The 144,179-nt window shown below is 47.8% G+C and overlaps 1 protein-coding gene across 2 annotated transcripts; it reads left to right on the top strand.

Moving 5' to 3' along the window:
- The first annotated feature begins 47,324 nt into the window (after window positions 1-47,324).
- Window positions 47,325-143,335, top strand: C9orf72 (C9orf72-SMCR8 complex subunit). 2 transcript variants are annotated; one of them, XM_075316909.1, is made up of 10 exons: window positions 47,325-47,394; window positions 73,645-74,113; window positions 89,136-89,231; window positions 93,082-93,146; window positions 98,915-98,987; window positions 110,330-110,446; window positions 111,899-112,134; window positions 112,702-112,759; window positions 123,586-123,695; window positions 139,140-143,335. In XM_075316909.1, exons 2-10 carry the CDS (start codon window positions 73,670-73,672, stop codon window positions 139,324-139,326), a joined length of 1,386 nt encoding a protein of 461 aa, XP_075173024.1. In that variant the 5' UTR covers window positions 47,325-47,394; window positions 73,645-73,669; the 3' UTR covers window positions 139,327-143,335. The 2 variants fall into 2 exon arrangements, with proteins under 2 accessions (XP_075173024.1, XP_075173033.1); XM_075316918.1 differs by lacking the exon at window positions 47,325-47,394 and adding an exon at window positions 47,452-47,472.
- Window positions 143,336-144,179: the final 844 nt, after the last annotated feature.

Genomic DNA, 144,179 nt, shown 5'->3' with positions numbered 1-144,179 from the left:
GGCACTATAATCCGCTGAGGCTGGCATCATTACCCCCTGTGGCTGGCATTATTACTAACACGCCCAACTCCAAGGTCGGGGGTACTCGGAACTGGGCCAGACTAGTCCGAGGACGTCACCGGTGGCAGGGTACGGTTCCGTGACCCTGGCGATGTCTTTAAAATAATAAAGGGGATGATGGGAGTTGTATTTTTAGAGATTTTTAAAGTTTGTGACGCCACCTGTGGTTTTGCGGCTATGTGGGCCGCCACTGTGCTGCGTGTTCCCCGGGGCAGGTGATAATGGCGCCGCTGAGGTGTTCTTGCTCCTTACAGGTGGAGCGAAACCCCGGGGCGACCGTTGAAATTATGAAGTCTATGAGGGCAGGCTGTGACGCAGGAATAATGGAGATGACACCAGGGCTTTGCAACAACAGTCTTTTACTCACTGTACTGGTTCAATCTTGACAGCCATTTTAGTCTGATCCCCAGTGATGGGCATCCGCCGATCCCGAGTAAGTCAGAGGCCAGTACCGATTCTCCTTTGTTTGCCTTTCCTGGTCGTCTCGTCGGAGCTGGCTCTCCCTTGCCTGTCCTGCGCCTCCACATACAATGCCCTAAGCCAGGGATTACGGACTCTCAAAGGGACTTCTGCCTGTTTGACTCCCTGATCCTCTGTGACCCCTTTCAAGCGGATTCGTGTGCTGCTTGTGGCCCAAAGGTGCGTACAGCCACCCTGTCCTCCGGTGTTATTAGAAAGTCCTTTAGTCTTTTTATAGCCTAGGGACCAGGACCCCAATTGTGACCAAATCCTTCCACTTTGGGACGATGCCTGTGGAACCAGACTATAGGGGGGGGTCTAACACCTCTTCCCCAAGTCTCTGGGATTCTCTCCTCAGCGTCACCAGGGTTGAGGAAGAACCCCAGGATCTGGACCTATAGTCGGTCTCCTCCACGCTCCTGACTGATTGACTCTGTCCACGGTCAACTTTTTAAACTTAGCTCCACCCATTTTACCTCAGACACCTCGCCCACCAAGCTCCACCCCCAGACTGGTTCCAGAGACAGTACATGGGGCTTAAGTGTCATAATCAGATTACTGGTTGCTATGCATTATTGGGACCTGTCCCGGCCCTGATCTAATGTGTGAGCTAACAATTGGGTGTCTGCAGATTTTTGGTGCGTGAACCGGTATATTGCCCCCTTCTCACCCAGGATGGGGCACCACATCTCTGGCTGAGGTGCAGTACCTCAGTTGTGAAGACAGCCTCAGGGGCGCCACACTCCCCCACAGCGAATCCCAGCACATCCACAGGCTGGAACACAAATAACATTAAGACTTTCAAACACTTCCCTTTTGGGAGGCAACATCACTTTAACATTACTTAACTTGAAAATAGTAAATAAAAAAATAATGAATACTGAATAAATAAACATTCTTGTAACATTCTTGAGAGTCTAGTGTGATCCCTGAATCGGGTGCCCAACACATTGCTCCATGTGTAGATAAGTCCTTGGGGGTGCCGCCTCCAACAAACCCCCCATGTAGGCTCTGGGCTGCTGACAGAGCATTCGTTGACCACGACTTCTGCCAGCCAGACAGGTTTTTGTTCTGTGGTGTTTTAATTCTGGTAGAGAGCACAACGGGTGCTAATTATATACAAGGAAAGTTCTGGTCAGCCATAATCCAGTGACCCAGTTGTTCATGGACTTAATCATCTAAAACAAAAATATTATTACAAAGAAAATTATTTTAAATATGTAAAGGTGGATGGAAGGAGGATGGAAGCGTGTCACCGGTTGCAGCAGGGGCTGGGGTCTTGGCCTTCTCCGCCACAGACCCTTTTTGCGACTTTTTCTCTTCCAGGGGCAGTGTTGGATGGGAATAGGGGATGCTTTGCAGCGCCACCCATGGTATGCAGCCAGGGATTAGCAGCTGCTGCTAGTTGTCACTCTCTTCTTGAACGGCTCCGGGCATCAGATAAGCCATTGTCAGGGTGGTCTGCATGGGAATAGGTTGAAATAGGGTGGCCAGCTTTCTCCCGCTGACCGGTAAATCGTCCCAATTTGCTTGATGCCATGTCTGCTCAGGTGTGCAGACCGGGGGACTTGGAAGGGGCCCCACTAGGGTGTCTTGTTCTAGTGGGTTGACTGGGGGTATTCGCTCACCAGTATCTGCTGCCACTTCTCCTGTGACGCTGGACGCCACCTGGTCTCCTGGCGCGTATCCCAGTTCTGCCGCCTCCTGCACCGCACCGGTATGCAGTCCCAGTAACCACTGCCCCAGCAGCCTCACCTCCTCTCCCAGGAAGTCGAGGTCCCGGATCGGCAGTGGTGCCAGCATGTTCTTCAGTCATTCGGGGGAACCCAGTGCCACTTCTCCATGGTCCGATTCACTGCTCCCCATGGCCTTCTCCATTTCCTTCTCTCCAGAGTTCTCCTGACCAGTCATCTTGCTTGACGGAACTCCTGACTGCACACCTAAGTTTCGTTTTACTTTCTTTAAAGCGGGCACAGCACTTTGACGCCTAGCTGTGTTCCCGCCCATGAAAGGTGTGTACCAGTGTGTGTGTGTGTGTGTGTGTGTGTGTTAGAGCAGAGTGTATAGAAGAGCTGTGTGTGTTAGAGCTGAGTGTATAGCAGAGCTGTGTGTGTGTTAGAGATGAGTGTATAGCATAGCTGTGTGTTATGATCCGATGTTCAAAGACTACCATGAACACAATTCACCAGAGTCGTAGGTAATAAAGTGCCGACCGCAAGCCCTGAACTTAACACCGCACTAGAAGTAGCCGGGCAGCATGCCTAATAACCTAGATGCCTCAAACCCAGCCAGAGGACTACATAACCTACAAGGCAGAAAGTAGAAAAAAAAACTATATGCCTCAGAATAGATTTCCCCAAAGAGAATAGGCAGCCTCCCACATGTACAGACTGTGAGCAAAAATGAAAGACATACACAACAAGAGCAAGATGGAGCAAAGAGAGGCCACACTATATTTAATACAAAAGACAGGATAGGGAACTCTTGCGGTCGGCATGAAAAACCCTATCAAACTTACTACACGGAATGTGCAAAAAGGAAGAGTGATCTAATACTCGCACATTCACAATCCGTACAAGACTCTGTAGGAAAACTGTAGGAAAAAACTAGCAATTACCCTGCCGACTAACCCTTGCTAAGATAAATAGTAAAAACTGACTAGGAAGAAAAATCTTCCTTATCTAAAGGCACAAACAAAACTGGATACAATACAAAAAACTTTCAGAGATAATTCACAAAAGCAATAAGCAAATAACACACAAAAAGTATAAAGCAAAACCAAAAACTTACCTTAGCTTGATAGAGGGGAAGCCAGGAGGACAAGAGACAGATTCCTATGGTCTCAAAAATTTCAGACAACTGGCAAAGGCAGCCAGCACATGCCTATATCCAAAATCCAGGTTTGAGCTGCCAACCAGGAGTGTAGAACTGAGGAACAGAATCCAACCCACTAACATCAACGACCACAGGAGGGAGTCCAAGAGTGGAGCTCTACCAGACAGTAGTCACCACAGCTGTGTGTGTTAGAGCTGAGTGTATAGTAGAACTGTGGGTGTTAGAGCTGAGTGTATAGTAGAACTGTGTGTGTTAGAGCTGAGTGTATAGCAGAGCTGTGTGTGTTAGAGCTGAGTGGATAGCAGAGCTGTGTGTGTTAGAACACAGTGTATAGCAAAGTTGTGTGTTAGAACTGAGTATATAGCAGAGCTGTGTGTGTGTGTGTGTGTGTTAGAGCTGAGTGTATAGCAAAGCTGTGTGTGTTAGAGATGAGTGTATAGCAGAGCTGTGTGTTAGAGCTGAATGTATAGCAGAGCTGTGTGTGTGTGTTAGACCTGAGTGTATAGCAGAGCTGTGTGTGTGTATTAGAGCTGAATATATAGCAGAGCTGTGTGTGTGTATGTTAGAGCTGAGTATATAGCAAGCTGTGTGTGTGTTAGAGCTGAGTATATAGCAGAGCTGTGTGTGTGTGTGTGTGTGTGTGTATGTGTGTGTGTGTGTTAGAGCTGAGTGTATACAGAGCTGTGTGTGTCAGAGAGAGAGAAAAAAATATATATATATATATTTACAGTACAGACCAAAGGTTTGGACACACCTTCGCATTCAAAGAGTTTTCTTTATTTTCAGGACTCTGAAACGTGTAGATTCACATTGAAGGCATCAAAACTATGAATTAAAACATGTGGAATTAAATACTTAAAAAAGTGTGAAACAACTGAAAATATGTATTTTATTCTAGGTTCTTCAAAGTAGCCACCTTTTGCTTTCATTACTACTTTGCACACTCTTGGCATTCTCTTGATGAGCTTCAAGAGGTAGTCACTGGAAATAGTTTTCCAACAGTCTTGAAGGAGTTCCCCGAGATGCTTAGCACTTGTTGGCCCTTTTGCCTTCACTCTGCGGTCCAGCTCACCCCAAACCATCTCAATTGGGTTCAGGTCTGGTGTCTGTGGAGACCAGGTCATCTGGCGTAGCATCCCATCACTCTCCTTCTTAGTCAAATAGCCCTAACACAGCCTGTAGGTGTGTTTGGGGTCATTGTCCTGTTGAAAAATAAATGATGGTCCAACTAAACGCAAACCGGATGGAAAAGCATGCCGCTGAAAGATGCTGTGGTAGGCATGCTGGTTCTGTATGCCTTCAATTTTGAATAAATCCCCAACAATGTCACCAGCAAAGCACCCACACACCATCACACCTCCTCCTCCATGCTTCACGGTGGGAACCAGGCATGTAGAGTACATCCGTTCACCTTTTCTACAAAGACACAGTGGTTGGATCCAAAGATCTCAGATTTGGACTCATCAGACCAAAGCACAGATTTCCACTGGTCTAATGTCCATTCCTTGTGTTCTTTAGCCCAAACAAGTCTCTTCTGCTTATTGCCTGTCCTTAGCAGTGGTTTCCTAGCAGCTATTTTACCATGAAGGCCTGCTGCACAAAGTCTCCTCTTAACAGTTGCCCTAGAGATGAGAAGGTGCGTCCAAACCTTTGGTCTGTACTGTGCATATATATATATATATATATATATATATATATATCTATATATATATATAGATATATATATATATACAGTGCCTTGCAAAAGTATTCGGCCCCCTTAAAGTTTTCAACCTTTTCCCACATTTTAGGCTTCAAATATAAAGATAAACGTTTTAATTTTATGGTGACGAATCAACAAGTGGGACATAATTGTGAAGGTGAACAAAATGTATTCCTTATTTTAAACTTTTATAAAAAATAATAAACTGAAAATTGGGGCGTGCAATATTATTCGGCCCCTTTACTTTCAGTGGAGCAAACTCACTCCAGACGTTCATTAAGGATCTCTGAATGATCCAATGTTGTCCTAAATGACTGATGATGATAAATATAAGCCACCTGTGTGTAATCAAGTCTCCGTATAAATGCACCTGCTCTATGATAGTCTCAGTGCTCTGTTTAAAGCAGAGATAGCATCATGAAGACCAAGGAACACAACAGGCAGGTCCGTGATACTGTTGTGGAGAAGTTTAAAGCTGGATTTAGTTACAAAAAGAGTTCCGCAACTTTAAACATCCCAAGGAGCACTGTGCAAGCGATCATATTGAAATGGAAGGAGTATCATATTACTGCAAATCTACCAAGACCCGGCCGTCCATCCAAACTTTCATTTCAAACAAGGAGTAGACTGATCAGAGTTGCAGCCAAGAGGCCCATGATCACTCTGGATGAACTGCAGAGATCTAGAGCTGAGGTGGGAGAGTCTGTCCATAGGACAACAATCAGTCGTACACTGCAAAAATCTGGTCTTTATGGAAGAGCGGCAAGGAGAAAGCCATTTCTCAAAGATATCCATAAAAAATGTAATTTGAAGTTTGCCACAAGCCACTTGGGAGACACACCAAACATGTGGAAGAAGGTGCTCTGGTCGGATGAAACCAAAATCGAACTTTTTGGGCACAATGCCAAACGATATGTTTGGCGTAAAGGCAACACAGCTCATCACCCTGAACACACCATCCCCACTGTCAAATGTGGTGGCAGCATCATGGTTTGGGCCTGCTTTTATTCAGCAGGGTCAGGGAAGATGGTTAAAATTGATGGGAAGATGGATGGAGCCAAATACAGGACCATTCTTGAAGAAAACCTGTTGGAGTCTGCAAAAGACCTGAGACTGGGATGGAGATTTGTCTTTCAACAAGACAATGATCCAAAACATAAAGCAAAATCTACAATGGAAAGGTTCACAAATAAACGTATCCAGGTGTTAGAATGGCCAAGTCAAAGTCCAGACCTGAATCCAATCGAGAATCTGTGGAAAGAGCTGAAAACTGCTGTTCACAAATGCTCTCCATCCAACCTCACTCAGCTCCAGCTGTTTGCAAAGGAAGAATGGGCAAGAATTTCAGTCTCTCAATGTGCAAAACTGATAGAGACATACCCAAAAGGACTTGCAGCTGTAATCGCAACAAAAGGTGGCGCTACAAAGTATTAACTTAAAGGGACCGAATAATATTGCACGCCCCAATTTTCAGTTATTTATTTTTTTATAAAAGTTTAAAATCAGCAATAAATTTCGTTCAACTTCACAATTGTGTCTCACTTGTTGATTCTTCATCATAAAATTTAAATTTTTATCTTTATGTTTGAAGCCTGAAATGTGGGAAAAGGTTGAAAAATTCAAAGGGGCCAAATACTTTCGCAAGGCAATGTATATACACACACATTACATTTATTTATAATAAAAATACACACAGCCTTTAACACATTTAATTAGCCCAAAAAAAAAAATTCCGTGGACAATAAGCTTACAAGGGACCACATAGTGTAAACATACACACCACTCAGGGGAGACACCACATAGTGACCACAGTTGAAGAAACACAACACCAGATACCAATATATAGCACACAACAAGGAAGCGCACAGTGCACAGGGGTGAAAGAGGTCAAATGGCGCAACACATACAATGCACAAATGCCGAGGGATGACATACAACACATATGTTGGAAAGCACAAACACTGTAACACATGTCCACTGCTCCTGTTAGCACCACTAAGCATAGACAAATGTTCATTTTACCGCACTCCCGATGCGATAGCATCAGGCCTATTTCTAGTACATACAATCAACACTAGATGTAATAAATGATTTTCAGCAAGGGTGGAGAAAACACACCACCCTCACACATAGTCATCTTCCCATGACACTCGACCGGCGTCAGAGATAAAATAAGCCCCAAAACGGCCCCTGAGTTCGCATACAGCTGTCGTGGACTGAAGGCGATTATTGGCATAATAGTCCAATTTTATTTAAAAATCCGCAGGGTCCAGAACGTCTTTCTTGACTCAATACATAATTGTGCAGAACTACACATGATTTCACAACATCATCAACCGTCTCGGTTTTCAGGTGAATGGCTGTGGTCAGAATACGCCACTTCGCAGTCATTATACCAAACGCACAATCCACCATTATTCGTGCCCTTGTTAGACGGTAATTGATAAAATACGTTTTGTGCGATCGAGGCCACAGCTGGAGTACAGTTTAAGAAGATTTCCACACATCTGGAATGCTTCATCGCCAACAAGAACAAATGGCATTGGTGGATCAGATGTGTGAGCAAGTAGTCTGGGTGGTGGGAAACTAAAATCATTACCATATAAACGGCGGCCCATTGCAGACAGCTTGAAGACCTGTAAGTCATTGGATCAGCTGTATGCCCCAATGTCCACAGCAACAAAACGGTATATGGCATCCGCTATTGCCATTAATACTATAGAAAAATATTTTTTATAATTGTAAAATTGGAACGCACTGCCAGATGTTTTTTGGATCCTGATATGTTTCACATCCACCGCACCAATACAATTAAGAAACTGACATATTTCCAAAAAATTCTCAGAGATTCCCAGCCATTGCTCTGTGGTAGGATGGGGGATGAATTATGGCTGTAGTACTTCCCACAAAGCCTGGCAGGTCTCTTTAACAATTCCAGAAGCCATTGAAATTCCAACTCTGAACTGGAATTGAAGTGAAGACAAAGTTTCTCCCGTAGCTAACAATCTGTGTCAAAGAGTGAAAAAAAAAACAAAAAAAAACAAACAATAAATAAATTATTAGGTGCAACACAAGAAGACATAAAAAAGACAGGTGACAATGAAAAAAAACAGCTATCAATTTGTGAGAAAAAATATGGAAAAAAACGTGATGTAAAACAATACATAACAGTAAAGAAATAATATAAAAATCACATACCATAACGTCAACATAAGACGCTCCTCTGCAGAAATTGCCTGTCGAAATCTGGTGTCCTGTTTTGTAATTAACCCCTTAACGACCGCGGGCAGTAATATTACGTCCTAGCTGAGATGTGTGCCTGCCAGACACAAGCAGAATCATTATCTGCCCGTGCCGTTTAACCCCTTAAATGGCGCTGTCAATATATGACAGCGCCATTATAACGGCATCGGCGGTAAACATTTACTCACCAGCAGATACCGGAAGTCACGTGATGTGATCACGTGACTTCCGTTGGTTGTCATGGTAGCACAGGGTCATGTGATGACTCCTGTAGCTCATATTATTTACTTTTGGCTTCACCCGGCCCAGAAAATGAGCATATCTGCTGTTTACAGCTGTGTAGCTGTGATCAGCAGATATGGCAGAGTGATCAGATTGCTGATCCATAAAGCCCCCTAGGGGGACTAGTAAAATATAAAAAAACAAATTAAAAAAAAAAATTAAAAAAATAAAAGTTCAAATCACCTGCCTTTCGCCCCATTGAAAACTAAAGGGTTAAAAAATAAAAAAAATCTACACATATTTGGTATCGCAGCATTCAGAACTGCCTGATCTATCAAAATATAAAATCAATTAATCTGATTGGTAAAAATCGTAGCGGCAGAAAAAACGCCAAAATTATGTTTTTTTGGTCGCCACAAATTTTGCGCTAAATGCAATAACAGGCGATCAAAATGTAGCATCTGCGCAAAAATGGTATCGTTAAAAACAGCAGCTTGAGACACAAAAAATAAGCCATCACTGAGCCATAGATCCCGAAATTATGCTACGGGTCACGGAAAATGGCACAAAACGTGCGCCAATTTTTTCGGACAAACTTCTGATTTTGTTTTAACCCCTTAGATAAAAGTAAACCTATACATGTTTGGTGTCTACGAACTCACACCGACCTCAGGCATCACATTGACACATCAGTTTTACCATATAGTGAACACAGTGAATAAAATATCTCAAAAACAATAGTGCCTATTATTTGGAATTTGTTTGCCATTTTCCAGTACACTATATGGTAAAACCTATGGTTTCATTTAAAAGTACCGCTCGTTCCGCAAAAATTATTTAATCCTCCCCGCTCCTGACTGACTGACTGACTCTGTCAACGGTCAACTTTTTAAACTTAGCTCCGCCCATTTTACTTCAGACAGCTCACCCACTAAGCTCCACCCCCAGGCTGGTTCTAGAGACAGTGCACGGGGCTTAACCCCTTCACGACTGCAGGCAGTAAAGTTACGTCCTATTTTAACGTGACTTAACGACCAGGGACGTAACTTTACTGCCTAAAGTTTATTTGAGTGCCGTGGCCATAGCAACGGCTTTCAAATGATGTCCCCTGCTGTTTCTTACAGCAGGGGACCGTGGCTTGACCTCAGGGGGGTGGCATCGCCACCCCCCATCGACGATCGATGTGATTGGCTGTTCAAATCTGAACCGCCAACCACATCGTTCGCACTGATTTCGGCAAAAATATGCCTGAATTAGTGCGATACTGTGAGATCCGGCTATGAGGTGCCGCAGCAGCTGCAGCAGATCATAGCTGGACCTCAAACATGTCGCCCCCAGCCACTGTAGCACTGATTGGAGTGATCGTGCTATGACGCGCAATTGCTCCAATCAGTGTGCAGTGGTCTGATCTGCAGGTGGAGGCCTGTGCTGGTCTGGGAAGCCCTCCCCCAACATGTCTGCAGCGTGCACTGGCTGGCACTTGTAGTACCATGCCACCGCTGCTGCCGCCGTTGATGTCACCGCTCCTGCTCCTGCTCCACGTATTGTGCTCACCTTGCACACCTGCGCGCTCCCACGATGGCCCCTGAGCGCTCTCGTGATAGCCCCTGCCCGTGCCCCCCGCGATCTGCCCTCCCACACCCCGATCTGCCCCCCGACATCCCGATCTGCTGCCCCTGCGATCTGCCTGCCTCCTCTGTGATCTCTATTCTGCTTCCTTCCTTCTGCCTTTGCTTCTCCGGTATCCCCATCTGCTCTCCCCCTCCCCATCTGCTCTCCCTCTCCCCCTCTGCTCTCCCCCCGACGTCCTCTTACCTGCCTTCACCGGGTCGTCCGAGGTCTTCACTGGCCCGATCACATCTGTCTTCATCGCTATGTCCTTCCTGGGTCTTCTGCTGATCTGTCCAACCTCCTGCCTGCTGCTCCTGTAAAGCTGTCCATCTCGCTTGCCTTCTGTTTCTCCTGCAGTTCTTCTGGTAAGTGATCCTCCTGCTAATCCTCTGGGTACTGTGAGTATAACTTTTTTTTTTTTTTCCTGTATCTCCTGTCCATTTTTACACCTCATCTGTCCGTGCGTCCCGCCGAGCGCTGATCAGGGATGCACATAACGTATCTGCATCCGTGGTCAGTTTTCGGCGGGACTTTTTTTTCCCGTATCCCCAACGCTTTTTGTATCGCATCCGTCCGTGCGTCCCGCCGAGCGCGGATCAGGGATGCAGATAACGGATCTGCATCTGTGGTTAATTTTTGGCGTGACTTTTTTTTTTCGGATCCCTGATGCTGTTTGTATTGCATCCGTCCGTGCGTCCCACCGAGCGCTGATCAGGGATGCAGATAACGGATCGGCGTCCGAGGTCAATTTTTGGCATGACTTTTTTTTTCCGTATCCCCGACACTTTTTGTATCACATCTGTCCGTGCGTCCTGTAGCGGCCGATCAGTGCACCGCGTCTGTGCGTTTGAAAAGTCAAATGGCGTTCCTTCTCTTCTGAGCCCCGCCATGCGCCCAAACAATTTATTTCCACCATATATGAGGTATCTTCGTACTCAGGAGAAATTGCACAATACGTTTTATGGTTCATTTTTTCCTGATACCATTGTAAAAAAAAAGAAGCTACCTGGTTCAAGTAACAGTTTTGTGGTGAAAAAAAAAAAATGTATTCATGGCTCAACATTATCAACTTCTGTGGAGCCCCTTGGGGCTCGCTTAACATCTAGATAAACTCCTTGAGGGGTCTAGTTCCAAATTGGAGTAATTTGTGGGGGAGCTCCACTGTTTAGGCACCATAGGGGGTCTCCATACGTGACATGGCGTCCGCTAATGATTCCAACCAATTTTGCTGTCAAACGGTGCGCCTTCTCTTCTGAGCCCCGCCATGCGCCCAAACAATTACTTTCCACCACATATGAGGTATCTCCATACTCAGGAGAAATTGCACAATACGTTTTATGGTACATTTTTTCCTGATACCCTTGTGCAAAAAAAGCTACCTGGTTCAAATAATAGTTTTGTGGTGAAAAAAAAAAAATTGTATTCATGGCTCAACATTATCAACTTCTGTGGAGCCCCTTGGGGCTCGCTAAACATCTAGATAAATTCCTTGAGGAATCTAGTTTCCAATATGGAGTCACTTGTGGGGGAGCTCCACTGTTTAGGCACCTCAGGGGGTCTCCAAATGCAACACTACGTCAGCTAATGATTCCAACCAATTTTGCTGTCAAATGGTGCTCCTTCTCTTCTGAGCCCCGCCATGCGCCCAAACAATTACTTTCCACCACATATGAGGTATCGTCGTACTCAGGAAAAAATGCACTATAAATTTCATGGTACATTTTTTCCTGATACCCTTGTGAAAAAAAAACTACCTAGTTGAAGCAACAGTTTTGTGGTAAAAAACATTTTTTTTTCTTTTCACGGCTCAACGTTATAAGCTTCTGTGAAGCCCGTTCAAAGTGCTCACCAAACATCTAGAAAAATTATTTGAGGGCTCTAGTTTCCAAAATGGGGTCACTTGTGGGGGAGCTCCATTTGTTTAGGCACCTCAGGGGGTCTTCAAACCCGACATGACGTCCGCTAATGAGTGCACCTAATTTTGCGTTCAAAAATTCAAATGGTGCTCCTTCCCTTTTGACCTCTGCCGTGCGCCCCAACAATTGATTTTTACCACATATGGTGTATCAGCGTACTCAGGAGAAAATGTACAATAAATTGCAGAGTGCACTTTCTCTTTTCTCCCTTGTGAAAATGAAAATTTTATGGCTAAAGTAACATTTTTGTGTTAAAAAGAAAAAATTTTCATTTTTTCCTTCCACATTGCTTTGGTTGCTGTGAAGCACCTAATGGGTTAATAAACTTCTTGGATGTGGTTTTGAGCAGTGTGAGGGGTGCAGTTTTTAGAATGGGGTCACTTTTGGGTATTTTCTGTCATCTAGGCCTCTCAAAGTCACTTCAAATGTGATGTGGTCCCTAAAAAAAAATATTTTGTAAATTTTGTTGGAAAAATGATAAATTGCTGATGAACTTTGACCCCTTCTAACTTCCTAACCTCAAAAAATTTTGTTTCACAAATTGCTCTGATGTAAAGTAGACAAGTGGGAAATGTTATTTAGTAATTATTTTGTGTGACATATCTCTCAGATTTAAGCCTGCTTTACACGTTGCAATTTTGCATACAATATCGTATGCGATTTGCAGCGCCCCCATCGTATGTGTGGCACCTTCAATTTATTGAACGTGCCGCACAAACGATTAACCCCCGTCACACGTACTTACCTTCCATACGACCTCGATGTGCGCGGTGAACGTCCACTTCCTGGAGTGGGAGGGACGTTCGGCGTCACATCGACGTCACGCGGCAGCCGTCCAATAGAAGCGGAGGGGCGGAGCTGAGCGGGACGTAAACATCCTGCCCACCTCCTTCCTTCCGCATTGTGGGCTGGGAGCCGCAGGACGTAGGTAAGATCTGTTCATCATTCCCGGGGTGTCACACACTGCAATGTGTGCTACCCCGGGTACGATGAACAATCTGACGTGCAATTCTAGAGAAAGGTACGATGTGTATGTGATGAACGTTTTAACATTCAATCGCAATCGCACATACCTGTCACACACTGCAATGTAACTTACGATGCCGGATGTGCGTCACTTATGACGTGATCCCGCCGACACATTGTAAGGCCCCCTTCACACGTCCGTGATACACATGCGTGTTTGGTCCATTTCCATATATACCGGAGACACGGCCAAACGTGCACCAATGTTAATCTATGATTGTGGTCACACGTGCGTTATTTCATTATGTCCGTGTGTGCGTGTCCGTGATCCGTATGTGTTTGCGTTTTGCACGGATGCATGTCCGTTATCTGCACGGAGCACGCACACGTGGACACAATGAAAGTCTATGGGTATGTGCACACACGTTAGTAAACACGTATGCATCTACCTATAGTCCGTGTCCGTTTAGTGTTTTTATTTCTAGTGATGTCGGCTATTCTTTCTATTTCTGTGTATGTCGGTCAATCTCCCTGAGTCCGTCGGTCGGTCTCTCTGTCTCTCTGTCGGTCTCTCTGTCCCTCTCTCACAGTCTGTCGGTCAGTTTCCCCCTCTCTCTCATACTTACCGTTCCCCGATTACCGGCGCGGCGCTGCACGGCATTCACACAGCAGCCGCCCAGAATTGCCGCATACATTATATGCGACAGTTCTGGGGCTGTACCCGGCTCTTCCCGATTTGCCCTGGTGCTTTGGCAAATCGGGGTAATAAGGAGTTAATGGCAGCCCATAGCTGCCACTAAATCCTAGATTAATCATGTCAGGCGTCTCCCCGAGATTCCTTTCATGATTAATCTGTAAATTACAGTAAATAAACACACACACACCAGAAAAAATCCTTTATTAGAAATAAAAAACACACACATATACCCTGGTTCAACAATTTAATCAGCCCGAAAAAGCCCTCCATGTCCGGCGTCATCCAGGATGGTCCAGCGTCGCATCCAGCTCTGCTGCATGGAGGTGACAGGAGCTGCAGAAGACACCGCCGCTCCCGACAGCTCCACGCGGCAAATGAAGACAGCCGCGCGATCAGCTGAGCTGTCACTGAGGTTACCCGCTGTTACTGGATCCAGTGACAGCGGGTAACCTCAGTGACAGGTCAGCTGATCGCGCTTCTCACCTCAGTTGCTGCGTGGAGGTGACCGGAGCGGCGGTGTCTTCTGCAGCTCCTGTCACCTCCATGCAGCAGAGCTGGAAGCGACGCTGGACCATCCTGGATGACGCCGGACATGGAGGGCTTTTTCGGGCTGATTAAATTGTTGAACCAGGGTATATGTGTGTGTTTTTTATTTCTAATAAAGGATTTTTCGGGTGTGTGTGTTTATTTACTGTAATTTACAGATTAATCATGGAAGGTATCTCGGGGAGACGCCTGACATGATTAATTTAGGATTTAGTGGCAGCTATGGGCTGCCATTAACTCCTTATTACCCCGATTTGCCAAAGCACCAGGGCAAATCGGGAAGAGCCGGGTACAGCCCCAGAACTGTCGCATATAATGTATGCGGCAATTCTGGGCGGCTGCTGACTGATATTGTTAGGCTGGGGGGCTCTCATAACGTGGAGCTCCCCATCCTGAGAATACCAGCCTTCAGCCGTATGGCTTTATCTGGCTGGCATTAAAATTGGGGGGGACCGCATGCCGTTTTTTTTTTAATTATTTATTTATTTTACTGCACAGTATAGACACGCCCACCGGCTGCTGTGATTGGGTGCAGTGAGGCACCTGTTACTCAGTGTGGGGGCGTGTCTCACTGCAACCAATCATAGGCGCCGGTGGGCGGGGAAAGCAGGGAATAAGAGATTGTTTAATGAGCGGCCGGCTTTTTCAAAATAGTAAAAGCCGCCGCAGCAGTGTGAATGCCGTGCAGCGCCGCGCCGGGGATCGAGGAACAGTGAGTATGAGAGAGGGGGGGAAACTTCAGTCACTCGGGGGATTAGCGGTCACCGGTGAATCCTTCACAGGTGACCGATAATCAGTACTCGACACAGACAGAGCCGCGGTATGAGGATGAAGTCGGGTGAAGTTCACCCAAGTTCATTCTCATCGCGCAACTCTGTCTGCTGTCAGCCGACATTTATAAACGACATTGTGCATCACACACACGGACATTCCACACGGACATTCCACGTACACATACACGTTAATTCCACACGCACACACGGACGTTCTACACACAAACACGGCTAGCATACGCAATTCACACAGGTGCCACACGGACCATAAAAACGGGACACGGACCCGAAAAACGGCCCGTAACACACGTGCGTGTTTTTCACGGACGTGTGAAGGGGGCCTAAGATACATTGCAGCGTGTAAAGCAGGCTTTATGGGCATACATTTTCAAAGTTTGAAAATTGCAAAATTTTCAAAATTTTTGCAAAATTTCCTAAATTTTTACAAATATACGCAAAAAATATCAGCCTAAATTTACCACTGACATGAAGTACAATATGTCATGAAAAAACAATCTCTGAATCGCAAGGATCCGTTGAAGCGTTCCAGAGTTATAACCTGTCAAAGTGACACTGGTTAAAATTGCAAAAAATGGCCCGGTCATTAGGGTGTTTTAGTGGCCGGGGTGAAGGGGTTAAAGGGAACCTGTCACCACATGCTGTATATAAGAGCCCAGGCTTACCTAACTTTCGCACGGTTGGCCATATGGGTGTCTCCGTTGTCCGGTGCCGCCTCTTTCGGCCATCTTCGTCCTCCTTCTTCTCTAGCCGCGGTGCATGATGCGTCCGACGTCATCCACACTCGCCGGCATTCAGGTCCTGAGCAGTTGTAGTGCGCTTGCGCAGGATCGGCGAGTGTGTATGGCATAGACGTGTCATGCACACAGGCTTCAGAAGAAGGACGAAGATGGCCGAAAGAGGCGGCACCGGAGAACGGAGAGCCCATATGGACCACCGCACGACCGTTAGGTAAGTATTATAAAGTGTTTTGTATGTTCTCACAGCGGCCTGGGCTCTTATATACAGCATGTTAGAATGCTGTATAGACGAGCCCGGTGGTGGTGGCCGCAGCTACTAGGCCAAAAATGTGGTGACAGGTTCCCTTTAAGTGCCATAATCAGATTACTGGTCACTAAGCATTAATGGGACCTGCCCCATTCCTGATCTAATGTGTCAGCTAACAATTGGGAGTCTGCAGGTTTATGGTGCGTGAACTGGTAGATGGCCTCTTTCTCACCCAGGATGGGGCATCACACCTCTGGCTGAGGTGCAATACCTCTGCGGCGGCGGTAGCCTTAGGGGCGTTACACTACCCTCTGTGGCTGGCATTATCACCAATGGCTGGCAATATTACACTCTGTGGTTGGCATTATTATCACCAATGGCTGGCATTGTTACCCTCTGTGGCTGGCATTATTATCCCCCATGATGGGTATTATTAACCTCTGTGGCTGGCATCATTACCCCCTGTGGCTGGCATTATTACCCCTGTGGCTGGCATTATTTCCCCCTGTGGCTTGCATTATTTCCCCCTGTGGCTGGCATTATTACCCACTGTGCCTGGCATTATTATCCCCCATGGATGGCATTATTATCCTCCATGGCTGGCATTGCTATCCCCCATGGCTGGCATTATTACCCTCTGTGGCTGCCATTATTACCCTCTGTGGTGGCATTACTTCCCCCTGTGGCTGGCATTACTACCCCCTGTGGTGGCATTACTACCCCCTGTGGCTGGCATTATTATCCCCTGTGGTTGGCATTAATTACTACCCCTTGTGGCTGGCATTAATTACTACTCCCCTGTGGCTGGCATTACTATCCCATGTGGCTGGCATTACTACCCCTGTGGCTGGCATTACTACCTACTGTGTTTGGCATTACTACTCTCTGAGGTTGGCATTCATTACTACCCCCTGTGGCTGGCATATTACCTACTGTGGCTGGCATTACTACCCCCTGTGGCTGGCATTACTACCTACTGTGTCTGGAATTACTACTCTCTGAGGCTGGCATTCATTACTGCCCACTGTGGCTGGCATTACTATCCACTGTGGCTGGCATTACTACCCCCTGTGGTTGGCATTATTACTAATTACTACCCCCTGTGGCTGGCATTACTACCCCCTGTGGCTGGCATTAATTACTAACCCCTGTGGCTGGCATTACTACCGTCTGTGGCTGGCATTACTAATCTCTGAGGCTGGCATTCATTACTACCCCCTGTGGCTGGCATTATTACCCACTGTGGCTGGCATTACTACCCCCTGTGGATGGCATTACTACCCCCTGTGGCAGGCATTACTATCCACTGTGGCTGGCATTACTACCCCCTGTGGTTGGCATTATTACTAATTACTACCCCCTGTGGCTGGCATTACTACCCCCTGTGGCTGGCATTATTACTAACCCCTGTGGCTGGCATTATTACCCACTGTGGCTGGCATTACTACCCCCTGTGGCTGGCATTACTACCGTCTGCGGCTGGCATTAATTATTACCCCTTGTGGCTGGCATTATTACCCTCTGTGGCTGGCATTACTACTCTCTGAGGCTGGCATTCATTACTACCCCCTGTGACTGGCATTATTACCCACTGTGGCTGGCATTACTACCCCTGTGGCTGGCATTAATTACTACCCCCTGTGGCTGGCATTACTACCCCCTGTGGCTGGCATTACTACCGTCTGTGGCTGGCATTATTACCCCTTGTGGCTGGCATTACTACCTCCTGTGGCTGGCATTACTATCCACTGTGGCTGGCAGTTGTAGTGCGCCTGCGCAGGATCGGCGAGTGTGTATGGCATAGACGCGTCATGCACACAGGCTTCAGAAGAAGGACGAAGATGGCCGAAAGAGGCGGCACTGGAGAACGGAGACGCCCATATGGCCCACTGCACGACCGTTAGGTAAGTATTATAAAGTGGTTTTGTATGTTCTCACAGCGGCCTGGGCTCTTATATACAGCATGTTAGAATGCTGTATATAAGAGCCCGGTGGTGGTGGCCGCAGCTACTAGACCAAAAAAGTGGTGACAGGTTCCCTTTAAGTGCCATAATCAGATTACTGGTCACTAAGCATTAATGGGACCTGCCCCATTCCTGATCTAATGTGTGAGCTAATAATTGGGTGTCTGCAGGTTTTTGGTGCGTGAACTGGTAGATGGCCTCTTTCTCACCCAGGATGGGGCATCACACCTCTGGCTGAGGTGCAGTACCTCTGCGGTGACGGTAGCCTTAAGGGCGTTACACTACCCTCTGTGGCTGGCATTATCACCAATGGCTGGCATTATTACCCTCTGTGATGGCATTATTATCACCAATGGCTGGCATTGTTACCCTCTGTGGCTGGCATTATTATCCCCCATGATGGGCATTATTAACCTCTGTGGCTGGCATCATTACCCCTATGACTGGCATTATTACCGCCTGTGGCTGGCATTATTTCCCCCTGTGGCTGGCATTATTACCCCCTGTGGCTGGCATTAATTACTACCCCCTGTGGCTGGCATTATTACCCACTGTGGCTGGCATTATTACCCACTGTGGCTGGCATTATTATCCCCCATGGATGGCATTATTATCCCCCATGGCTGGCATTATTACCATCTGTGGCTGGCATTATTACCCTCTATGGCTGGCATTATTACCCCCTGTAGCTGACATTAATTACTACCCCCTGTGGCTGGCATTATTATCCCCTGTGGTTGGCATTAATTACTACCCCTTGTGGTTGGCAATAATTACTACTCCCCTGTGGCTGGCATTACTATCCCATGTAACTGGCATTACTACCCCCTGTGGATGGCATTACTACCCACTGTGTCTGGCATTACTACTCTCTGAGGTTGGCATTCATTACTATCCCCTGTGGCTGGCATATTACCTACTGTGGCTGGCATTACTACCCCCTGTGGCTGGCATTATTATCCCCTGTGGTTGGCATTAATTACTACCCTTTGTGGTTGGCAATAATTACTACTCCCCTGTGGCTGGCATTACTACCCCATGTGGCTGGCATTACTACCCCCTGTGGCTGGCATTATTACCCACTGTGGCTGGCATTACTACTCCCTGTGGCTGGCATTATTATCCCCTGTGGTTGGCATTAATTACTACCCCTTGTGGTTGGCAATAATTACTACTCCCCTGTGGCTGGCATTACTACCCCCTGTGGCTGGCATTATTACCCACTGTGGCTGGCATTACTACCCCCTGTGGCTGGCATTACTACCCACTGTGTCTGGCATTACTACTCTCTGAGGTTGGCATTCATTACTACCCCCTGTGGCTGGCATATTACCTACTGTGGCTGGCATTACTACCCCCTGTGGCTGGCATTACTACCCCCTGTGGCTGGCATTATTACCCACTGTGGCTGGCATTACTACCCCCTGTGGCTGGTATTATTATCCCCTGTGGTTGGCATTAATTACTACCCCTTGTGGTTGGCAATAATTACTACTCCCCAGTGGCTTGCATTACTACCCCATGTGGCTGGCATTACTACCCCCTGTGGCTGGCATTATTATCCACTGTGGCTGGCATTACTACCCCCTGTGGCTGGCATTACTATCCACTGTGGCTGGCATTACTACTCCTGTGGTTGGCATTAATTACTAATTACTACCCACTGTGTCTGGCATTACTACTCTCTGAGGTTGGCATTCATTACTACCCCCTGTGGCTGGCAAATTATCTACTGTGGCTGGCATTACTATCCCCTGTGGATGGCATTACTACCATCTGTGGCTGGCATTATTACCCCTTGTGGCTGGCATTACTACCCCCTGTGGCTGGCATTCATTACTACCCCCTGTGGCTGGCATTACTTATTACCCCCTGTGGCTGGCATTCATTACTACCCCCTGTGGCTGGCATTAATTATTACCCCCTGTGGCTGGCATTACTACCCCCTGTGGCTGGCATTACTACTCTCTGAGACTGGCATTCATTACTACCCCCTGTGGATGGCATTACTATCCACTGTGGCAGGCATTACTATCCACTGTGGCTGGCATTACTACCCCCTGTGGTTGGCATTACTAATTACTACCCCTTGTGACTGGCATTAATAACTACTCCCTGTGGCTGGCATTACTACCGTCTGTGGCTGGCATTACTTCTCTCTGAGGCTGGCATTCATTACTACCCCCTGTGGCTGTCATTATTACTCACTGTGGCTGGCATTACTACCCCCTGTGGCTGGCATTAATTACTACTCCCTGTGGCTGGCATTACTACCGTCTGTGGCTGGCATTACTTCTCTCTGAGGCTGGCATTCATTACTACCCCCTGTGGCTGGAATTACTACCCCCTGTGGCTGGCATTAATTACTACCCCATGTGGCTGGCATTATTACCCCCTGTGGCTGGCATTACTACCATCTGTGGCTGGCATTACTACCCCCTGTGGCTGGCATTATTACCCACTGTGGCTGGCATTACTACCCCCTGTGGCTGGCATTACTACCCACTGTGTCTGGCATTACTACTCTCTGAGGTTGGCATTCATTACTATCCCCTGTGGCTGGCATATTACCTACTGTGGCTGGCATTACTACCCCCTGTGGCTGGCATTATTATCCCCTGTGGTTGGCATTAATTACTACCCTTTGTGGTTGGCAATAATTACTACTCCCCTGTGGCTGGCATTACTACCCATGTGGCTGGCATTACTACCCCCTGTGGCTGGCATTATTACCCACTGTGGCTGGCATTACTACTCCCTGTGGCTGGCATTATTATCCCCTGTGGTTGGCATTAATTACTACCCCTTGTGGTTGGCAATAATTACTACTCCCCTGTGGCTGGCATTACTACCCCCTGTGGCTGGCATTATTACCCACTGTGGCTGGCATTACTACCCCCTGTGGCTGGCATTACTACCCACTGTGTCTGGCATTACTACTCTCTGAGGTTGGCATTCATTACTACCCCCTGTGGCTGGCATATTACCTACTGTGGCTGGCATTACTACCCCCTGTGGCTGGCATTACTACCCCCTGTGGCTGGCATTATTACCCACTGTGGCTGGCATTACTACCCCCTGTGGCTGGTATTATTATCCCCTGTGGTTGGCATTAATTACTACCCCTTGTGGTTGGCAATAATTACTACTCCCCAGTGGCTTGCATTACTACCCCATGTGGCTGGCATTACTACCCCCTGTGGCTGGCATTATTATCCACTGTGGCTGGCATTACTACCCCCTGTGGCTGGCATTACTATCCACTGTGGCTGGCATTACTACTCCTGTGGTTGGCATTAATTACTAATTACTACCCACTGTGTCTGGCATTACTACTCTCTGAGGTTGGCATTCATTACTACCCCCTGTGGCTGGCAAATTATCTACTGTGGCTGGCATTACTATCCCCTGTGGATGGCATTACTACCATCTGTGGCTGGCATTATTACCCCTTGTGGCTGGCATTACTACCCCCTGTGGCTGGCATTCATTACTACCCCCTGTGGCTGGCATTACTTATTACCCCCTGTGGCTGGCATTCATTACTACCCCCTGTGGCTGGCATTAATTATTACCCCCTGTGGCTGGCATTACTACCCCCTGTGGCTGGCATTACTACTCTCTGAGACTGGCATTCATTACTACCCCCTGTGGATGGCATTACTATCCACTGTGGCAGGCATTACTATCCACTGTGGCTGGCATTACTACCCCCTGTGGTTGGCATTACTAATTACTACCCCTTGTGACTGGCATTAATAACTACTCCCTGTGGCTGGCATTACTACCGTCTGTGGCTGGCATTACTTCTCTCTGAGGCTGGCATTCATTACTACCCCCTGTGGCTGTCATTATTACTCACTGTGGCTGGCATTACTACCCCCTGTGGCTGGCATTAATTACTACTCCCTGTGGCTGGCATTACTACCGTCTGTGGCTGGCATTACTTCTCTCTGAGGCTGGCATTCATTACTACCCCCTGTGGCTGGAATTATTACCCACTGTGGCTGGCATTACTACCCCCTGTGGCTGGCATTAATTACTACCCCCTGTGGCTGGCATTAATTACTACCCCATGTGGCTGGCATTATTACCCCCTGTGGCTGGCATTACTACCATCTGTGGCTGGCATTACTACCCCCTGTGGCTGGCATTATTACCCACTGTGGCTGGCATTACTACCCCCTGTGGCTGGCATTACTACCCACTGTGTCTGGCATTACTACTCTCTGAGGTTGGCATTCATTACTACCCCCTGTGGCTGGCATATTACCTACTGTGGCTGGCATTACTACCCCCTGTGGCTGGCATTACTACCCCCTGTGGCTGGCATTATTACCCACTGTGGCTGGCATTACTACCCCCTGTGGCTGGTATTATTATCCCCTGTGGTTGGCATTAATTACTACCCCTTGTGGTTGGCAATAATTACTACTCCCCAGTGGCTTGCATTACTACCCCATGTGGCTGGCATTACTTCCCCCTGTGGCTGGCATTATTACCCACTGTGGCTGGCATTACTACACCCTGTGGCTGGCATTACTATCCACTGTGGCTGGCATTACTACTCCTGTGGTTGGCATTAATTACTAATTACTACCCACTGTGTCTGGCATTACTACTCTCTGAGGTTGGCATTCATTACTACCCCCTGTGGCTGGCATATTATCTACTGTGGCTGGCATTACTATCCCCTGTGGATGGCATTACTACCATCTGTGGCTGGCATTATTACCCCTTGTGGCTGGCATTACTACCCCCTGTGGCTGGCATTCATTACTACCCCCTGTGGCTGGCATTACTTATTACCCCCTGTGGCTGGCATTCATTACTACCCCCTGTGGCTGGCATTAATTATTACCACCTGTGGCTGGCATTACTACCCCCTGTGGCTGGCATTACTACTCTCTGAGACGGGCATTCATTACTACCCCATGTGGATGGCATTACTACCCACTGTGGCAGGCATTACTATCCACTGTGGCTGGCATTACTACCCCCTGTGGTTGGCATTACTAATTACTACCCCCTGTGACTGGCATTAATTACTACTCCCTGTGGCTGGCATTACTACCGTCTGTGGCTGGCATTACTTCTCTCTGAGGCTGGCATTCATTACTACCCCCTGTGGCTGGCATTACAACCCACTGTGTCTGGCATTACTACCCCCTGTGGCTGGCATTAATTACTACTCCCTGTGGCTGGCATTACTACCGTCTGTGGCTGGCATTACTTCTCTCTGAGGCTGGCATTCATTACTACCCCCTGTGGCTGGCATATTATCTACTGTGGCTGGCATTACTATCCCCTGTGGATGGCATTACTACCATCTGTGGCTGGCATTATTACCCCTTGTGGCTGGCATTACTACCCCCTGTGGCTGGCATTCATTACTACTCCCTGTGGCTGGCATTACTACCGTCTGTGGCTGGCATTACTTCTCTCTGAGGCTGGCATTCATTACTACCCCCTGTGGCTGGCATTACTACCCACTGTGTCTGGCATTACTACCCCCTGTGGCTGGCATTAATTACTACTCCCTGTGGCTGGCATTACTACCGTCTGTGGCTGGCATTACTTCTCTCTGAGGCTGGCATTCATTACTACCCCCTGTGGCTGGCATTACTACCCACTGTGTCTGGCATTACTACTCTCTGAGGTTGGCATTCATTACTACCCCCTGTGGCTGGCATTACTACCCACTGTGTCTGGCATTACTACTCTCTGAGGTTGGCATTCATTACTACCCCCTGTGGCTGGCATATTACCTACTGTGGCTGGCATTACTACCCCCTGTGGCTGGCATTACTACCCCCTGTGGCTGGCATTATTACCCACTGTGGCTGGCATTACTACCCCCTGTGGCTGGTATTATTATCCCCTGTGGTTGGCATTAATTACTACCCCTTGTGGTTGGCAATAATTACTACTCCCCAGTGGCTTGCATTACTACCCCATGTGGCTGGCATTACTACCCCCTGTGGCTGGCATTATTACCCACTGTGGCTGGCATTACTACACCCTGTGGCTGGCATTACTATCCACTGTGGCTGGCATTACTACTCCTGTGGTTGGCATTAATTACTAATTACTACCCACTGTGTCTGGCATTACTACTCTCTGAGGTTGGCATTCATTACTACCCCCTGTGGCTGGCATATTATCTACTGTGGCTGGCATTACTATCCCCTGTGGATGGCATTACTACCATCTGTGGCTGGCATTATTACCCCTTGTGGCTGGCATTACTACCCCCTGTGGCTGGCATTCATTACTACCCCCTGTGGCTGGCATTACTTATTACCCCCTGTGGCTGGCATTCATTACTACCCCCTGTGGCTGGCATTAATTATTACCACCTGTGGCTGGCATTACTACTCTCTGAGACTGGCATTCATTACTACCCCCTGTGGATGGCATTACTACCCACTGTGGCAGGCATTACTATCCACTGTGGCTGGCATTACTACCCCCTGTGGTTGGCATTACTAATTACTACCCCCTGTGACGCATTAATTACTACTCCCTGTGGCTGGCATTACTACCGTCTGTGGCTGGCATTACTTCTCTCTGAGGCTGGCATTCATTACTACCCCCTGTGGCTGGCATTATTACCCACTGTGGCTGGCATTACTACCCCCTGTGGCTGGCATTAATTACTACCCCCTGTGGCTGGCATTAATTACTACCCCATGTGGCTGGCATTATTACCCCCTGTGGCTGGCATTACTACCATCTGTGGCTTGCATTACTACCATCTGTGGCTGGAATTATTACCGTCTGTGGCTGGCATTAATTATTACCCCTTGTGGCTGGCATTATTACCCTCTGTGGCTGGCATTACTACCCCCTGAGGCTGGCATTACTATCCACTGTGGCTGGCATTACTACCCCCTTTGGTTGGCATTAATTATTACCCCCTGCGGCTGGCATTCCTACCGCCTCTGGCTGGCATTCTTACCCCTTGAGGCTGGCATTATTACCCCTTGGCATTACTACCCCCTGTGGCTGGCATTGCTACCCCCTGTGGCTGGCATTCATTACTACCCCCTGTGGCTGGCATTACTTATTACCCCCTGTGGCAGGCATTCATTACTACCCCCTGTGGCTGGCATTAATTACTACCCCCTGTGGCTGGCATTACTACCCCCTGTGGCTGGCATTACTACCATTTGTGGCTGGCATTACTACCCCCTGTGGCTGGCATTATTACCGTCTGTGGCTGCCATTATTACCCCTTGTGGCTGGCATTATTACCCTCTGTGGCTGGCATTACTACCCCCTGTGGCTGGCATTACTATCCACTGTGGCTGGCATTACTACCCCCTGTGATTGGCATTAATTACTACCCCCTGTGGCTGGCATTACTACCGTCTGTGGCTGGCATTATTACCCTCTGTGGCTGGCATTAATTACTACCCCCTGTGGCTGGCATTACTACCGTCTGTGGTTGGCATTATTACCCCTTGTGGCTGGCATTACTACCCCCTGTGTGTGGCTGGCATTCATTACTACCCCCTGTGGCTGGAATTATTACCCTCTGTGGTTGGCATTACTACCCCATGTGGTTGGTATTAATTACTAATTACTACCCCCTGTGGCTGGCATTACTACTCTCTGAGGCTGGCATTCATTACTACCCCCTGTGGCTGGCATTATTACCCACTGTGGCAGGCATTACTATCCACTGTGGCTGGCATTATTACTCTCTGAGACTGGCATTCATTACTACCCCCTATGGCTGGCATTATTACCCACTGTGGCAGGCATTACTATCCACTGTGGCTGGCATTACTACCCCCTGTGGTTGGCATTACTACCCCCTGTGGCTGGCATTACTACCCCCAGTGGCTGGCATTACTACCGTCTGTGGCTGGCATTCTTACCCCTTGTGGCTGGCATTACTACCCCCTGTGGCTGGCATTCATTACTACCCCCTGTGGCTGGCACTCATTACTACCCCCTGTGGCTAGCATTACTTATTATCCCTGTGGCTGGCATTCATTACTACCCCCTGTGGCTGGCATTACTATCCACTGTGGCTGGCATTATTACTCCTGTGGTTGGCATTAATTACTAATTACTACCCCCTGTGGCTGGCATTACTACTCTCTGAGGCTGGCATTTATAACTACCCCCTGTGGCTTGCATTATTACCCACTGTGGCAGGCATTACTATCCACTGTGGCTGGCATTACTACCCCCTGTGGTTGGCATTAATTACTAATTACTACCCCCTGTGGCTGGCATTACTACCATCTGTGGCTTGCATTACTACTCTCTGAGGCTGGCATTCATTACTACCCCCTGTGGCTGGCATTAATTACTAATTACTACCCCCTGTGGCTGGCATTACTACCGTCTGTGGCTTGCATTACTACTCTCTGAGGCTGGCATTCATTACTACCCCCTGTGGCTGGCATTAATTACTACCCCCTGTGGCTGGCATTACTACCATCTGTGGCTGGCATTACTACTCCGTGGCTGGCATTACTACTGTCTGTGGCTGGCATTATTACCCCTTGTGGCTGGCATTATTACCCTCTGTGGCTGGCATTCATTACTACCCCCTGTGGCTGGCATTACTATCCACTGTGGCTGGCATTATTACCTCCTGTGGTTGGCATTACTACCCCCTGTGGCTGGCATTACTACCGTCTGTGGCTGGCATTATTACCCCTTGTGGCTGGCATTACTACCCCCCTGTGGCTGGCATTCATTACTACCCCCTGTGGCTGGCATTCATTACTACCCCCTGTGGCTGGCATTACTTATTACCCCCTGTGGCTGGCATTACTTATTACCCCCTGTGGCTGGCATTAATTATTACCCCCTGTGGCTGGCATTACTATCCACTGTGGCTGGCATTACTACTCCTGTGGTTGGCATTAATTACTAATTACTACCCCCTGTGGCTGGCATTACTACTCTCTGAGGCTGGCATTCATTACTACCCCCTGTGGCTGGCATTATTACCCACTGTGGATGGCATTACTACCGTCTGTGGCTGGCATTATTACCCCTTGTGGCTGGCATTATTACCCTCTGTGGCTGGCATTAATTACTACCCCCTGTGGGTGGCATTACTATCCACTGTGGCTGGCATTACTACCCCCTGTGGTTGGCATTAATTACTACCCCCTGTGGCTGGCATTCATTACTACCCCCTGTGGCTGGCATTATTACCATCTGTGGCTGGCATTACTACCCCCTGTGGTTGGCATTAATTACTAATTACTACCCCCTGTGGCTGGCATTACTACTCTCTGAGGCTGGCATTCATTACTATTCCCTGTGGCTGGCATTATTACCCACTGTGGCAGGCATTACTATCCACTGTGGCTGGTATTACTAACCCCTGTGGTTGGCATTAATTACTAATTACTACCCCCTGTGGCTGGCATTACTACTCTCTGAAACTGGCATTCATTACTACCCCCTGTGGCTGGCATTCATTACTACCCCCTGTGGCTGGCACTCATTACTACCCCCTGTGGCTAGCATTACTTATTACCCCCTGTGGATGGCATTCATTACTACCCCCTGTGGCTGGCATTAATTATTACCCCCTGTGGCTGGCATTACTATCCACTGTGGCTGGCATTATTACTCCTGTGGTTGGCATTAATTACTAATTACTACCCCCTGTGGCTGGCATTACTACCGTCTGTGGCTTGCATTACTACTCTCTGAGGCTGGCATTCATTACTACCCCCTGTGGCTGGCATTAATTACTAATTACTACCCCCTGTGGCTGGCATTACTACCGTCTGTGGCTTGCATTACTACTCTGAGGCTGGCATTCATTACTACCCCCTGTGGCTGGCATTAATTACTACCCCCTGTGGCTGGCATTACTACCATCTGTGGCTGGCATTACTACTCCGTGGCTTGCATTACTACTATCTGTGGCTGGCATTATTACCCTCTGTGGCTGGCAGTCATTACTACCCCCTGTGGCTGGCATTACTATCCACTGTGGCTGGCATTATTACCCCCTGTGTTTGGCATTACTACCCCCTGTGGCTGGCATTACTACCGTCTGTGGCTGGCATTATTACCCCTTGTGGCTGGCATTACTACCCCCTGTGGCTGGCATTCATTACTACTCCCTGTGGCTGGCATTCATTACTACCCCCTGTGGCTGGCATTACTTATTACCCCCTGTGGCTGGAATTAATTATTACCCCCTGTGGCTGGCATTACGATCCACTGTGGCTGGCATTACTACTCCTGTGGTTGGCATTAATTACTAATTACTAACCCCTGTGGCTGGCATTACTACTCTCTGAGGCTGGCATTCATTACTACCCCCTGTGGCTGGCATTACTACCCACTGTGTCTGGCATTACTACTCTCTGAGGTTGGCATTCATTACTACCCCCTTTGGCTGGCATATTACCTACTGTGGCTGGCATTACTACCCCCTCTGGCTGGCATTACTACCCCCTGTGGCTGGCATCACTACCCCCTGTGGCTGGCATTATTACCCACTGTGGCTGGCATTACTACCCCCTGTGGCTGGCATTACTACCGTCTGTGGCTGGCATTATTACCCCTTGTGGCTGGCATTACTACCCCCTGTGGCTGGCATTCATTACTACCCCCTGTTGCTGGCATTCATTACTACCCCCTGTGGCTGGCATTACTTATTACCCCCTGTGGCTGGAATTAATTATTACCCCCTGTGGCTGGCATTACTATCCACTGTGGCTGGCATTACTACTCCTGTGGTTGGCATTAATTACTAATTACTACCCCCTGTGGCTGGCATTACTACTCTCTGAGGCTGGCATTCATTACTACCCCCTGTGGCAGGCATTACTACCCACTGTGTCTGGCATTACTACTCTCTGAGGTTGGCATTCATTACTACCCCCTGTGGCTGGCATATTACCTACTGTGGCTGGCATTACTACCCCCTCTGGCTGGCATTACTACCCCCTGTGGCTGGCATCACTACCCCCTGTGGCTGGCATTATTACCCACTGTGGCTGGCATTACTACCCCCTGTGGCTGGTATTATTATCCTCTGTGGTTGGCATTAATTACTACCCCTTGTGGTTGGCAATAATTACTACTCCCCAGTGGCTTGCATTACTACCCCATGTGGCTGGCATTACTACCCCCTGTGGCTGGCATTATTACCCACTGTGGCTGGCATGACTACCCCCTGTGGCTGGCATTACTACCCCCTGTGGCTGGCATTATTACCCACTGTGGCAGGCATTACTATCCACTGTGGCTGGCATTACTACCCCCTGTGGTTGGCATTAATTACTAATTACTACCCCCTGTGGCTGGCATTACTACTCTCTGAGGCTGGCATTTATAACTACCCCCTGTGGCTTGCATTATTACCCACTGTGGCAGGCATTACTATCCACTGTGGCTGGCATTACTACCCCCTGTGGTTGGCAATAATTACTAATTACTACCCCCTGTGGCTGGCATTACTACCGTCTGTGGCTTGCATTACTACTCTCTGAGGCTGGCATTCATTACTACCCCCTGTGCCTGGCATTAATTACTAATTACTACCCCCTGTGGCTGGCATTACTACCGTCTGTGGCTTGCATTACTACTCTCTGAGGCTGGAATTCATTACTACCCCCTGTGGCTGGCATTAATTACTACCCCCTGTGGCTGGCATTACTACTCTCTGAGGCTGGCATTCATTACTACCCCCTGTGGCTGGCATTATTACCCACTGTGGCAGGCATTACTATCCACTGTGGCTGGCATTACTACCCCCTGTGGCTGGCATTACTACCCCCTGTGGCTGGCATTACTACCGTCTGTGGCTGGCATTATTACCCCTTGTGGCTGGCATTACTACCCCCTGTGGCTGGCATTCATTACTACCCCCTGTGGCTGGCACTCATTACTACCCCCTGTGGCTAGCATTACTTATTACCCCCTGTGGATGGCATTCATTACTACCCCCTGTGGCTGGCATTAATTATTACCCCCTGTGGCTGGCATTACTATCCACTGTGGCTGGCATTATTACTCCTGTGGTTGGCATTAATTACTAATTACTACCCCCTGTGGCTGGCATTACTACCGTCTGTGGCTTGCATTACTACTCTCTGAGGCTGGCATTCATTACTACCCCCTGTGGCTGGCATTAATTACTAATTACTACCCCCTGTGGCTGGCATTACTACCGTCTGTGGCTTGCATTACTACTCTGAGGCTGGCATTCATTACTACCCCCTGTGGCTGGCATTAATTACTACCCCCTGTGGCTGGCATTACTACCATCTGTGGCTGGCATTACTACTCCGTGGCTTGCATTACTACTATCTGTGGCTGGCATTATTACCCTCTGTGGCTGGCAGTCATTACTACCCCCTGTGGCTGGCATTACTATCCACTGTGGCTGGCATTATTACCCCCTGTGTTTGGCATTACTACCCCCTGTGGCTGGCATTACTACCGTCTGTGGCTGGCATTATTACCCCTTGTGGCTGGCATTACTACCCCCTGTGGCTGGCATTCATTACTACCCCCTGTGGCTGGCATTCATTACTACCCCCTGTGGCTGGCATTACTTATTACCCCCTGTGGCTGGAATTAATTATTACCCCCTGTGGCTGGCATTACTATCCACTGTGGCTGGCATTACTACTCCTGTGGTTGGCATTAATTACTAATTACTACCCCCTGTGGCTGGCATTACTACTCTGTGAGGCTGGCATTCATTACTACCCCCTGTGGCTGGCATTACTACCCACTGTGTCTGGCATTACTACTCTCTGAGGTTGGCATTCATTACTACCCCCTGTGGCTGGCATATTACCTACTGTGGCTGGCATTACTACCCCCTCTGGCTGGCATTACTACCCCCTGTGGCTGGCATCACTACCCCCTGTGGCTGGCATTATTACCCACTGTGGCTGGCATTACTACCCCCTGTGGCTGGCATTACTACCGTCTGTGGCTGGCATTATTACCCCTTGTGGCTGGCATTACTACCCCCTGTGGCTGGCATTCATTACTACCCCCTGTGGCTGGCATTCATTACTACCCCCTGTGGCTGGCATTACTTATTACGCCCTGTGGCTGGAATTAATTATTACCCCCTGTGGCTGGCATTACTATCCACTGTGGCTGGCATTACTACTCCTGTGGTTGGCATTAATTACTAATTACTACCCCCTGTGGCTGGCATTACTACTCTCTGAGGCTGGCATTCATTACTACCCCCTGTGGCTGGCATTACTACCCACTGTGTCTGGCATTACTACTCTCTGAGGTTGGCATTCATTACTACCCCCTGTGGCTGGCATATTACCTACTGTGGCTGGCATTACTACCCCCTCTGGCTGGCATTACTACCCCCTGTGGCTGGCATCACTACCCCCTGTGGCTGGCATTATTACCCACTGTGGCTGGCATTACTACCCCCTGTGGCTGGTATTATTATCCTCTGTGGTTGGCATTAATTACTACCCCTTGTGGTTGGCAATAATTACTACTCCCCAGTGGCTTGCATTACTACCCCATGTGGCTGGCATTACTACCCCCTGTGGCTGGCATTATTACCCACTGTGGCTGGCATTACTACCCCCTGTGGCTGGCATTACTACCCCCTGTGGCTGGCATTATTACCCACTGTGGCAGGCATTACTATCCACTGTGGCTGGCATTACTACCCCCTGTGGTTGGCATTAATTACTAATTACTACCCCCTGTGGCTGGCATTACTACTCTCTGAGGCTGGCATTTATAACTACCCCCTGTGGCTTGCATTATTACCCACTGTGGCAGGCATTACTATCCACTGTGGCTGGCATTACTACCCCCTGTGCTTGGCAATAATTACTAATTACTACCCCCTGTGGCTGGCATTACTACCGTCTGTGGCTTGCATTACTACTCTCTGAGGCTGGCATTCATTACTACCCCCTGTGCCTGGCATTAATTACTAATTACTACCCCCTGTGGCTGGCATTACTACCGTCTGTGGCTTGCATTACTACTCTCTGAGGCTGGAATTCATTACTACCCCCTGTGGCTGGCATTAATTACTACCCCCTGTGGCTGGCATTACTACCATCTGTGGCTGGCATTACTACTCCGTGGCTGGCATTACTACTGTCTGTGGCTGGCATTATTACCCCTTGTGGCTGGCATTATTACCCTCTGTGGCTGGCATTCATTACTACCCCCTGTGGCTGGCATTACTATCCACTGTGGCTAGCTTTATTACCCCCTGTGGTTGGCATTACTACCCCCTGTGGCTGGCATTACTACTGTCTGTGGCTGGCATTATTACCCCTTGTGGCTGGCATTACTACCCCCCTGTGGCTGGCAATCATTACTACCCCCTGTGGCTGGCATTCATTACTACCCCCTGTGGCTGGCATTACTTATTACCCCCTGTGGCTGGCATTAATTATTACCCCCTGTGGCTGGCATTACTATCCACTGTGGCTGGCATTACTACTCCTGTGGTTGGCATTAATTACTAATTACTACCCCCTGTGGCTGGCATTACTACTCTTTGAGGCTGGCATTCATTACTACCCCCTGTGGATGGCATTACTACCGTCTGTGGCTGGCATTATTACCCCTTGTGGCTGGCATTATTACCCTCTGTGGCTGGCATTAATTACTACCCCCTGTGGGTGGCATTACTATCCACTGTGGCTGGCATTACTACCCTCTGTGGTTGGCATTAATTACTACCCCCTGTGGCTGCCATTACTACCATCTGTAGTTGGCATTATTACCCCTTGTGGCTGGTATTACTTATTACCCCATGTGGCTGGCATTCATTACTACCCCCTGTGGCTGGCATCATTACCCTCTGTGGCTGGCATTACTACCCCCTGTGGTTGGCATTAATTACTAATTACTACCCCCTGTGGCTGGCATTACTACTCTCTGAGGCTGGCATTCATTACTACCCCCTGTGGCTGGCATTATTACCCACTGTGGCAGGCATTACTATCCACTGTGGCTGGCATTACTAACCCCTATGGTTGGCATTAATTACTAATTACTACCCCCTGTGGCTGGCATTACTACTCTCTGAGGCTGGCATTCATTACTACCCCCTGTGGCTGGCATTATTACCCACTGTGGCAGGCATTACTATCCACTGTGGCTGGCATTACTACCCCCTGTGGCTGGCATTACTACCCCCTGTGGCTGGCATTACTACCGTCTGTGGCTGGCATTATTACCCCTTGTGGCTGGCATTACTACCCCCTGTGGCTGGCATTCATTACTACCCCCTGTGGCTGGCACTCATTACTACCCCCTGTGGCTAGCATTACTTATTACCCCCTGTGGCTGGCATTCATTACTACCCCCTGTGGCTGGCATTAATTATTACCCCCTGTGGCTGGCATTACTATCCACTGTGGCTGGCATTATTACTCCTGTGGTTGGCATTAATTACTAATTACTATCCCCTGTGGCTGGCATTACTACCGTCTGTGGCTTGCATTACTACTCTCTGAGGCTGGCATTCATTACTACCCCCTGTGGCTGGCATTAATTACTAATTACTACCCCCTGTGGCTTGCATTACTACTCTCTGAGGCTGGCATTCATTACTTCCCCCTGTGGCTGCCATTAATTACTACCCCTTGTGGCTGGCATTACTACCATCTGTGGCTGGCATTACTACTCCGTAGCTGGCATTACTACTGTCTGTGGCTGGCATTATTACCCTCTGTGGCTGGCAGTCATTACTACCCCCTGTGGCTGGCATTACTATCCACTGTGGCTGGCATTATTACCCCCTGTGGTTGGCATTACTACCCCCTGTGGCTGGCATTACTACCGTCTGTGGCTGGCATTATTACCCCTTGTGGCTGGCACTACTACCCCCTGTGGCTGGCATTCATTACTACCCCCTGTGGCTGGCATTCATTACTACCCCCTGTGGCTGGCATTACTTATTACCCCCTGTGGCTGGAATTAATTATTACCCCCTGTGGCTGGCATTACTATCCACTGTGGCTGGCATTACTACTCCTGTGGTTGGCATTAATTACTAATTACTACCCCCTGTGGCTGGCATTACTACTCTCTGAGGCTGGCATTCATTACTACCCCCTGTGGCTGGCATTACTACCCACTGTGTCTGGCATTACTACTCTCTGAGGTTGGCATTCATTACTACCCCCTGTGGCTGGCATATTACCTACTGTGGCTGGCATTACTACCCCCTGTGGCTGGCATTACTACCCACTGTGGCTGGCATTACTACCCCCTGTGGCTGGTATTATTATCCTCTGTGGTTGGCATTAATTACTACCCCTTGTGGTTGGCAATAATTACTACTCCCCAGTGGCTTGCATTACTACCCCATGTGGCTGGCATTACTACCCCCTGTGGCTGGCATTATTACCGACTGTGGCTGGCATTACTACCCCCTGTGGCTGGCATTACTATCCACTGTGGCTGGCATTACTACTCCTGTGGTTGGCATTAATTACTAATTACTACCCACTGTGTTTGGCATTACTACTCTCTGAGGTTGGCATTCATTACTACCCCCTGTGGCTGGCATATTATCTACTGTGGCTGGCATTACTATCCCCTGTGGATGGCATTACTACCATGTGTGGCTGGCATTATTACCCCTTGTGGCTGGCATTACTATCCCCTGTGGCTGGCATTCATTACTACCCCCTGTGGCTGGCATTACTACCCCCTGTGGCTGGCATTACTACTCTCTGAGGCTGGCATTCATTACTACCCCCTGTGGCTGGCATTATTACCCACTGTGGCAGGCATTACTATCCACTGTGGCTGGCATTACTACCCCCTGTGGCTGGCATTACTACCCCCTGTGGCTGGCATTACTACCGTCTGTGGCTGGCATTATTACCCCTTGTGGCTGGCATTACTACCCCCTGTGGCTGGCATTCATTACTACCCCCTGTGGCTGGCACTCATTACTACCCCCTGTGGCTAGCATTACTTATTACCCCCTGTGGCTGGCATTCATTACTACCCCCTGTGGCTGGCATTAATTATTACCCCCTGTGGCTGGCATTACTATCCACTGTGGCTGGCATTATTACTCCTGTGGTTGGCATTAATTACTAATTACTATCCCCTGTGGCTGGCATTACTACCGTCTGTGGCTTGCATTACTACTCTCTGAGGCTGGCATTCATTACTACCCCCTGTGGCTGGCATTAATTACTAATTACTACCCCCTGTGGCTTGCATTACTACTCTCTGAGGCTGGCATTCATTACTTCCCCCTGTGGCTGCCATTAATTACTACCCCTTGTGGCTGGCATTACTACCATCTGTGGCTGGCATTACTACTCCGTAGCTGGCATTACTACTGTCTGTGGCTGGCATTATTACCCTCTGTGGCTGGCAGTCATTACTACCCCCTGTGGCTGGCATTACTATCCACTGTGGCTGGCATTATTACCCCCTGTGGTTGGCATTACTACCCCCTGTGGCTGGCATTACTACCGTCTGTGGCTGGCATTATTACCCCTTGTGGCTGGCACTACTACCCCCTGTGGCTGGCATTCATTACTACCCCCTGTGGCTGGCATTCATTACTACCCCCTGTGGCTGGCATTACTTATTACCCCCTGTGGCTGGAATTAATTATTACCCCCTGTGGCTGGCATTACTATCCACTGTGGCTGGCATTACTACTCCTGTGGTTGGCATTAATTACTAATTACTACCCCCTGTGGCTGGCATTACTACTCTCTGAGGCTGGCATTCATTACTACCCCCTGTGGCTGGCATTACTACCCACTGTGTCTGGCATTACTACTCTCTGAGGTTGGCATTCATTACTACCCCCTGTGGCTGGCATATTACCTACTGTGGCTGGCATTACTACCCCCTGTGGCTGGCATTACTACCCACTGTGGCTGGCATTACTACCCCCTGTGGCTGGTATTATTATCCTCTGTGGTTGGCATTAATTACTACCCCTTGTGGTTGGCAATAATTACTACTCCCCAGTGGCTTGCATTACTACCCCATGTGGCTGGCATTACTACCCCCTGTGGCTGGCATTATTACCGACTGTGGCTGGCATTACTACCCCCTGTGGCTGGCATTACTATCCACTGTGGCTGGCATTACTACTCCTGTGGTTGGCATTAATTACTAATTACTACCCACTGTGTTTGGCATTACTACTCTCTGAGGTTGGCATTCATTACTACCCCCTGTGGCTGGCATATTATCTACTGTGGCTGGCATTACTATCCCCTGTGGATGGCATTACTACCATGTGTGGCTGGCATTATTACCCCTTGTGGCTGGCATTACTATCCCCTGTGGCTGGCATTCATTACTACCCCCTGTGGCTGGCATTACTACCCCCTGTGGCTGGCATTACTACTCTCTGAGGCTGGCATTAATTACTACCCCCTGTGGCTGGCATTAATTACTACCCCATGTGGCTGGCATTATTACCCCCTGTGGCTGGCATTACTACCATCTGTGGCTGGTATTACTACGATCTGTGGCTGACATTATTACCGTCTGTGGCTGGCATTATTACCCCTTGTGGCTGGCATTATTACCCTCTGTGCATTACTACCCCCTTTGGCTGGCATTACTATCCACTGTGGCTGGCATTACTACCTCCTGTGGTTGGCATTAATTACTACCCCCTGCAGCTGGCATTACTACCGCCTGTGGCTGGCATTATTACCCCTTGAGGCTGGCATTATTACCCCTTGAGGCTGGCATTACTACCCCCTGTGGCTGGCATTACTACCCACTGTGTCTGGCATTACTACTCTCTGAGGTTGGCATTCATTACTACCCCCTGTGGCTGGCATATTACCTACTGTGGCTGGCATTACTACCCCCTGTGGCTGGCATTACTACCCCCTGTGGCTGGCATTATTACCCACTGTGGCTGGCATTACTACCCCCTGTGGCTGGTATTATTATCCCCTGTGGTTGGCATTAATTACTACCCCTTGTGGTTGGCAATAATTACTACTCCCCAGTGGGTTGCATTACTATCCCATGTGGCTGGCATTACAACCACCTGTGGCTGGCATTATTACCCACTGTGGTTGGCATTACTACCCCCTGTGGCTGGCATTACTATCCACTGTGGCTGGTATTACTACTCCTGTGGTTGGCATTAATTACTAATTACTACCCCCTGTGGCTGGCATTCATTACTACCCCCTGTGGCTGGCATTACTTATTACCCTCTGTGGCTGGAATTAATTATTACCCCCTGTGGCTGGCATTACTATCCACTGTGGCTGGCATTACTACTCCTGTGGTTGGCATTAATTACTAATTACTACCCCTGTGGCTGGCATTACTACTCTCTGAGGCTGGCATTCATTACTACCCCCTGTGGCTGGCATTACTACCCACTGTGTCTGGCATTACTACTCTCTGAGGTTGGCATTCATTACTACCCCCTGTGGCTGGCATATTACCTACTGTGGCTGGCATTACTACCCCCTGTGGCTGGCATTACTATCCCCTGTGGCTGGCATTATTACCCACTGTGGCTGGCATTACTACCCACTGTGGCTGGTATTATTATCCTCTGTGGTTGGCATTAATTACTACCCCTTGTGGTTGGCAATAATTACTACTCCCCAGTGGCTTGCATTACTACCCCATGTGGCTGGCATTACTACCCCCTGTGGCTGGCATTATTACCCACTGTGGCTGGCATTACTACCCCCTGTGGCTGGCATTACTACCCCCTGTGGCTGGCATTATTACCCACTGTGGCAGGCATTACTATCCACTGTGGCTGGCATTACTACCCCCTGTGGCTGGCATTACTACCGTCTGTGGCTGGCATTATTACCCCTTGTGGCTGGCATTACTACCCCCTGTGGCTGGCATTCATTACTACCCCCTGTGGCTGGCACTCATTGCTACCCCCTGTGGCTAGCATTACTTAGTACCCCCTGTGGCTGGCATTCATTACTACCCCCTGTGGCTGGCATTAATTATTACCCCCTGTGGCTGGCATTACTATCCACTGTGGCTGGCATTATTACTCCTGTGGTTGGCATTAATTACTAATTACTACCCCCTGTGGCTGGCATTACTACCGTCTGTGGCTTGCATTACTACTCTCTGAGGCTGGCATTCATTACTACCCCCTGTGGCTGGCATTAATTACTAATTACTACCCCCTGTGGCTGGCATTACTACCGTCTGTGGCTTGCATTACTACTCTCTGAGGCTGGCATTCATTACTACCCCCTGTGGCTGGCATTAATTACTACCCCCTGTGGCTGGCATTACTACCATCTGTGGCTGGCATTACTACTCCGTGGCTGGCATTACTACTGTCTGTGGCTGGCATTATTACCCTCTGTGGCTGGCAGTCATTACTACCCCCTGTGGCTGGCATTACTATCCACTGTGGCTGGCATTATTACCCCCTGTGGTTGGCATTACTACCCCCTGTGGCTGGCATTACTACCGTCTGTGGCTGGCATTATTACCCCTTGTGGCTGGCACTACTACCCCCTGTGGCTGGCATTCATTACTACCCCCTGTGGCTGGCATTCATTACTACCCCCTGTGGCTGGAATTAATTATTACCCCCTGTGGCTGGCATTACTATCCACTGTGGCTGGCATTACTACTCCTGTGGTTGGCATTAATTACTAATTACTACCCCCTGTGGCTGGCATTACTACTCTCTGAGGCTGGCATTCATTACTACCCCCTGTGGCTGGCATTACTACCCACTGTGTCTGGCATTACTACTCTCTGAGTTTGGCATTCATTACTACCCCCTGTGGCTGGCATATTACCTACTGTGGCTGGCATTACTACCCCCTGTGGCTGGCATTATTACCCACTGTGGCTGGCATTACTACCCCCTGTGGCTGGTATTATTATCCTCTGTGGTTGGCATTAATTACTACCCCTTGTGGTTGGCAATAATTACTACTCCCCAGTGGCTTGCATTACTACCCCATGTGGCTGGCATTACTACCCCCTGTGGCTGGCATTATTACCCACTGTGGCTGGCATTACTACCCCCTGTGGCTGGCATTACTATTCACTGTGGCTGGCATTACTACTCCTGTGGTTGGCATTAATTACTAATTACTACCCACTGTGTCTGGCATTACTACTCTCTGAGGTTGGCATTCATTACTACCCCCTGTGGGTGGCATATTATCTACTGTGGCTGGCATTACTATCCCCTCTGGATGGCATTACTACCATCTGTGGCTGGCATTATTACCCCTTGTGGCTGGCATTACTATCCCCTGTGGCTGGCATTCATTACTACCCCCTGTGGCTGGCATTACTTATTACCCCCTGTGGCTGGCATTCATTACTACCCCCTGTGGCTGGCATTACTACCCCCTGTGGCTGGCATTACTACTCTCTGAGGCTGGCATTCATTACTACCCCCTGTGGATGGCATTACTACCCACTGTGGCAGGCATTACTATCCACTGTGGCTGGCATTACTACCCCCTGTGGTTGGCATTACTAATTACTACCCCCTGTGACTGGCATTAATTACTACTCCCTGTGGCTGGCATTACTACCGTCTGTGGCTGGCATTACTTCTCTCTGAGGCTGGCATTCATTACTACCCCCTGTGGCTGGCATTATTACCCACTGTGGCGGGCATTACTACCCCCTGTGGCTGGCATTAATTACTACTCCCTGTGGCTGGCAGTACTACCATCTGTGGCTGGCATTACTTCTCTCTGAGGCTGGCATTCATTACTACCCCCTGTGGCTGGCATTATTACCCACTGTGGCTGGCATTACTATCCCCTGTGGCTAGCATTAATTACTACCCCCTGTGGCTGGCATTAATTACTACCCCATGTGGCTGGCATTATTACCCCCTGTGGCTGGCATTACTACCATCTGTGGCTGGCATTACTACCATCTGTGGCTGACATTATTACCGTCTGTGGCTGGCATTATTACCCCTTGTGGCTGGCATTATTACCCTCTGTGCATTACTACCCCCTGTGGCTAGCATTACTATCCACTGTGGCTGGCATTACTACCCCCTGTGGTTGGCATTAATTACTACCCCCTGCGGCTGGCATTACTACCGCCTGTGGCTGGCATTATTACCCCTTGAGGCTGGCATTATTACCCCTTGAGGCTGGCATTACTACCCCCTGTGGCTGGCATTACTACCCACTGTGTCTGGCATTACTACTCTCTGAGGTTGGCATTCATTACTACCCCCTGTGGCTGGCATATTACCTACTGTGGCTGGCATTACTACCCCCTGTGGCTGGCATTACTACCCCCTGTGGCTGGCATTATTACCCACTGTGGCTGGCATTACTACCCCCTGTGGCTGGTATTATTATCCCCTGTGGTTGGCATTAATTACTACCCCTTGTGGTTGGCAATAATTACTACTCCCCAGTGGCTTGCATTACTATCCCATGTGGCTGGCATTACTACCACCTGTGGCTGGCATTATTACCCACTGTGGCTGGCATTACTACCCCCTGTGGCTGGCATTACTATCCACTGTGGCTGGTATTACTACTCCTGTGGTTGGCATTAATTACTAATTACTACCCCCTGTGGCTGGCATTCATTACTACCCCCTGTGGCTGGCATTACTTATTACCCCCTGTGGCTGGAATTAATTATTACCCCCTGTGGCTGGCATTACTATCCACTGTGGCTGGCATTACTACTCCTGTGGTTGGCATTAATTACTAATTACTACCCCCTGTGGCTGGCATTACTACTCTCTGAGGCTGGCATTCATTACTACCCCCTGTGGCTGGCATTACTACCCACTGTGTCTGGCATTACAACTCTCTGAGGTTGGCATTCATTACTACCCCCTGTGGCTGGCATATTACCTACTGTGGCTGGCATTACTACCCCCTGTGGCTGGCATTACTACCCCCTGTGGCTGGCATTATTACCCACTGTGGCTGGCATTACTACCCCCTGTGGCTGGTATTATTATCCTCTGTGGTTGGCATTATTTACTACCCCTTGTGGTTGGCAATAATTACTACTCCCCAGTGGCTTGCATTACTACACCATGTGGCTGGCATTACTACCCCCTGTGGCTGGCATTATTACCCACTGTGGCTGGCATTACTACCCCCTGTGGCTGGCATTACTACCCACTGTGGCTGGCATTATTACCCACTGTGGCAGGCATTACTATCCACTGTGGCTGGCATTACTACCCCCTGTGGTTGGCATTAATTACTAATTACTACCCCCTGTGGCTGGCATTACTACTCTCTGAGGCTGGCATTTATAACTACCCCCTGTGGCTTGCATTATTACCCACTGTGGCAGGCATTACTATCCACTGTGGCTGGCATTACTACCCCCTGTGGTTGGCATTAATTACTAATTACTACCCCCTGTGGCTGGCATTACTACCGTCTGTGGCTTGCATTACTACTCTCTGAGGCTGGCATTCATTACTACCCCCTGTGGCTGGCATTAATTACTAATTACTACCCCCTGTGGCTGGCATTACTACCGTCTGTGGCTTGCATTACTACTCTCTGAGGCTGGCATTCATTACTACCCCCTGTGGCTGGCATTAATTACTACCCCCTGTGGCTGGCATTACTACCATCTGTGGCTGGCATTACTACTCCGTGGCTGGCATTACTACTGTCTGTGGCTGGCATTATTACCCCTTGTGGCAGGCATTATTACCCTCTGTGGCTGGCATTCATTACTACCCCCTGTGGCTGGCATTACTATCCACTGTGGCTGGCATTATTACCCCCTGTGGTTGGCATTACTACCCCCTGTGGCTGGCATTACTACCGTCTGTGGCTGGCATTATTACCCCTTGTGGCTGGCATTACTATCCCCCTGTGGCTGGCATTCATTACTACCCCCTGTGGCTGGCATTCATTACTACCCCCTGTGGCTGGCATTACTTATTACCCCCTGTGGCTGGCATTAATTATTACCCCCTGTGCCTGGCATTACTATCCACTGTGGCTGGCATTACTACTCCTGTGGTTGGCATTAATTACTAATTACTACCCCCTGTGGCTGGCATTACTACTCTCTGAGGCTGGCATTCATTACTACCCCCTGTGGCTGGCATTATTACCCACTGTGGATGGCATTACTACCGTCTGTGGCTGGCATTATTACCCCTTGTGGCTGGCATTATTACCCTCTGTGGCTGGCATTAATTACTACCCCCTGTGGGTGGCATTACTATCCACTGTGGCTGGCATTACTACCCCCTGTGGTTGGCATTAATTACTACCCCCTGTGGCTGGCATTACTACCATCTGTAGCTGGCATTATTACCCCTTGTGGCTGGCATTATTACCCCTTGTGGCTGGTATTACTTATTACCCCATGTGGCTGGCATTCATTACTACCCCCTGTGGCTGGCATTATTACCCTCTGTGGCTGGCATTACTACCCCCTGTGGTTGGCATTAATTACTAATTACTACCCCCTGTGGCTGGCATTACTACTCTCTGAGGCTGGCATTCATTACTACCCCCTGTGGCTGGCATTATTACCCACTGTGGCAGGCATTACTATCCACTGTGGCTGGCATTACTAACCCCTGTGGTTGGCATTAATTACTAATTACTACCCCCTGTGGCTGGCATTACTACTCTCTGAGGCTGGCATTCATTACTACCCCCTGTGGCTGGCATTATTACCCACTGTGGCAGGCATTACTATCCACTGTGGCTGGCATTACTACCCCCTGTGGCTGGCATTACTACCCCCTGTGGCTGGCATTACTACCGTCTGTGGCTGGCATTATTACCCCTTGTGGCTGGCATTACTACCCCCTGTGGCTGGCATTCATTACTACCCCCTGTGGCTGGCACTCATTACTACCCCCTGTGGCTAGCATTACTTATTACCCCCTGTGGCTGGCATTCATTACTACTCCCTGTGGCTGGGATTAATTATTACCCCCTGTGGCTGGCATTACTATCCACTGTGGCTGGCATTATTACTCCTGTGGTTGGCATTAATTACTAATTACTACCCCCTGTGGCTGGCATTACTACCGTCTGTGGCTTGCATTACTACTCTCTGAGGCTGGCATTCATTACCACCCCCTGTGGCTGGCATTAATTACTAATTACTACCCCCTGTGGCTGGCATTACTACCGTCTGTGGCTTGCATTACTACTCTCTGAGGCTGGCATTCATTACTACCCCCTGTGGCTGGCATTAATTACTACCCCCTGTGGCTGGCATTACTACCATCTGTGGCTGGCATTACTACTCCGTGGCTGGCATTACTACTTTCTGTGGCTGGCATTATTACCCTCTGTGGCTGGCAGTCATTACTACCCCCTGTGGCTGGCATTACTATCCACTGTGGCTGGCATTACTACCCTCTGTGGCTGGCATTACTACCGTCTGTGGCTGGCATTATTACCCCTTGTGGCTGGCACTACTACCCCCTGTGGCTGGCATTCATTACTACCCCCTGTGGCTGGCATTCATTACTACCCCCTGTGGCTGGCATTACTTATTACCCCCTGTGGCTGGAATTAATTATTACCCCCTGTGGCTGGCATTACTATCCACTGTGGCTGGCATTACTACTCCTGTGGTTGGCATTAATTACTAATTACTACCCCCTGTGGCTGGCATTACTACTCTCTGAGGCTGGCATTCATTACTACCCCCTGTGGCTGGCATTACTACCCACTGTGTCTGGCATTACTACTCTCTGAGGTTGGCATTCATTACTACCCCCTGTGGCTGGCATATTACCTACTGTGGCTGGCATTACTACCCCCTGTGGCTGGCATTACTACTCCCTGTGGCTGGCATTACTACCCACTGTGGCTGGCATTACTACCCCCTGTGGCTGGTATTATTATCCTCTGTGGTTGGCATTAATTACTACCCCTTGTGGTTGGCAATAATTACTACTCCCCAGTGGCTTGCATTACTACCCCATGTGGCTGGCATTACTACCCCCTGTGGCTGGCATTATTACCCACTGTGGCTGGCATTACTACCCCCTGTGGCTGGCATTACTATCCACTGTGGCTGGCATTACTACTCCTGTGGTTGGCATTAATTACTAATTACTACCCACTGTGTCTGGCATTACTACTCTCTGAGGTTGGCATTCATTACTACCCCCTGTGGCTGGCATATTATCTACTGTGGCTGGCATTACTATCCCCTGTGGATGGCATTACTACCATCTGTGGCTGTCATTATTACCCCTTGTGGCTGGCATTACTACCCCCTGTGGCTGGCATTCATTACTACCCCCTGTGGCTGGCATTACTTATTACCCCCTGTGGCTGGCATTCATTACTACCCCCTGTGGCTGGCATTAATTATTACCCCCTGTGGCTGGCATTACTACCCCCTGTGGCTGGCATTACTACTCTCTGAGGCTGGCATTCATTACTACCCCCTGTGGATGGCATTACTACCCACTGTGGCACTCATTACTATCCACTGTGGCTGGCATTACTACCCCCTGTGGTTGGCATTACTAATTACTACCCCCTGTGACTGGCATTAATTACTACTCCCTGTGGCTGGCATTACTACCGTCTGTGGCTGGCATTACTTCTCTCTGAGGCTGGCATTCATTACTACCCCCTGTGGCTGGCATTATTACCCACTGTGGCTGGCATTACTACCCCCTGTGGCTGGCATTAATTACTACTCCCTGTGGCTAGCATTACTACCGTCTGTGGCTGGCATTACTTCTCTCTGAGGCTGGCATTCATTACTACCCCCTGTGGCTGGCATTATTACCCACTGTGGCTGGCATTACTACCCCCTGTGGCTGGCATTAATTACTACCCCCTGTGGCTGGCATTAATTACTACCCCATGTGGCTGGCATTATTACCCCCTGTGGCTGGCATTACTACCATCTGTGGCTGGCATTACTACCATCTGTGTCTGACATTATTACCGTCTGTGGCTGGCATTATTACCCTTTGTGGCTTGCATTATTACCCTCTGTGCATTACTACCCCCTGTGGCTGGCATTACTATCCACTGTGGCTGGCATTACTACCCCCTGTGGTTGGCATTAATTACTACCCCCTGCGGCTGGCATTACTACCGCCTGTGGCTGGCATTATTACCCCTTGAGGCTGGCATTACTACCCCCTGTGGCTGGCATTACTACCCACTGTGTCTGGCATTACTACTCTCTGAGGTTGGCATTCATTACTACCCCCTGTGGCTGGCATATTACCTACTGTGGCTGGCATTACTACCCCCTGTGGCTGGCATTACTACCCCCTGTGGTTGGCATTATTACCCACTGTGGCTGGCATTACTACCCCCTGTGGCTGGTATTATTATCCCCTGTGGTTGGCATTAATTACTACCCCTTGTGGTTGGCAATAATTACTACTCCCCAGTGGCTTGCATTACTACCCCCTGTGGCTGGCATTATTACCCACTGTGGCTGGCATTACTACCCCCTGTGGCTGGCATTACTATCCACTGTGGCTGGTATTACTACTCCTGTGGTTGGCATTAATTACTAATTACTACCCACTGTGTCTGGCATTACTACTCTCTGAGGTTGGCATTCATTACTACCCCCTGTGGCTGGCATATTATCTACTGTGGCTGGTATTACTATCCCCTGTGGATGGCATTACTACCATCTGTGGCTGGCATTATTACCCCTTGTGGCTGGCATTACTACCCCCTGTGGCTGGCATTACTTATTATCCCCTGTGGCTGGCATTCATTACTACCCCCTGTGGCTGGCATTAATTATTACCCCCTGTGGCTGGCATTACTACCCCCTGTGGCTGGCATTACTACTCTCTGAGGCTGGCATTCATTACTACCCCCTGTGGATGGCATTACTACCCACTGTGGCTGGCATTACTACCCCCTGTGGTTGGCATTACTAATTACTACCCCCTGTGACTGGCATTAATTACTACTCCCTGTGGCTGGCATTACTACCGTCTGTGGCTGGCATTACTTCTCTCTGAGGCTGGCATTCATTACTACCCCCTGTGGCTGGCATTATCAACCACTGTGGCTGGCATTACTACCCCCTGTGGCTGGCATTACTACCCCCTGTGGTTGGCATTACTAATTACTACCCCCTGTGACTGGCATTAATTACTACTCCCTGTGGCTGGCATTACTACCGTCTGTGGCTGGCATTACTTCTCTCTGAGGCTGGCATTCATTACTACCCCCTGTGGCTGGCATTATCACCCACTGTGGCTGGCATTACTACTCCCTGTGGCTGGCATTACTACCGTCTGTGGCTGGCATTACTTCTCTCTGAGGCTGGCATTCATTACTACCCCCTGTGGCTGGCATTATTACCCACTGTGGCTGGCATTACTACCCCCTGTGGCTGGCATTACTACCATTTGTGGCTGGCATTACTACCCCCTGTGGCTGGCATTATTACCGTCTGTGGCTGCCATTATTACCCCTTGTGGCTAGCATTATTACCCTCTGTGGCTGGCATTACTACCCCCTGTGGCTGGCATTACTATCCACTGTGGCTGGCATTACTACCCCCTGTGATTGGCATTAATTAATACCCCCTGTGGCTGGCATTACTACCGTCTGTGGCTGGCATTATTACCCTCTGTGGCTGGCATTAATTACTACCCCCTGTGGCTGGCATTACTACCGTCTGTGGCTGGCATTATTACCCCTTGTGGCTGGCATTACTACCCCCTGTGTGTGGCTGGCATTCATTACTACCCCCTGTGGCTGGTATTACTTATTACCCCCTGTGGCTGGCATTAATTATTACCCCCTGTGGCTGGCATTACTACCCCCTGTGGCTGGCATTACTACTCTCTGAGGCTGGCATTCATTACTACCCCCTGTGGATGGCATTACTACCCCCTGTGGCTGGCATTACTACTCTCTGAGGCTGGCATTCATTACTACCCCCTGTGGCTCGCATTATTACCCCTTGTGGCTGGCATTATTACCCTCTGTGGCTGGCATTAATTACTACCCCCTGTGGGTGGCATTACTATCCACTGTGGCTGGCATTACTACCCCCTGTGGTTGGCATTAATTACTACCCCCTGTGGCTGGCATTACTACCATCTGTAGCTGGCATTATTACCCCTTGTGGCTGGCATTACTACCCCCTGTGGCTGGCCCCTCGTGATTATCGTGCCAGCAGCCGCTATAATTGTGATGGCTACAGAACACTCTTCGTTCTCCATCACGCTGTTCTCCTGCAATGTCTCTCGCTAGTAACAACCTACGTCATCCAGACAACAATGCACCATAAGCCAATAGGAACTCTTCTCTTTTGCCTATTTGACCCGATATAGCCACGCTGCTAATGGTGGAATGAGTTGAGCACGGTGATTGGTTGTGAACAGAGAAGCGCAAATAATAACACGTGAGACAACTTCCGGTAGAGCACATCTATGGTCGCGCGTCACCGGCCGGCGGCTGAGTGGGAGGTACTAGTGTGTGCGTTATTATGTGTACGGGTCTGTACTGTCGGATGCGTTATTATATATATGGTACTGTAGTGACCGGTACGTTATGTATAAGGTATTCTAGTGACGGGTGCGTTATGTATACGGTACTGTCGTGACGGGTGCGTTATTTATACGGTACTGTAGTGACTGGTGCGTTATGAATACGGTACTGTAGTGTCGGGTGCGTTATGTGTACGGTACTGTAGTGACTGGTGCGTTATGTATACGGTACTGTAGTGTCGGGTGCGTTATGTATACGGTACTGTAGTGACTGGTGCGTTATGTATACGGTACTGTAGTGTCGGGTGCGTTATGTGTACGGTACTGTAGTGACTGGTGCGTTATGTGTACGGTACTGTAGTGTTGGGTGCGTTATGTGTACGGTACTGTAGTGTCGGGTGCGTTATGTATACGGTACTGTAGTGACTGGTGCGTTATGTATACGGTACTGTAGTGACTGGTGCCTTATGTATACGGTACTGTAGTGTCGGGTGCGTTATGTGTACGGTACTGTAGTGTCGGGTGCGTTATGTGTACGGTACTGTAGTGTCGGGTGCGTTATGTGTACGGTACTGTAGTGTCGGGTGCGTTATGTATACGGTACTGTAGTGACTGGTGCGTTATGTATACGGTACTGTAGTGACTGGTGCGTTATGTATACGGTACTGTAGTGTTGGGTGCGTTATGTGTACGGTACTGTAGTGTTGGGTGCGTTATGTATATGGTACTGTAGTGACTGGTGCGTTATGTATACGGTACTGTAGTGACTGGTGCGTTATGTATACGGTACTGTAGTGACTGGTGCGTTATGTATACGGTACTGTAGTGTTGGGTGCGTTATGTGTACGGTACTGTAGTGTTGGGTGCGTTATGTATATGGTACTGTAGTGACTGGTGCGTTATGTGTACGGTACTGTAGTGACTGGTGCGTTATGAATACGGTACTGTAGTGTCGGGTGCGTTATGTGTACGGTACTGTAGTGACTGGTGCGTTATGAATACGGTACTGTAGTGTCGGGTGCGTTATGTGTACTTTACTGTAGTGTTGGGTGCGTTATGTATACGGTACTGTAGTGTTGGGTGCGTTATGAATACGGTACTGTAGTGACTGGTGGGTTATGTATACGGTACTGTAGTGACTGGTGCGTTATGTATACGGTACTGTAGTGACTGGTGGGTTATGTGTACGGTACTGTAGTGTCGGGTGCGTTATGTATACGGTACTGTAGTGTCGGGTGCGTTATGTGTACGGTACTGTAGTGTTGGGTGCGTTATGTGTACGGTACTGTAGTGTCGGGTGCGTTATGTGTACGGTACTGTAGTGTCGGGTGCGTTATGTGTACGGTACTGTAGTGTTGGGTGCGTTATGTGTACGGTACTGTAGTGTTGGGTGCGTTATGTGTACGGTACTGTAGTGTTGGGTGCGTTATGTGTACGGTACTGTAGTGTTGGGTGCGTTATGTATATGGTACTGTAGTGACTGGTGCGTTATGTATACGGTACTGTAGTGACTGGTGCGTTATGAATACGGTACTGTCGTGACGGGTGCGTTATTTATACGGTACTGTAGTGACTGGTGCGTTATGAATACGGTACTGTAGTGTCGGGTGCGTTATGTGTACGGTACTGTAGTGACTGGTGCGTTATGAATACGGTACTGTAGTGTCGGGTGCGTTATGTGTACTTTACTGTAGTGTTGGGTGCGTTATGTATACGGTACTGTAGTGTTGGGTGCGTTATGAATACGGTACTGTAGTGACTGGTGGGTTATGTATACGGTACTGTAGTGACTGGTGCGTTATGTATACGGTACTGTAGTGACTGGTGGGTTATGTGTACGGTACTGTAGTGTCGGGTGCGTTATGTATACGGTACTGTAGTGTCGGGTGCGTTATGTGTACGGTACTGTAGTGTCGGGTGCGTTATGTGTACGGTACTGTAGTGTCGGGTGCGTTATGTGTACGGTACTGTAGTGTCGGGTGCGTTATGTGTACGGTACTGTAGTGTCGGGTGCGTTATGTGTACGGTACTGTAGTGTCGGGTGCGTTATGTGTACGGTACTGTAGTGTCGGGTGCGTTATGTGTACGGTACTGTAGTGTTGGGTGCGTTATGTGTACGGTACTGTAGTGTCGGGTGCGTTATGTGTACGGTACTGTAGTGTCGGGTGCGTTATGTGTACGGTACTGTAGTGTCGGGTGCGTTATGTGTACGGTACTGTAGTGTTGGGTGCGTTATGTGTACGGTACTGTAGTGTCGGGTGCGTTATGTGTACGGTACTGTAGTGTCGGGTGCGTTATGTATACGGTACTGTAGTGTCGGGTGCGTTATGTATACGGTACTGTAGTGACGGGTGCGTTATGTATACGGTACTGTAGTGTCGGGTGCGTTATGTGTACGGTACTGTAGTGTTGGGTGCGTTATGTATACGGTACTGTAGTGTCGGGTGCGTTATGTATACGGTACTGTAGTGACTGGTGCGTTATGTGTACGGTACTGTAGTGTCGGGTGCGTTATGTGTACGGTACTGTAGTGTTGGGTGCGTTATGTATACGGTACTGTAGTGTTGGGTGCGTTATGTGTACGGTACTGTAGTGTCGGGTGCGTTATGTATACGGTACTGTAGTGACTGGTGCGTTATGTATACGGTACTGTAGTGTCGGGTGCGTTATGTGTACGGTACTGTAGTGACTGGTGCGTTATGTATACGGTACTGTAGTGACGGGTGCGTTATGTGTACGGTACTGTAGTGACCGGTGCGTTATGTATACGGTACTGTAGTGTTGGGTGCGTTATGTATATGGTACTGTAGTGACTGGTGCGTTATGTATACGGTACTGTAGTGTCGGGTGCGTTATGTATACGGTACTGTAGTGACGGGTGCGTTATTTATACGGTACTGTAGTGTTGGGTGCGTTATGTGTACGGTACTGTAGTGACTGGTGCGTTATGTGTACGGTACTGTAGTGTCGGGTGCGTTATGTGTACGGTACTGTAGTGTTGGGTGCGTTATGTATATGGTACTGTAGTGACTGGTGCGTTATGTATACGGTACTGTAGTGACTGGTGCGTTATGTATACGGTACTGTAGTGACTGGTGCGTTATGTATACGGTACTGTAGTGTCGGGTGCGTTATGTGTACGGTACTGTAGTGACTGGTGCGTTATGTATACGGTACTGTAGTGTCGGGTGCGTTATGTATACGGTACTGTAGTGACTGGTGCGTTATGTGTACGGTACTGTAGTGTCGGGTGCGTTATGTATACGGTACTGTAGTGTCGGGTGCGTTATGTATACGGTACTGTAGTGTCGGGTGCGTTATGTATACGGTACTGTAGTGTCGCGTGCGTTATGAATACGGTACTGTAGTGACTGGTGGGTTATGTATACGGTACTGTAGTGTCGGGTGCGTTATGTATACGGTACTGTAGTGACCGGTGCGTTATGTATACGGTACTGTAGTGTCGGGTGCGTTATGTATACGGTACTGTAGTGACTGGTGCGTTATGTGTACGGTACTGTAGTGTCGGGTGCGTTATGTATACGGTACTGTAGTGACCGGTGCGTTATGTATACGGTACTGTAGTGTTGGGTGCGTTATGTATATGGTACTGTAGTGACTGGTGCGTTATGTATACGGTACTGTAGTGTCGGGTGCGTTATGTATACGGTACTGTAGTGACTGGTGCGTTATGTATACGGTACTGTAGTGACTGGTGCGTTATGTATACGGTACTGTAGTGTTGGGTGCGTTATGTGTACGGTACTGTAGTGTTGGGTGCGTTATGTATATGGTACTGTAGTGACTGGTGCGTTATGTATACGGTACTGTAGTGACTGGTGCGTTATGTATACGGTACTGTAGTGACTGGTGCGTTATGTATACGGTACTGTAGTGTTGGGTGCGTTATGTGTACGGTACTGTAGTGTCGGGTGCGTTATGTATAAGGTACTGTAGTGTCGGGTGCGTTATGTATACGGTACTGTAGTGTCGGGTGCGTTATGTATACGGTACTGTAGTGACGGGTGCGTTATTTATACGGTACTGTAGTGTTGGGTGCGTTATGTGTACGGTACTGTAGTGACTGGTGCGTTATGTGTACGGTACTGTAGTGTCGGGTGCGTTATGTGTACGGTACTGTAGTGTTGGGTGCGTTATGTATATGGTACTGTAGTGACTGGTGCGTTATGTATACGGTACTGTAGTGACTGGTGCGTTATGTATACGGTACTGTAGTGACTGGTGCGTTATGTATACGGTACTGTAGTGTCGGGTGCGTTATGTGTACGGTACTGTAGTGACTGGTGCGTTATGTATACGGTACTGTAGTGTCGGGTGCGTTATGTATACGGTACTGTAGTGACTGGTGCGTTATGTGTACGGTACTGTAGTGTCGGGTGCGTTATGTATACGGTACTGTAGTGTCGGGTGCGTTATGTATACGGTACTGTAGTGTCGGGTGCGTTATGTATACGGTACTGTAGTGTCGCGTGCGTTATGAATACGGTACTGTAGTGACTGGTGGGTTATGTATACGGTACTGTAGTGTCGGGTGCGTTATGTATACGGTACTGTAGTGACCGGTGCGTTATGTATACGGTACTGTAGTGTCGGGTGCGTTATGTATACGGTACTGTAGTGACTGGTGCGTTATGTGTACGGTACTGTAGTGTCGGGTGCGTTATGTATACGGTACTGTAGTGACCGGTGCGTTATGTATACGGTACTGTAGTGTTGGGTGCGTTATGTATATGGTACTGTAGTGACTGGTGCGTTATGTATACGGTACTGTAGTGTCGGGTGCGTTATGTATACGGTACTGTAGTGACTGGTGCGTTATGTATACGGTACTGTAGTGACTGGTGCGTTATGTATACGGTACTGTAGTGTTGGGTGCGTTATGTGTACGGTACTGTAGTGTTGGGTGCGTTATGTATATGGTACTGTAGTGACTGGTGCGTTATGTATACGGTACTGTAGTGACTGGTGCGTTATGTATACGGTACTGTAGTGACTGGTGCGTTATGTATACGGTACTGTAGTGTTGGGTGCGTTATGTGTACGGTACTGTAGTGTCGGGTGCGTTATGTATAAGGTACTGTAGTGTCGGGTGCGTTATGTGTACGGTACTGTAGTGTCGGGTGCGTTATGTATACTGTACTGTAGTGTTGGGTGCGTTATGTATACGGTACTGTCGTGACCAGTGCGTTATGTGTACGGTACTGTAGTAGCGGGTGCGTTATGTATATGGTACTGTAGTGGTGGGTGCGTTATGTATACGGTACTGTAGTGACCGGTGCGTTATGTATACGGTACTGTAGTGTCGGGTGCGTTATGTATACGGTACTGTAGTGACTGGTGCGTTATGTGTACGGTACTGTAGTGTCGGGTGCGTTATGTATACGGTACTGTAGTGACTGGTGCGTTATGTATACGGTACTGTAGTGTCGGGTGCGTTATGTATACGGTACTGTAGTGACTGGTGCGTTATGTATACGGTACTGTAGTGACTGGTGCGTTATGTATACGGTACTGTAGTGTTGGGTGCGTTATGTGTACGGTACTGTAGTGTTGGGTGCGTTATGTATATGGTACTGTAGTGACTGGTGCGTTATGTATACGGTACTGTAGTGACTGGTGCGTTATGTATACGGTACTGTAGTGACTGGTGCGTTATGTATACGGTACTGTAGTGTTGGGTGCGTTATGTGTACGGTACTGTAGTGTCGGGTGCGTTATGTATAAGGTACTGTAGTGTCGGGTGCGTTATGTGTACGGTACTGTAGTGTCGGGTGCGTTATGTATACGGTACTGTCGTGACCAGTGCGTTATGTGTACGGTACTGTAGTAGCGGATGCGTTATGTATATGGTACTGTAGTGGTGGGTGCGTTATGTATACGGACGGTACCGTAGTGGTGCGTGCGTTATGGGTACGGTACTGTCGTGACCAGTGCGTTATGTATACGGTACTGTAGTGATCGGTGCGTTGTGTACGGTACTGTAGTGTTGGGTGCGTTATGTATATGGTACTGTAGTGACCGGTGCGTTATGTATACGGTACTGTAGTGTCGGGTGCGTTATGTATACGGTACTGTAGTGTCGGGTACGTTATGTATACGGTACTGTAGTGTTGGGTGCGTTATGCATACGGTACTGTAGTGACCGGTGCGTTATGTATACAATACTGTAGTGATCGGTGCGTTATGTATACGGTACTGTAGTGGTGGGTGCGTTATGTGTACGGTACTGTCGTGACCAGTGCGTTATGTGTACGGTACTGTAGTAGCGGGTGCGTTATGTATATGGTACTGTAGTGGTGGGTGCGTTATGTATACGGACGGTACCGTAGTGGTGCGTGCGTTATGGGTACGGTACTGTCGTGACCACTGCGTTATGTGTACGGTACTGTAGTAGCGGGTGCGTTATGTATATGGTACTGTAGTGGTGGGTGCGTTATGTATACGGACGGTACCGTAGTGGTGGGTGCGTTATGTGTACGGTACTGTCGTGACCAGTGTGTTATGTGTACGGTACTGTCGTGACCAGTGTGTTATGTGTACGGTACTGTCGTGACCAGTGCGTTATGTGTACGGTACTGTAGTGGTGGGTGCGTTATGTATACGGTACTGTAGTGGTGGGTGCGTTATGTATACAGTACTGTTGCGGCGCTCTGCCCTCCCAGGCAGGGGGCTGTGGCGGCCCTCGGCCCTCCCGGGCAGGGGGCTGTGGCGGCTCTCTGCCCTCCCGGGCAGGGGGCTGTGGCGGCTCTCGGCTCTCCCGGGCAGAGGGCTGTGGCGGCTCTCGGCCCTCCCGGGCAAGGGGCTGTGGCGGCTCTCGGCTCTCCCGGGCAGGGGGCTGTGGCGGCCCTCGGCCCTCCCGGGCAGAGGGCTGTGGCGGCTCTCGGCCCTCCCGGGCAAGGGGCTGTGGCGGCTCTCGGCCCTCCCGGGCAGGGGGCTGTGACAGCTCTCGGCCCTCCCATGTATGTGCTGAACGAGTTTAACATTGAAAGTATAGGAGAAGCTTTGTAACTTATTCCTTGATCCAAGAACATTGATGACTAATGGTTAAAACATACACACGAATGCAAAACATTGACACTGGAAACATTTTTTTTTTGATGTACGTGTTTTACAGGGAGACATCAGGGTCTGTGCCCACAATCCACACACTGTGTTCAGGACGTAGCGTGTCTTTTGCGGAAAAGTGAGTGGAGACTGCAGCGGTCTGTGCCCACAATCAAAGATCTGAGCGCTGCGGACTTTCTGTTGTCCCCGCTGAGAATGCTCAACTCTCCTCAAGCATAGGTTTGATATGCTGCGGCTTGGAAAGCCACTCCACATGTCAGTTTACGCTGCGTAAAAAGAAGCACAGTGGGCATGGGACTGCTCGAAATCCCATCTACAATGCTTGTACTCAGCAGCAAAAATACACTGCTATTCCTGATCTTGGGCAGGTACCCTAAGGCCCTGTGCGCACTAGAGAGAGGATTTTTCTCAAAAAATGTCTTGAGTCTGAAAGATTAGCGCACATGCGTTAAAAAAACGCACCAAAAACCGCATGCGTTTTTACCGCGTTTTTGTGTTTTTGGTACTTTTTTTCCAAGTTGGTCCCTGCGATTTTTAATGCTTTAACAGCAATAAATAATATAGATAATCGATAGATGGATAGACAGACAGATAGATAAATAGATAGAAAGATGGATAGATAGATGAATAGATTGATTGATTGATTGATTGATTGATTGATTGATAATCGATAAATAGACAGATACCGTATTTTTCAGACTATAAGACGCACTTTTTTTTTCCTCCCAAATGCGTCTTATAGTCTGAATGTAGGGAAATGAGGGTGCTGCGGTGGAGCGGGTCCTCGGTGGCACGAGCAAGCTGTAGCAGCGCCTGCCGTGACCACGTGGGTCCGCTCATTACATATGCACGCCCATCCTCCCGCCCCTCATCTCTCAGCACTGAAGCCGGTGCTGACAGGTGGGTTGATGATGGGTGGGGGATGCGCGCATAATTAGCAGCCGGCCCGCGTGATCACCCTTGGCAACTACAGCCTGGAGTGATAATGTGCGGCTGTATTCATGGCCCCCTGCGTATCATCATCAGCGTGGGGGGCAGTGAAGGAGTACTGTCTACTCACTGATCCCTGCAGCACAGTGATGTCCTCCTGTCAGCCGGCTGGCTGGTCTGTGTAGAGAGCGGTGAGTACAGCGATGTCATCCCTGTGCGCACCGCTCTCCACACATCAGCGGGCGGCAGACAGGAGGTCATCACGATGCTGCAGGGGAACGGTTCCACACAGGTCAGCGGCGCTGCTGCGGACACAGAAAAAGAGGAGCGGTGCTGCAGGGAGTGAGGAACAGTAAGTATAAACGTTTGGGGTTTTTTTCTGTGCCACAGGATACAGGCCATATAGCAGGATGGGGCCATATAGCAGGATGGGGGTAAATGAGCAGGATGGGGGTAAATGAGCAGGATGGGGGTAAATGAGCAGGATGGGGGTAAATGAGCAGGATGGGGGTAAATGAGCAGGATGGGGATAAATGAGCAGGATGGGGCTATATCGCAGGATGGGGGCATTTATCAGGATGGGGGTATATACCAGGATGAGGGACATATATAGAAGGATGGGGATCATATACAAGACAGGAGGATCATTGCCAGGATGGGCTACCTTAGTAGAGAATTTGGAGACATTACCCCCATAACAGTGTCAGCAGCAGATCCTCGCCCCATAACAGTGTGTCATGACCACATTTTTTGCGTAAAATTTTAATTTCCTATTTTCCTCCTCTTAAACCAAGGTGCGTCTTATATTCTGAAAAATACGGTAGGTAGATAGATAAATAGGTAATGGATAGATGGATAGATAGAAAGATAATCGATAGATAATCAATAGATAGATGGATAGAGAGATTAATAGATTGATGGTTCGATAGATAATCGATAGATAGACATAGTTACTTAAGTTGAATAAAGACCTGGGTCCATCTAGTTCAACCTTCCTCCACCAGTTCTACATTTTGTCCCTAAGTCATTTATAACCAACAATGTTGTGTGTAGTGAGGAAATCATCCAGCCCTTTTTGAAAGCTGTTATAGTACCTGCCATTACTACCTCTTGTGGTAGGGCATTCCACAGTCTGGCTGCTCTAACTGTGAAGAACCCTTTCCTATTTAGCTGCCGGAATCACTTTTCTTCCACTCGCAGTGAGTGCCCCCTGGTCCTTAGTATAGTCTTCGGAAGAAATAAGTCATGTGCCAGTCCTTTATATTGACCACACATGTATTATACATATAAATGAGATCTCCTCTGAGACGTCTTTTTTCTAAGCTAAACATATCTAACTTTTTCAACCTCTCATCATATGGGAGGCCTTCCATCCCTTGTAATAGTCTAGTTGCCCGCCTTTGAACTGCCTCTAACTTCTGAATGTCCTTTATAAAATGTGGAGCCCAAAACTGGATCCCATATTCCAGATGTGGCCTTACAAGTGATTTATAGAGGGGTAACAATACGTTGGGATCACGGGATCTAATCTCTCTTTTTATACACCCTAGAATCTTGTTTGCTTTTGCAGCTGCTGCTTGACATTGAGTGCTGCTGCTCAGCTTATTTGTAATGAGAATACCCAAGTCCTTCTCCTGTTCTGTAGTCCCGAGTTTACTTCCATTTCATGTATACGCAGTTATAGGATTACTCCGTCCTAGGTGCATTACTTTACATTTATCAACATTAAATCTCATTTGCCAAGTATCTGCCCATTCTGACATCTTATTCAGATCTTTTTGTAATATTGTACTATCCATCCACAAGGTCATTAATAAAGAGAGTAAAAAGAATCGATCCTAGCACAGATCCCTGCGGGACCCCACTGCTGACTATAGCCCATTTAGAGAATGTACCATTTATGACTACTCTTTGTTTCCTATCTTTTAGCCAATTCCTTACCCAGTTGCATATAGTTTCCCCTAGTCCTTGCTTCTGGAGCTTTAGTATAAGGCTATTATGTGGTACAGTATCAAATGCCTTTGCAAAGTCCAAATAAATCCCATCAGCTGTATTACCAATATCCAGGTTTGCACTAACCCCCTCATAGAACCCCAACAGGTTGGTTAGACACGACTTATCTTTCATGAATCCATGCTGTCTGTCAGTTATTATATTATTTTCTGCAACATATTTTTGCATGTCATCCCTTAAAATGCCCTCAAAAACTTTGCATACTACTGATGTCAGGCTTACTGGACGGTAGTTGCCTGGATCTACCCTCTTACCTTTCTTAAATATCGGTACCACATCAGCAATCCTCCAATCCTGAGGTGCCAACCCTGTTACAAGCGAGTCCAAAAAGATGAGATACAGCGGTCTGTCGATTACGGAGCTCAATTCCCTCAATATTCATGGATGAATGTCATCTGGCCCTGGGGATTTGTCAATGTTTAATTTACTCAGACTCAGGCATACTTCTTCTTGTGTTAAATTTAGGCTGCTTTCACACTACGTTTTTTTAACATGCGTCATGAACGTTTTTTTGCTGTAAAAGTGGAACCTGTTTTTACAAAGAAAAACGCATGCAAACGCATGTTATTTTGCAGGATCTTGTCACTTGAAGTTTATGGGCGGGCATTGAAGTCATGTGATTGGGAGTGAGAGGAACTGAACGTGATAGACTGGGAGCCGGCATCTGACAGCTGCGGACGCTGGTAACCAAGCTGAACATCAGGTAACTAAGCGAAGTGCTTTGCTTGGATACCCGATATTTACCTTGGTTACGAGCGTCCGCAGCTGCTAGGAGCCGGGCTGCCTGCTCCCTGCACACATAACCAAGGTAAACATCGGGTAACTAAGCAAAGAACTTTGCTTGGTTATCCGATATTTACCTTGGTTACGAGCGTCCGCCGCTCTCAGGCGGGGGAGAGAGAGGAGGAAGGGGGAGAAAGGGAGGAGGGAGGGAGGGGGAGAGAGAGACTGATCACGCCAGGCTGGTTTCTGGGCATGCTCAGTAGAGCAAGCAGGATCCTGTCTATCAGCATGCCAGCATTCACATGCGTTTGCGTGCAGTATAGGCAGGATCCAAGGAAAAACAGTATTTGGACGCAGCTCAAAAACACTACAAGTAGAGTTTTTGAAAAGTTAAAAAACTGCAAGTCGCTGGATCCTCACTTTAACGCACGCAAACGCATGTGAACGCATGTTGACGCGAGTCCATTGCAAATGCATTGAAATGAAAACGCATTTGCACTGGATCCGTTTTTGCTTTAAAAAAACGTTCATGACGCATGTTAAAAAAACGTAGTGTGAAAGCAGCCTGATTTATATCGGGTGGTGAACTTTGATTTTTCACTTGTTGAATGATCCCTGGAACAGTCAGTTCCTTGGTGAACATGGATGAGAAGTGCCTGTATAATATCTCAGTCTTTTGTTTGTCCTCTATAACTAACATATTATATTTTAGGGGGTCGATACTATCCTTTTGTTTTCCTTTTGGCATTAATGTATTTCTAAAAGAGTTTGGGATTTCTTTTAATGTCCTTGGCGATATTTGTTTCAGTAGCTAATTTGCTAGCTTGATTTCTTTTTTACATTTCCTATTGATTTCTTTATACTTCTGAAATGCTATTTTTGTATTCTCAGCCTTCAAGCTTGTAAACGCCCATTATTTTTGTTATACTTTGTACAGTCTTATTTATCCATAGTGGTTTCTTTTTATTCCTGGACATTTTATTACCAGAGGGTATAAGTTTTTTTACAGGACTCTAGGAGTATATCCTTCAACTTACCCCATTTATGTTCAGTATCCCCAGTTACCATGACATTGTCCCAATCTACACATTTAGGCTATGTGTCCACGCTGCGGAAAATGCGCGGATTTTGCCGCAGATTTCTCGCGGAAAAGCCGCGGATTTCCCGAAAATCTGCAGCAGCGGCACTTCCCAGCCATTTCTATGGCATTTTGGAAATGCTGTGCCCATGCTTCGGATTTTTCCGTGGCGGATTTGGTGCGGATTTTGATCCGGAAAAATCTGCAACATGTCAATTATTGTTGCGGAGTTTGATCCGGATTTTGGCTTTAAAATTGGGGGAAAAAAAAAATCCACACCAAAATCCGCGGCAATTCCGCGGTAAATCCGCGGCAAATCCGCACCTTTGAAAAGGTGCGGATTTTGCGGGAAAGCCGCGGATTTTGATGCAGAAAAATCCGCAGCAACATTCTCCCGTGGACACATAGCCTTAGGCTATGTGCGCACTTACCGGATTTTGCCGCGGATTTTTTGCGGTTTTGCTGCAGAAAATGCTTATAACATCTCTGCAGTGAATCACCAGCAAAACCTATGGGAAAAAAAAAATCCTGTGCGCACTAGGCGGATTTTGACAGCTGCATGTGTTGCTGCGGGATTCCCGCAGCAAAAACAATTGCATGTCAATTCTTTTCCGCACGTCGCTGCGGGATTTCACTCCATTGACTCCAATGTAATCGTGAAATCCCGCAGGGAATAACACAGGCAGCAAATTCTGTGCGGTTCACTGCGTTTTGCTGCGTTATTCCCTGCGGTATTTCGCGGTTTACCTCCGGTAATGTACATCGCTTGTCTGCGGTTTTGCAGGGAAGTGATGTCATTACAGGAAGAGGAAGCGGAGCAGAGAGTAAACACACAGATCACAGACACACACAGACACATAGAACACACATAGAAAGCAAGCGGAAATATAGAAAAAAAAACACGTGGGCTCCGCTGTATATTTACCGTCCAGCCGAGGTAAGCACACAGCGGCGGCCCGGTATTCTCAGGCTGGGGAGGGAGAGGGGCAGGATTAATGTCCCCCGCCTCACTCCCCCTCCCGCAGCCGAGAATATCAGCCGCAGCTGCCCCGGCACTGTCGCATGCATTATGCGGCAGCACCGGCGTGTCCCCGGCTCTTCCTGCAGCCGTGTAGCAGTGGCATTCAGGGTAATACAAGGAGTTAATGGTGGCGGATCACCGCCATTAACTCCAGGCTTGATCATGGCAGCGTCTATGTGACAGCTGACATGATCAACCCGTAAGTAAAGTGAAAAAACAAACAGAAAAATCCTTTATTTTAAATAAAAGACAAACAAGCCTCGTTCACCCTTTTATTAACCGCTCCTGAAACAAAGCTCCGGCGTAATCCACAGCTCTGACGTCCTGCGATGCTTGCATCCAGCTGCGACTGACACACAGCGCTGAATGCAGCCTCGCAGCGAGACAGCAGAGGTAACTCCAGGGCATTTCCCACAGCCGGTAATGTGAACTCACTGCCGACCGTGAGAAATGCAGAGTGTGCTCACAGGGACTCTATTTATCCCTCTATCTTTCTATCTATCCCTCTGTCTGTCTATCTATTCTTCTATCTATTCTTCTGTCTATTTCTCTATCTCAGAATTAAATGACTTTTTTTTTTTCTTCAATGTGCTTTATTGCATTGAATGCAATAAAGCACATACCAACCCGCACGCGGCAATACCACGAACAATACCACGGTAAAACCGCGGCAAACCGCATGCGGTTTTCGGGTGCGGTTTGCCGCGGTTTTTTACCGCGGGTGCGGTAATCTTTGAATACCTGTGGAATTTTCTTGAGAAAATTCCATTTTCCAGTGCGCACAGGGCCTTAAGCTTGTTCCTTAATTTGTTGAAATCAGCTTTCCTAAAATTCCAGGTTTTAGCATTTCCCCTTTTAAATGTTCTATTGAATATTACTTTGTAGCTTACCTTATTATGACATAATAAGAACCTGATGATTATTATTATTATTATTATTATTATTAGCTGTGTTTTCAATTTGGTCCAGCATTTCTCCCTCCTACCTGTTCAGGTATGTTAGGAGGCTTATAGCAAACTCCAATTAGCATTTTTCCATTATTCCCCTCCCCATGTACATTTACCCATATTGACTCTACATTGTTGCAGTTCCCCCCCCCCCTTCCCCCATGTCGTCATTCAACAGAGGTTTTAAGTTAGATTTGATAAATATACACACCCCACCACCTTTTTTGTCTTTCCTGTCCTTCCTAAATGTAGTTTAACCCTCTAAGTTTGTCACCCAGTCATGGCTTTCATCCAGCCAGGTTTCTGTAATGCCCACCACATCATAATTCATGGGTGACATAAGAGTCTCCAATTCGTTCATGTTGTTTGCAAGACTTCTTGCATTTGCTAGTAGACATTTAATACTATTAACGCATTCCTTACTCCTAGCCTCCCTACGTTCCTTGCATGTCACAGCCCCCCCAATCCTTCATTGACCCCTACCGTCTCACTGTCTCTATCTGCTCTATCTCTCCTCTTATTTGCTCCACTACCCTCCCTCCCCCCCGATCCTAGTCTAAAATTTCCTCCATCTGTCTGACCGTTTTCTCCCTCAGCACAGCTGCACCCTCCCCATTGAGGTGCAGCCCGTCCCTACCGTACAGCCTGTAGCCAACTGAGAAGTTCGGCCCAGTTCTCCATGATTCTGAACTCTTCCTTCCTGCACCAATTTCTAAGCCACGTATTTATCTCCCTAAGCTCCCGCTGTCTTTCTAGTGACGCTCATGGCACCGGTAGTATTTCTGAAAACACCACCTTCGAGGTCCTGGACTTCAGCTTCTCTCCTAGTTCCCTGTAATCATTTTTAAGGACATTCCACCTGCCTCTAATTTTGTCATTAGTAGCAATGTGGACCAAAACCGCTGGGTTTTCCCCAGCCCCACCCAGCAATCTGTCTATCCGATTCGCAATATGCCGAACCCGAGCACCCGGCAGACGACACACTGTTCGGCATTCACGGTCTTGACGACAGATGACCCTGTCTGTCCGCCTAATTATAGAGTTCCCTACCACCATCTGTCTGGCCTTTGCTGCACTCCTATTTCCCTCCTTCCTACAGCAGTCGTTTTCCTGGTTGCAAGGAGCCATGTCCTGCTGTAGTGATCTTGGTCCTGGGCCTGCATTCCTAATTTCAGCCAAACAGGCACATTTACTAGGTTGTGCCAGATCAGGGATAGGCCCCCTGACACTTTTCCCCCTACCTCTTCTTCTAACGGTTACCTAGCTACCTACCTCTGGGTCCTGATCTTCTCCACCTCCACCCTCCTCCATATCACTGGCCCCAGCCAGAGAAAGCTCAGTGAGCTCTAAACTCCTCTCCAGGTTTGCAATGCTCCTGAGTGTTGCAAGCTGCATATTTAGATCAGTTAGAGAGGGGAGCCAGCACGATCTGAAATTGGCATGCATAATATAAAAAGTGAAAATTCACAGATTTATTCCAACTGTACTACAATAAAAAAATGAGATTTTTAGCAAATAATTGATCAATTTTTTGAGCCACCCCTGCCAACGTCACGGCAAATCTCAATAGGGGGGTCCTACTCTACATTCTGTATTTCATGTGCCATGCGGCCTCCTAGATAAAGTTAAAAGCAGAACCATAATAGATTTCAGATCGTGCTGGCTCTCTTTTTTTCTCTGTTTTGACCGTAGTTATGCTACAAATCTGGTGTCTGACCAACACCATACCATGCACGCCTGATTTTGGCTTGCAATATATTCCTCCTGTTGGTAGCTGTTCAGACTCAGTTACCTCACCCCTTTCCACAGGCAATGCTAATTAAGCACCATTCTTGGATCTGGTCCGCCTTTATCAATGGTTGCTGTCTGGCACTGGGAGGGTCAGTTCTGATATAGTCCTGGTATGTGTACAGCTTGCTCCACATGCTGGGACCTGGGCTGGTCTCTATCCACAAGTGCCTTTTTTGCAACATGGAAGCGGCTATATACAGGTTGCAGGTATGTGTGCTCCATTATGGTTCTGCTTTTAACTTTATCTAGGAGGCCGCATGGCACATTAAATACAGAATGTAGAGTAGGACCCCCCTATTGAGATTTGCCGTGACGTTGGCAGGGGTGGCTCAAAAAATTGATCAATTATTTGCTAAAAATCTTATTTTTTTATTATAGTACAGTTGGAATAAATTTGTGAATTTTCACTTTTTATATGATGCATGCCAATTTCAGATCGTGCTGGTTCCCTTTTTTTTTTTCTATATTTAGATCAGTTACCTGGGCTTCCAAATATGCAACATGCTTGCATCGAGTGCAGACATATTAACTCTCGAACGGCTGGTCAAGGCATGCATACATCTGACAAGATACACACCTGGTAGCATTGTCCATGAAGCACCTACTAAATGGGGACAAATAGTACAGATAAAACTAGAAAAACAAAGAAAAAGAAACCAATTGGAAACTTAAAAGGATAACTTCAAACTATGCTCTTCTGTCAAACTATGGTATTGTGTCTAAACTATGCACTTACCTGCAACCCCTCAAGCTCAGTGCAACCCTCGCTTGCGTAGTTCTACAAGAACTACCAGTAGTTTCCAGAAGATTCTAGAAACACACACCTTTTTTTTTTTTTCTTCACAGTATCCCTGACAAAACAGACACAAATTCCTGATGAAACTTAAACAATTACACAGTTATCACAACTATGGTATTGAGTTTAAACTATGCACTTACCTGCAACCCCTCACTTGACTACACACCCGCAAGCTCAGACAGATAGATAAATAGATCGATAATAGAGGGATAAATGAATAGATAGATAATGGAGAGATAGAAAGCTGGATAGACAGGTAGATAATAGAGGGATAGATAGGTAATAGAGGGATAGATATTACTGCTTTATTTTTTATGTTTGTGCCCCCCCACAGTATTTCTCAAACAGCAGTGACCCAGCGGGACCTTTAGATCTCAGTTCTCGCAGGGTCATTGCCGATCGATGATGCTGGAGAGGCCCAGTGAGGACACACTGCAGTTCTCATGAGCGGTAATGTGTTCACATTACCGGCCGTGAGAAATGACCTGTTGTGACCACTGCAGTTTCGTTCTCGGAGCTGCATTGAGCACTCGCTCAAAAATGCCGCTGGATCATTGTGGACTACACCGGAGCTGTGTGTTTGGGGAGGGGGTTAATAAAGTGGTGAAAGAGGGGGCTTTTTTGTTATTTTATTTAAAATAAAGGATTTTTCTGTGTGTGTGTGTGTGTGTGTGTGTGTGTGTTTATTCACTTTAATTACAGGTTAATCATGGGGGGTGTCTCATAAACGCCTGCTATGATTAACCTAGGACTTAGTGAAAGCTATGGGCTGCCATTAACTCCTTATTACCCCGATTGCCACCGCATCACTGCAATCGGGAAGAGACGGTAACCCGTCGGGACTGTCACATAATGGATCCGACATTCTCGGGGCAGCTGCGGGCTGATATTCTTGGAGGGGGGTAATAGCCCTGGCCCTCGCTCTCCCCAGCCTGAGAATACTGGGCCACTGCTGTGTGTTTACCTTGGCTGGATGGTAAAAATATGACGGAACCCACTTTTTTTTATTTTTTTTTATTTTTAATATGTACGTTTTATTTCTATGTGCATTCTACAGTATATGTGTCTGTGTGTGATCTGTGTGTGTTTACTCTCTGCTCCGCTTCCTCTTCCTGTCATAATGACGTCACTTCCCTGCAAAACCGCAGGCAGCGATGTACATTATGTCCTGAAAATGCAAAATACCGCAGGGAATAACACAGGAAAACTCAATGAAAAGCACATAATTTGCAACCTGCGGTATTTCATGATTACATTACAGTCAATGGAGTGAAATAACACAGGTACCTGCAGAAAAGAAGTGACATGCTCATTCTTTTTCTCAAGAAATAATGCAGAAAGCATTTTCTTCAAGAAAAAAATGCAGTGTGTGCACAGCTATTTTTTTTTTTTTCCATAGGTTTTGCTGGGGAATGTCTGCAGAAAGATTACAACCATTTTCTCAAGAAATTTCTGCAGCAAAAATGCAAAAAAAGTGGGTAAAAACGTAGTGTGCGCATAGGGCCTTAGATGTGTGGAGTATGTGTATCTGAGCATTATGCTGATGACAGCTGAATGTCTCATGGCTGCATAGATCCTTATCGTGCTTGTGGTTCTCTGTATTACTCTTATCGCTGTGATATCTGATTGTAACATGCAGACGCTGTATATTGTGGGGACGCTGGACCAGTGCAGTGAAGAGTCTGTGAGGAGACATGGGACGATATCACCTACCATATATAACATCTAGGCCACCTACACAGTGATGCAAAGTAATATTGCTATATTCTACCAAAAAAGTACTACCATTGGCAGACAGTGCAAAATAGTACCAAGGTACCCTACATAAATATTACCACCTTACAGTTTAAAATAGCTCCCATGAACCTTACATAAATAATATCAGTGTACAGTGCATAATTAAAGGGAACCTGTCAGGTCCATTATGCACCCCGAACCACGAGCAGTTCTGGGTACATATTGCTAATCCCTGCCTAACCGTCTCTCTATACACTAGCACAGATAAAGAGATCTTTAGAAAAAGTATTTCTAAGGCCCTGTGCGCACTAGGCCGTTTTACCCGCGGTTTTACTGCGGAAATTTCTTGAGAAATGTTTGAAATCTTTCTGCAGACATTTCCCAGCAAAACCTATGGGAAAAAAAATAGCTGTGCGCACACTGTGTTTTTTTTTCTCAAGAAAATTCTTTGTGAAGATTTTTCTTGAGAAAATTTCTTGAGAAAATGTGCATGTCACTTCTTTTCCGCAGGTACCTGCGGAATACCCCCAGTATTTCACTCCATTCACTGTAATGTAATCGCGAAATACCGGGGGTATACCGCAGGTAGCAAATGATGTGCGGTATAGCCGCGATTTACCTGCGCTAATGTTCATCGCTGCCTGCGGTTTTGCAGGAAGTGATGTCATTATGACAGAAGAGGAAGCGGAGCAGAGTAAACACAGACGTCACACTCCCTGGACGCCGCACAGAAGCACTTCCGTGCGACCTCCAGGGGCCCGTGCAGTCTGTGTCCTGCTCCGGCCCCGCCGCTGCCTGCCCTGCAGTGTGTCAGTGTCTTAATATTAGAGAGTGTAGGTACTATCCCAACTGGGTACACCTTGGCGTTGGTGGGATAGCTTTATGCTTTTTTTGATCAAAAACAGTGTTTACTAAGTACCCTATGTTTATATGCACTATGCTTTTATTTAGTTACAGCAGGGTATTTTTTCACAATTTTTTCCTTGGTTTCTCTTTGTCTCATGGCCAGTGTGAACATGGTCTCACAAGTACCATGTATACCATCTCATACTCCGGCTCACTTTTTTGTTTTTTTGTTTTTTTAGTGTGTCAGTGTCTGCCCGCAGTGTCAGCAGCTTCTCACCCTGCAGTGCAAGCAGACACTGACACACAGCGGTGCGTGCAGCCGCGGGGATGACGGGCGCTGCTGTCAGGAGGTGAGAAGAGATCATTACCTGCTGTGACGATCTCCTGCCTCCTGACGTCACCGCGGTCACTGCTGTCTATGCCCGCGGCCCGAGACTGTCACTAGCGGTGACGTCACGGGCTCTCACGATACTGCTGACAGCGCAGCGGGCATAGAAGGCAGTGACTGCGCTGATGGCAGGACTGCAGGAAATCATCACAGCAGGTAATGATCTCATCTATCCTCCTGACAGCAGCGCTCGTCATCCCCTGCTGTGACCTGGGATGACCTATTGATGTTAGCTCAGGTCACTGCATTACTCTCCCAGCCAATGGGGAACCTTCCGTTCTTCACTTACTGGGACAGTGACTATGGTATGGATCGCTGTGAGCCCCCCCCCTTATTGGATTACACCGGACCCGGATTTGATTGTTCTTGTCAATAAATTGGTGAAAGAGGGAATATAGGGAGTGTTTTTTTTTTTTTCAAATAAAATTTTTTTGTTGTCTATTTTTTATTTCTTACTGACTGGGTTGGTGATGTCAGGTATCTGATAGACGCGTGACATCACTAACCCCAGGGCCTGATGCCAGGTGACATTACACATCTGGCATCAACCCCATATATTACCCCGTTTGCCACCGCACCAGGGCAACGGGATGAGTTGGGGCGAAGCGCCAGCATTGGCACGTCTAATGGATGCGCCACTTCTGGGGCGTCTGCGGCCTGCTATTTTTAGGCTGTGGAGTGTCCAATAACAGTGGACCTCCCTAGTCTGAGAATATCAGGCCCCAGCTGTCCGCTTTACCTTGGCTGGTGATCCAATATGGGGGGGACCCCACGTTTTTTGTTTTAAATCATTTATTTAATTTAAAATAACAGCGTGGGGTGCCCTCTGTTTTGGATTACCAGCCAAGGTGAAGCTGCCAGCTGTGGTTTGCAGGCTGCAGCCGTCTGCTTTACCATAGCTGGCTACAAAAGATGGGGGGACCTCATGTCATTTTTTTTTTTTTTTTTTAATTATTTATTTATTTTTTGGCTAAATGCAAGGCTAGGCACCCTTTACTGCCACATGAAAGTCACTAAAGGGTGCCAGCTTAGAATATGCAGGGGGTGGAACATTTATATAGGTCTTTCTCATCTATCTATCTATCTATCCATCTATCCGTTATCTGTCTATCTATCGATTATCTATTATCTATATTATTTATTGCAGTTGAGCATAAAAAAAACGCAGGGACCATCCTGCGGCAAAAACGCATGCGTTTTTCTTGCGGTTTTGGTGCGGTTTTTTTTACCGCAGGTGCGGTAATATTCAACTCCCAGAAGTTTCTCAAGAAATTTTTTTGAGAAAAATCACTTTTCTAGTGCGCACATAGCCTAAAGATCTTTTACCATATGCTAATGAGCACTAGGACTAGTCCCCTGGGCGTTAGTTCCCCTGGCTAGTTGGCTCCTTTAGCATATTAGTATGCCCCTGTGGGTGTACTATCATGCTAATGAATATGCAGCATCAGAGGAGATCTCACTGACCTCTCCACTGCCATCACGTCCATTGCTGGATATCGGCTCGGTGCGCATGACCCCATAGTTTGGGTTATGCACACTACTTCAGTTTGAAACCGGGATACGTACACCCGGCTTCATAGTGCGCATGACCCAAATTCCGGGGTCATGCGCACTGAGCCGAAATCCAGTGTCGTGCGGCGATGGCAGCGGAGAGGTGAGAGATCATCCTGTGATACTGCACATTCATTAGCATGATAGCACACCCACAGGGGCGTACTAACATACTAATGGGGGTGACTAGCCAGGGGAACTAACGCCAGGGGACTAGTCCCCTCGCTCATTAGCATATGATAAAAGATCTTTAGAAATACTTTTCTAAAGATCTCTACAGGGATGGTTAGGCAGGGATTAGGCTGCTTTCACACATCCGGTTTGAGCCGTGTGGCTCAATCTGGCTGTGAAACCTATGCAACAGATGCAGTGAAAACACCGCATCCTTTGCATAAGTTTTTTTACATGCGGCCCGTCCGGTTTTTGCCACTTGCGACATGCTACTGAGCATGCGCAGTGGCAAATACCGCATGCGGCGGCCGGATGCGTTTTTTGCCGCATCCGGCATCCATAGGGATGCATTGGGAAAAGCGCCGCATCGGCTGGATGCGTCACGGTGCGGTTTTTTTTGCCGCCCAAAAAACGTGCCAGGCAACGTTCCATCCGGCTGCCGCATCGGCTAAATCTGCCGCATATGGCAAAAACCGGATGGAACGCAAGGCCATGCGGCACAATGCGACACTAATTAAAGTTTTATGCAGGAAAAACGCAACCGGCAGCAAAAAAACCCAGTTGCGTTTTTCCTGCAAAGTGCCGGATTGTGCCGCATTGCAGAAACCGGATGTGTGAAAGCAGCCTTAGCAATATGCATCAAGAACTGCTTGTGTTCTGGGTGCATATTGCACCTGACAGGTACTCTTTAACACTAGCATACAGTGCCAAAATAGTACCTGTGGTACCGTATATACAGTATATAATATAAATGTATATACAAAAACATTGACAAGAGCACATCAGCACAAATACTTCCACTTTCTAAGCAGCACAACAATACAGTGCTCTGTAGTCTATGGGATATTAAATAGCACAGTGTTTGGCCATCTGCAGCAGTCACATTAACAGTAAATGGAGCATACAGCCGCCACTCCATTGTAAGGTGGCATTTGAGAATTAGTTGAGCTCCCAGTTGTTGATCCCAGCGATTAGCCAAAAATCACATCCTGTGGTTAGTTGATAAATGTTCTTGTGTGTAGTTTTGTGGTTAAAGGGAATCTGTCACCAGCTCTTTGCTACCTCATTTGAGAACAGCATAACGTAGGAAAATAGATCTGATTCCTATGATGTATCCCTTTGTGTCACAACTGCTAAAGCAAGTAAACGTTCAGAGTTCTTAGGCTATATGCGCACGCTGCGTTTTTTAGTGCAGTTTTATTCTCAGAACTTTCTCACTTTTGACTTCCCACCAAAGTCTATGATTAGTCAGATTTGCTGTGTGCACCTTGCAGTTTGTCAGCAGTGTTATTGACAAAATGTTGTGACAAAAAAGAAGCAGCATGTTAATTCTTGCATTTTTGACATTTGTCACCCATTGAAATCAATGAGGGGACGCAAAATGCATGATTACAAATTGTTTGCATTTTGCATACGTTTTACCCGCTGTTTTGTCAACAAAAACTCAGCTCACCAACTTCGTTCCAGAATGACAAAATCAATGCTGGAGTGATTTTGGGATGTCGGTGTCTCTCTCTCTGTTTCTCCAAGCGCTTCATACTCAGCGACGCGACAAGGCTGTCACACTGCTCCTCGGCCGCTTATTCTTCTTCCCTACCCGCCCATTAGGCTCATACATATTCACTGCTTCTCCCATCTGTGATTGGTTGCAGTCAGACACGACCCCCATGCTGAGTGACAGCTGTCTGACTGCAACCAATCACAGCTGTCAGTGTTTGGGTTTATATCATACAGTACAATAAATTAAAAAAAACGGCGTGTGGTTTCCCCCCCCCCAATTTTGAAACCCACACAAGAGAAAGCCTCACAGCTGAAGGCTAGTATTCTCAGGCTGGGGAGACACACGTTATTGGGAGCCCCCAGCCTAAAAATATCAGCCAGCAGCCTCCAGGAATGTCCACATCCATTAGATACGACCGTCCTGGGACTTTACCCAGCTCATCCCGATTACCCTGGTGCTGTGACAATCTGGGTAATAAGGAGCTAATGGCAGCCCATAGCTGCCACTAAATCCTATATTAGTCATGGCAGGCGTCTAAGACACCCTCCATTACTAATCTGTAAGTGCAAGTAAATAAATACAAACACCCAAAAAATCCTTTATTTGAAATAAAAGACAAAAAAGCCACCCTCTTTCACTATTTTATTAACACCCCAAACACCCCTCCAGGTCCAACGTAATCCACACGAGGTCCCACAACGCTTCCAGCACCGCTACATCTGACGCTCACAGCGAGCGCCATAGAACAAGACTGTCCACTGTGAGCTCCACACAGCAACTGAAGTGAGTTGCGCTATACACGGTGATGTCACTCTGGTTAGCCACAGCCAGAATCTTCCACCTGTGACTGCAAATCAGGCAGAGACTGATGTGAGCCACAGGTGGAGGACTCACCTGAGTGACGTCACTGCTAATGACGCAGCTCACTTCAGTCACGGCCTAAACCTCACAGCGGTGAAGCCGTAACGTCACTGCCTTGACACGCCGTACTGGGGGACCCGCAGCTGTGACATCGGAGGTTCACCTGAGTTCATTCTGATGGCACGGCTCTGTCTGCACTCACAGCTACCAGTCATGTTCTATGATGTTCGCTGTGACAGGACAGGGATGTAGCAGAGATGAATCGCCGTGGGACCTCGTGTGGATTACATCAGACCTGCAGAGGTGTTTGGGGGGTTAATAAAGTGGTGAAAGAGGAGTCTTTTTGTATTTTAGTCCAAATAAAACATTTTTAGGGTGTTTGTTTACTTTCACTTACAGATTAGTGATTGGGTGGGGTCTCATAGACAACTGCCATCACTAATCTAGGACTTAGTGGCAACTATGGGCTGCTATTAACTCCTTGTTACCCCAATTGTCACCGCACTAGGGCAGTCAGGAAGAGCTGGGTCCAGCGCTAGAATTGATGCATCTTATGGATGCGCCACTGCTGAGGTGGCTGTGTACTGGTATTGTTAGGCAGATAAGGGCCAAATAACAATAGCCCTTCCCACCCTACTAATATCCCCCAGTTGGCTGCTGTATCTTGGCTAGTTTTAGAAAAATGGGGGGGTACCCAATTTCTTTAACCAGCCAAGGTACAGCAGACAGCTGAGGGTTGCAGTTACTGCTGTTCCTGTGCTGGATCAGGGCAGATCAAAGTATTGTAGTGCGCCTGCGCAAGACCGGCGAGTGTGTATGACGTAGGACGCGTCATGCACACAGGCCTCAGAAAGAGGAGGCTCTGGAGATGCCGATATGACCCAAATCCACCGCAGCGACTGTTTAAGTAAGTTTTATAAAGTGACTTTTACGTTCTACACAGAGGCCTGGGCTCTTATATACAGCATGTTAGAATGCAGTATATAAGAGCCCACTGGTGGTGACCGCAGCTTATAGGCCCCAAATCTGCTGACCGGTTCCCTTTAAGGCTCTGTGCGCACTGGGAAATGAAATTTCCTTGTGTAAATTCCGCATGCTCTCAAAGATTACCGCACCCGCGGTAAAAAACCGCGGGAAACCGCACCCGAAAACCGCATGCGGTTTGCCGCGGTTTTACCGCGGTATTATTCGCGGTATTGCCGCGGTTTTGCCGCGTGCGGGTTGGGATGTGCTTTATTGCATTCAATGCAATAAAGCACATTGAAGAAAAAAAAAAAAAAAAAGTCATTTAATTCTGAGATAGTAGATAGACAGAAGAATAGATAGAGGGATAGATAGAGGGATAGATAGATAGATAGAGGGATAGATAGATGACAGATCGCTGCATTTCCCACGGTCGGCAGTGAGTTCACATTACCGGCCGTGGGAAATGACCGGTAATTACCTCTGCTGTCTGCTGCATTCAGCCTGTGTCTGTGACAGTCGCGGCTGGATGTCAGCAGTGCAGGACGCCGGAGCCGGAGCGGTGGATTACGCCAGAGTTTTGTTTGGGAGGGGTTAATAAAATGGTGAACGAGGCTTGTTGGTTTTATTTAAAATAAAGGATTTTTCTGTGTCTGTTTTTTTTACTTTACTTACGGGTTGATCATGTCAGCTGTCACATAGACGCTGCCATGATCAAGCCTGGGGTTAATGGCGGTGGTCCCCCACCATCATTAACCCTTGTATTACCTTGCCACCACTGCTACACGGTGGCAAGAAGAGCCGAGGACACTCCCGGTGCTGCCGCATATTGCATGCGACAGTGCCGGGGCAGCTGCGGCTGATATTCTCGGCTGCGGGAGGGGGAGTGAGGCGGGGGACATTATCCCTGCCCCTCTCCCTCCCCAGCCTGAGAATACCGGCCGCCGCTGTGTGCTTACCTCGGCTGGACGGTAAATATGCAGCGGAGCCCACGTTCTTTTCTATATTTCCGTTTTCTTTCTATGTGTGTTCTATGTGTCTGTGTCTATGCGTGTTCTATGTGTCTGTGATGTGTTCTGTGTGTGTGATGTGTGTGTGTTTACTCTGCACGGCTTCCTCTTCCTGTAATGACATCACTTCCCTGAAAAACTGCAGGCAAGCGATGTACATTACCGGAGGTAAACCGCGAAATACCGCAGGGAATAACGCAGGAAAACGCAGTGAACCGCACAGAATTTGCTGCCTGCGTTATTCCCTGCGGGATTTCATGATTAACATTGAGTCAATGGAGGGAAATCCCGCAGCGACGTGCGGAAAAGAAGTGACATGCAATTGTTTTTGCTGCGGGAATCCCGCAGCAAAACATGCAGCTGTCAAATTCCGCCTAGTGCGCACAGGATTTTTTTTCTCCATAGGATTTGCTGGTGATTCACTGCAGAGATGTTATGAACATTTTCTGCAGCGAAACATGCAGCAAATCCGCGAAAAATCTGCGGCAAAATCCGGTAAGTGCGCACATAGTCTAAGGTTAATTCACACCCTGAATATTTCCTGAGGATTTACAGTGTGGGTTGATTTCCACACTGGGGATCTGTGGCAATTTACATTACAATACAAAACCCATTCAGATGTTACAGAAATATGCAGAGCATGATGTAGATTTGTGCAGCACAGCAGTTTCATTGTGGATTTGTGAGATATTCAGTCCACTCAAGCCTTTTCTACGTTTGGGGTGTCTGTCCTGGTACTGGTAAATATTTTTGGCTACAATAATGCGCATAGAAAATGAAATAAGTCCACATGTTGTATTCTTTATTCCTCAGGAAAGGTCCTTCACTGGAATGAAGAATGGCAGCACTTTGTCCTCCACCTTCTCCAGCTGTAGCCAAGACTCTGATTGCTATCGATGGTTACTCGCCACTTTTAGCTGCCACCTTTGCCTACTGGGACAACATTCTGGGACCTCGAGTGAGGCATATCTGGGCCCCAAAGACTGATGAAGTTGTGCTGAGCGATGGAGAGATTACCTTCCTGGCAAATCACACTTTGAATGGCGAGATCTTGAGGAACGCAGAGAGTGGAGCCATTGATGTGAAGTTTTTTGTACTAGCAGAGAAGGGAGTGATCATTGTGTCTCTGATATTCGATGGAAACTGGAACGGTGATCGGAGCACATACGGCCTTTCTATCATTCTGCCCCAAACTGAACTGTGCTTCTACCTGCCTCTGCACAGGGTCTGCGTGGCTCGCCTTACACATATCATCCGGAAGGGACGGATATGGATGCACAAAGTAAGTCTATGCTGTGGATCGCATGGCATCTCAACAATATTAGCTAATAAACAGAAAGTGAGGGCTTCACAACATTAATTCCTAATGGAAATGTGGCTCGTCATTATTATTATTATTATTATTATTTATTATTATAATTATAGTGCTATTTGTTCCATGGCGCTTTACATGCAAAAGGGTATACATAATAGGGACAAGTACAATATTCACAAACAATACAAGGTACAGGAGGAAAGAGGACTCTACCCGCGAAGGCTCATCTAAGCATTATATACATATATCTAGATTTGTAGGTGGTCCAGTGCCATGTGAAGGCCAGTGACATACCTTTTGTTTTACTGTATAGGAGATTGTACTAGTCTATACATACCTCTACAGAGATTCACTGCTAAAAAAAAACCATTGCATGCAGTATCAGGTGTTTTTAGTCGTTCACTATGGATGAAATGAAAGCTACAGCATCCACGCTGACTGTGGCTACTACTGGGCATATACCTACTGACTATGACTACCGTGATGCTCATACAAACACTGTACCCCTAGCCAAATATGCCCAACAGCAAGAAAAAAAAAAATCTTCAAAACTATAACAAGGCTGATCTGCCACCAGATCTCACAGAAAAAAAAAAATACTATTCTAAAGGGGGCTTTACACGCTGCGACATCGCTAATACGGAGTCGTTGGGGTCACGGAATTGGTGACGCACATCCGGCCGCATTAGCGATGTTGCTGCGTGTGACACCGATGAGCGATTTTGCATCGTTGCAAAATCGCTCATCGGTGACATGGGGGTCCATTCTCGATTATCGTTACTGCAGCAGTAACGATGTAGTTCGTCGCTCCTGCGGCAGCACACATCGCTCCGTGTGACACCGCAGGAACGAGGAAGCTCTCCTTACCTGCATCCCAGCCGCTATGAGGCAGGAAGGAGGTGGGCGGGATGTTCCGGCCACTCATCTCTGTCCCTCCGCTTCTATTGGGTGGCCGCTCAGTGACGTCGCTGTGACGCCGCACGGACCGCCCCCGTAGAAAGGAGGCGGTTCGCCGGTCACAGCGACGTCGCCGGGCAGGTAAGTATGTGTGACGGGTCTGCGCGATGTTGTGCGGCACGGGCAGTGATTTGCCCGTGTCGCACAACAGATGGGGGCGGGTACCCACACTAGCGATATCAGGACCGATATCGCAGCGTGTAAAGTAGCCTTTAGTCCTGATAAGGCTGTTGTATTCATTTTGAAAATCTGTGTCAAAGTGGCTGCATTATCCTTAAAATTAATTATCCTTAGGGTGTGTGCACATGGGTGTCATTAAGGCAACGTGTCACTAAGCGACATCGCTGCTGAGGCACGATTTTTGTGACGCAACAGCGATCTTGCTAGCGATGTCGCTGTGTGTGACATCCAGCAACGACCTGGCCGCTGCTGTGAGATCACTAGTCGTTGCTGAATGTCCTGGACCATTTTCTTCAAAGGCGATGTCCTGCTGGGCAGGACGCATGCTATGTTTGACACTGTGTGACAGGGTCCCAATGACAGCAGAGATCGTTCTACAGGTCGCTACTGCGACCTGTATCGTTACTGAGTCATTGGTAAGGTCTGACTTTGTGACATCTCACCAGCAATCCTGAAGTATCATTGTCGGGATCGCTGGTAAGGCTAGTTTCACACTTGCGTTGAACGGTATCCATTGCATTGCGTTATGTGACGGATGCAACGGATGTGTTGCATATAGTGGTACAACGGATGCAACAAAACAACGGAATCCGTTTTGATTTTTTTTTTTTATACAGTTTACCGGCGGCAGACTTTTGTGAACGATCAGCTCATCGCTCCCCGTAGCTGGCTGCCGGATGATCAGCTGATCGCTCCCAGTAGCCGGCCGCTGGGTGATCAGCTGATCGCTTGGCCGCCGAGAATGTGTGCGGGGGGCGGAGTGAGGAGTGGGTGGAGCCGAGCGGGGCCATGGCGCTGAGGACAGGTGAGTGTGTGTGTGTACATACATGCGGAGTGGAGTGCGGGAGGGGGTGGAGCCAAGCGGGGAAGTATCGGGCTCCCTGCACACTTAGCGAGGGTAAATATCGGCAAAGCACTTTGCTTGGTTGCCCAATATTTACCTTGGTTACAGGTGCAGGGAGCCAGAGAGGGCATGCGCAGTGAAATCCAATGGATTGCGCTGCTCAAAAAAAAAACGTTACATGCTACGTTCCTCCCGCCCGACGCAGCGTCAAAATAACGACGCTGCATCTTCCAGCGGATGCAACGCTGACACTTGCGTTACAGTGCGTCGTCCATACAAGTCTATGGAGAATAGCGCAGTGCATTAACGGACTGCGCTATTCTCCATAGTGACGGACTCCGCTGAACGCAAGTGTGAAAGTACCCTAAGTCGCTAAATGTGACGGGGGCTTTACCCAGCGGCTGATTCCTGAGGCGGCTTAGTCGACATCCTTGTAATGATCTGCCACTGCTGGCTTTCATTCTATAGTATTATGTTTAGAGAGCAGCCGGCTTCCCAGCAGGAGCCACCCGAGGAATTGGAGTGTCACTTTTTTTTTTTTTTACCACTTTGAGGTTTCCAGACCTTGAAGCAGACATAAGATGTAACTATACTTTGCAGTGTTGTTTTAACCTGGTTGGTTTCATGACTCTTTTTTTTGGATGGAATCTGGTTGAAGAAGACATCGGGTGCACTTTCAAAAAGGATTATACAGCCAATCTGACCTGCATTTTCTAAGGAAGTACAACAGCCTCATCTGGTCTAAGAGTTCTGTGTAATGATACCGCTTTATTTTGCGTTCTGTTTTCCCTGCTGCCGCTAGCTTGCAGTCCTTGGGTGGTGCTGGGAGCAGTTACGGTCACTATGTAGTGAGCGTAGCTATACTCTCTCCCCTTCCTGTGAACGACAGCCTGCATGTATATGCTGCACACACACGCTGTAGAGCACGTCGTCCATCACAATCACAATGCAGGGAGTGAGCGGTGAATGTGCTCCCTCCTTGACCGCGCCGATGATTGAAAGGAGAAGAAAACTTAATTTTGGCCAAGTAGCACCGGGTTTTGAACACTTACTACAGCAGAAAACCACTACATTTGTAGGTATAGTGTTTCTGCAGGTGACAGGTTCCCTTTAAAGTAGGCACCTTGTTATTTCACATCCTCTGTTTTCAATAATGTAGAGATTTTGAATTCTAGTGGTTACTGCTCGTTGCCTAGGTTACCGGTAAATAGCGTTTATCGAAGTGACAGGGTTTTTTCTACTTTCCATGTCACTGTTGAAGCAATAAAAAAATCCTGTAATGCTGCATTGTCCACTGAGCCCGAGGCCATGGTCACACGTCAGTGTTTGATCAGTTATTTTCCATAAAGCTGCTTCAAAAATACTTTTCTTTGTCGCTCCATTGGGAGACCCAGACAATTGGGTGTATAGCTACTGCCTCCGGAGGCCACACAAAGTATTACACTCAAAAGTGTAAGGCCCCTCCCCTTCTGGCTATACACCCCCAGTGGGATCACTGGCTCACCAGTTTTGTGCTTTGTGCGAAGGAGGTCAGACATCCACGCATAGCTCCACTGTTTAGTCAGCAGTAGCTGCTGACTATATCGGATGGAAGAAAAGAGAGCCCATACTAAGGGCCCCCAGCATGCTCCCTTCTCACCCCACTCTTGTCGGGTGTTTGTTAAGGTTGAGGTACCCATTGCGGGTACGGAGGCTGGAGCCCACATGCTGTTTTCCTTCCCCATCCCCCTGAGGGCTCTGGTGAAGTGGGATCTTACCGGCCTCCAGGCACTGAGGCCGTGCTCCATCCACAGCTCCTGGGAATCTGCTGGACATGGAGCGGAGTATCCTCAGGGACATGGCCCTGCTACGTTAAGGTACTCTGTGTCCCTGTGGGGACCGCGCAGACACACGGCAGCATTGCTGGGTGTGTTAGTGCGCCAGGGACGGCGGCGCTGCCCGCACTAGTGCCATCGCACACTACAGCTTGCTGGGTGTGTTAGTGTATTAGGGGACTACCGCGCTAACCGCCGTTGCCATTTTTATTTCGGGCGCGGCTGGGACTTGTGGTGCGCCGGGGACTTCCGCGCCGACCAAGGCTTATATGCCGGCCGCGCTTATCAACTCGAGTCCCCGGCTTGCGCGGCCTAGTCTCACTTCGTTTCCGCCCACAGACCTGCCAGTCAGGGTAGGGGCGTGACGCTGCACAGCACGGCAGCGCTGAGAGCTGGAGTATGCTTTGCATACTCCACCCCTCTCACTGTGTGCACTGTGAAACCGGCAGCGCTGAGAGCTGGAGTATGCTTTGCATACTCCACCCCTCTCACTGTGTACACTGTGAAGCCGGATTCCCGCATTTTCTCAGGCACGTCCACGGCTTCCTCCTCTACACAGGACGCCGGCAGCCATTCTTGTCAGTGTTTTTCTGTAAGCGACAGAAGAGACAAGTTTAGGAATCCCTGGCAGGGATTCGGATAGTCACACAACCGCTGTGACCAGGCGTTAAACAGCACCTGTGGGGCTGACTCCACTAGTGCCGAAGTGCACATATACATATATGCTTACTCACTATGCATTGCACTGTTTGGTGGCATTTTTGTATATACCCTCCTTGATTGTGCGGAGGACATAACAGCATATTGTCTGTGTAAAACAGAGGTGCAGAAGCACATGTTTTCTATGCAGCCGGTACAGCATGTACGGCTATATGACCGGCAGTGTACATAGACCCCCATTGTATACTACGGAGTCTCTGCTAACCGTCCAGGACATGGGGACGGAGCCTGCAGTATTTACTGACAGATTTTCTGAGACTATGGCTATGAGACTAGAAGCCTTGCAGTCCAGACAAGTCTCTCAAACCCATGGCCACTGTTCATCATTATCCATGGTCCCCCTCAGTGGGAACAACTTTGAGCTCCGAGGGGTCATGTGCTTCCCAGAGTGATCTGACACGGACGACAGTCCCAGATAGTCTGAGAGGCTCACTATGAGCGGCCATCGACTTCATCACACTAGTCAGGGTCCCAGCAAGCGGACTCTCTGTGTGATGTGGCGGAGGTAGCTGCTCAAGATCTAATCCTGAGACCGCTCTCAATCTGGATACACCTGATGGTGACGCCATACTCAATAATCTCATAGCGTCCATCAATAGAATGTTAGTTATTTCTCCCCCAGCTCCTCCAGTGGAGGAGTCAGCTTCATAGCAGGAGAAATTCCATTCACGTATCCCAAGCGTAAATTAAATACTTTCCTTGACCACCCTGACTTTACACAGGCAGTCCAGGAACACCACGCTTATTCAGTTAAGCGCTTCTCCAAACGGCTGAGGATACACGTTATCCCTACCCCCTGACGTGGGCAATGGCTGGACCCAGTGTCCCAAGGGGCATCCTCCAATCTCCAGCTTGCAGCTAGATCCATAGTTGCAGTGGAAGATGGGGCTGCACTTAAAGATGCCACTGACAGACAGAGGGATCTCTGATCGAAATCCATCTATGAGGCTATCGGCGCGCTGTTAGCTCCAGCATTCGCAGCCGTAGAGGCACCCCAAGCTACTTCAGCTTGTCTTACACAGATGGACACGGTCACACGTACATCTGTTCCGCAAGTGTCATCCTTAACCGCCCAAATGTCTGCATTTGCGTCTTATGCGATTAATGCTGTCCTGGACTTTACGACCCGTACGGCAGTGGCGTCCGCTCACTCCGTGGTTTTACGCAGGGCCTGGGTGTTAACTGAATGGAAGGCAGATTCTGCTTCCAAAAAAGGGCTTAACCAGTTTGCCTTGTTCTGCTGACCGACTGTTTAGTGTGCGTGAGATGTAATCATTAAACAGTTCAAGAGTAAGGATTCTTCCTTACCTCAGCCCAGACAAAACAAACCCCAACATAACAGTCGGGGTTTTCGGTCTTTTCAAGGCTCGGGCAGGTCCCATTTCTCCTCGTCCAAAGAGGACTCAAAAGGATCAGAGGAGCTCAGTTTCTTGGCGGGCTCAGTCACGCCCAAAAAAGACAGCCTGAAAACCCACTTCCAAGAGGCTTCCTCATGACTTGCGGCCTCCTCTCTCCGCATCCTCGGTCGGTAGCAGGCTCCCCCGCCTTGGCGATATTTCGCTGTCACAGGTCAAAGACCGTTGGGTGAGAGACATTCTGTCTCACGGGTACAGGATAGAGTTCAGTTCTCGTCCTCCAACTCAATTCTTCGGAACTTCTCCACCTCCCGACCGAGCCGATGCTCTTCTGCAGGCGGTGGGCACTCTAAAGGCACAACGAGTGGTGACCCCCGTTCCTCTTCAGGAACAAGGTCACGGTTTTGCTCCGAATTATTTGCGATGCCAAGAAAGGACGAGTATTTCCGTCCCGTTCTGGATCTAACACGGCTCAACCAGCTCGTGAACACCAGGCGGTTCCGGATGTAATCCCCCGCTCCGTCATCGCCTCAATGTTTCAAGGAAATTTCCTAACATCGATAGACGTCAAGGATGCTTATCCCCACGTGCCGATAGATCCAGAGCTCCAGCGTTTCTACGCTTTGTTATAACACGCGAACACCTTCAGTTCGTAACTCTGCCTTCCGGCTGGCGATAGCCCCACGGGTCTTCGCTAAGGTCATGGCAGCAGTAGTACCAGTCCTGCAATCTCAAGGTCACGCTGTGATCCCGTGTTTGGGAGATCTACTTGTCAAGGCACCCTCTTAAGGAACATGCCAACACAGCCGAACGTTGCGCTGGAGACTATCCAGAGTTTCGGGTGGATCATCAACTTTTCAAAGTCAGATCCGACCCCGGGCCAATCACTAACATATCTAGGCATGGAGTTTCAGACTCTCTCAGCGATAGTGAAGCTTCCGCTAGACAAACAGCGTTCACTACAGACAAGGCTGCAATCTCTCCTTAGGATCAGTCGCACACTTTGAGACGCCTCATGCACTTCTCACGTAAGATGGTAGCAATGGCGGCAGTCCCTTTCGCGCAGTTTCATCTGCGTCCACTACAATGGGACATTCTCCGCCAATGAGACGGGAAGTCGACGCCCATCGGCAGAGACGTCTCCCTTCTCAGGTGGCCAAAGAATCTCTACGGTGGTGGCTTCTTCCCACCTCATGGTCAGAGAAAAGGTCCTTCCTACCCCCATCCTGGGCGGTAGTTACGACAGGCACGAGTCTGTCAGAGTGGGGAGCAGTTTTTTCTCTGCCACAGGGCTCAAGGTACGTGGATTCAGCAAGAGTCCACCCTTCAGATCAATGTTCTGGAAATCAGAGCAGTGTATCTTGTCCTACAAGCCTTCCAGCAGTAGCTGAAAAGCAAGCACATCCGAATTCAGTCGGATATCTCCACAGCGGTGGCATACATCAACCACCACGGAAGAACACGCAGCATCCACCATATCCGCAGTTCCCATCCCAGGCGTGGTAAACTAGGAAGCAGACTTCCTCAGTCGCCAGGGTATGGACGCAGGGGAATGGTGTCTTCACCCGGACGGGTTTCAGGAGATCTGTCGCCGCTGCGGGATGCCGAACGTCGACATAATGGCGTCACGGCACAACAACTTTGTTCCGGCTTCATAGCACAGTCTCACGATCATCGAGCTCTGGCGGCGGACGCCTCAGTTCAACATTGGTCGCAGTCCCGGCTACCTTATGTGTCCCACCTCTGGCATTGTTGCCCAGAGTGCTGCGCAAGATCAAGTCCGACTGTCGCCGCGCCATCCTCGTCGCTCCAGATTGGCCGAGGAGGTTGGGGTTCCCGGATCTGTGGTACCTCACGGTAGGCCAACCGTGGGCACTGCCAGACCGACCAGACTTGCTGTTTCAAGGGCCCCTTTTTTCCATCTGAACTCTGCGGCCCTGAACATGACGGTGTAGCCATTGAGTCCTGGATCATAGCGTCTTCAGGATTATCTCAGGAGTGGTTGTCACCATGACGCAGGCCAAGAAGCCAACGTCCGCCAAGATCTACCACAGATCGTGGAAGATATTCTTATCTTGGTGCTCTGCTCAAGGAGTTTCTCCCTGCCATTTGCGTCGCCTATTTTTCCTTCCTTCCTACAATCTTGGTTGGAAAATGGTTGGTCGCTCAGCTCCCTTGAAGGACAAGTCTCAGCGCTATCTGTATTTTTTTCAGAAACGCCTAGCCGACTTCCGCAGGTATGCACGTTCCTGCAGGGAGCTTGTCTTCTCATCACTCCGTACAAGCGGCCATTAGAGCTCTGGAGTCTGAACAAGGTTCTAATGACTCTCTTGAAGCCACCTTTCGAGCCTTTGAAAGTTGTTTCCCTTTTCCGTCTTTCACAGAAAGTGGCCTTTCTAGTAGCGGTCACGTCTCTTCAGAGAGTGTCCGAGCTAGCAGCGCTGTCATGCAAATCTCCATTCCTGGTCTTCACCAGGACAAGGGGGTTCGGCGTCCGATTCCGGACTTTCTCCCTAAGGTGGTATCCCACTTTCATCTCAATCAAGATATCACCTTACCTTCTTTGTGTCCTCATCCAGTCCATCAATTTGAAAAGGATTTGCATCTGTTGGATCTGGTGAGAGCACTCAGGATCTACATTCCCGCACGGCGCTCCTGTGCCGCCCGGATGCACTCTTTGTCCTTGTCGCTGGTCAGCGTGAAGGGTCGCAAGCTTCCAAATCCACCCTGACTCGGTGGATCAAGGAACCAATTCTTGAAACCTACCGTGCTGCTAGGCTCCCGGTTCCCTCAGGGCTGAATGCCCATTCTACCAGAGCTGTGGGTGCGTCCTGGGCATTACGGCACCAGGCTACGGCTCAGCAGGTGTGCCAGGTACCTACCTGGTCGAGTCTGCACACTTTTACCAAGCTTATCAGGTGCATACCTACGCTTCGGCAGACGCCAGCCTAGGTAGACAAGTCCTTCAGGCGGCGGTTGCCCACCTGTACGAAAGGGCTGTTTGACGGCCCTACCACGAGGTATTCTTTTACCCACCCAGGGACTGCTTTTGGACGTCCCAATTGTCTGGGTCTCCCAATGGAGCGACAAAGAAGAAGGGAATTTTGTTTACTTACCGTAAATTCCTTTTCTTCTAGCTCCAATTGGGAGACCCAGCGCCCGCCCTGTTTTCTTAGGGTTTTTTTCGGTACACATGTTGTTCATGTGAATGGTTGCAGTTCTCCGATGTTTCTTCGGATTGAATTGGTCTTTAAACCAGTTATTGGCTTTCCTCCTTCTTGCTTTTGCACTAAACTGGTGAGCCAGTGATCCCACTGGGGGTGTATAGCCAGAAGGGGAGGGGCCTTACACTTTTGAGTGTAATACTTTGTGTGGCCTCCGGAGGCAGTAGCTATACACCCAATTGTCTGGGTCTCCCAATTGGAGCTAGAAGAAAAGGAATTTACGGTAAGTAAACAAAATTCCCTTCTTCTTGTTTGTTTGTTCAAAATAATATTCGGCTGATGTGTCCTGTTCTGTAGAGATCATTGTTCTGTAGTCCTTTCGATATGATCACAGAGCGGCTTAGGCTAGTTTCACACTTGCGTTGGGCGAAATCCGCTGGGTCCGTTGCTGCGTCGTTTTGACGCATCCGTTATTTTTGTGGTGTCAACGGATGCAACGGATCCGTTATTTCACAGTAATCCGTTAGCTGATTCCTGTGAAATAACGGACCGTTGCATCCGTTAGGCGTCCGTCTAACGGAATCCGTTGACTCTGTTTTTTTTCTTTTTTCATTTTTTTTCATTCTGGGCATGCTCAGTAGAAATTAGCGGAATCCAGCAGCGGATTCTGTTATTAAGCACTTAGCAACGGAATCCGCTACCATAGGGAACCATTATAAATTTTAACGGAACCAACGGAATCCGTTGGTTGGCGTCATTTAGCGTTACATTCTGCAATGCCTCCGCTCGGCGGAAGCAACGGAGCGTCGGCCAACGGAAGCAACGCAGGTACTTTTGGCACAATCCGTCATCAATGCAAGTCTATCCGTTAACGGATTCCGCTGTTTCCCAAGACAGCGGATTGCGGCAAAAAAAAACAACGCAAGTGTGAAAGTACCCTCACAAGTAAAGGGTATAGATATTTAGTGTGCTCACCATTAAGATTGCAGGTCAAGAAAGAAAAGATATGGAACTCACAGGATGGATAGAATTGTTATTGATAAGCAAATGATGGAAATTAAATTTTGCAAGCATCTCGATTTATTCAGTACACACGCTTATAGAGTTGTTAATGGTAATCTGAGGCTTGTTCTGCCATGCTGAATACATTTGCACACACAAATCACCAGCTTCTGCGATTGCTGACCAATGAAATCACAGATGTACTCGATAACGGACAAGTCCGCAGACTCTTCAGGCTGTGGTAGAAGGTTGAAGCACAAGCGGCTCACAGTACCACAAGTAACATGCAGCTTGGCCTTGTGTTGAAAAACTGCTCACAGACACTGGAGAAATGACCATACCACTAGTTCTACAACCAATCAATACGAAACCGGTCCGTTGCACTACACCATAATACATGGACTACAACTGGTGTGACATTCCTTCCTAAAGGCCTCTTCATGATGTTATTCACATAGTCTTGTCAGGTTCAAGGAAAGGTACATAGTGATTAATTCTGTGCTGCAAGCGAATTCAGACATCACATAAATAGTGTCTACTAAAACTGTTAGGCTGGGGCCACACGGGGCACTACTGCGATGCTCGCATGAGACTCTGCTCGCACTGGCAGCACAGCAGGAGCCGAGTGTCATGCGAGTGTGCCTGCGTCTGAGGTCCGACCCTGCGAGCAGACCTCAGCTGCGGGGGGCGGGCCAGCGATGCGGAGGGGCGGACCAGCACTGCAGAGGGGCGGGCCGGCACGGAGGAGGGAAGGGAGGGATTTCTCTCCCTCTCTCCTCTGTAGCCGGCTATTGTAATTCTCGCGCTGCACGCGCGGTACACCGGAGTGCCGCGAGTGCAGTGCGTTTTTTCTCTCGCCCCATTCACTTGAATGGGTGCGAGAGAAAAGGGTCTCACCTTACAATCGCAGCATGCTGCGATTATTTTCTCAGCCCTAATCGGACCGAGAAAACAATCGCTCATGTGTGCTGTCACACATGCTAGAATTAGTCCAAGGGGAATGCGATGTTTTATCGCACTCCACTCGCACCGATTTTCTCGCCGTGTGGCTTAGTCCTTAGGCCTAAGCCACACGGCATGAAAATCTGTGTGAGTGGAGTGCGATAAAAAAAATCACATTCTACTTGGACCAGTATTAGCCTGTGTGTCAGCGCACATGAGCCATTATTTTCTCAGCTCTAATCGGACCGAGAAAACACTCCCAGCATGCTGCGACTGTAATGCGATCCTAGTTTCTCTCGCACCCATTCAATTCAATGGGGCGAGAGAAAAATCGCACTGCACTCGCAGTACACCGGTGTGCCATGAGTGCAGTTCGAGAATGGCAATAGCCGGCAACGGAGGAGAGAGGGAGATAAAGCCCTCCCCTCCTCAGAGCCGGCCCGCCCCCGCAGCTGAGGTCTGTTCGCACGGTCGGACCTCAGTCGCAGGGACGCGCACATGACACGCGGCTCTGCTGTACTGCCAGCACGAGCCGAGTGTCATGAGAGGGGATCGCAGTAATCCCCATGTAGCCCCAGCCTTATAGGGCATTGGCAATTATTGGACCACAAAACCGATGTCAAGCTATAGGTGTTCCCATGAATTCACAGCACCGTTCTCAATGGCTATCATGGTGCAGAGCAAGACGGAAATGGAGGTCTCTCTTCTTTTGTTTTGGATGCAGTGATAGCTATAGATTGGTCTGGAAACTACGTGGGAGCACGATGTAGAGGTGTTCATAAGGAAACGTGATTTGTCCCAGGAGCTGTTTTTCAACAGAACACCAGGCCATATTTTGAGCAGCATGTGTGGGATACTCTGCTACCATGGCCTGCAGTGTCTTCAGTCTTGTCTACCATTGAGCATAGCTAGAAGGTTGTGGGTCAGCAATTGCAAAGGGAGCTGCTAGCAGTGGATCTGGATGATTTGGGCACTCTAATATACTTAATAGTTATTTTTTAAAACATCTCAATTTTATTATTTTCCATTTTTTGCATAGCATTATACTTTCTAGCAATACAGTAATTTCCATAACTCCAGGACTTTTCCCTATTTGTGCTGCAATTTCAATGTTGAGGAGTGTATAGCACAACATCCATCATTCACAGCAAAAGAAGGGTGCAGCTTCCTTGCAAGCCTAGAAAACTGTCCTGTTCAGGTCGTTCAGTCAGTTCCAGACTATTGTCTCATATTAACATTTAGCTGCAATAAAGCATTTCAATAACTCACAGCTCAGGCAAGATTATGTCATATACAGAAAATATAAAAATGTAAAACAAAACCAGATTATCCATGAAGAATGTTTCAGTCTCTGGTCTTGGGTAATAATGAAAAATACTGGTGATGATACCTATTCAAGCTCTTGTTTGAGTATGAGAAATATTCAATACTTCAGAGTCATAGGCACTCAATGTGTCTGGGTAATATGACATTCAATAGTTACAAAGATTGAAAAAAACATTCCTGTCCATCAATTATACATTCCCTAGCACTTATTTATAACCCATAACGCCATCTGATATGAAAAGCATCCAGCCCTTTTTAAATGCCGATATAGTGTCTGTCACAATTCTTTTTTTGTGTTTTTATATTTCTATTTATCACAAAATAATAAGTCTTCTGTGTGGCCATGTTCATACACTAAAGCCCCTCATATGTTTTAGATAGCTGTCCGCCAAACGATCGACTGCCAGCTATCCCTCCCGGTACTCCCATGCACAGCAGATGTTGTACACCGGTGTTCACTGTGAGTCGCTGCCAGACATCTTTAGCGGTGGGTTATCTCCCAGAGAACAGAAGTAATCTGCCATGCTGGATCAATAATTCCCAGCAATCGTCTGTCTGTGGTTGCCAAACACTGCTCACCCATAGAGCAACAAGTTAAAAAATAAAAGCCCCTACACAACCTATTTTCACAGTTGACTCGGGCTAGTTTCACACTTGCGTTGGGCGAAATCCGCTGGGTCCATTGCTGCGTCGTTTTGACGCAACCGTTATTTTTGTGGTGTCAACGGATGCAACGGATCCGTTATTTCACAGGAATCCGTTAGCTGATTCCTGTGAAATAACGGATCCGTTGCATCCGTTTGGCATCCATCTAACGGAATGCATCGGCTCTGGTTTTTTTTCTCATTGTTTTCATTCTGGGCATGCTGAGCAGAAATTAGCGGAATCCAGCAGCGGATACCGTTGTAAAGTACTTTGCAACGGAATCCCCTACCATAGGGAGCCATTATAAATTTTAACGGAAGCAACGGAATCCGCTGGTCGGCGTCATTTTGACGCAAGCAAATAACGTTACATTCAGCGTTGCTTCCGCTCGGCGGAAGCAACGGAGCGTCGGCCAACGGAAGCAACGCAGGTACTTTTGGCACAATCCGTCATCAATGCAAGTCTATGGGAAACGGCGGAATCCGTTTGACGGATTCCGCTGATTCCCAAGACAGCGGATTGCGCCAAAAAAAAAAAAAATGGTAGTGTGAAAGTACCCTCACATAGCCAAGATTGGAAGGGTTCCCCCACAGAGCGACAATTATAAAAAAAATCACCTACAAAGGCTGTTTTCACAGTTGACCCACACAACCATTATGTATGCCGAACCTGTCTATATCTGTGGGCTCAGCTTACATTAGTCCAATGTGTATAGGAGGGAGGGTGCTTTAGGATACTGCCAGAATTTAGGCACAGAATCTGCACCTAAATTTCCCTGGAGTCCTGGCAGTGCATGTGAATGAAGTATTTTAATGAGACTTTCACTTGAGAGCCTGCTAGTTAATCCATGGTAGAAAGCTGGGATTCCACAATGGATTTCTGCAATCTAAAAATCCACAATTGACTTTCCTATGGCTGAATTGGCATGAATTTTCTAGAAATCCTATCTGTGGTGCTGGAACTGTAAAGCGGGCTTTACACGCTAGGGTATTTCTAGCAATTGCTAGCGATATCGTACGCAAAAGCACCCGCCCCCGTCGTGCATGCGATATCGTGTGATCGCTGCCGCAGCGAACATTATCGCTACGGCAGCATCACACGCACTTACCTGGTCGGCGGCGTCTCTGTGACTGCCGAACAATCTCTCCCTCGAGGGGGAGGTGCGTTCAGTGTCACTGAGACGTCACTGTGACGTCACTAAGCGGCCGGCCAATCAAAGCGGAGGGGCGGAGATGAGCGGGACGAACATCCCGCCCACCACCTTCCTTCCTCATTATGGGTGGCGGCAGGTAAGGTGAGGTTCCTCGCTCCTGCGGTGTCACACACAGCGATGTGTGCTGCCGCAGGAACGAGGAACAACATCTATAAACAACCATTAACAATTTTTGGTTTTAGGGCGACCTCTCCATGGTGAACGATTTTCACCACTTTGGAGGACGTTTAAAGTCGCTGGTAAGTATTACACGCTGCGATATCGTTAATGGCGCCGGATGTGCATCACTAACGACGTGACCCCGACAATAAAACATTTTAAAGCCCCCTTAAGACGGTAGTTTTTTTTTTTGTTTTTTTTAGGCAGAAGAAAATACACAGCCTTTAAAAACTCCCAAATAACTTATTGGGTGAACTTAATGTCAGAAAGGGACAACAGAAGTGGAGAAGTAGAGGCGAGCTCCATTTTGGGACAGCTCAGAATAGAACAAGACACCACATGCCACCTAGTCCGTGGAAGCCCTGTGTCACACCTGTCCTATTCACATTACTGAAGCTATAGACATTTCCAGTGTGTAATTCAGGACTGAAGAAGAGCTAGATGTGAATGGGGGCTTGTGTACGACCACATGTGGCTGTTTGCACTACTAGTAATAATATGCTATGTCGTCACAACAAGGTATTATTCAGAAATCCGATTTCTCACATACAGAAAAAGTATTCAGCTGCATTTTGTTTTTTTCCTATCTTCGGTGCATCCACTTTCATATCTGTTCTGTGGTTATAAAATATTGTCACTCCCCAACCCTTCCCCTCTTCTTTGTACAGGGCCAGAGCATCATTTCCATGTTGACTGGAGAAGTTATCCCTATTATGGAGCTGCTGTCATCTATGAAGTCGCATGGCGTTTCTGAAGAAATAGATGTAAGCCTTTAAACCCGGCTGTTTGAAGAGAGAGTCTCCAAATCCATCTGTCAGCTCAGTGATTAATGTATTCTGGTGTCACCTCGTACATTTGTCATTCCCTACGAAGCGCCCGAGAATATGGCTCTTTGCCGCCCTCTGCTTTGTCTGCTGTGATGTAGAAAATCTGCAGAAAAATCCTCACTGCTTGCTCTAGGGAATAGAATATTCCTACATATATGCTATGTAATGAGTAGTGTGTATTGTCATGGGACGTAAAATCAGCACAAAACTATATAGGCCTGCTAATTCTGTGACTTTCTAAAGCTGACCTGAAGCATTATCTGATTCTATACATTATATGATTAATTATAGACAGCTCCACCATCAGTGCAGTGTGTATGTGGTAATGCAGCTGCATACATTGGGGAAAACAAGATTTATTATGCCTAATTTTATTGGGGTTTTTTCAGTGCTAGAGTGGTGCTTTACTTTTAAGTCCCCTTACCCTCCGGTGTTTTCATCCTTTTTCAACACCGTGACATAACTTCTAAATGACCAGATGTCAGACGTTGCATCACAAGAGCTCAATTCATCTCTATGAGAGCCAGAACAGGGCTCTCATAGACTTGTATTGAGTTTTGACTTTTGGTGTGCTTCATGAAACACTGGATCAGCCGGCAGGTCACAAAGTGCTCGACACCGACAGGAGCGACTGGGAAAATAATTAACCCGCCAGATGCTGAGTATGGGGCAGGGGACTTAGGGCAGCGTTACACGAGACAATTTATCGTGCGATCGCATGAGCGATCGCACCCGCCCCCATCGTTTATGCGTCACGGGCAATTTGTTGTCCATGTCGCACAAAGTCGTTAACCCCCGTCACACGTACTTACCTCCCGAATGACCTCGCTGTGGGCGGCGAACATCCTCTTCCTGAAGGGGGAGGGATGTTCAGCGTCACAGCCACGTCACACAGCGGCCACCCAAGAGAAGCGGAGGGGCGGAGATGAGCGGGACGTAACATCCCGCCCACCTTCTTCCTTCCGCGTTTCCGGCGGGACGCAGGTAAGCTGCGTTCGTCATTCCTGGGGTGTCACACGGAGTGATGTGTGCTGCCTCGGGAACAACGAACAACCGGCGTGCAGAAGGAGGAATGACTTTATGAAAATGAACGACGTGTCAACGAGCAACGATAAGATGAGTATTTTTGCTCGTTCACCAACGCTCGTAGCTGTCACACGCTACGATATGTCTAACGATGCCGGATGTGCGTAACGGAATCCGTGACCCCGACGACATATCACCCGATATATCGTAGCGTGTGACGCCGCCCTTAGATTTAAAGCACCACTCCAACGCTGGAATAAAAAAAAAGTCTGGAGTGGTGCTTCAAGTAGTAACGTGCCGCCAGAGGACTGGCATTTCTCTTCCTGGTAGAGGTGTGCCTAAATCAGTAAATGCTACTCAGGTAAATGCCATATTGTGCTGGCATATAATCTTTCTACAATGTCTTCTGATGTGCTGATGGTATGGCTCGTAAACCCCCATAGACCTTAGATGGCTGACGGCTATCTCAACTGTCCCTCCCATACTCCTGTGTTCTCTTTGAGAGAGCCGCTGCCAGGCGTCCCTGGCAGCAGCTTATCTCTGAGAGAACAAAAGATTTTGCAGTCCAAAATCTGACATTTTGGATCCTTAACTCCCCTGACTATTGTCTAAGGGGTACTTCACACACACAGCGAGATCGCTACTGAGATCGCTGCTGAGTCACGGTTTTTGTGACCTCATTAGCGATCTCGCTGTGTGTGACACTGAGCAGCGATCTGGCCCCTGCTGTGAGATCGCTGCTCGTTACACACAGTGCTGGTTCGTTTTTTTATTGTTGCTCTCCCGCTGATAAGCACACATCACTGTGTGTGACAGCGATAGACCAACAATCCTGAATGTGCAGGGAGCAGGAGCCGGCGTCTGACAGCCTGCGGTAAGCTGTAACCAAGGTAAACATCGGGTAACCAAGGTGGTTACCCGATATTTACCTTCGTTACCAGCCTCCGCAGCTCTCATGCTACCAGTCCCGGCTCCTGCTCCCTGCACACACAGCTAAGTGGTGTGCGCTGGTAACTAATGTAAACATCGGGTAACCATACCCGATGTTTACCTTAGTTACCAGTGTCCGCAGCTTCCAGACGCCGGCTCCGTTCAAGCGCAGCGTCGCTTGCACGTCGCTGCTGGCTGGGGGCTGGTCACTGGTCGCTGGTGAGATCTGCCTGTTTGACAGCTCACCAGCGACCATGTAGCGATGCAGCAGCGATCCTGACCAGGTCAGATCGCTGGTCGGATCGCTGCTGCATCGCTAAAGTGTGAAGGCACCCTTAGTCCAATATTGCTAGTGTATATGTATACTGGCTTTAGCTGTATAGATCTGAGTGGTGCCAGGTTCAGTAATGCCGTCATTACATGGCTGATAGTGCTGCATGCTGACAGCTATGGAGGAACATGCACAAAGGGGGCAAGAGCCTTGGTGATTTCCAGTCTGTGCACTTATCTATTCAAAGGCCCGCTATACCTGTTTATTCATGTCTTGTCCACAAAGGAGTCTTTACTTTGTCTTCCTTAATCTCGTGTGATCAGTTATCTCTGTTATACAGCTGGGAAATCATGTTCTACTAACTTATCTACAAGACCTGCTATCTGCTGCAGAGAAGAGAAAGCGAGAAGGAAAGACGGGTGACATAACGCGGATGAGTGCAGCCATTCTTTATTATACACGGCCTGGGATATTGTAGACAAGGTCCATGGGGACAAAAGTGAATAATGGCGCTATCTGTCAATCATGGTGTCAGCTCTTAGTTCCTTCTCCTGTTATGTGTTAGTTCCTTTTTTAAAGATGCCACAAATAGGTATTATATTCTACTGTTTAGAAGGAAATCCATCTAAAAGTGATAATCCACAGATCACATTGATGAGATCGGGGTTCTCAGCTGAATTTGCAATGTTCAAAGACTAGGTCAACCCTTTAATTTTGTAACTGTGCTGGCCTGACCTCAGACTCAAACAATGAGATGTTGAGATGTCCTTAAAGCTGGGGTCACACTAAACGACAGCGACAACGACGTCGCTGTTACGTCACCATTTTCTGTGACGTAGCAGCGACCTTGTAAGTCGCTGTTATGATCGCTGCTTAGCTGTCAAACACAGCAGCCGAAGCAGCGATCATAACGACACGCGTCGCTGTGCTGCAACATGTGCAGAGAGCAGGGAGCCGCGCACACTGAGCGCTGGCTCCCTGCTCTCCTAGCTACAGTACACATCGGGTTAATTACACGATGTGTACTGCAGCTACATGTGCAGAGAGCAGGAGCCGGCGCTGGCAGCGTGAGAGCGGCGGAGGCTGGTAACGAAGGTAAATATCGGGTAACCACCTTGGTTACCCGATGTTTACCTTGGTTACAGCTTACCGCAGCTGCCAGATGCCGGCTCCTGCTCCCTGCTCGCTTCATTTCGTCGCTCTCTCGCTGTCACACACAGCGATGTGTGTGTCACAGCGGGAGAGCGACGACCAAAAAATGAAGCTGGACAGTCAGCAACGACCGGCGACCTCACAGCAGGGGCCAGGTCGATGCTGGATGTCACACACAGCGACTGCGACGGGACGTCGCTGCAACGTCACAGAAAATGGTGACGTAGCAGCGACGTCGTTGTCGCTGTGTGTGACACCACCTTTAGACTATTTCTGAAATCTGGAGAAAGTGGAGGCTGGATTGTCCAGACTGGTCAGTTTCCAGGAGATACCATACAGGACAGTATAAATGTACATGTTCTCAGCTATAACACACTGACTTATTCATCCTGTTCATTTGTTTTCTAGATTGCCACTACTGTCCTTAATGATGACGATATTGGAGACAGCTGCCATGAAGGTTTCCTAAGCAAGTATGTAATAACAAGCGTATCGTTCCAGCCTTTTCTGAGCTTTCCATGTGAATGTGACGTGTAATGATGGAACGCCGTTTTGCTGTAGGTGCAGCTGAAGTCACTTGCTTTTGTGTCTTGTTAGTCTGAAGGGTCATTCCTAACATTTTGTGCTGTCACCTTGACCCCTACTGTTTCTGAGAAGACAGCATTGACATGTTCCATGCATGTGTGCCACCACTGCCTTCATGGGGCGTACCACAGAGACCAGAGCGATGGACTTTGATACCTCTGGCAGTCTCGTAGACTAGGAGTGGTGCATAGGCTGATGATACACTGTCATAGATTTGCTCCAGTTGGGCATTTGATAGTCCTGTTTTAAGGATCAGTGGAGCCCCCATTGATCAGCAAGGTATTACCTATTCTATAATGTTGGGAACTACGATATAACTTGTTCCTGTGAAATCTCCCCCGCAGCAGAAAGCACTTCTTTGCTTTTCTGTAGTGTCCGTTCCATTCTCATCCTTCACAGTATAAATTGTGATATAGTCTTGCTTTTTAATCAATAGTTCCTGGATTTTCAGGGTCCCGCAGAATACGAGGCGCCAGATTCTAGTGTAGGATGACTGAATGGGCACAGTAGGTGTTGTCTTGATGTGGAATCTATCCGCTGTGCTACAACTGCTATCAGGAGCCATGTACTGTAGATAAAGTTTCCCAATTAATGAGGCTGTGGGAAAAGTGTATGCATTTTCCGAGCAGTCTATTGTACGGTAGTGTGTTGCCGTTTCTTGTGGAGTGCTCCCCACTGCTGCTCTTACATTCCCTCCAGACTCTTACTACTAATTGTGCCGTAGTGACTGCGTGATAAGGTAAGACGGCATTATGTATTTTATCTCTTTATCTGAGAACAGCGCTGAAATAATACTTCAATAACCACCCAGCATTAAGTCTATCAGGTTCCATTATTTTTGCCTGGGGGAAACAGTCTATTAAGGGTTATGGCTGCTCCTGTGAAGCACTTGTCAAGGCTACTGCTCTAAGATTGTTACCGACAGAGTACCTGTGGAGTTGTAACCATTCTGACATCCCCGTCGATATGTGTACTATGTGCAGCCTTCATAACGATCATTGGCATTTTTAGGTAAGGCCGTTTATTAGGTATATTGTCTTTTATTATGGCTATGGGCTCAATAATTCCTCGCTGAGTGGACTGTCCACAGTCCTAAACAAGTTCATAAAGCTGCTCCAGTCCCGTATCCTCTTCTGTCTCCCTTGTTTACCCTGACATTCTTTCTGGCATGCTTTGAGCTCCGGTAGTGATGGTCGTCTATATATTCAGAAGGCTCGCTCAGCATGGGCACTGGTGCTTGAAAGGTTCCCGTCACAGCTTCACTTACTTTCTGAAAGTACAATCTTTGATAGCTCAATCAGCATAACAAGGGGCTTCTTTACTGCTGCTGGGTATGCTAAAGCGAAATGTTTAGCTTACTATTGCTGATAATTGACACTGTATTTTAAAATATTTTACTTTAATGATATATTTAATATTCTTTTTCAGTGGCGACATAGATTATGGCTGTAATTTAAAGGGAACTTGTCAGATCCCCTATGCCCTCTAGTTACACAGATGTGAATACTGCTAGGTTACGTTTCCTGCCTAACCAGCCCTGTATGATGTTACTCACTGAAAGTAGATGAAGGGAAATGAAAGACCGCAATCCGTCCGCTGTGACTGGATAGCTTTTATTCACATAAGTGCAGGGTAAAAGGCTGAGGTGCACTGTGAGCTGACTCCTCAAAGAGGGACGACGGCCGTTTCGCCTACTGAATTAGGCTTCCACGGGTCCACATGTGGAGCTACGGCACCACCCCTTTTAAAGGAGTGCTCACAGATTGCCACAGACCACATAAAAAAACGTTTCAGTTTCCTGCCTAACCAGCCCTGTATGATGTTACTCACTGAAAGGGAATCTGTCAGCATTTTTTGCTATTCAAAGTCAGCATACTGCAAGGGTTAATTCAGGGAATTCAGGGATGACTTTCTTGTCACAGTCTAATCTATTGTTTTATTTGCTATGTTTGTTTAAGCAGCTGGACCTTTCTTGACTACAATGTCACATGCAAGGCTCTGGTTGACACCTCTGTCTATGTACAATCTCTATTGAGAGCCTGGTGTGGACAGGACAGCTCTGCTAAATGCTAAAAATTCTGATTGTGTCAGAACTGTTGCTCCCAGTTGGATTCAGAGTCTCGTTGCCTATATCATGTTTCTCTCAAGGTGCTGTCACACACAGCGACAACGACGTCGCTGCTACGTCACCATTTTCTGTGACGTTGCAGCGACGTCGCTGTCGCTGTGTGTGACATCCAGCAACGAGCTGGCCCCTGCTGTGAGGTCGCCGCTCGTTGCTGAATGTCCAGCTTCATTTTTTGGTCGTCGCTCTCCCGCTGTGACGCACAGATCGCTGTGTGTGACAGCGAGAGAGCGACGAAATGAAGCGAGCAGGGAGCAGGAGCCGGCATCTGGCAGCTGCGGTAAGCTGTAACCAAGGTAAACATCGGGTAACCAAGGTGGTTACCCGATATTTACCTTCGTTACCAGCCTCCGCCGCTCTCACGCTGCCAGCGCCGGCTCCTGCTCTCTGCACATGTAGCTGCAGTACACATCGTGTAATTAACCCGATGTGTACTGTGGCTAGGAGAGCAAGGAGCTAGCGCTAAGCAGTGTGCGCGGCTCCTGCTCTCTGCACATGTAGCTGCATTACACATCGTGTAATTAACCCGATGTGTACTGTGGCTAGGAGAGCAGGGAGCCAGCGCTAAGCAGTGTGCGCGGCTCCCTGCTCTCTGCACATGTAGCTGCAGTACACATTATGTAATTAACCCGATGTGTACTGTAGCTAGGAGAGCAGGGAGCCAGCGCTCAGTGTGCGCGGCTCCCTGCTCTCTGCACATGTTGCAGCGCAGCGACGCGTGTCGTTATGATCGCTGCTTCGGCTGCTGTGTTTGACAGCTAAGCAGCGATCATAACAGCGACTTACAAGGTCGCTGCTACGTCACAGAAAATGGTGACGTAACAGCGACGTCGTTGTCGCTGTCGTTTAGTGTGACCCCAGCTTCAGATGAGGTAGCAAAAACCTGCTGAGAGATTCCCTTTAACTCCATGTTTAAAAAAGGATTTATAACTTCCACTCTTCCTATGCAAATTAACCCTTTGACTAGTTGATGGGGCGTTAGTTCCCCAGACTAGTCGGATCTCTTGCCATGTTATCATGCCACTGTGGGTGTGATAACCTGATTTCCATGAGCCAGCATCTCCACCAGCTGCTGGATATCTCACGCATGGGTGTGACTTTGTTCTCTCACATTGAGCATCCAGAAGCGCCTTTTAAAGGTTTTGTCCACTATAAGGACAACCTCTTCTCATCCCCCCATGTTTGGTCCCACTAAATAAAAAGGCTTCTACTCCCCTTCCGTGGTGGTGTTGTTCCAGTGGTGCTGGCACTCACGTTGCCAGGGCTCACATGAGGTTGTGAGGTTATGCAAACCTCACGCTCAATCACCTGCGGCTTCTCACTCTCCCCGTCTTCAGATGTGAGTAATCAACTGGAAGTGAGATCTGTGGCATGTTTCAGCCTAAATTGTGTGCTTTCCCATGCTGCAGCATTGGAGGACCACAGGGACACTGAAGCTGGCAGGATTCAGCAATCCACACCGCCTCCGAACAACTCTGCAGCACTGTGCTCCTTTACTCAGTGTTGGCCGGTAACATGGGCAGTAAACGGCAAAATTGAAAATATCAATGCTCTTGAGAATGAAGACGATTGTTAATCACAAGTAACGTTTAAACTATATGTAATGCCATGTTTAACTTTATTGTTGAGAGTAACCACAGGCAACATGACTCGGAGCTTGTCTGTGCCATTGCAGACGTTTGTGCTCTATGCGGGCTTTACACGAGACGACCGATTGTGCGATGCATCGTCGGGGTCACGGTTTTCATGACGCACATCCAACATCGTTCACGACGTCGTCTCGTGTGACACCTCCTAGCGACGCAGTATCGCTCACAAATCGTGAGTCGTGTACTCGTCGCTAGGTTTCATAAAATTGTTTAATTAAAATGGCGCCGGTTCATCGTTTACGTGGCAGCACACGTTGCTCCGTGTGACACCACGGGAATGTTGAACACATCTTACCTGCGTCCCGCGGTACCCGCCGGCTATGTGGAAGGAAGGAGGTGGGCGGGATGTTTACATCCCGCTCATCTCCACCCCTCCACTTCTATTAGCCGGCTGCCATGTGAAGTCACTGTGACGCCGAACGTCCCTACCACTTCAGGAAGTGGACGTTCGTCACCCACAGCGAGGTCGTCCAGAGGTAAGTACGTGTGACGAGGGTTAAACAAATTTGTGCGCCACGGGCAGCGATTTTGCCCGTGATGCAAAAATGACTGGGGTGGGTACGATCGCTCGTGCTATCGCACGAAAGATCAACTCGTGCAAAGCAGGCTTTACTCTGAAATGACGTTGTGTTTCATAGTAAACCTATTTTGCAAAGCCAGCTGGGCATTTCATTATTTTTGACTTGGTGCCTGATTTTTTGTTACGTCTTTGGTGTTTTGTGCCTTTTTTTTGTTGTTGTTTCCAAATTCATCTTTCCTTTTAGACCTTTTTTGAAGTCTGTCTGATGTGTATACCTATTGTTGCTGTTGTGGTTGCTTTTTCCTGTTTTTTTTTTTTTTTTCTTAGTTTGCCACCTTGGGCGAGTTTAGGTTTTCCAGGTGTTGTAAAAGTTGAAATGTTTGTCTTAAAAGTGCTCCAGTCCCCATTTGCCCTTAGAGATATTTTATCTTCAACAGATCTTAGGGCAATATTTCTCTATATTTGTCAATTTTTCATTAAAAAGTTGTAAAAACTGTTAAAAATAGACCTATTCTTTTACTTTGCGCAAAGTTCATGAATTGTGTGTGCCATTTTTATGGACTTGAAGCAAAAAAATGCCAGCAAATGGCACAAGACAAAAAAAATGACTGATGTTTTGGCTAGTAAGGCCTAAGCCACACGGTGAGAAAAACGGTGCGAGTGGAGTGCGATAAAACATCGCATTCCACTCGAACCATTTTTAGCCTGTGTGTCAGCACACATGAGCGATTATTTTCTCAGCCCTAATCGGACCGAAAAAACAATTGCAGCATGCTGCGATTGTAATGCTAGACTTTCTATCGCACCCATTCAAGTGTATGGGGCGAGAGAAAAATCGCACTGCACTTGCGATACAGCGAGTGCAGGGCGAGAATGGCAATAGCCGGCTATGGAGGAGAGAGGGAGATAAATCCCTTCCTCCCCTCCGCAGCACTGGCCCTCCCCTCCTCAGTGCCGGCCTGCCCCCTGCAGCTGAGGTCCGCTCGCACGGTCGGACCTCAGTCGCAGGGACACTCGCATGACACTCGGCTCCTGCTGTACTGCCAGCGTGAGCCGAGTGTCATGCGAGCATCGCAGTAATCCTCGTGTGGCCCCAGCCTTAGTCTGAGGCCGGTCCTCTGCGGTTTCCTGATAACCTGATCCCTTTGATTTACAGGTCTCTACCTTTTGTACTTTGCACCATATTGCATTACTGACCTCCCTTCTAGATCTTGTCTGCTGTGGAATTCCATTTGCTCAGACCTATAAAGATATTTCTGGATTACTTGTCTTTAGAAGTAATGTTGGTTAGTATGTACTATAAGATTGAGCAGTTTCTCTCAAGTAGCAATCTAACAAATGTTGTATTTCTCCCATTGACAGTGCCATTAGTTCCCATCTGCAGACATGCGGCTGCTCAGTGGTGGTGGGCAGCAGTGCAGAAAAAATAAATAAGGTATGTAGCTCAATCCGTTCCATTTTTTTTGTTTGCATTGTTGCACTGGGGCTTGATGAAGCAATCTCAGCTAGCTACACTTTTCGGTTCAGCTCAGACAAGGTTCTTCCAGAGTTTTTAAGTATCACAGAGTAACAGACCCCAGACAGATCTCTGCTTCACGTCAGAATATTGCTGAGACTGGATAGTGATGTAGTCATTTCTTAGTTGTATACAAGCTTTCAACCTTTGGGAATATTTTTTTTTTTCATTTAAAATGTGGAAAGGGTTAGATCTGCGCTGCTTGCAGAATACTGTAAACGGAGACTACCGTACTATGGCCATAATACCAACCAATACCTCATATATTTATATATTCTTTTGCACAAAATATTTTATACTGGATGCAGCCAGGCCTTTTAATGTTAGGCCTTGCATATTATACTCACTGTCCCTGCATGGAGCACATATATAGTACTGGCGCAGCCCGCTTGCATCTATTGGGATGGGCGTAACTAATAGGCTGCTTACCAGACACTGTGAACCTGCATGTGTGAAACGTGAACAGTGCCCTATGCAAGCCACAAGTGTGCAATTTTACCAGCAAGCAATCGCTCCCTTCCATTATTGGAATCGGCAGAGTGATTTGCTCCTCTTGCACTTGTGATGCTTCCATTTATTGGGGGTCTTGCTGCATCCTGGTAGTGCACTAGTTTTTTTGGCCTAGGCAGTTTACATCTACTGCCACTTCATCATATAGTTTTAAAGCAATACTACATTATGCACCATATGTGTGATTTGTGCCTGAGGAAGCAGTTGGATAACTCTGAAACGCATAGGATCTAATAAATCGCATTTAAAGAATTCAATTTCTCCATCTGTTCGTCAGGGTTTCTGCTACTTCATCCAAGATCAGCAAAATATAGGAAAATGAACCCTGATTCCAGTGATGTATTACTTACAGTGCCTTGCGAAAGTATTCAGCCCCCTTGAATTTGTCAACCTTTTTCCACATTTCCGGATTCAAACATAAAGATAAAAATTTAAATGTTACGGTGAAGAATCAACAACAAGGGGGACACAATTGTGAAGTTGAACGAAATTTATTGCTTATTTTAAAAACTTTTTTAAAAAAAATAAATACCGTATTTTTCGGACTATAAGACGCACCGGACTATAAGACGCACCCTGGTTTTAGAGGAGGAAAATAGGAAAATAAAATTTTAAGCAAAAAATGTCATGACACACTGTTATGGGGCGAGGATCTGCTGCTGACACTGTTATGGGGGTAATGTCCCCAAATTCTCTACTAAGGTGCCGCATCCTGGTAATGATCCTCCCTGCCTGGTATATACAGTATATGTCCCTCATCCTGCTATATACCGTAATCCTGCCATATGGCCGCATCCTGCTATATACTGGCATGTGGCCGCATCCTGCTATATAACCCATCATGGCATATGGCCCCATCTGGCTCATAATATGCCCCCATCTGTCTCATAATATGCCCCCATCCGGCTCATAATATGCCCCCATCTGGTTCATAATATGCCCCCATCTGGTTCATAATATGCCCCCATCTGGCTCATAATATGCCCCCATCTGGCTCATAATATGCCCCCATCTGGCTCATAATATGCCCCCATCCGGCTCATAATATGCCCCCATCCGGCTCATAATATGCCCCCATCCGGCTCATAATATGCCCCCATCCGGCTCATAATATGCCCCCATCCGGCTCATAATATGCCCCCATCCGGCTCATAATATGCCCCCATTCGGCTCATAATATGCCCCCATTCGGCTCATAATATGCCCCCATCCGGCTCATAATATGCCCCCATCCGGCTCATAATATGCCCCCATCTGGCTCATAATATGCCCTCATCTGGTTCATAATATGCCCCCATCCGGCTCATAATATGCCCCCATCCGGCTCATAATATGCCCCCATCCGGCTTATAATATGCCCCCATCCGGCTCATAATATGCCCCCATCCTGGTGTATGGCCGCATCCTGTGGCACATAAAAAAAATAAACGTTCATACTCACCTCACTTTACCTCACTCCCTGCAGCATCGCTCGTCCTCCCGTCTGTGTCAGCGGCAGCGCCGCTGATTGGAGCCGTCCCCATTACCCTGCTGCATCACGATCATCTCCTGTGTCTGTGCCAGTGTCCCGGCGGCTGCGTGTGGACACGTGCGCACAGCGATGACGTCATCGCTGTGCGCGCCGCTAGTCTCCACTCAGCCACCGGCACAAACGCAGGAGATGATCGCGATCCAGCAGGGTAATGGGGATGGCTCCAATCAGCGGCGCTGCCGCTGACACAGACGGGAGGACGAGCGATGCTGCGGTGAGTACTGTACACTGATTCACTGCTCCCCGCGCTGATGATGATGCACGGGGTGCAGTGAATACAGCCGCACATGATCACTCCAGGCCGTAGTTGCCAGGGGTGATCATGCGAGCCGGCTGTTTATCCCCTGCCCATCATCCCGCCCACCTGTCAGCGCCGGCTTCAGCGCTGAGGGATGATGGGCGAGGGATGGGCGTGCATATTAAATGAGCGGGTCCACGTGGTCACGGCAGGCTGCTACAGCCTGCTCGTGCCCCCGATGACCCGCTCCACCGCAGCACCCACATTCCCCGCAGCCACATTCAGACCATAAGACGCACCCCCCACTTTCCCCCAACATTTGGGGGAAAAAAGTGCGTCTTATGGTCCGAAAAATACGGTAACTGAAAATTGGGGTGTGCAATATTATTCGGCCCCTTTACTTTCAGTGCAGCAAACTCACTCCAGAAGTTCATTGAGGATCTCTGAATGATCCAATGTTGTCCTAAATAACTGATGATGATACATATAAGGCTAAGTTCACACTTCAGTTGTTTTGCATCAGTCACAATCCGTAGCCTTGAGGAATTACGGAATCCTGCAAAATATTTTGCAGGAATCCAGTATTTCCCCATAGACTTCTATTAGTGACGGATTGCGACTGATGACCCTGCGTTGCATCCGCTGCGTCGCGGTCCGTCGTTTTTGACTGACCGCCGAGCGGGGAGCAACGCAGAATGTAACGTTTTTCGGGCCGTCAAAATTAACGCTCCGCACAGGAATCCGTCGCCATCCGTCAAGCTTGTAATGTATGTCTATGGTGCTGGATTCCGTCGTAATCCGTCTTACAACGGAATCCAGCGCAGGATTCCGTCATGCTCTACTGAGCATGCCCAGCAGGTTTGGCACACCCACTGGGCTGTCCCAAACACAAACGGATCATGACTGATCCGTCAAAAAACGGACGCACAGCCGATGCAACGGACGCAACGGATCAGTTTTTTCACAGGATTCCTGTGAAAGGAATCCTGTGAAAAACACATCCGTTGCATCAGTTGCCAACTAAAAAACGACTGATCCGTTGCTGACGGATCTAAAACAACGGAAGTGTGAACTTAGCCTAAGGGTACTTTCACACTTGCGTTATTTTCCTTCCGTTACAATCCGCCCTTTTGGGAAACAGCGGAATCCGTTAACGGATTCCGCTGTTTCCCATAGACTTGTATGGTTGACGGATTGTACCAAAAGGAGCTGCGTTGCTTCCGCTGGGCGACGCTCCGTTGCTTCCGCCCAGCGGGAGGAACGCAGCATGTAACGTTATTTTGAGCAGCGGAATCCTCTGGATTTCACTGCGCATGCTCTTTTTTTTTTTTTTTTTTTTTTTAAATCAAACTTTATTTTGGCTCGCGGTGGCCGAACGTTCAGCTGAGCGCCCAGCCGTCGGCAAGCGACAGCGCTCAGCTGAATGACCGGCCACCAGCATGCCCGGCCGCCGGCAAGTCACAGCGCTCAGCTGAGCGCCCGCCCGCCGGCATGCCCGGGCGCCGGCAAGTGACAGCGATCAGCTGATCACCCGGCGGCCGGTTGCAGGGAGCGATCAGCTGATCACCCGGCGGCCGGGAGCGATCAGCTGATCACCCGGCAGCCGGCTGCAGGGAGCGATCAGCTGATCACCCGGCGGCCGGCTGCAGGGAGCGATCAGCTGATCACCCGGCGGCCGGCTGCAGGGAGCGATCAGCTGATCACCCGGCGGCCGGCTGCAGGGAGCGATCAGCTGATCACCCGGCGGCCGGGAGCGATCAGCTGATCACCCGGCAGCCGGCTGCAGGGAGCGATCAGCTGATCACCCGGCAGCCGGCTGCAGGGAGCGATCAGCTGATCACCCGGCGGCCGGCTGCAGGGAGCGATCAGCTGATCACCCGGCGGCCGGGAGCGATCAGCTGATCACCCGGCAGCCGGCTGCAGGGAGCGATCAGCTGATCACCCGGCAGCCGGGAGCGATCAGCTGATCACCCGGCGGGCGGGAGCGATCAGCTGATCACCCGGCGGCCGGCTACTGGGAGCAATCAGCTGATCACCCAGCGGCCGGCTGCAGGGAACGATCAGCTGATCGTTCACTATAGTCTGCCGCTGGTAAAACCGGGAAAAAAAAAAAAAAAAAATCAAAACGAATTGCGTTGTTTTGCAGCATCCGTTGCATCCGTTGTGTCACTATATGCAACACATCCGTTGCATCCGTTACACAACGCAATGCAACGGATACCGTTCAACGCAAGTGTGAAAGTAGCCTTAGCCACCTGTGTGTAATCAAGTCTCCGTATAAATGCACCTGCTCTGTGATAGTCTGTGTTTTGTTTAGAGTGCTTTCACACATCCGGTTTTTGTCGTCAGGCACAATCCGGTGAATACCAGATAAAACTGATCCGGTACCTGATGCGTTTTTCTCCTCATTGAATTGTATTAGCGCCGGATTGTGCCTGATGCCCTTGCGTTTCATCCGGCGAAATTTCTGTGTCCGGCTGCCGGAAAGTACGCACAAGGGAACATTTTTTGTCACCGGCAATCCGGCGCCGTGCGGTGTGTTATAAAATGAAAGCCTATGGGCGGGCGCTGGATCCGTCGTAATGCAGCAGAAAAACGCATTCCACTAAAACAGATCGTTTTTTTTTTTATTTTAAACTAGGCATGCTCAGGTGTAAATTCTTTTCTGGTTAGAAAATATCAGTCTCTCTCTCTCTCTGTCTGTTGGCCTCTCTCACCCCCTCTCTCATTCTCACTGATCACCGGTGCGGCACTGCACAGCTGTCACAACGCTGGGTGCAGCTGTCTCACTGCAACCAATAACAGCCGCCAGTGGGTGGGTCTAAACCTTGCAGTAAAATAAATAAATAATTAGAAAAAAACGGCGTGCGATTTTCCCCCCCAATTTTGATACCAGCCAAGGTAACGCCACACGGCTGAGGGCTGGTATTCCCAGGATGGGGCGCCCCGCAGCCTAAAAATATCAGCCAGCAGCCGCCCGGAAATGCCTCATCCATTAGATGCGACAGTCCCGGGACTCTACCCGACTCATCCCGAATTGCCCTGGTGCTGTGGTAATCGGGGTAATAAGGAGTTACTGGCAGCCCATAGCTGCCACTAAGTCCTAGCTTAGTGATGGCAGGTGTCTATGAGACACTCCCCCCATCATAAAACTGTAGTGAAACTAAATAAACACAAACCCCAAAAAATCCTTTATTTGAAATAAAAGACAAAAAAACCCCTCTTTCACCACTTTTTTAATCCCCAAATACCCCTCCAGGTCCGGCGTAATCCACACGAGGTCCCACGACACTTTCGGCTCTGCTACTTCGGAAGCTGACAGGAGCGGCTGTAGAACACCGCCGCTCACTGTGAGCTCCACGGAGCAACTGAAGTGAGTCGCGCTGTCAGTGGTGACGTCACTCAGGTTTCCCGCGGCCACAGCTGGATTGTCGGTACAAACTGCTACAACGGATCCGTTTTTTTACTGGATCCGTCGCATCAGTTTTGCCACAATCTGCTGATCCGTTGCATCAGGCACAAACTGGATTGTGCCTGACTGCAAAAATCGGATGTGTGAAAGCACCCTTAAAGCGCAGATGGCATCATGAAGACCAAGGAACACAACAGGCAGGTCCGTGATACTGTTGTGGAGAAGTTTAAAGCCGGATTTGGTTACAAAAAGATTTCCAAAACTTTAAACATCCCAAGGAGCACTGTGCAAGCGATCATATTGAAATGGAAGGAGAATCATACCACTGCAAATCTACAAACACCTGGCCGTCCCTCAAAACTTTCATCTCAAACTAGGAAAAGACTGATCAGAGATGCACCCAAAAGGCCCATGATCACTCTGGATGAACTGCAGAGATCTACAGCTGAGGTCGGAGAGTCTGTCCATAGGACAACAATTGGTCGTACATTGCACAAATCTGGCCTTTATGGAAGAGTGGCAAGAAGAAAGCCATTTCTCAAAGATATCCATAAAAAGTGTCATTTAAAGATTGGTGTGTCTCACAGGTGGCTTGTGGCAAATATGTGGATGAAGGTGCTCTGGTCAGATGAAACCAAAATCGAACTACCGTATTTGGGCACAATGACAAACGATATGTTTGGCGTAAAATCAACACAGCTTATCACCCTGAACACAACCATCCCCACTGTCAAATATGGTGGTGGCAACATCATGGTTTGGGCCTGCTTTTCTTCAGCAGGGTCAGGGAAGATGGTTAAAATTGATGGGAAGATGGATGGAGCCAAATACAGGACCATTCTTGAAGAAAACCTGTTGGAGTCTGCAAAAGACCTGAGACTGGGATGGAGATTTGTCTTTCAACAAGACAATGATCCCAAAGATAAAACAAAGTCTACAATGGAAAGGTTCACAAATAAACGTATCCAAGTGTTAGAATGGCCAAGTTAGAGTCCAGACCTGAGTCCAATCGAGAATCTGTGGAAAGAGCTGAAAACTGCTGTTCACAAATGCTCTCCATCCAACCTCACTCAGCTCGAGCTGTTTGCAAAGGAAGAATGGGCAAGAATTTCAGTCTCTCGATGTGCAAAACTGATAGACACATACCCCAAGTGACTTGCAGCTGTAATCGCAGCAAAAGGTGGCGCTACAAAGTATTAACTTAAAGGGGCCGAATAATATTGCACGCCCCAATTTTCAGTTATTTATTTTTTTTAAAAGTTTAAAATAAGCAATACATTTCGTTCAACTTCATAATTGTGTCCCACTTGTTGATTCTTCACCATAATATTAAAATTATCTGTATGTTTGAAGCCTGAAATGTGGGAAAAGGTTGAAAAATTCAAGGGAGCCGAATACTTTCGCAAGGCATTGTAATTTACCTTGTGCAGCAGTTGTGATACAATCAGTGTTCTTAGCTGTAGCATGGAGCACTGAGAAAGCTTACCCCACCCACAGCAGGATCTCTATGTACATAGTCTATTGACAGTGAGCTGCTTATCACAGGAGGGGACATGGTCAGACACAGGCTCATATGCACTGTAGTCCAGGCAGTGATAATCTCCTGGTGATAAAACCATCATAAGTAACGACAGCACACAGTGTGATAAGTGAAACATTGCTGAGTTTTTTATGTTTTTAAATTCTACCACATGCTGTCTTCAGATTACATAGCAAAAACCTTCTAACAGATTACCTTTAAATTACTACAAGTTTACTTCCATCTACAGGCAATAATTGCAAAAAAAGGAAAGCCAATCATGTAATTCTGCTCACTGCCTTCATGGTCAATCCGATATGTGTATACAATACAGCTTCTGTTCAGCCTGATCAAGCAACACTTCAGCTGCCATCTATCTCTTATGTATGGCCAGGTTCTGTCTTTGAACAGCAGGCTGACTATGTAGTCTCGTCTACGGCCTAATTCCCTAACAACCACTTTGATGACAAACTCCTGATTACTCTGCCAGTGTACTGTTTAGCAGGCCACAGCAGGCTCTATGTACATCATCTACATTTGCTATGTGCTCCAAACCTATCAAAAAAGGCTCCATTCACTTGACAGAGGACAAAAGAATGTGCTTTAAGCCACCCTTAGAACAGTATACTTTTTGTTTTAACACGTTGAAATATTGTAGCATGGAAATGCAAGGCTATACAATATAAAGATGTACACAATAGGCCTGATTAACTATTGCACTTGTGAATTTGATCTTTAAAAAAAAATAGCTATTTTATATGTGCTGGCTTGGTTTCTTTTATCATGTTCGTCATTATGGCATTTATATGCTTTTTTATATAGTTGCAAAAAATTTTCACAAAAGTATTCCAACCAGCTACGAGGGGCTGCTGATAAATCTTTGGCTTTACCCAGAAAGAAACAAGATAGGATGATGAAAGTTTTACATTTATTCCACATACTCTCCACTGATGTCAACACACTTCTTACATCGGTATTCCAAGTTCTGAAAGGCTAGCAAAAAGAAGGTTTTCAGTTGTACCTCAAACCAGGCATCCGTGGCAGCCATGACATCAGGACTGATGTGAAATTTGGTACCCTTGAGGTGTTTCTTCAGGTTTGGAAACAGATGATAGTCAGAGGAGCTAGATCTGGTTAATAAGGTGGGTGGTCAACCAGCTGAAAGCCCAGCTCTGCCAGTTTTGCCGTGGTCGCTTGTGCAGTGTGAGCGGAGGCGTTGTCTTGCAGGAACAAGATTCCTTTGGACAGCTTGCTGCGCCTTTTGGCCTTCAGACCTGCCTTCAATTGCTCCAAAAGTTCAATGAAAGGCCCCTTTCACATTGCATTTTTCCCTACGTCCACAGGTCCCGTCGGGGCATCCGTCCGGACCGCCCCTCTCCCACTTTGCAAAGCGTGCTCCGGACGCATGCTCCCGACAGGGCCATTCATTGTTATGGAGCGCACTGCGTTAGCGTGTGCTCTGTTTTGTGCCATTTTCTGCATATATACGTTTCTGCAGACGGACACCCGAACGTACTCCTCTACGTTCGGGTGTCCGTCTGCAGAAACGTATATGTGCAGAAAATGGCACAAAACAGAGCACACGCTAACGCAGTGTGCTCCATAACAGTGAATGGTCCTGTCGGGCGCATGCGTCCAGAGCACGCTTTGCAGAGTGGGGGAGGGGCGGTCCGGACGGATGCCCGGTCGGGACCTGTGGACGTAGGGAAAAATGCAATGTGAAAGTAGCCTAATACCTTGCATTGATGATGGAACCCTTTTGAAGGTCGTCCATTAGCAGCACATCCTCCTTATCCCAGAACACAGATGCCATCACCTTCGTGGCTGATTTATGCACCCTGAACTTCTTTGGACGAGGAGAACCGCCTCCACTCTTTTGACTGCTCCTTGTTTTCAGGGTCATACAAGTAAATCCAGGTCTCATCCATAGTGACCAGTCGAGCCAGGAATTTCTTATCCGTCCGGAAACGCTGACAAATGAACCGGGAAATTTTCACTCGCATGCTTCTGTGATCTGTTGTCAAACATTTGGGGACCCACTTTACAGATATCTTCCTCATGTCCAAATGTTCATGGATAATGACAAAAACACGTTCACAGGAAATCCTCATGATCTCTGTTGCTTTAGATGAAATTCGTCGATTTCTCCAGTATGTGGTTGTGCACAGCATCGACGATCTCCGGAACAATAACCACTCTCGGTCATAACCGTTTTAAATTTGGTAACCCAGTTCTTAACTGTGGAATATGATGGGCATTGATCCCCCAATGTCTACAACATATCACCATGAATATCTTTCAAGGACTTTCCTTGCAGAAATAGGAATTTTATCTCTCCTCTGCTCTCAGTTGCTGTGAATATCGCATTAGACTCCCTCATTTTGTTTTCCCGTGTGTGTAGAACACTGTTGCCATAAGCAACAAACACAATTTTGAAAACTTATATTAGACACGTAAGGCTTTCATGTGATGTAACGATCGTTAGCATAGAAACAAAAAAAAATCACAAAACCAAAGACTTATCAGCAGCCCATCGTATAAAAAAATATTTTTACAGTATACCTCTTCCTTAAAGGGAACTTGTCAAGTTTAAAAATGCTATTAATTTGTAGATATGGGGGTTAATCTGCCGGTTAGTAGCATTCAAAACCTGCCTGGCTCCTGCACTTTAAACCCCTCTGCCGAGAGGAAATGAACTTTAATTTTTCTGGCAGTGTTTCAGTTTCAGTAGTGGAGGTGGTGCCAGTGTGGGTTCAGTCTCTGCTCTGTGTATGGAGATCAGCGGCTGTAGCCACGCCCCTGCACTGACTGACAGGCGCTCAGCATTAGAACCTGCTGTTAGTCAGTGTGGGGGGGCGTGGTTACAACAGCCGATCCCATACACAGAGCGCTGACTGAAACCATGCCGTCCCCATGGCTGAAACCGGAAAGCTGCCAGGAGGATTAAAATGAATTTCCTCTCAGCAGCTGGGTGTAATCTGCAGGTTTCGGGCAGGTTCAGAAGCCTATTAATCTGCAGATTAACCCCATATCTGCAGGTTAATATCCTTTTTTTCAATGTGATAGGTTCCCTTTAAGGGTATGTAGCCATAGAGCCTCATCACAGAATCGCTTGTTGAACAACGCCCTGCAGTTTAAATCCACAACATGCCAATCACACGTTTATTGTTTGGCTGTGGATCTTCACAGTGGGAATTGGGAGAATATCTATCTTATGTTGACATAGGTTATTCTGGATAGATGGAGGAACCATCAATTATAGCTTGTATTAATGTGAATATAGCATTCAGGCTGATCACTCCTTAGAAAGCCGCGCAGGCTACAGACTGTGACAAATCATGTCTTCAGAATGGCAAGGAATTTACAGAATAGCTGTTGGATTATTATCTGGTCTCTCCAGCTTGTAAGACAAGTGATTCTTATTATTTTCGGGTAGGGTATTTCACACTAAGCAGTTGTCTAGCCTGGAATACAATTATACAATTTGCTCATTGCTTCTAAAAAGACCTAATAATGAAGCATAAGGTGCTGGTTTCTTAGTCTGCTTGGAATTCACCGCCAAACTGCCTTTTCTCAGGTCCCTCACATGTACCAGGACTTCAGCTACATGAAGGAAATAAAAAGCAATTGCTCAGCTCTAATCCCCTTACTTCCTCTAAAGCCTTTCAGTCCTATTCAAGTGTGATAATCTTCTTGCAATACAGTATAGTGTCAGAGGCGTCTTCCAGCATGGGGCAGACCTGACATTAGGAGAGCATCAAGGTCAGAAGAAGCTGACATGCTGCATAGTCTGAGGAACGGTATAGATCTGAACAACTAGCTCAGCTTATCTATGCAGGTACCATACCTTTTATTGGATGAAAATAAAAAAAGACCAAAGGATAAGAAGCTCTCCACAGTTTAATGTCACAATGATGGCAACATACATTTATATAGAGGTATTTGGTTTTGAGGCTTCTACTTAGTTCTTTCTTTAAAGTAAATCTTTTTCTGTTCACGTAGTATGGATATATTGACGCATTAAACCTTTTCTTTTCCCCCTGTGGTATAGATGGTGAGGACGCTGTGCCTCTTTCTTTCTCCCGCAGAGCGTAAATGCTCCCGACTTTGTAGAGCTGACTCCTCATTCAAGTATGAATCTGGCCTGTTCGTGCAAGGTTTGCTTAAGGTTAGTCTATATAGACAAGAGGTTATCCACTCAGAACTGTCCAAAACATAAAGTGCATTGTTATTTGCTGATCCGTAGCGTTCCAAAGGTGCCATGTATGCAGCACTTGTATAAAGGATTGATGTATCTTCTGAGATCACTTATGGTACCGTATCTACTAAGGTGCTGCTTCATCAGCAGGGCACATGTCTGTATTGCTTGTTTTTAGCCCTTAACACTGGATGCAATGGCATTGCCAAGGGTTATTTATAACACTGACCTACTATAATGCTACAACATGCTGTGTATACTAAGAAAAGCCATTATACAAAGGTTGCAGCCCCATGGCCCCCAAATGGAAGAAGAGTTTCATCCATTCCCCCCTCCTTACCATCACCACCACCTGCCCCCACTTCATCCATCTGATATTGATGACCTAGGCCCTCATTATTAAAGTCAGGTTATTTTTACTGAAAGGTAAACTGCAAGAAAAAAGCACAACAAAGACAGACAGAATTTCTGTTTTTTCTTTTGTCTTTTAGTATACCCTCAATCCCAAAACATAATATCCTGTCATCAAAAAAGTGATATGCATCAAGATTAAAAAAAAAAGATCAAGATTTCTGATGCACTTACCACAAAACAAAAATTAAAAAGTTAGAGCTCTTTTAAATGTGAGGACGGAAAAAAAAAACTTTTGTCGTCAAGGCTCAGAAAGAAGTTATGAGATTTGAAAAAATACGCTATGTCTTCTTCTTTCCCCCAGAAATCCCTGCAGCCCTCGTCCATAGCCTGTTTTTGCAGCCACGTTTTCCTAATCCAACACAGATGTTTTTGCTTGTATTATGTTGCAGAAAATGACTAGCATAATTTGGGCATCACCATACAGTAATATAGTCCACTATAGGACTACCCCTCTTATAAATCACTCGACTTGCTGTCTATAAGACAGAACTTCCCATTGCTGTTTATGCGATGTTGACTTACTCTAACAGATGAGTGAAGGCTGTAGCCAATCAGTAGTTGCTGCTTTGCTTGGTTGCAGCGGTCACATGACCTAACTGTCTCCAGACCTTCAAGCCAGACATTGCTGACACTGAATCAACTGTTCTGGTCTAGGAGATATTTTTTCATTTTATTCTGCACTCTCGAGTGATTCATAATGCGTTTCCAGTAGTGGACAACCTCTTTAGTGGTGGTCAAGCTTGCCCTTTGCCACTCCAGTCGCTGTTATTGACCGATAGTCAGCATGGAGTGACATCCCACATGTTCGTTCCAAACTCCTCCTTACTGTGGCCATACTCTTGAGAAGCCCAACACCGTGAATGTTGTAGGTAGGGGATAAATGTAAGAATTGAACCCTGTTCACCAATCACTAGACTCCTATCAGGCAGAGGCAGACTTTTGGTCTTAGTGATAAAGAAAAGAGCTCCATTTTTGTGTAAACTATAACAGGCATTTAATTGATTCTAGGACGCAACTGGAAGCTTTGTGCTGCCATTCCGCCAGGTGATGTATGCTCCCTACCCTGCCACCCATATTGATGTGGACGTTAACACAGTAAAGCAGATGCCCCCTTGCCATGAACACACGTACAACCAGCGCCGGTACATGAGGGCAGAACTGGCTGCCTTATGGAAGGCCACTTCAGATGAAGACCTGGCCGGAGATTCAGTCATACACACAGATGAGAGCTTCACCCCCAACTTGTAAGTGGAGCCTGTGTTACCATCAATTTTCATATTAACACTTCCCTCTTTCGACATTTCCCTTAATAGATAGAGTCCCCGCTGTGCAGACTTGTCTCTTCAAAAGACGACATTTTCCTGATGTTTCAGATGAGTGACATCTTAAGTGTATAAAAGCTAATTTGAAAGTCTTTGCAAATATTGATGGAAAATAGTATTAATAGAGAGATGAAGGGCTGCCGTTAGCTGCTTAGCCAAGCAGATGAACGGGTGGGTACAGCAGGGTGGCCGCAGTGAGCAAGTGTCTAGTGAAATGCTAATTTCATTATCTGCAGAACATCCAATTCCCTTCTACTACTAAAGCAATCCCTTTCCCCCTCAGCCTTGCTCACTGCAAAAGGGAGCTGGACGATCACACTTCTGCTGGTTTTCTTAATATAGTTAATTGTACAAAATCTATTCTGAAACTAAAGCAGTGGAAACTGTAAAGTGTCGGTCTGCAGATTCCTCATAATGTAGATGTGTGCCCGATAACACTGTATTACTTTATCCATATTTCTATTACTAACTTGCAATGTTTTATTCTAGGAACATCTTCCAAGATATTCTGCACAGAGACACATTTGTCAATAATTTTTTGGAACAGGTAGTGTATGCACTTTGGCAATGGTGTTGGCTAATTCTACATAGTTTATTTGATTTTATCGTTTGTTTTTTTTTCCTGAAAGGCTTCCTCACTTCTTGCCTAAAGGCCCAGTCACACACAACGACTTACCAGCGATCCCGAAAACGATGTGACCTGATAGGGATCGCTGGTAAGTCGCTGGGAGGTCGCAGGTGAGATGTCACACAGTCAGATCTTACCAGCGATGCAGGAACAATACAGGTCACAGTAGCAACCTGTATAACGATCTCAGCAGTCACTGTGACCCTGTCACACAGTGTCAAACACAGCGATGTGTCCTGCCCAGCAGGACATTGCCTTTGAAGAAAATGGCCTGGAGCAATCTGCAACGACTAGAGATCTCACAGCAGGGGCCTGATCTCTGGTAGATGTCACACATAACAAGATCGCTAACGGGATCGCTACTGCGTCACGGAAACCGTGACTCAGCTGAGATCTCGCTAGCAATCTCGTTATGTGTGACGGTACCTAAACTCTACAATGAGGGTGTATGCTTATTTCCCAACTCCTTTATTAGAGATCATTATAAGGAGGATCCTGGGAGGACAGGATCAGTGTGTCCCAGCATTCTTTTATACTAGTTAGCCTAAAGGGGCTTTACACGCAACGACATCGCTAACGAGATCTCATTGGGGTCACGGAATTCGTGACGCACATGCGGCCTCGTTAGCGACGTCTTTGCGTGTGAAACGCATGAACGACCGCTAACGATCAAAATTACTCACCTAATCATTGATCGTTGACACGTCTTTCTAATCCCAAATATCAGAAGACAATAGAAGTGGTGTTTGATGCCGCGCCAAAGGATCACTAGTTCAGTCAGACCAATGTCACTTTATTTTCATCCAGGTCTACGCGTTTCAGGAGCACCTGCTCCCTTCCTCAGGACCGTCAGTGTACAAATAACATCAAATCTGTCTTACAAAGGATCAGACATACAATAAATAGTCATAGTGACGTCATAGGGCCATCCCTCTAAAGAAAAAAACAGGCGGGAACGAGGTGCCACGTTGTCAGTTATGACGTGTTAAACAGATTTTGTGGATATATACAAAAACCAAACATTTTAAACAGTAGAGAAAACTTATACATAGACAACTCTCATAGAAAGAAACAAATAAAGAAAAACAAAAAACAAGAAAATAACATACTAATCGTGTATTGAAAAAGTTTACATCAACGTACGAATATCCGTTGATTCACAATTGATAATACAAATACTGGATGTGAGATACACCGGGATCAAACCCGGGGACGTGAGGGCGCAAAGGAATGTACTTGATAGGTGTATGTAGGGTTAAATATCGAGGGGGAACACTTGTAATAGTGTGTGTCGCCACCCGGGAGTACATGGTTTTAATCAAAAAAAAGGGGGGTTAAGAGTCACTATAACAGCACAAAAAGCAAGAGATGTCATGGAAGCAAGCAGACAAGCAAAGAATCCAGAGGAGATTTTACCCGATTCAAGATTCAAGACCGCAAGTTTACTATCGGGCAGATAGCGTGGGAGAAAAAAGAAAGAAGAAAGAAGAAAGAAGAACGAAGAAGGAAGAAGGAAGAAGGAAGAAAGAAGAAAGAAGAAAGAAGAAGGAAGAAGGAAGAAAAAAGAACCCCCTAATCCCAAATATCGTTGCTGTTGCAGGACGCAGGTTCTTCGTCGTTCCTGCGGCAGCACACATTGCTATGTATGACACCGCAGGAACGAGGAACAACATCATACCTGCGGCCACCGGCAATGATTAAGGAAGGAGGTGGGCAGGATGTATCGGCTGCTTATCTCCGCTTCTACTGGGCGGCCGCTTAGAGACGCCGCTGTGACGCTGAACGAACCTCCCCCTTAAAGGAGAGATTGTTTGGCGGCCACAGCGACGTCGGTGAAGAGGTAATTGCTTGTGACGCTGCCGTAGCGATATTGTTCGTTACAGCAGCGATCACCCCGTGATGCGCCACCGACGTGGCAGCGTGTAAAGCCCACTTTAGTCTATTGAGATGAGCAATTTGATTTGCATTGGCCTGGCCTGACAGAGTCCGATTCTCCGTGGCAGCCGGTTTTCACTTCTGCACCCATCATCCATAGTTTGGCACCTTGGACGTCACAGCCGTTTAGTAGGTGCCGTGACGTCATGACATCGCAACGTACGTCTTGGTTCTAGCAAGCACCCAAGATACCAGGTGCAAAAGTCAAGACTAGCTGCCATGGGGAGCCGGAGAGTATGCCTGACCAGACCAGTCAAAATCGAATTGCTCATCACTATTAAATTGCCCTCCTATCTGTGATCTGTATGAAAAATGGCCTCTCCTAAATGCTTATGTTAACCTGGCCAGCTCTTCTATACATTTAAGTATCAGGAACATACTTCATAATAGCTAAGGGAGAAGGACAGACTTCAGACCCAGAAAGGCAGCTTTGTTCTAAACAATTCCGGATTTTTACTTTTCAGATTTTTTTTTTTAGAATTTAGCCTACAAAAGATTCAGTTTTTTTCTTTTCCTCTGGACACTGAGGTGTCAATTACCTAATCTTTAGAATATCATATTAAAGTGTTGCAGTTCTTTCACTTACAGGTTCACATTCGTAGATTTCGCTTCAGCCGTCCAAATAGTGACCCCATCAAAGTTTTAAATAAAAGTAATGCCAAATTGTAAAGAACTATTATATACTAGAAGGTGGCCCGATTCTAACGTATCGGGTAGTCTAGAATGTGTATGCAGGTTAGCAGATGGAATAATAAGGTAATGAATGGACTGGATGGGTTAGGTTTAATTTAGTATTCTTATAATTGTTTATTGGTTTTAAAATGACAAACAACAGGAACAGTTTTAATAGATGAGTCTAATGTTTAAAGGGAACCTGTCACCTAAAATATGCGATCTGAGCTATCAGCAGACGCATATGTGCCCTAAATACACCTCCCTACCCATCCCTGTGTTATAAAATTATATAATATGAAAGTAATAAAAAACGTTTTATTACCTTCATATTTCCTATGTAAATAGCAGGGAATATGGTCACAGGGGCGGCGCCTTGCCCTGTGGGCGTGATACCATGGAGTCACATGAGCAACGTCACCGTCGCTCATTCTATCCTGCGTGCATTGTGGCAGGCTTCGTTTCTGGGTGTTCACACGCCGCCTTCAGACGCGCACTGCTGAAACTGACAAGGAGGACCTGGAAGAGAAGCCTGCCGCAATAGTAAGTGTAAACGTGCGCAGGATAGAATGAGCGACGGTGACGTTGCTCATGTGACTCCATGGTATCACGCCCACAGGGGCGTGATACCACGGAAAGTATGCAGGGCAAGGCGCCGCCTCTGTGACCATATTCCCTGCTATTTATATAGGAAATATGAAGGTAATAAAACTTTTTTTATTACTTTCATATTATACAATTTTATAACACAGGGATGGGTAGGGAGGTGTAATTATGGCACACATGCGTCTGCTGATAGGTCAGAACGCATATTTTAGTTGACAGGTTCCCTTTAATGATGTCCATGGCTTGTAATGAAAGAAGGCCATGAACAGTGTAAAGTTAAGTAAACATATGCTGATGCTGTGATGTGGCCCAAAGCTGGTATGTGCCCCCATCGTGGTGCAGCCACCATCCTGACATGTGCCCCCACCCTGCGGGGGTAATGTGTGCGGGGGGCGAAGTGCGGGGGGTGGAGCCGAGCGGGTCCATGGCGCTGAGGACGTCAGTGTCGGGGGCTTCATGGCTGGGGACAGGTGACTATCCAGGTAGGTGTGTGTGTGTTTTCAGTGTATACATGCGGAGTGTGGGGGGGTGGAGCCGAGTGGGGGAGTCGGGGCTCCGTGTAGGTGCGGGGAAAAGTGTCGGGCGTCGTCCTGTCGGCCCGTAGTTCGGGCTGTTCAGTTTGCTGAGCCGTTGGTTGCAGGCTCTTTAGCACGCGCGGTGTGGCGACGGCTGTCACCGTAATGACGTCATTTTGGAGCAAGACAGACAGAATAAGGCAATGATATATATACTAGAAGGTGGCCCGATTCTACGCATCGGGTATTCTAGAATTTACGTATTGTGTAGTTCATGTATGATTTTTGTTATATATATATAGATGTTGTTGTGTGTACTTACCAAGTGTTTGTGTAGGGCGCTGTACATGTTCTGGGTGTTGTCTGGGTGTGACGGGGGGTGAGAGCGGTGTTGTATGTGTGTTGCGTGTGTTGCGTTGTTTGTGGAGCGCTGTGTGTCTGTAGCGTTGTGTGTGTGTGTGTGTGTTGCGCGGTTTGTGTGTGTGTGGTGTGTTTTGGGGGGAGGTATGTTTTGTGCAATGTGTGTGTTGTGCGGTATGTGCGTATATTTATGTATGCCGCGGTGTTTGTGTGTTGGGTGTTGTGTGTGTGCAGCGTTGTCTGTGTGTGTGTGGGTGTCTGTGTAGGGCGGTGTTTGTGGTTCTCAGTGTGTGTGTGTGTTGTGCAGTGTGTGTGTGTGTGTTGGGGGGAGGTGTGCACCTCCCATCGTGCTCCATCCCCCATGCTGCGCACCCCCCATCGTGCTCCATCCGCCATGCTGCGCACTCCCAAACGTGCTCCATCCGCCATGCTGCGCACTCCCAAACGTGCTCCATCCGCCATGCTTCGCACTCCCAAACTTGGTCCATCCGCCATGCTGCGCACTCCCCAACGTGCTCCATCCGCCATGCTGCGCACTCCCCAACGTGCTCCATCCGCCATACTGCGCACTCCCAAACGTGCTCCATCCGCCATACTGCGCACTCCCCATCGTGTACCATCCGCCATGCTGCGCACTCCCAAACGTGCTCCATCCGCCATGCTGCGCACTCCCAAACGTGCTCCATCCGCCATGCTGCGCACTCCCAAACGTACTCCATCCGCCATGCTGCGCACTCCCAAACGTGCTCCATCCGCCATGCTGCGCTTCTCCAAACGTGGTCCATCCACTATGCTGCGCACTCCCAAACGTGGTCCATCCGCCATGCTGCGCACTCCCAAACGTGGTCCATCCGCCATGCTGCGCACTCCCAAACGTGATCCATCCGCCATGCTGCGCACTCCCAAACGTGGTCCATCCGCCATGCTGCGCACTCCCAAACGTGGTCCATCCGCCATGCTGCGCACTCCCAAACGTGGTCCATCCGCCATGCTGCGCACTCCCAAACGTGGTCCATCCGCCATGCTGCGCACTCCCAAACGTGGTCCATCCGCCATGCTGCGCACTCCCAAACGTGCTCCATCCGCCATGCTGCGCACTCCCAAACGTGGTCCATCCGCCATGCTGCGCACTCCCAAACGTGCTCCATCCGCCATGCTGCGCACTCCCAAACGTGGTCCATCCGCCATGCTGCGCACTCCCAAACGTGGTCCATCCGCCATGCTGCGCACTCCCAAACGTGGTCCATCCGCCATGCTGCGCACTCCCAAACGTGCTCCATCCGCCATGCTGCGCACTCCCAAACGTGCTCCATCCGCCATGCTGCGCACTCCCAAACGTGCTCCATCCGCCATGCTGCGCACTCCCAAACGTGCTCCATCCCCCATGCTGCGCACTCCCAAACGTGCTCCATCCCCCATGCTGCGCACCCCCCATTGTGCTCCATCCCCCATGCTGCACCAGCATCAGCCTCTCTGCCCGCAGCATCAGCCTCTCTGCCCGCAGCATCAGCCTCTCTGCCCGCAGCATCAGCCCCTCTCCTCCCAGCATCAGCCCCTCTCCTCCCAGCATCAGCCCCTCTCCTCCCAGCATCAGCCCCTCTCCTCCCAGCATCAGCCTCTCTCCTCCCAGCATCAGCCTCTCTCTTCCCAGCATCAGCCTTTTCTGTCCCTAGCATCAGCCTCTCTCCTCCCAGCCTACCCCAGCCTCAGCCTCCCCCAGCATCAGCCTCTCTTCTCTCAGCCGCCCCCTCCCAGCCTTCCCCAGGATCAGCCTCTCTCCTCCCAGCATCTGCCTCTCTCCTCCCAGCATCTGCCTCTCTCCTCCCAGCATCTGCCTCTCTCCTCCCAGCATCTGCCTCTCTCCTCCCAGCATCAGCCTCTCTCCTCCCAGCATCAGCCTCTCTCCTCCCAGCATCAGCCTTTTCTGTCCCCAGCATCAGCGCCTCTCCTCCCAGCCTACCCCAGCCTCAGCCTCCCCCAGCATCAGCCTCTCTTCTCTCAGCCTCCCCCTCCCAGCCTTCCCCAGGATCAGCCTCTCTCCTCCCAGCCTCCTCCAGCACGCCGTGCTCCTCTGCCGACACAGATCCGATCGCATACACACACACACCCGATCGCATACACTCACACACACCCGATCGCATACACTCACGCACACACACATTGACGATATTGCACATACGCGCTCACACTCACAACATCCGGAGATACCACATGCTTCTGGCCATGTGATCTTCCGGCAGGTCCTGGAAGTTCACTGCACAGTATCGCCGCCGAGAAGCAAGCGATATCCCAGGATGTTGTGAGTGTGTGGATGCGATGTGATGTGTGTGTGAGGTGTGTGTGAGAGTGAGTGTGATCTGATGTGTGTGTGTGTGTGTGTGTGTGTGTATGTTCCGCCGCTGCAGGACCTTGATGCGCTGGTAACTATGCTACCATGGTTACCAGCGTATCCCGTCCCCCGCTCGCACGGGAGCCCACACCAGCATACGGCGGCAACCCCAGCAATGCGAGGGTATGTGTCGGCTGGGTTGGCGGCGTACGCTGATGTGGGCTCCCGGGGGTACAGTACTCACCTGGGAGTCGAGGCTCAGTGTCGGTCGGTTCGGGGAATGCGTGCGGGGGGCGGGGGCCAGAGCGAGCGTGCATTGCATGAGGGGGGCGAGCGTGGGCGAGTTGCCTGGGCGAGCGGCCAATCCGTGCGGGGGGGCGGGGCCATGGCGAGCCCAGCGGCCAATCAGCTTTGTGTCACCGTAAGGACACAATTTTGGAGCAAGACAGACAGACAGACAGAATAAGGCAATTATATATATATATATATATATATATATATATATATATATATATATATATATATATATATATATAGATATATATATATATATATATATATATAGATATATATATATATATATATATATATAATATATATATATATAGAATATATAGATGAGACACACTGTGGGCTCCCATGACTGGGAAAATTGCCCACGGTTGCTATTTTGCTATGTAACAGACGTCCATGTGAAACATAGACATAGAATATATCTCATTACTAATTACTATATATGAGCCAAGAAAGCATGTAAATTCTGAGTGCTGCGTCTGCTGATTTAATAGTGATGGGCGGACCTGCAGATGCCTTGGTACGGCGGGTCCAACTGGGTTTATAAAAAAAAAAAAAAACTGTTCGAGCCTGGAATTGATCCCGGATATCTGCCCGGACTCCAGTCCCCTTATAAATCTATGGGAACTCAAATCATACACTTTTAAAAATGTGGTAGAAAGGCTAGAGGGATTAGAGCAACTGTGTTATACTTACCGGTCACCCACACGACTGTAACGCTACTTCTGTGGCCACTCATGCATAATATGCACTGCTTCCTCTACCCACCGGCAGTCTTGGCATCTGTGATTGGTTGCCGCATCAGACCGCGTCCCCCACTCTGTGTGACAGCGTTTCTGACTACTTTCAATAACAGACGCTGTATGCGTATTTATATTTCTGTAAAAAATAAATAAAAAACTTGTTGTAGAGTTCCCCCATAGCACAGATAAGGTACACTGCTACATGCTGCAGCCCCCAGCCATGTGTTTATGTTAGCTGTGTATCAAAATAAGAGGATCCGTATGCGGCTTTTTTTAAAAAAAAAATAATTTTATAAACAACTTGAGGTAACCCCCCCCCCCCCCCAATTTTGATACCAAGCCTTGGTAAAGCCGACAGCTGGGGGCTGGTATTCTCAAGATGCGGAGACCCTTGCTTATTTCCCCCCCAGCCTGAAAATGGCAGCCTGTAGCCGCCCAGGGTTGTCACATCCATTAGTTGCTACAAACCTGAGACTTAACCCAGCTCGTCCTGATGCGGTGGCAATCGGGGTAATAAGGGGTTAATGACAGTTCAGAGCTGACACTAAGCCCTAGATTAATAATGGGTTGCGTCTCGGGGCCCCCATTATTAAAGGGAACCTGTCAGGTGCAATATGCACCCAGAACCACAAGCAGTTCTGGGTGTATATTACTAATCCCTGCATAACCGTCCCTGTATACACTAGCATAGATAAAGAGATCTTTTACCATATGCTAATGAGCGAGTGCACTAGCCCCCTGGGCGTTAGTTCCCTGACCAGTCGCCCCCATTAGCATGTTACTACATACCTGTGGGCAGGCGAACATGCTAATGAATGCGCAGCGTCCGAGGATGAGCTCACTCACCTATCTGCCGCCATCGCGTCCGATGGGGGATTTCAGTTCATTGCGCATGACCCCAGAGTTTGGGTCATGCTCAGTATGAAGCCGGGTGTACGCGTCCTTGCTTCAAACTGAAGTAGTGCGCATAACCCAAACTCCGGGGTCATGCGCACTAAGCCGAAGTCTGGCGATGGCGGCAGAGAGGTGAGTGACCTAATCCTCTGAAGCTGCATATTCATTAGCATGTTAGCACGCCCACAGGGACTTACTAACATACTAACGCCCAGGGGACTAGTGGCATCGCTAATTGGCATACGGTAAAAGATCTTTAGAAATACTTTTTTTTAAAGATCTCTTTATCTATGTTGGTGTATACAGGGACGGTTAGGCAGGGATTAGCAATATGTACCCAGAACTGCTAGTGGTTCTGGGTGCATATTGGACCTGACAGGTTGCCTTTAATCTGAAAATGAAAAGAAATAAACACAAACACTGAAAAAATCCTTTATTTGAAATAAAATACAAAAAAAACGATCTTTTACCCCTTTATTACCCCAAAACGCCCTAGTTCTGATGTAATCTAGACGAGGTCCCACGACAATTGAAGCTGTGCTACATTCTTAAGTGACAGCGCGCAGGCGCAGAACAGGTTCGCACATTGTGGGTTCTAGGCAGAGAATGGCTGAGTCGCAATTGTGAGTATGAGTTTATTTGCGGTCACAGCTGGCGGTTCTTACGGTCCTCCACCGGTGACTGCAGGTAACCTGACCTCAGGTGACCTCATTAAACTCAGTGACCTCACCACCCAGGTGAGGTCAAGAGTTCGGACTTGCATCTCCTGGATGAAAACTGCATTTTGTGGGGGGGGTTGCCTAGAGATGCAGATTTGGTGCTGACATTTTTACACAATATTCATGCACCAAATATGCATCTCTTGGCAAAAAATGCAGAAATGATTTTGATGCTGTTTGAGTGCGGTTTTCTGTCAGGTTCACATTTGGTGCTGAAATGTCTGCACCATATTTAAGCACCAAATTTGCACCACCTGGCAGAAACCGCTGCCAAACTACTTCAAAATCGTTTTTGTGCATTTTTTGGCTAAGAGATGCAGATTTGGTACTGAAATTATGTACACCATATTCCTGCACCAAATCTGCATCTCCTGGCAAAAAATCGCATCGTGTTTTCATGCAATTTTTTTTTTTTTTTTTTTGCCATTTGGTGCAGGAATATGGTGTATAAATTTGAGCACCATATCTGCATCTCTTGGCAAAAAAACTGAGGTCAGATTACATGCAGACACAGGTGGAAGGACTTTTGGAACCTCCAGCTATAACCGCAGATAAACGGAGTGACGTCAACGCTCATCGCTGTGGCTAAGTCTCTGTTTGAAGCCCACAGTGTGTGGACATTTTCTGTGCCCATGCGTTGTGCCTTCAGTATGTATGTAGGAGAGCTGGAATTGTTGTGGGACTTTGTGTGGATTACGTCGTAACTGGGTGTTTTGGGGGTTAATAATGGGGAGAAAGAGGGTGTGTTTTTTGTATTGATTTCAAATAAAGGATTTTCTGATATTTATTTTTTTTTCACTTACATATTAGTAATGGGAGGGGGGGTCTCATAGACTTCTCCCATTACTAATCTAGGGCTTAGTGGCAGCTGTGAGCTGTCATTAACCCCTCATTACACTGCACCAGGACAATCTGGATGAGCCGGGTAAAAATCCCAGGATTGTCGCATCTAATGGAATGCAGACCCCTATTGTTAGGCTGGGGGGGGGACCCAATAACCATGAGTCTCCCCATCCTGAGAATATTAGTCCGCAGATGAGTATCAGAATAGGGGGGATTGCATGCCATTTTTTTTTAAATTTATTTATTTAAATAATTTTTTAAAAAGCCACATGTGGTCCCTCTTATTTTGATACACAGCCAAGCTAGGCACACGGATGGGGCTGCAGCCTGTAGCCATATGCTTTATCTGTGCTGAGTATTATAATATGGGGGGACCCTACGCCAATTTTATTTATTTTTTACACCAATATAGAAACGCACACAGCGCCGGTGATTGAAAGCAGTCAGACACACTGTCACACAGGGTGGGCGCGCGATCTGACTGCAAGCAATCACAAATGCCAGGACTGCCGGTGGACGAGGGAAACTGTGCATATGCATGTAGGATAATGAGCATCACCGGAAGTAGTGTTACAGCCACGCAGGAGACTGGTAAGTATAACGCACCGGTTTTTCCCTTTTTTTTTCTTTATTATACCTTTTATTTTTTTACACGAGCAGCCGGATCCAGATAGCTACCCAGAGTTCCCTGAGAACTCCTTGCCTGGGGTCTGTGCACAGTTACTTTTGAACCTGCGTGGATCTGGACTTTTACAGTTCATGTCCACCCATCACTGCTGATCAGTTGTCTCTAATTACAGCTGTCTCGTATTGATACTACTATTATTTTTTCCAGATATTCCAATTGAAACCTAACCTTTCTCTAAGAAGCACTTTTTTGGCGCAATTTATGCTGATCCTTCATCGGAAGGCACTGACACTAATAAAATACATAGAGGATGACACGTAAGTGAAAAATAACTTTTATTTCAGATATAACAGCATTGTTAGTTGGTTCTGTGCATGATGATCTATATTATTGCCACCAGTAGTTCTACGTTCAGTCCCAAATCTTTAGAGCAGGGGTCTCAAACACGCGGGCCGCATGCGGCCCGTCAGGCTGCTTCATGCGGCCCCCAGGCCCATTTCCCTGGTCACTATCGCGGCCGGTGCAGGGGCCGCAGCCACTGTCTGCACCTTGTTAGATGAGTGTTTTGCCGGCGCTGCGCTCTCAGAAGCAAGGACTGTGCGCGCGCAGCGCCGGCAAAACATTCATCTGACATAAATCGCTGCCAGTGGCTGTGGTCCCTGCACCGTCACCGGGGCACGGCCTGCAGACAGCAAGAAGCAGAGGTGAGGAGCCGAGGGAACGCGGGACAGGTGAGAAGAATGGTGTTTGTTTATTTTTTGTGTATGTGAAGAACGGCACATTAACCCCTTAGCGACCTATGACGTACTGGGTATGTTATGGCTCCCTGGTACTTAAGGACCCATGACGTACCCAGTACATCATGGCGAAATCGCAGCCCCAGTGGCTGCGATCGCCGTTTGCATTGCCAATAGCAAATACCTTAGATTCGGGGAGGAGGGGAGCCCGGGAGGGGTGGTGTCTAATCCCCGAACCTACGGAGGCTGTGATTGGCTGTGCGGCGTTTGTCAGCCAATCACAGCTACTGTAATATTACAGCCATTGAAATTGGCTGTAACATTGAAATCCAGCCCTGATCAGTGCAGCTGTAGCACCGATCATTGGCTGGAGCTGGGTGACCTCTGTTTCACCCGCACCCAGCTCTGATTGGAGAGACTGGCCTTGTGACCGATCTGTCCAATCACTGTGGATCTGGGGCCGGAGACCGCCCCCTCACCTTCACTTCGGCGTCTGTGGGTGGAAGGAAGCCGAGAGCAATCGGTAAATTATAGCGCCCCCCTTCACCCGCCGCCACTGACCCCCCCATTACTACAGGATGGGGACATTATTATAGTATAGGGACAAAGTGGGCACATGACTATAGAATAGGGACAAGGTGGGCACATGTCTATATGATGGGGACAAGGTGGGCACCTTACTATAGAATAGGGACAAGGTGGGCACATGTCTATAGGATGGGGACAAGGTGGGCACATGTCTATAGGATGGGGACAAGGTGAGCACCTTACTATAGAATAGGGACAAGGTGGGCACATGACTACAGAATAGGGACAAGGTGGGCACATGACTAAAGAATAGGGACAAGGTGGGCACATGTCTATAGGATGGGGACAAGGTGGGCACCTTACTATAGAATAGGGACAAGGTGGGCACATGTCTATAGGATGGGGACAAGGTGGGCACATTACTATAGAATAGGGACAAGGTGGGCACATGTCTATAGGATGGGGACAAGGTAGGCACATGTCTTTAGGATGGGGAGAAGGTGGGCACAAGTCTATAGGATGGGGACAAGGTGGGCACCTTACTATAGAATAGGGACAAGGTGGGCACATGTCTATAGGATGGGAACAAGGTGGGCACATTACTAAAAGATGTGGACATTACAAGGATGGGTATAATACTATTGGATGGGGACATTAGAATAGGGACAAGGCTGGGGTCATTACTATAGGATGGGGACAAGGTGAGCACATTACTATAGGATGGGGAACATTACTAAAAGGTGTTGGCCAAAATTTCTATATAGTGATAATTGTACCACTATTAGTTACAAGAAAGGGATAAAATGTAAAAAAACAAAATAAGGCATGACTTTTTTTTTACCATCAAATTTTTTTTTTTTTTTTTTTTTTTTATATTTAACCAAAGAATGTGCACATTTGTTATAATAAACAAGTGAAAAATGTTGAAAATCAGTGATCCAAAGGTGTGTAAAAAAAATATATGGTACCAATAAAAATGTCACTTTGTCCCGCAAAGAATGCGGCCCCCCAAATTATTTTTTTCCTCTGTGCGGCCCATACACCCAGCCGAGTTTGAGACCCCTGCTTTAGAGTATGCTGCTATGTTTTGCCAGACATTGTAGTGAACAAGTTATTGTAAAATCTTGTTAGCACCATGCTCCCGGAATGGAATTTAAAAAAAAAAAAGATCAGTATATCCTGTTAATTTTGGAAATATGGTTTCCTCTCACCATCGGGTTAATAAATCGCTATGCTACTTTACATATAACATTGTCATATAGAATTTCCTGTAAAGCAGATTTAGTATTACTTGAGAGTTTTCCATTTTTAGAGAACCCCTGTTCTGTTCGCCCTCCCTGGATCCCAGTGCTGATTCTCTGCTCCTGTTCCCGTCTTATTGTCTGCAATACTGACATAATTTTGAAGACCTGTAGCTAATAACAACATACTTAGCTCTTTAACCCCTTCACGACCGGCCGATTTTTCGCTTTCCGTTTTTTTTTTTCGCCATTCTTTTTCTGAGAGACGTAACTTTTTTATTTTTCAGTCAATATGGTCATGTGAGGGCTCATTTTTTGCGGAACGAGCTGTACTTTTAAATGAAACCATCAGTTTTACCATATTGTGTACTAGAAAATGGCAAAAAAATTCCAAATGCTGAAAAATTGCAAAAAAAGTGCGATAGCACTATGGTTTTTGAGATATTTTATTCACTGTGTTCACTATATGGTAAAACTGATGTGTGGGTGTGATGCCTCAGGTCAGTGCGAGTTCGTAGACACCAAACATGTATAGGTTTATTTTTATATAAGGGGTTAAAAAAAAATCGGAAGTTTGTCCGAAAAAAGTGGCGCACGTTTTACGCCATATTCCGTGACCCGTAGCGTTCTCATTTTTCGGGATCTTAGGCTCAATGAAGGCTTATTTTTTGCGTCTCGAGCTGACGTTTTTAACGGTACCATTTTTGCGCAGATGCTACGTTTTGATCGCCTCTTATTGCATTTTGCGCAAAAGTTGTGGCGACAAAAAAACGTCGTTTTGGCGTTTGGAATTTTTTTGCCGCTACGCCGTTTACTGATCAGATTAATTGATTTTATATTTTGATAGATCGGGCGTTTCTGAACGCGGCGATACCAAATGTGTGTATTTTTTTTATTTTTTTAACCCTTTAATTTTCAATGGGGTGAATGGGGGGTGATTTGAACTTTTAGGTTTTTTTGTTTTTTTTTAATTTTTTAAAACTTATTTTTTAACTTTTTTTTTTTATTTTACTAGTCCCCCTAGGGGGCTATTGCGATCAGCATTCCGATCGCTCTGCAGTATCTGCTGATCACAGCTGGAAGGCTGTAAACAGCAGATACGCTGTCTTTCTCTTTTGCTGTGCCCCGGGCACAGCGAAAGTGAAACCAAGTCATGTGTAGTACAGGAGTCATCACATGACCCTGTGCTACCATGACAACTATCGGGAGTCACGTGATCGCGTCACGTGACTTCCGGTTTCGGGCGGTAAGTAAATGCTTACCGCAATCGCGCTTATAATGGCGCTGTCATGTATTGACAGCGCCATATAAGGGGTTAATCGGCACGAGCAGATAACGATTCTGCTCGTGCCTAGCAGGCACACATCTCAGCTGTGAAAATCAGCTGAGATGTGTGCCGATCGCGGCATGCTGCCGCCGGAGGACCGCGGGCAGTAAGATTGTCATTTAGGACGTAATTTTACGGCCCGCGGTCGTTAAGGGGTTAACCCTTTAGTGACGGAGCTAATTTTCACCTTAATGACCAGACCAAATTTTGCAATTCTGACCAGTGTCACTTCATGAGGTTATAACTCTGGAACGCTTCAACGGATCCCGGTGATTCTGAGAATGTTTTTTCGTCACATATTGGACTTCATGTTAGTACCAAATTTAGGACAATATTTTTTGCGTTTATTTATGAAAAAATTGAATATTGGCAAAAATTTTGAAAATGTAGCAATTTTCAACTTTCTTTGTCGCTCCATTGGGAGACCCAGACAATTGGGTGTATAGCTTCTGCCTCCGGAGGCCACACAAAGTATTACACTTAAAAGTGTAAAGCCCCTCCCCTTCTGCCTATACACCCCCCGTGCATCACGGGTTCCTCAGTTTTCATGCTTTGTGCGAAGGAGGCAGACATCCACGCATAGCTCCACAGCTTAGTCAGCAGCAGCTGCTGACTATGTCGGATGGAAGAAAAGAGGGGCCCATAACAGGGCCCCCAGCATGCTCCCTTCTCACCCCACTCTTGTCGGCGGTGTTGTTAAGGTTGAGGTATCCATTGCGGGTAGTGGAAGTGGGATCCTAATCGGTCTCCAGGCACTGGGACCGTGCTCCATCCACAGCCCCTGGGGACTCTGCTGGACAAGGAGCCGAGTATCGTCAGGGACAAGGCCCTGCTACTTTGAGGTACTCTGTGTCCCCGTGGGGACCGCGCACAGAAACACTGCAGCATTGCTGGGTGTGTTAGTGCGCCGGGGACCGCAGCGCTGACCGCGCTTGTGCCATCACACACTGCAGCGTGGCTGGGTGTGTTAGTTTACTGGGGACTACCGCGCTGACCGCGCGCTGCCATTTCACACTGCAGCGCGGCTGGGAGTGTTAGTACGCCGGGGATTACCGCGCCGACCGCGCTTATACGCCGGCCGCGCTTATAACTTTAGTCCCCGGCTTTTGCGGCCTAGTCTCATTCTTTTCCCGCCCCCAGGCCTGCCAGTCAGGGGAAGGGCGGGACGCTGTACGGACATCAGCACTGAGGGCTGGGACATGCTTTGCATACTCCACCCCCCTCACTGTGCACAGTGGGGCACCAGATTCCCGCACTTTTTAGGGCACGCCCACGGCCCCCTCCTCTCCTCAGGACGCCGGCAGCCATTCCTGTCAGCTCTTCTGACGCTGGAGAGGGGAGACAAGCTCTGGGAGACCCAGGCAGAGATTCTGGTGACCACACAACCGCTTTGAGCGGGCGGTAAGCAGCACCTGAGGTGCTGGCCCCACTAGTTCAGAAGTGTACATATAGATTATATGATTATAGGCTATACTTTACACTGTATGTTGCACGGTTGATTTTTGGCTATATACCCTCCTGGATTGCTCAGAGGAGACAACAGCATGTCGTCCACAAAAAGCAAGGGTGCCAAAGCACAGGCTTACTATGCTGCCTGCGCCGCATGTACGGCTATACTACCGGCAGGTTCCACTGACCCTCATTGTGTGCAATGCTCGGCCCCTGTGGCACTTACTCAGCCGGAGCCTCTGCTAAGGGTGGCCCAGGGGGAACCACCTGCTAACACTGTCCAGGTGACGGGGACGGAGTTTGCAGTTTTTACTGATAGACTTTCTGAGACTATGGCTAAGATACTAGAAGCCTTGCAGTCCAGACCGGTATCTCAGACCACGGGCACTGTGGAATCATTGCACCCTGGTCCCCCTCTGTTGGAACAACAATGTCCTCCCGGGGTGTCTCATAGATCCCAGGGTGAGGTCTCTGACACGGACCGCAGCCCCAGACCGCCTAAGCGAGCTCGCTGGGAAATTCCCTCGACATCATCACATTGTTCAGGGTCTCAGCGGGAGGACTCTCTGTATGATGAAGCGGAGGTAGCTGATCAGGATTCTGATCCTGAGGCCGCTCTCAACCTTGATACTCCTGATGGGGACGCCATAGTGAATGATCTTATCGCGTCCATCAATCAAATGTTGGATATTTCTCCCTCAGCTCCTCCAGTGGAGGAGTCAGCTTCTCAGCAGGAGAAATTCCGTTTCAGGTTTCCCAAGCGTACAACGAGTATGTTTCTGGACCACTCTGACTTCAGAGAGGCAGTCCAGAAACACCGAGCTTGTCCAGATAAGCGTTTTTCCAAGCGCCTTAAGGATACACGTTATCCCTTCCCCCCTGACGTGGTCAAGGGCTGGACTCAGTGTCCCAAGGTGGATCCTCCAATCTCCAGACTGGCGGCTAGATCCATAGTTGCAGTTGAAGATGGGGCTTCACTCAAAGATGCCACTGACAGACAGATGGAGCTCTGGTTGAAATCCATCTATGAAGCTATCGGCGCGTCTTTTGCTCCAGCATTCGCAGCCGTATGGGCACTCCAAGCTATCTCAGCGGGTCAAGCGCAAATTGACGCAGTCACACGTACGTCTGCGCCGCAAGTGGCGTCCATAACCTCTCAAACGTCGGCGTTTGCGTCCTACGCTATTAATGCTGTCCTGGACTCTGTGAGCCGTACGGCGGTTGCAGCCGACAATTCGGTGGCAATACGCAGGGCCTTGTGGCTACGGGAATGGAAGGCAGATTCGGCTTCCAAAAAGTGCTTAACCAGTTTGCCATTTTCTGGCGACCGTTTGTTTGGTGAGCGGTTGGATGAAATCATCAAACAATCCAAGGGAAAGGATACATCCTTACCCCAGGCCAAACCAAACATACCCCAACAGAGGAGTCGACAGTCGAGGTTTCGGTCCTTTCGGGGCGCGGGCAGGTCCCAATTCTCCTCGTCCAAAAGGCCTCCGAAGGATCAGAGGAACTCCGATTCATGGCGGTCTAAGTCACGTCCTAAAAAGACCGCCGGAGGTGCCGCTACCAAGGCGGCTTCCTCATGACTTACGGCCTCCTCACACCGCATCCTCGGTCGGTGGCAGGCTCTCCCGCTTTTGCGACACCTGGCTGCCACAGGTAAAAGACCGTTGGGTGAGAGACATTCTGTCTCACGGTTACAGGATAGAGTTCAGCTCTCGTCCTCCGACTCGATTCTTCAGAACATCTCCGCCTCCCGAGCGAGCCGATGCTCTTCTGCAGGCGGTGGGCACTCTGAAGGCAGAAGGAGTGGTGGTCCCGGTTCCTCTTCAGCAACAGGGTCACGGTTTTTACTCCAACCTGTTTGTGGTTCCAAAGAAGGACGGTTCTTTCCGTCCTGTCCTGGACCTAAAACTGCTCAACAAACACGTAAAGACCAGGCGGTTCCGGATGGAATCCCTCCGCTCCGTCATCGCCTCAATGTCCCAAGGAGATTTCCTTGCATCTATCGATATCAAAGATGCTTATCTCCACGTACCGATTGCTCCAGAGCATCAGCGCTTCCTGCGCTTCGCCATAGGAGACGAACACCTCCAGTTCGCGGCACTGCCGTTCGGCCTGGCGACAGCCCCACGGGTTTTCACCAAGGTCATGGCTACAGTAGTAGCAGTCCTCCACTCTCAGGGTCACTCGGTGATCCCTTACTTAGACGATCTGCTGGTCAAGGCACCCTCTCAAGAGGCATGCCAACGCAGCCTCAACGCTACTCTGGAGACTCTCCAGAGTTTCGGGTGGATCATCAATTTTCCAAAGTCAAATCTGACACCGGCCCAATCGCTGACATATCTTGGCATGGAGTTTCATACCCTCTCAGCAATGGTGATGCTCCCGCTGAACAAACAGCGGTCACTGCAGACAGGGTTGCAATCTCTCCTTCAAGGTCAGTCACACCCCTTGAGGCGCCTCATGCACTTCCTAGGGAAGATGGTGGCAGCAATGGAGGCAGTCCCTTTCGCGCAGTTTCACCTGCGTCCTCTTCAATGGGACATCCTACGCAAATAGGACAGGAAGTCGACGTCCCTCGACAGGAACGTCTCCCTCTCTCAGGCAGCCAAAGCTTCCCTTCGGTGGTGGCTTCTTCCCACTTCATTGTCGAAGGGGAAATCCTTCCTACCCCCATCCTGGGCGGTGGTCACGACGGACGCGAGTCTGTCAGGGTGGGGAGCAGTCTTTCTCCACCACAGGGCTCAGGGTACGTGGACTCAGCAAGAGTCCTCCCTTCAGATCAATGTTCTGGAGATCAGGGCAGTGTATCTTGCCCTAAAAGCGTTCCAGCAGTGGCTGGAAGGCAAGCAGATCCGAATTCAGTCGGACAACTCCACAGCGGTGGCTTACATCAACCACCAAGGCGGAACACGCAGTCGGCAAGCCTTCCAGGAAGTCTGGCGGATTTTGATGTGGGTGGAAGCCACGGCCTCCACCATATCCGCAGTTCACATCCCGGGCGTAGAAAACTGGGAAGCAGACTTTCTCAGTCGCCAGGGCATGGACGCAGGGGAATGGTCCCTTCACCCGGACGTGTTTCAGGAGATCTGTTGCCGCTGGGGGATGCCGGACGTCGACCTAATGGCGTCCCGGCACAACAACAAGGTCACGGCATTCATGGCACGATCTCACGATCACAGAGCTCTGGCGGCAGACGCCTTAGTTCAGGATTGGTCGCAGTTTCAGCTCCCTTATGTGTTCCTCCGCTGGCACTGTTGCCCAGAGTGTTACGCAAGATCAGGGCCGACTGCCGCCGCGCCATCCTCGTCACTCCAGACTGGCCGAGGAGGTCGTGGTACCCGGATCTGTGGCATCTCACGGTGGGCCAACCGTGGGCACTACCAGACCGTCCAGACTTGCTGTCTCAAGGGCCGTTTTTCCATCTGAATTCTGCGGCCCTCAACCTAACTGTGTGGCCATTGAGTCCTGGGTCCTAGCGTCTTCAGGGTTATCTCAAGAGGTCATTGCCACTATGAGACAGGCCAGGAAACCAACGTCTGCCAAGATCTACCACAGGACGTGGAAGATATTCCTATCTTGGTGCTCTGATCATGGTTTTTCTCCCTGGCCATTTGCATTGCCCACTTTTCTTTCCTTTCTTCAATCAGGATTGGAAAAAGGTTTGTCGCTCGGCTCCCTTAAGGGACAAGTCTCAGCGCTCTCTGTGTTCTTTCAGAAGCGTCTTGCCAGGCTTTCTCAGGTACGCACGTTCCTGCAGGGGGTTTGTCACATTGTCCCTCCTTACAGGCGGCCGTTAGAACCCTGGGATCTGAACAGGGTTCTGATGGCCCTTCAGAAGGCACCTTTTGAGCCTTTGAAGGATATTTCTCTTTCTCGCCTTTCGCAGAAGGTGGTCTTCCTAGTAGCAGTCACATCGCTTCGGAGAGTGTCTGAGCTAGCAGCGTTGTCATGCAAGGCTCCTTTCCTGGTGTTTCACCAGGACAAGGTGGTGCTGCGCCCGGTTCCGGAATTCCTTCCTAAGGTGGTATCCACCTTTCATCTCAATCAGGATATCTCCTTACCTTCTTTTTGTCCTCATCCAGTTCATCAATGTGAAAGGGATTTGCATTTGTTAGATCTGGTGAGAGCGCTCAGAATCTACATTTCCCGTACGGCGCCCCTGCGCCGCTCGGAGGCACTCTTTGTCCTTGTCGCTGGTCAGCGTAAGGGGTCACAGGCTTCCAAATCCACCCTGGCTCGGTGGATCAAGGAACCAATTCTCGAAGCCTACCGTTCTTCTGGACTTCCGGTTCCCTCAGGGCTAAAGGCCCATTCTACCAGAGCCGTGGGTGCGTCCTGGGCTTTACGGCACCAGGCTACGGCTCAGCAGGTGTGCCAGGCGGCTACCTGGTCGAGCCTGCACACTTTCACCAAATACTATCAGGTGCATACCTATGCTTCGGCGGATGCCAGCCTAGGTAGACGAGTCCTTCAGGCGGCGGTTGCCCACCTGTAGGAACGGGCCGTTTTACGGCTCTATTATGAGGTTTTATTTTACCCACCCAGGGACTGCTTTTGGACGTACCAATTGTCTGGGTCTCCCAATGGAGCGACAAAGAAGAAGGGAATTTTGTTTACTTACCGTAAATTCCTTTTCTTCTAGCTCCAATTGGGAGACCCAGCACCCGCCCTGTTCCCTTCGGGCTGTTGTTTTTTCGTGTACACATGTTGTTCATGTTGAATGGTTTCAGTTCTCCGAAATTTCTTCGGATTGAAGTTACTTTAAACCAATTTATTTGCTTTCCTCCTTCTTGCTTTTGCACTAAAACTGAGGAACCCGTGATGCACGGGGGGTGTATAGGCAGAAGGGGAGGGGCTTTACACTTTTAAGTGTAATACTTTGTGTGGCCTCCGGAGGCAGAAGCTATACACCCAATTGTCTGGGTCTCCCAATTGGAGCTAGAAGAAAAGGAATTTACGGTAAGTAAACAAAATTCCCTTCTTTGAATTTTTATACCGTTAAACCAGAGATTTCTGTGACACAAAATAGTTAATAAATAACATTTCCCACTTGTCTACTTTACATCAGCACAATTTTGGAAACAAAATTTTTTTTTGTTAGGAAGTTAGAGGGGTTCAAAGTTTATCAGCGATTTCTCATTTGTACATCAAAATTTACAAAACCATTTTTTTAGGGACCACATCACATTTGAAGTGACTTCAATAGGCCTAGATGACAGAAAATACCCAAAAGTGACACCATTCTAAAAACTGCACCCCCCAAAGTACTCAAAACCACATTCAAGAAGTTTATTAACCCTTCAGGTGCTTCACATGAACAAAAGCAATGTGGAATGAAAAAAAGCAAAAATTAAATTTTACCTAAAAATGTTGCTCTAACCCAAATTTATTCACTTTTAGAAGAAATAACACAACAAAATGGACCCCAAAACTTGTTCCCCACTTTCTTATGAGTGCGCCAATACCCCACATGTGGTCAGAAACCTCTGTTTGGACAAATGGGAGGGCGCGGAACAGAAGGAGCAATATTTGAATTTTGGAAAGCAAATTTGGCTGAAATAGATTGCGGGCACCATGTTGCATTTACAGGTCCGCTAAGGTACCTAAACAGAAGAAACCCCTCACAAGTGACACCATTTTGGAAACTAGACCCCTCAAGGCTTCTATCTAGGGGTATAGTGAGCATTTTAGATCCACAGGTACTTCACAGATTTTGTTAACGTTACGTTGTCATATTGAAAATTTTAATAATTTTCTCAAAAATGTTGCTTTAGCATCAATTTTCTCACCTTTTCAAGAGGTAATTCCAAAAATTTGACCTCAAGGTTTGTTAACCACTTTTTATAAGCGCGGTGATACCTCACATGTGGTCTGAAACCTTTGTTTGGACAAATGGGAAGGCTTGGAACGAAAGGAGCACCATTTGAATTCTGGAAAAGTTGAAATAAATTGCGGGCAGCATGTCACGTTTGCAGGGCCCCTTGGGTACCTATACATTAGAAACCCCCCACAAGTGACTCCATTTTGGAAACTGGATTTTATTCAGGAGTATAGTAAGCATTTTGAATCCACAGGTACTTCACAAAAATGTTGCTGTAGCAACAAATGTCTCACTTTTAGGCTATGTGGCCATGATCCAGCGACACGGCGTCTAGTACACCGTGTCAGCCTTCCTGCAGAGATGTGAGTGTTGTCCACGGGAGAACGCAGCTGCCCATGCCCACGATTTGGGTTCAGGCCGCTGTGGAGCTCTATGCTACCTGCAGAGAACACTCATCTCCGCAGCATAAATTGACATGCTGAGGCTCGGGAAGCTGCGCCACAGGTCAGTTTATGCTGCGGAGAAAAGAAGCACATTGGGCAAGCACATTGGGCATGGGATTTCTAAAAATCCTTCCACTGTGCTTCTACTGCACAACGCAGCGCTATGGACACAGGGACACACTATGGACACACTCTGCGCCCAAAACGCTGCAAATCCCGATTATGGGCGCACAGCCTAAAATGCTACAATGGATGAATGGATAGATGTCAAACATATATAACGTCCCACCCGCTGCATATTCTAAGCTGGCGCCCTTTAGTGCCTTTCATGTGGCACTAAAGGGTGCCTAGCCTTGTATTTAGCCCCCCAAAAAATTAATAATTAAAATAAACGACGTGGGGTCCCCTTTATTTTTGATAGCCAGCTAGGGTAAAGCAGACAGCTGTAGCCTGCAAACCACAGCTGACAGCTTCACCTTGTCTGGTGATCAATTTGGAGGGCTCCCCAGGCGTTTTTTAAAAAAAAAAAAACCGTGGGGTCCCCCCCAAATTAGATCACCAGCCAAGGTGAAGCGGACAGCTGGGGTCTGGTATTCTCAGGGTGGGAATAGCCATGGTTATTGGACTCTTCCCAGCCTAAAAATAGCAGGCCGCAGCCGCCCCAGAAGTGGCGCATCCATTAGATGCGCCAATCCTGGCGCTTCGCCCCAGCTCATCCCGCGCCCTGGTGCGGTGGCAGACGGGGTAATATATGGGGTTGATACCAGCTGTAATGTCACCTGGCATCAAGCCCTGGGGTTAGTGATGTCACGGCATCTGAACAGATACCCGACATCACTAACCCAGTCAGTAATAGAAAAAAATAAAGACAAAAAAAAATTTTTTTGAAAAAACACTCCCCGAAACATTCCTCTTTCCCCAATTTATTGAAAATAAAGAAATTCCGGTCGCTGTAATCCATTTTGGAGGTCCCACGCCGACTCTGGATCTTCTAGAATATGGGGGGCACGTTCAGGGAACGTATCCCCCATTTTCTGGAAGAGCAAGCTCTCCATGAGCAGTGTGGGTGCAGTAATCTGAGAATACTGCACTCACACTGCCCCGGTCCAACTTAGGGCAGAGTGACCTGCAGTAACCTCATTCCAGAATATGAGGGGCACGCTCACAGAACGTACCCCCCATTTTCTGGAACAGCAGTCTCTTCATGTGAGGAGTGTGGCTGCAGATTACTGCACTCACTCTCCCCCGGTCCACAGTGGAGCAGCCTGTGCAGCAGCGACGTCAGCGTCCCTGCTTGCAGGGATCCAGCTGACAGCCGCTGTCTGCGCATGCGCCGCCAGCATTCAAGAAGGAGGCGGCGTGATCGCGGGACGGATCACCAGACAGGTAACGTAAGACCGGGGGCTGGGGGGGGGTGACGGGGGGTGACCTAGCGGGACCTGGGGACACCTTTCTGTCGCATGTGACGTGTCACACGCGGCAGAAAGTGCAGAATGAATGCGGCCGCGCGCTGTGCGCTGCGCGCCGCCATCTTCCACGCTCCGGAGGGGGGAGGGGGGGTGTCTCTGGAGAACCGGAGGGGGCTCCGGTGACCAGAGGGCTCCGGTGGACCGTAGGAGGGGTCAGGGGGAGGACATTTCCCTCCGATCTGAAATGTTTGATCATTTCAGATCGGAGGGAAATGAATGCAGAGCCGGCGCCGGCGGCAGTTTTCTGTGCGCTTCGGCGCCATTTTGAGTGCTCCGGAGGGGGGGTAGGGGTGGTGGGGGGACTCTCCGGTACCAGGGGCTTTGGGGGCACTAGGGGTTTAGATTTCTTTCTCATCTGACATGTTTGATCATGTCAGATGAAAAAGAAATCAGTTTTACCGGCCATTTCTTCTTTTTTTTTCATGTGTTCGTCGGTATACAGTGTATACCGCCGATCACATGATCGGGGTCCAAAAAAAACACCCCGATTCATAATCTGGGGGGTCTCAGCTACCCCCGGTAGCTGAAACCCCCGAGATTTTCGGTCGCTGAGGGGCGCTACAGGGTTTTTTCGGGCCGCCGCTTTAAAGCGGCGGAACAGAATAAGTATCCTGTTTTGCCGCCGCTTTAAGTCGTACGGCCGTCATTATGAGGTTAATGTGCTGCAGCGCTGTTGACGTGATGTCAGCGCTACAAACAATAACAGGCATCGGGAGCAGCGGCACAGACTCAGCATGGCATGGCACCTGGGGAGGGTGAGCAATGCGCACTTCAGTTTTTATTTTAATAGAATGACTTCTATAAAGTGTACTGTCTGCTAAAGAAAACCTTAGAAAGCATTGGGATTCTGTGACCCACATCTATAGGTAGAGCGGAGGATCTTTGTCATACGCAAGAGGACTCAAGAGTGGATTATTTGGGAGATCTGAAGAAGAGACCTTTAATAAACCCAACGGGAGTAAACTAATGACAACTAAAAATTAAAAATATTGCAGTGACTGCAATCACGGTTATGGGGGGTTCCAAAGCCCACTGAATTAGCAGAACATTAGTGAACATGTGTGCGACCATCTACTGTCTATAAGCATGGTACTATTGCTGTATTTACACAGGGGACTTTTGGACTTCGTTCTTGTGTGTGTTTGTTGTTCATGGGCTCAGCAGACAAATTCCCTTTGATCCTGTGGATAGGTGATAAATGTTCTTTCTTAGGGTACCTTCACACTTTAGCGATGCAGCAGCGATCCGACCAGCGATCTGACCTGGTCAGGATCGCTGCTGCATCGCTACATGGTCGCTGGTGAGCTGTCAAACAGGCAGATCTCAACAGCGACCAGTGACCAGCCCCCAGCGACGTGCAAGCGACGCTGCGCTTGCACAGAGCCGGCGTCTGGAAGCTGCGGACACTGGTAACTAAGGTAAACATCGGGTATGGTTACCCGATGTTTACCTTAGTTATCAGCTCACACCGCTTAGCTTAGCGTGTGCAGGGAGCAGGAGCCGGCACTGGCAGCGTGAGAGCTGCGGAGGCTGGTAACGAAGGTAAATATCTGGTAACCACCTTGGTTACCCGATGTTTACCTTGGTTACAGCTTACCGCAGGCTGTCTGCTCCTGCTCCCTGCACATTCAGGATTGTTGCTCTTTCGCTGTCACACACAGCGATGTGTGCTTATCAGCGGGAGAGCAACAATAAAAAAACGAACCAGGGCTGTGTGTAACGAGCAGCGATCTCACAGCAGGGGCCAGATCGCTGCTCAGTGTCACACACAGCGAGATCGCTAATGAGGTCACAAAAAACGTGACTCAGCAGCGATCTCAGTAGCGATCTCGCTGTGTGTGAAGTACCCCTTAAGCGACCCCTATAATATACACATAAAATAATCCATATTAGACGAAGAATGCAAAGAACCATTATTGGCTGAAGGCTAATAAAATGGCAGATTTCCAATACACTGACGGAGGAAATCAGATTATATCAGACTACTAAAGCAAAATTCACGTGTGATTTTAGAGATTTTGTTTGTTTTTTATGTGGTTTGTTTTTAGTTATAGAATCAGGAGAAAATAATTCCGCCAGACGACTGGTCCATCACAGTACCCAACTGTGACCCCCTGACAATGAGATTCTTTTGAGTTTCCATCATGGTGTCTATTTTGGGAAAAATATAAGTGTTGCATGCTGCGCTATTTCTTCTGGTAAAAGGGACTACAGAGCCACCCTGATAAAGTTGTTCACTTTTTGTTGGTGTAAAGCTGGGCCTGTAGTGGTCCTAACAAAAAAACACATATAGGTTAGATTCTATATGAAGAAAGGTCCAGGAGACGTTTTTTTCCAGCTCAAGACAGAACTTGACCCGCTGCTGCCAGTCAGTATGCCAATATGTATCGTGGCACAGCTGCCATTAGAAGAGCATGCTATTTGCTTTGCTGCCAATAGTGTCTTAGCTGAATTTCTGAATAGTAGTTCACTTTGCTCCAGGTCCTGTTCATCCACAGAAGCAATCTTGTGAATCTGCAGTGAAATGCAGGTATCATCTAGAAACAATGCAGACACCTCTTAAGTGTTTGAAGGAAACTTGGGAAAGTGTAAGAATATATTTACACTTGCCTCTCAGGTTAGCTAACAAGCCATGATCTCAGTGTGGAAGTGACCTGCTTGCATTTACAAGTATGCCTGGTTAACGCCATTACATCACGCAGTTCACTGATGCAATATATGTTTTGTTTCTTTCCTTTAGACAAAAGGGTAAGAAAGTTTTCAAATCCCTGCGTAACCTGAAGACTGATCTGGATCTGACAGCAGATGGCGATCTCAACATTGTGATGTCTTTAGCTGAAAAGATCAAACCAGGACTTCACTCCTTTATTTTCGGGAAACCTTTTCACACCAGTGTACAGGAGCGGGATGTGTTAATGACTTTTTAGCTGCTGAGCACCTGGAACTGTCAGAAGCTTTCATGTGGGTGCATTCGCTCACCATTGTAGGGATTGCTGGGAAATCTGGGGCAGTACCGATGTTCTGATGTCTATTTTTAAGCTGCACTTTGAAGTACACCTCATATCTGCCTTACAAGCGCATTGTATTGGGTATTATGGCAGTACGGGATGTATTGGTCTTACACTGGTATAATCATATTTTTCCATATTCTCGTGTTTTGGAGAAAAAAGTTTTCTATGCTTCTATTAAACTTTTTTTTTGCTTAATAAGATACTTTATGCATTAATGATGGATGGAATATGCAGACGCCACCTAGACTCCTGTTTAAAAGTGTCCACGCTAGGAAATGTCATATTTCAGTCAAAGACGGCACGTATATTCCTGTCATAAAGTATAAAGGCTTCTTGAGACATTTTTTTTATGGTAAGACACTTCTGACAAAAATATGTTAAAGGAAAACTTTACCTTTTGAGCTCTATTTCACAGTTAAACTACATCAAAGTTGAGTACCTTTGGTAAATGCTTAACTTCTACTGTTTGTGACACTTTCTTCACAATTTACACCTAAAGTAAAATGTGTCACTTTATTTCTGGTCTCTGTATACAGTGGAACTGCAGACATTTATGCGACCTGACAGCTCAGGTATAACTGGTACTGTCATCTGATCTCTGGGAAAGGAATCCATTTTCTTTATTCTCCACAAAAAAAAAAAAATACTCTTAGAGCACGTGCCCATGATCTGGACCCGCAGCGTGTCTTCTGCCGAGATGTGAGTGTTGTCCACAGGAGAATGCAGATACCCATCCACTGTTCTTGTACTGTACAACTCAGCAGTTTGGACACAGGGATAACACGCCACATCCAAAACGCTGCTATTCCTTGATCGTGGCCGCACACCCTTAGGGCTCATACATGTGTGTGTGTGTGTGTGTACATATATATGTATATATATATATATATATAGAGATATATATATATATATTATAAAATGTGTGTGCAAAGTATATGTACGTATGATATTTACATTTTCTGAAGCATTTTTTTTCCTTCTTCACTTAAAGAGACTCTATCAGTAGGATCAGCCCTCCTAAGCTGTTTATATGGACATGTAAGTAATAGAAAGCTGAATGCAATGCTATATTGATATCTGCGATCTGATGATGACTTATTCCAGAGAAATCGGAAAAAAAAATCCTATATGTAAATGAGCTGTTACAGGCTATGGACCGGACACTGATCTCCCTGAGAATCTGCCTCCAGAGCTTGTTTTATACGAAAGGGGGCATTACCAGTGTGAGACCGGTAACTAACACGGATCAGTACAACTGAACTTTGTCTAAAGGCAGGGGCAGACAGTCGTAGATCTTCTTATCCGAGAGAATTCGGACAATTATGCAAATGACACTGATGAAAGTTTGATCAGAATTTAATCAGAGTGTTAGTATAGTGTGCGCTGATTCTCTCAGATGAGAGAATCAGAACACACTATGTGAGGAAGATGGAGAACAACATTTCCTTCCTTTTAAATGCTATTCATAACCATGTCTCCTATTTCTGTCCTCACATCCTCCATACAACCAATGGCACATAAGTACACTTAAAAGGTCTGATGACCAAATCATTCAACTTTATATGAAATCCATTATTTATCAAAATGATGGCCAGACTAGACACTGAAAGTACGTTCTACCTTCGATGTCCCCATATTGCCCCATAGATTGTAAGCTTGTGACCATGGCCCTCATTCCCAACTGTAGCTGTTGAATTATGTACTACTTCTCTGTACAAGTGTAAAGTGCTGCGGAATGTGTTGGTGCTATAAAAATAAACTTTATTATTATATTCTGTTAGTCTGTGAAAATCAGTCTGCTCTCTGATGTCATCTGAATGCTTTCCGAGTGCGATCTTAATATTGGATCAAAGTCAGACATGCAACGATTTTTATTTCCATGGACATACACTGTACAAGGAAAAATTCTGACGTGAAAGGCCCCACACACCAACATTGGTCTGAGAGCAATCTGATGTTTTGTTGTATTGCACTTTGTCCGAAAATATGGCCGTTTGCCCCTGCCCTTACAAACACACTTTCTGCATTTCTCACAACTCTGCTGTATTGCAACAATATTACAACCCTGTCTGCCTGTGAGATAGAGGATGAAGCTGAGAGGGGACACCTGCAGAAGTGTCAATTAGGGTACGGTTCCACTTGCCTTTTGCACAGACTAGTGCAATCCGATAAAACATCGGATTGCACTAGCACCAATGCAAAACTATGGAGCAGTGTCCATCTACGATTGATTTCTCATGCCATATAGGCTTGAGAAATGAATCCCAACATACTGCATTTGGCAGCGATTTTTGGCTCACGTACCCCCAGACAAGTCTATGTGAGTGTGTGAAACATCACACTGCACTCACATGTCATCTGACCGCAGTACGATGTACGCAGAGACAGGCAGCAAAGGAGATGAAGAAAGTGCTCCCCCTCTCCTCTGCAGCTGTAATACGATCGCAAGATCGTATCACAGCTGCATGACCCTCGGCTGACACCCGCAGCATCGGGTCATTAGCGTATCACTTCAAATGCTCTCTCATCAGAAGCTGTGCGCAAGTGGAACTGTACCCTTATAATCACACACAGCTCTGCAGTGAGAGCAGACAGTGGACATCATACTTCCCCCCTTCTCTTTACAGTAATCTCTGGAGGCAGATTCTCATGTGGATCAGTGTCCGGCCCATAGCCTGGAACAGCTCATTTACTTATGAGAAACACGTGGGTTTCTCTGAAATAAAACTTTGGATCACAGATATCAAATTATCATTTTATTCAGCTTCCAGTGACTTACATGCCCCTAACGACTGCCTAGGATGGTGATTCTAATGACAGATTCCATTTACATGAATGTATTTTTGGCTATGAATCCTTTTTGTAATTGGGTTTCATTAAAAATGTAACATTGAATGCCCTCTTTAGCCTCTGTGTTGTCCTTGCATGTTGCTTGTCTGGCTGCTGTCAATTCACAATAAGCTTGTTCTGAGGGGAGAGTATGTAACGCTTCCTTATCTCCGCTGATTTGCCACCAGATTGTACAGTTTAAAGCTGGTGTCACACATAACGACGACGACAACGACGTCGCTGCAACGTCACCATATTCTGTGACGTTGCAGCGACCTCAACAGCGACGTCGCTGTGTGTGACACATAACAACGATCAGACCCCTGCTGCGAAATCGTTGCTCGCTCCTGAATGCTCGAAGTCATTTTTTGATCGCTGCTATCCCGCTGCGCCATGCTGATAAGCTGATAATCCTTGTGTTTGACACCGCAGCAGCGACGCTACGCTACGTCTGAAACCACACAACGACCGTCGACGTCGCTATGATCGCTGCTCCGTCGCTGCTTTTTCTAACATGTTTGACAGCTTACTAACGATCATCGATGGTCGCTGCTACGTCACAGAATATGGTGACGTTGCAGCTACGTCGTTGTCGTCGTCGTTATGTGTGACCCCAGCTTAACATGCAAATGGCCATAAATCAGCTGAGAGGAGTCAACATAAGAGTTATAAACTCTCCCACCAAAACAGCTTGCTGACAGATTCTCAGTTGATTCATTGGCAGACATCAATACACAGACAAGTACAGAGGATATAGAATGTAAACAGTGAAAAATGTTTAACTGAACCCAATGGCAAAAAAATAATAATTTCAAGAGGAAAAATACTTGCATTTGAATAAAAAAAAAGAGCTGCATAAACCAGACAAAACACATAGAAAAGAGAACACTTACTCTGCACAAGAAGCGACACTAATATTAGATAACGCATTTAAAGACATTGTCAGCAGAATTTCATCCTCCAAACTGTTCATATGTTCTTGAATTTTTTAAAAACGTGATAAAGCACATTCCAAGCCTCAGCCTCCTTAGCTCTATTCACACTTAGGCTAGTTTCACACATCCAGCTTTTCGCCGGTTTGCCGGATTCAGCGCACGCCAGTACAGTGTATACAGTACAATGGCAGCGCGACAAGCTCCGGTCACATGCTGTCATGTGACCCGGACTTTGCGGCGCTGCCATTGTACTGTATACACTGTACTGGCGTGCGCCAAATCCGGCAAACCGGCGAAAAGCCGAATGTGTGAAACCAGCCTAAGCATTGACTTAATGCTGTGTTATGGACAAGCAGCGCAGATCCCAATCTTGCACATGCTCAGATGGTTTGCCTGCACTGTGCTTTCTCTACTGTGAGTATTGGCTCCAGTGTGCTTTTGTGCATGCGCCGTCTCATCTCACAGTGCACCGAGAGAAGTTGCCTCAGAGGACGCGTAAGAAGGAAAAAAAACAGTGGAATGGAAACATGCGTTGTCGTGCCCAGAGCCCTTTAGCCTTACAACAATTTTTCAGTAACAGAAGAACAGAATAGTGGACTATACAGGTAGAGATGGAATTGTCTCCCCAAGAGCTACTGACACATACACAAATCCGGCTGACATTACATTTAGAGAAACTTGAACAATATACTACCGATTCGTCCAGCTGAGTATTCTGTCTGGAATGTGGGCAAAGTAACAAGCATTTTCCTAAAAATGTTAAAGGTTTTACAAGATTATTGTTGTGACTCTGTTTTCCTTTTGTCAGTAATTATTTGCAGACTTTGTTGCACTCCAATGTATCTTTTGCATGAATTTTATATATTCTTTCTGTTTATTTGTTACTTCTGAGCATTGAGGTTTTCCCTCCAAAGTCCTGAAATATGTTGTTAAAGTCTTAAATTTAGTCACAATTTAGTCACAAAGTCCACATTTTTTTTTCAAAATAAGTACATGACATTTAAC

The sequence above is a fragment of the Anomaloglossus baeobatrachus genome, chromosome 1 (assembly GCF_048569485.1).
Source record: "Anomaloglossus baeobatrachus isolate aAnoBae1 chromosome 1, aAnoBae1.hap1, whole genome shotgun sequence".
Lineage (NCBI taxonomy): Eukaryota > Metazoa > Chordata > Amphibia > Anura > Aromobatidae > Anomaloglossus > Anomaloglossus baeobatrachus.
This window is presented reverse-complemented; position numbering and strand designations above follow the sequence as displayed.

What these genes read in the sequence shown, in the direction of transcription:
- C9orf72 (XM_075316909.1), top strand. Translation starts at nt 73,670, where the DNA reads ATGGCAGCACTTTGTCCTCCACCTTCTCCAGCTGTAGCCAAGACTCTG. An exon ending in GTGCAGAAAAAATAAATAAG is followed by an intron (nt 98,988 to 110,329) that starts GTATGTAGCTCA and finishes CCTGTGGTATAG; the next exon opens with ATGGTGAGGACGCTGTGCCT. An exon ending in TCGTGCAAGGTTTGCTTAAG is followed by an intron (nt 110,447 to 111,898) that starts GTTAGTCTATAT and finishes AATTGATTCTAG; the next exon opens with GACGCAACTGGAAGCTTTGT.